Below are 144,179 nucleotides of genomic sequence, written 5' to 3'. Positions count from 1 at the left end.
GGGAGAGAGGGAGAGAGGAAGGAAGGAAAGGAGGGAGGGAGGGAGGGAAGAAGAAAGGAAGAAAGGAAAGGAGGGAGGGAGGAAGGAAAGGAGGGAGGGAGAAGGAAGGAAGGAAGGAAAGGAGGGAGAGAGAGAGAGGAAGAAAGGAAGGAAGAAAGGAAAGGAAAGGAAAGGAAAGTAGTAGAGGGAGAGAGGGAGGGAGGGAGGAAGAAAGGAAGGAAGGAAAGGAGGGAGGGAGGAAGGAAAGGAGGGAGGGAGAAGGAAGGAAGGAAGGAAAGGAGGGAGAGAGAGAGAGGAAGAAAGGAAGGAAGGAAGGAAGGAAAGGAAAGGAAAGGAAAGGAAGGAAGGAAGGAAGGAAAGGAAAGGAAAGGAAAGGAAAGGAAAGGAAAGGAAAGGAAAGGAAAGGAAAGGAAAGGAAAGGAAAGGAAAGGAAAGGAAAGGAAAGGAAAGGAAGGAAGGAAGGGTCAAATTGACAAAGAACAAGAATTAAGTCTGAAGGCATATTCATATTTTTGGACTCAGATTAGTCACACCTGCCCCAAGAATTCTTGCAATTATACTTTCATGAGCCGGGTAAAAATGTTTAATAGAAGAATGATATCTTCCTATCTTACAAACCTCAGTTATCCAGACCAGGGGATATACAGAAAAGGGTACAGTAATCGACAGGGACCCATCAGTATATGTAAGCATAAATATTACCTTTGGAAATCTGGGATTTGCTATTCAAAAGCATGAATATTTTTAAACTGAAAAATTCCATTTCTAATTCAGTCATTTAAGTAAGGGAGGTGTCAACTGAAGGACCTGCAGCATTCGTAACATCCTGCGTCTGCAAATTCAGCATTTGGGAAAGAGAAAGTTGACTTGTCAAAATCCAAATATTCTACATGGGTTTATTCTTAGCATTCTCAGACATGATCAGGTTTACAGTCTTGGTCCTGACCACAACTGGCTTCTTTCTTATTCTTCCTCTGATATTTTTTCACTCAGGTACATTTGCCTTAGAATTAGGGCTGTCAAACTCGATTTCGTCGAGGGCCACGTCATGGCTGTGTTTGAACTTGGGGGCTAGGGGTGGGCGTGGCCTGGGTGGGTGTGGCCAGCTTGACGTCACTCATGTAGGGAGGCCTGTGGTGGCCCGAGCACTCTGCCAGTGAAAATGGGCTCCTGTTGTGACCGAGGCCCACGTAGTGATTACCAAACACTTGGTAGAGCCTTGGTAGTACAGTGGTCTAAGGCACCCTGTTATTAAGCTGGTTATTAAGACCAGATGCCTGCAATTACTGCAGGTTCGAATCTCGCCAGGCTCAAGGTTGACTCAGCCTTCCATCCTTTCTAAGGTAGGTAAATTGAGGACCCAGTTGTGGGGGCAATAAGCTGACTTTGTATAAATATACAAAAGGATGAAGGCTATTGCTGAGCACATTGTAAGCCGCCCTGAGTCTCTGGAGAAGGGTGGCATATAAATCAAATTTATATATATATATGGGATCAAAAGTTAAACTTCAGCAGAGCTGCACAGTGTCTTTTCAAATAATGTACTAGGTGCGATGTTGAAAAAAAAAAAAAAAACTCCTGGAAGAAAATCAGGATTTGATTCCCTCTTGTTTGCATTTCAACTTAATTCAAGCTAAGTGTAAATCCATGGCTGTGTATTTTTCCAGGTTCCTATTTACATATATCCACAGTAGAATTTAAAGGGAAAGGTTCCCCTCGCACATATGTGCCAGTTGTTCCTGACTCTAGGGGGTGGTGCTCATCTCCGTTTCAAAGCTGAAGAGCCAGCGCTGTCCGAAGACGTCTCCGTGGTCATGTGGCCAGCATGACTCAACGCCAAAGGCGCATGGAACGCTGTTACCTTCCCACCAAAGGTGGTCCCTCTTTTTCTACTTGCATTTTTTACCTGTTTTCAAACTGCTAGATTGTGAGGGATGCAATGGCTCAGTGGCTAAGATGCTGAGCTTGTCGATCGAAAGGTCAGCAGTTCAGCGGTTCGAATTCCTAGTGCCACATAAGAGGGTGAGCTCCCGTTACTTGTCCCAGCTTCTGCCAACAGTACAGTTTAGGTATTACCTTATTTGTACTGTTCAATGCTAGGGTGCATGTTTTGCACACTTTTCACATTGCCACTTTCAAGTTTTCCTCTGTTTCTCCTCTGTGATGAAACAGCCTTCCACTTGTGTTTGTCACCCTCCTGAGCTGCGCAGCAAATGTTTGTTTGCAGTGTGCTCCGCTTTTCCCGCCTGCTTCACAGATTTTTATTAAAATATTGCTACAAAACAGGTTGCTACCCAAAATAAATGAGCCGGCACATTAATACATTTTTTTAAAAAAAACAAAACAAATACAGACGTATTGTAGGAAATATTTACTGACAATAGAGAGGAATGTGAAGCTTCGGATAAACACCAGAGAAGAACACGCACGTGTATTGATGTTTGACTAAGGGGTAACAGTTGACTTAGCTGACGCCCCAAAATCTGATTCGAAAGTATTTGTTGTTTGGTAGGAGTACTTAGGAAAATCCTATGCCCCAGTTCTGTGGGGCTATGAACTATAGAGGATAATGGAACAGGGCACCGTGCAAGAGAAATCAGTCCTGGATTTGTCCTGTATGCAAGTGAAGTGAAAATTTAGAATTACAAAATGTTTGGATGCTGACCCTAAAAAAAAGAACTCTCACCATATTCCATGTTTTCCCTTATGGGATAGAAAAGAAATATACAGTAGTTCTCACTTAAGGACTACTTAAGTAGTCCTTAACTTAAGTGAGGGTCAACGAGGGTGGATATGACCTTGTTGACGATCCTCAATCTGTCAAGGACCTAGGGGTACCCATCTCAAATGATCTAAGCCTCAGAGCTCACGGTAACAACATTGCCAAAAAGGCATTAAGAGTTGTTAACCTAATCTTCTGTAGCTTCTTCTCCAGTAACATTGTACTGCAAACTAGGGCATACAAAACCTTTGCCAGACCAATTCTCGAATACAGCTTGTCTGCCTGGAATCCACACTGTATATCGGACATTAATACAATTGAGCGGGTCCAGAGGTATTTCACGAGAAGAGTCCTTCACTCCTCTGCTCACAATAGAATCCCTTATGCCACCAGGCTCGAAATTTTGGGCCTGGACAACCTGTAACTATGCCAACTACAGTCTGACCTAAGCATAATACACAAAATTGTCTGCTACAATGTCCTACCTGTCAATGACTACTTCAGCTTCAACCTCAATAACACTCAGGCAAATAATAAATACAAACTCAAGATAAACCGCTCCAAACTCGATTGCAGAAAATACGACTTCAGCAACAGAGTGGTCAACGCCTGGAATGCTCTACCTGACTCCGTTGTTACATCCTCAAACCCCCACAGCTTCAACCTTAAAACTGTCTACCGTGGACCTCACCCCATTCCTAAGAGGTCCGTAAAGGGGGCGTGCATAAACGCACCAACGTGCCTACCGTCCCTGTCCTACTGTCTCCATTTATTTGTACTCATTTCTTACGTTCATGTCCATGTTTATACTTATATCTGTTATCTTGTACATGTTTGACAAAATAAATAAATAAATACTGAAAACTAAAAATTGCAACTGAGGCTGGTAACTCTGTTCATTAAGTGACACAGATGTTAAGTGAACCACTATGTGACACCAAACTTACAAAATGTCAACTCTGCTACAGTTATGAAGCAAATCACTTGCGGTTGTTAAGCATAACATCATGGTACCAAGACTTTCGACTTCCTGCTGGTGTCCCCATTGACTCGGCTTGTTGGAAGTCAGCTGTAAAAGTTGCAAATGGCAGTCGCATGACTGCAGGACACCGTGAGTTTATATATCACACATAAACACACACATTGCTTTCAAAATGTACTGTATCCACCATTTTCCAAACCATAAATGAAGCGCGGACAGCTATATTGCTAAGATAATAATAAAGATAAATATGTTTTAAATTTTCCAATTTACCCAGCTACTCTGGAATTCTCAGGGACCTCAGGCATCTGCAGTGACACTGAGAAAGGCAAGGGATGTTCTGTATACTATATATCAGGCTAACACAAATGGTATAATGTGAGGGATGATTTCATCAAACTTGAGAAATCACCATAGCTTGAACCAAATATCGTATTTTTCGGAGTATAAGACGCACCGGAGTATAAGACGCACCTTAGTTTTTGGGGAGGAAAATAAGAAAAAAGCTGATTGGTAGGTGGATTGGCCTCCCGGAATATCCCCAATCAGCTGTTTCCAGAGGTGAATTTTAGCAACAGATTCCTTGGTTGTGAGCTCTGTGCCTTGCTCTCTTTTTTGCTTTTTTTTCTGCCTCTGAAACTTCTGAAATTCTGTTTCAGAAAAAACTTTTTTTCTTGCTTCTGAAAGCCTCCGAAACAGAGCTTCAGAAAAAAAAGCCTCTGAAGCTCTACTTGGAGGCTTCTTTTCTGAAGCTCTGTTTGGGGGCTTTTTTTCTGAAGCTTCGTTTCTGATGCTTTTTTCAGCCTCTGAAACCTCCGTTTGAGAAGCGGGGGGGGGCTGCATTCGGAGTATAAGACACACCCAGATTTTCACCCTCTTTTTGGGGGGGGGAAAGGTGCGTCTTATACTCAGAAAAATATGGTACCTATGAAGAATGTTTCCCCAGCAAGATTGGCTAAAATGTTTAGCAATACATCCCCGAAATGTTGGAAATGTAAACAAACACCAGGTACATACTACCACATGTGGTGGACCTGTAAAAAAGCAAGGAAATTTTGGTTACAAATCCAGATGTGGCTAGAAAGAATGGTTGGACAACGTATAGGATTTAAACCAGAACTATTTCTATTAGGCATTATAACAGATGGCTATAGTAAAGAGTCAATATACCTAATACTACACATCCTGACGGCAGTGAGAATGGTATATGCTCAGCAATGGAAAAGTGAAAACACCCCTTTAGAAAAGGAGATAATAAGGAAGATATTAATATGCACAGAAATGGCTAGACTAACGTTAGGATTAAAAAACAAAGGAGAGACAGAATATTATGACACATGGAACAGATTTTATCAATGGCCGGAAACACAAGGTGGGAGTCGGAACACAAAACAATTAGGCTAAGTAGACACGGAATGAGACATTATATATATACTAGAATGAATAAGCTGGTCAAAAATAATTGTACAAAACTAGCACTGTGTAAATAGTATATATGTTATTTGTCTTTCACTTTGGTTTTTATGGCGGATGAATCGCCAGGATGGTCACACTGTGTTTGATATATTTATATGTAAATAATAAAAAAAAATAAAATTAAAAAAAATGTTTCCCAGTGGTGGGTTTCAAAAATGTTTACTACTGGTTCTGTGGGTGTGGCTTGTGGGCATGGCATGATTTGGTGGGGAAGGATACTGCAAAATCCCTATTTCCATCCCACTCCAGGGGAAGGATACTGCAAAATCTCCATTCCCACCTGACTCCAGGGGAAGGTTACCGCAAAATCCCCATTTCCTCCCTATCAGCTGGGACTCAGGAGGCAGAGAATAGATGGGGGCGGGGCCAGTCAGAATTTTTACTACCGGTTCTCCGAACTATTCAAAATTTCTGCTACCGGTTCTCCAGAACTGGTCAGAACCTGCTGCAACCCACCTCTCGTCTATACCCTGTATGGCTTTTCAGATCAGCCAAGGTCAGGTGAATCTACCAGTCGCTGAGGCCATTGGTCACCTTAGCTTTGCAAGAATAGCATTTGATGTAGAGCAGATGATCAGATAGCACCTGAAAGGGAATTGCGGAGATGCTTACTGAATCAATCTCTGAACTAAGAGCAAGGGGCGGTTGATTCCATAGAACCAGCATCAATTGCATAAAACCCTACAATCGTAGTCTTGCTGAATAGAACTGATTGCAGCCTCTGGCCCATAAACCAAACTCTTGACCCAGACACCTAAGGAATCAATACAGCATGTAGATCAGTGGTGGGTTCCTCCCGGTTCGGTCCGGTTCGGCCGAGCCGGTAGCGGTGACGATATGACGTCACCGAACCAGTTCTCCCCCCCCCGCTCTCCGCCCCACCCCCCACGTTATTCTTACCTTTTATTTGGTCCCACCCCCAATCTATTGCTGCCTCCTGAGTCCCAGCTGATGACTAGAGGGGAAAAAACTGTTTAAACTCTTGCCGCGGGGCTTCAAAGGGCCGCCCTACAGCTGATCAGTGTTAAAAGCAAACAAATGAGTCGGGTCGTAAGTGCGAGGACTGATCGTAAGTGCGAGGACCTTCCAGAAATGACTCTGACCAGCTAGCCACGCCCACCTAGTCACATGACCTCCAAGCCACACCCACAAAATAAGCCACGCCCACAGAACCGGTAGCAAAAAAATTTAGAACCCACCCCTGATGTAGATGAACAGGTGTGCTCCAGTATAGAAAACCCAGAACTGCCAAATTGATAATGTGCTGGATTCAAAGCCAAAAAATATTGGAACCAAAGGGAAGTTTGAGGAACGTTCATGAAACATTGTTTGAACCTGAAATAAGGGACCAAGAATGGAGGCAGGAAGCTCAGCCAACCAACTACTGCAGTTGTCCAGCTCTGAAACCACCACACCACATACCAGCTGTGTTTGTAATCTTGGGGATAAATAACTGGGGAGAAGTAGTGAACATCTCCAGTGAAAAGGTCAGTCCCGTTAGGTAAACCAGGCTGTGAAATCAACTCCACAAAATATCTACACCTACTTTTGCTGAAATTGGCTATAATAAATTGGATTGTGCTTTACTTCTGTCTCCTTCTTATGATTCATTGAGTTAGGAAGATGTGTATCTTCCTAACTCAATGAATAGGGGGGTCAATGTCAGATGTAAATGCCTTATTCTATAATGTGTAAATAGTATATGAATGGGATATCAGGGGTTAACTTATCCTTCTATTCTTAATGTATTCATATTTCACCACTCCCTCATATAGCTCCACCCACTGTATATATAAGGAGCCACCTTCACCCTTTTCCTTGCTTCTATCTGTGAATATTCAGTGAATATAGAATGCCTATTGTAAATAAAAGGAAGTATATTTAAACCTTTAACTCTTACTATTATTATTGAGTCTGATCCTAAAAATATTGCAACAAGCTGGTAGCAGAGGATGGTTAATTGACTCAATAAATACCTAAAAATGTCTAAGAAAGATAGGCCCAACACCAGGGCCTACAGCAAAGAAATAGAAACAGAACAAGAAATAATCAACGAATCCACAATCGCAATTTCGAGAGAATCCGAAGAATACATCACTGAAGACGAAGAAATAAGAGATGAAAATGATGACCAGGAAGAAATCGAAATAGAGAATAACGAACTCAGGTCAGAGATATTAAAACTATTAAAAAGCCAGAAGAATGATGAAAGCCTCATCGCGAACCTCCAAGAAATGCTAAAGAACAGCGGAGCAGCGAGAGAGAAAAACATCACTAATGAGAAATCTAAAGACACAAAAATAGTGAGTAATACGACTGCAGAGAAAGTCATTACGAAGAAGAAAAAATGTGCTCCGGCGCGAAATTTTGAATGGCAGCCATCTTGGTTTCAACAGACCTCCGAGATGAGCGAAGCAGAGCCAATCAAAATGCTCAGTTCAAAATTTCTGGCGCGAAAAACGTTATCAGACAACGAAAATGAAAAAGAGGATTCAAACTCATCGGAAGAGTCAGAAACAGAAAGTGAAGATGACCCAACAAGATCCCAAGTAAAGTCAGCAATGAAAACGCTTTTTGCTGCATTTGGGCCAAAACTAAAAATTACCAAAGAGCCACCGAAGAAGCGAGCGAGCAAGCCGACACCTCAAGACCTGCCCGCTCCCATCCTGACTTCGAGAGCGACGACGCCCGAACCCAGAGAGCCTTGTCGATTCCATCCTACACCACAGACCGAGGCAAATGCCAACGCCCCCAAAAGAAAAAGAAGAGCAGCCGCCGTCGTCAGAACTCCCAAGGCCGAACCAGAGACCGACTCGTCTGAAGAGGAGCGGAGCGAACGAGCCGCAGTGGAGAGAACCTTCCACGACGACGCCGAAGAAGAAATGAACAACGCGCATGCGCGAAACTATGCAGACGGTCCGGGAAGACATGAACTGGCGAGAGAACCGCGCAGACTCGTTGCGAGCATCCCCATGCCGTTTTGCAATTTTCTACACTTGCGAGACCACGGACTACCTCAGGTTGTAAGTAATGGACAAAATAATGTGGGAAACTTACCCAGCGACTTCCCAAAACTAAGGGTTGATGGCATTAATTTGCAAGAATGGTATCAACAGCTCCAGGTTATATTTATGAAAGAAAATTTACTATTTTTTATCACTAGTCCCCCAAAAAGACCTTGGACTTTAAAAATAGATTGTTTACACCACAGGGCATTTTTCTTAATAATATCTAGTGTGTCTCCTGCAATGTATCATAGCATCAAACCAAACCTAACTGTTTCAGAAATTATTCAATGCATGTTTAATTTGTTTCACAGTGACAGTGTAGCCACCACCACAAGAATGTCTAAGGATTTCTTTTCATCTAGGGTGAAACCAGGGGTTTCTATAAGTGAGCATTTGATATCTTTAAACAAAATAAGAGCTGAACTGCATTTGAGGGGGGAGGTGATTTCAGACCAAACAATGAAAAGTGTTATTATCAATTCACTTGATTCATCATGGGATAGTTTTATGTCACATTTAGACACTATCAATCTAGGATATTTATCCATAGAAAGTCTATCCAACAAATTGATAGCAGAAGACAATTCAAGAAAAAATCGTACTAGCAATCACACAGAGCACAAACCTTTTAGGAAAGTAGCTTTCCAAGACAAATATAATGAAACACTTAAATGTCACAATTGTGGATCCAGGGAACACAATAGAAGAGATTGTCCCAAAATTTCAAAGGAAAGACATAGGTCAGAATATAGGAACAAATACAATTATAGACAGTCTTCCATAGATAAACATAGATATAGAAGCCCACCAAATTACAGAGAAAATAGAGGGGGCAGAGAAAATTCAAAGGATAGAAAATCTGGTTCACTGAATGGACTAAATAAACAAGACAACGCTAAAATACAACAAAATGAGAACAACAATTGGCTTATTGATTCTGGAGCAACTAATCACACCACTAATAACAAAAATATATTGTCTTCATTTACAGAAGATAAATTTGTAATAAAGGTAGCTAACCAAGAAAAGGTTCAAGTATTAGGCAGAGGGAATGTAACCTTGCCTGGTCTAGGAAAAATAGAGGGGGTATTATTAATACCTGAAATACCTCATAACATACTAAGTGCCATAAAACTAAGTAGAGACTCTGACATTAATATAGTTTTCTCAAAGGGAAAAGCGACTTTAGAGAAGAATAAAATAAATGTAGGCACTGTGATGATTAAAGGAGGCCTACCTTATCTGATAACAAAGGAAGAATGGTTGCATAACATTGATTCAAATATAGAAGATTGTATTGAAGCAGATGATGAAAATATTAGCAACAGTGACAATGATGAATGTAAAATATCTCATGATCATGCAAATGCACACAAAGAAAAAAAACCAAAAATAGGTAAGCCAATTCATGATGAGTGTGCTCACATCTTACATAGGAAGTTAGGACATGCCAGTTTTCCTGTAGTGCAAAAAATGATTGAACACGCAGAAGGTGTCAAAATAAAAAATTGTGAAAACTATTTGGAATGCTCAGTATGTAAATCTACAAAACTAAAAACTAGTCCCAGGCCAAGAAAATCTACTAGAACAACTAACAAAATTTTTGACTTAGTACACATGGACCTAGTTGGCCCATTAACTCCATCAATCACTTATAGAAAACGTTACTTCCTGACAATAGTAGACGATTATAGCCGCTATGGGTTTGTTTACACATTAAAACACAAAGATGAAACCTTTCAAAAATTTAAGGAATTTTACAAACGCATAGAAACACAACACAATATCAGAATAAAACAAATTATGACAGATAGGGGATGTGAATTCATGTCCAAAGAATTCTCCCAATGGTTAAAGGATAGAGGAATGCTACATTACACGTCCAGTCCATTTTCTGCGTTCCAGAACGGGATTGCAGAGAGGAAAAATTCCACTTTACAAACCATGATTAGGTGCACATTGGAGGATGCTGGCTTAAGCAAACAATTTTGGTCAGAAGCCTTACATTATTCAAATTACACACAAAATAGAACCTGGTCCAGTATTGTAAATAAGACACCATATGAAGTAATGTATAATAGGAAACCAAGATTAGCACACATGCACATATTTGGAGTCACTGCAGACGTACACATACCTAAACAGTTGAGAAGGAAGGGAGAAAACGTATCCAGAAGACTCAGATTTATGGGATATGAAACTGGCACCAAAGGGTACAGATTCATTGATAATAATAACAAATTTATAGTTTCCAGAACAGCTGTGTTCCATGAACAGGCCAACTGGTCTAAATTACATCTTAATGAAATATTTCCAAATAAATGCAAAGATACAAAATCTCATGAGGAAGGGACCATAGAAAAACAAAATACCAACAAATATAAAAGCAAAACCAAAACTTGGACAAATAGCCAACACAAAATAAAGACAGACACACTAACAAAAAAGGAAGCAAGATATTTGCATGATAACAATAGCAAACCTGAAAGAGCCATTAGGAACAACAGAAATCAAACACCAAATAAATACAGAGATTACATAATGCATATGGATGGTGAACCGATAACACCTAATACATATGAGGAAGTGTTAAAACTTCCTCATGAAGAAAAAGAAAAATGGGAACTTGCTATGAAGAAAGAGATGGAAAGTTTGCAAGGATTAAATGTATTTACACCTGCAATTGCACCTAAAGATAAAACAATTATTGGTACCAGGTGGATATATAAAATTAAGAACTTAGAAGGAGGCAATACTCTACACAAAGCTAGATTAGTTGCACAAGGTTATGCACAGAAATATCCGGAGGACTATACTGAAACGTATTCCCCCACAGTAAGAACTGAGAGTGTCAAAACAGCTCTAGTGGTAGCATCAGCACTCAACCTTGATGTATTTCAATATGACATACAGACTGCGTATCTACACGCGAAACTAGATAAGGAAATATATGTAAGAGCACCTCACAGTCAGTACACCAACAAAAATGAAATTTGGCTGTTAAACAAAAGTTTATACGGATTAAAACAATCAGGTAAAAGATGGTATGATTGTTTAGTAAAAGTACTTAAGACCATGGATTTCAATGCTACCACTGCTGATAACTGCTTCTTTGTCAAAAAGAGTGATGATTACACTGAATTTGTGTTGATTTATGTAGATGACATTTTGTATATAGGAAAACACAAAGAGAGAAGAGAAACTTTTGTAAATAAGTTAAATGAACATTTCTCGTTGAAATCTCTAGGTAAAGTGAACAAATATCTTGGTGTCCAAATTAATAAGACTAGAAAGGGATTCAAACTTACTCAGAGAGATAAGATTATAGAACTTTTAAATAAATGCAATTTAAACAATGCCAAACCTTGTGATACTCCTATGCAAACTGATTTTCTTAGAAATATTGATGAATCTTCTCCTGAATTCAAAGATAACACATTTTATAGATCAATCATAGGTTCACTTCTTTATATATCTAATTGGACTAGACCAGATATCGCCTTACCACTCAATTTATTATCCAGACACGTCAGCAAACCAACAATGTATCACTGGGAAGCTGTTAAAAGGATTTTAAGATATCTGAAATGTACACTAGATTTTTGCTTAGTATTAGAACCTAGTGATAATAAAGAACCAAAGCTTGCATGTTACGCAGATGCGGACTGGGCTGGCGACACATCATGCAGAAAAAGTACATCTGGTTATATTTTTTTCTTGAATGACTGTCCAGTTTACTGGTATACTGGTAAACAAGAACTAGTGGCCACTTCAACGACAGAAGCGGAATATGTTTGTTTATCCAAAGCTGCAAATAACCTTGTATGGTTTAATGATTTAATTTCAGATGTTTGGAAAAAACCTGCTTTGCCTTTTGTTATGCATGAAGACAATAAAGCAGCCATTGAAATATCTAGATCCGACGCCATTGGACAAAGGTCCAGGCATATAGATATAAAATTTAAACATGTGAGACAATTATCTCAGGATGGATTTATTAAAGCAGTGCATTGTGATACTTCAGAACAATTAGCTGACATATTGACAAAGCCTTTACCTTCTAAACAGCACAAATATTTAACTTCTAAATTGTATGTCTTGTATTGTCCTGAATCTGAATGTAATTGGTGTTGCATAACGAATTGGCATTTAGAGGGGGATTTGTCAGATGTAAATGCCTTATTCTATAATGTGTAAATAGTATATGAATGGGATATCAGGGGTTAACTTATCCTTCTATTCTTAATGTATTCATATTTTACCACTCCCTCATATAGCTCCACCCACTGTATATATAAGGAGCCACCTTCACCCTTTTCCTTGCTTCTATCTGTGAATATTCAGTGAATATAGAATGCCTATTGTAAATAAAAGGAAGTATATTTAAACCTTTAACTCTTACTATTATTATTGAGTCTGATCCTAAAAATATTGCAACAGTCAACTTATTTACCAAAGCACCTGAAGGCAAGACAAGAAACAATGGATGGAAACTAATCAAGGAGAGAAGCAACCTGGAACTAAGGAGAAACTTCCTAACAGTGTGGACAGCTTGCCTTCAGAAGTTGTAGGTGCTTCATCACTGGAGGTTTTTAAGAAGAGACTGGATAGTCACTTGCCTGAAAGGACATAGGATCTCTTGCTTGAACAGGGGGTTGGACTAGAAGACCTCCAAGGTCCCTTCCAACTTTATTCTGATTGATTGATTTGAGACACTTCTGAATGTTACCTGGATGTTCTGGACTTTAGTCCTGTTGCTGATGGAATGGTCCATGAAGGTTATCTTCCTCATGTTCTTCAGAGAGGTCACAGATTTCTGATGTCCATTTCATTGAACAGAACTTGATTTGATGAATCAGTAGTCTGATTTATGTGGGGCACTTGCATATCTTTATTTATATATTCTGTCTATGAAGCTGTAAAGATACCGAAGGTTAAACTGAGAGCTTCTGTTCCCAAAATATGGCATGAGATTAAAAGCAAGTCTTCTTCTTCATCCACTTATGAAGTCATCTAACAGTTTCAGCCATAAACTGTTTAAACGTTTTAAAAATGTGTGTTCGACATCCTTTCCTGGAGTATCTTAGTTCTTAAAACACTTGTTATTATAAAGGCATCTAGCAATTTTCAGTTTTGGCTTCTGACCAATCAACGAATGAGAACTAAATTAATTTGAGACACAAATTGTGTTAAAGGGAGAACTGCTAGATAAGTAGTCATGGGAAATCCATCTCGATGGAGGGCAAATGAGCAGACTTGACTTTGCTCTATCCCTTAATCTATTTATAGGAAGGAGAATTGGGAATGAAGTACCTCTCAACAGAAGTTTAAGTCAACAGCAAAAATTAATTGCTTTCACTTTCAGACACCCAGCCAAATGAACTTGCCAATTGTGCACTGCCGGCATCTGGATTGCAAATGTCAACGGAGCAGACGTCGCTTGAAATAATAGATCAGTCACCCTTGTGGTTTCAATAAAGGTAAAGATGAAGGTTTCCCCTGCCCAGTTGTATCTGACTCCAGGGTGCTCATCTCCATTTCTTAGCCAAAGGAGTGGCCCAAAGATATTTCCATGGTCATGTCGCCAGTATGGCTGTATATCGAGGCCCACAGAATGCTGTTATTTCCCACCGAAGTGGTACCTATTTATCTACTTGCGTTTGCATGCTTTCGAACTGCTGGGTGGGCAGGAGCTGGAGCAAGAACGGTAGCTCACCCCATTATGCAGCACTTGGGTTTCGAACCAAGTTCAGGGTCTTTAACCGCTGAGCCAATTGGTTTCAGTACCCCTCTTTTTATATTCTCAAACGGTTGTTAGACAACTCGCTATCCTTAACAGTCTGTTCCAGGGGTGGGTTCTAAATTTTTTTACTACCGGTTCTGTGGGCGTGGCTTATTTTGTGGGCATGGCTTGATGGTCATGTGACAATTCTTTAGGATTTAGCAGAGGTACTGGTCTACCAAGCTTTTAACTGCTTTCAGAACTGTACCGGTCTACTCATCTGTTTTTGCAGGCATTGGTCTACTCATTTGTTTTTGGAGGCATCGGTCTACTCATTTATTTTGGAGGCACTGGTCTACCACCACACTGCCTTTTAACACTGATCAGCTGTAGGGCGGCCCTTTGAAGCCTCGCGGCAAGAGTTTAAACAGTTTTTTTTCCTTCTAGCCGATCAGCTGGGACTCAGGAGGCAGCAATAGATTGGGGGTGGGGACAAATAAAAGGTAAGAATAATGCGGGGGGGCGGGGAGCGGGGGGGCAGAACTGGTTCGGTGACATCATATCGCCACCGCTACCAGCTCGGCGGAACCAGGCTGAACCAGGAGGAGCCCACCACTGGCCTGTTCCGAAAGGCTGTTCAGCCATCTTTTAAAAAGATTTAGGGTGATATCCTGGGTGGAATTAAGCAAGGACTGGGAAGCCAAAATGCACAAGGGCCAAAGTGCCTTAACATTTCCAGATGGCATCCACTGACCAATTTCCAGTGAAATAAAAAAAACAACGATGGGACAGATGGTGAATATCTTGAAAGATCATTACAGTTCCTGAGGTTTAGTATTCAAGCATGGGATCACGTGGGAGCTCAAATGAGGATGTTCAACGTTGTGGCAATGAAATCCCCGAAGCCTTGTGGGGGTCTTGCAAGATAGGACATAGAATAACAGAATTGGAAGGGACCTTGGAGGTCATCTAATCCATCGGTGGTGCAGGGGACTAAAGTGCTGTTAAGTGCTAGCACTTAGCTGCCAGCTGCCTGCAATTAGTGCAAGTTCGAATCTCACCAGGCTCAAGGTTGACTCAGCCTTCCATCCTTTCGAGGTAGGTAAATTGAGGACCGGATTGTGGGGGCAATAAGCCGACTTTGTATAAAACAACACCGCTTGGGGGGGCCGAAAGCCCTAATAAACAGGTATATACAAAAAAGTATGCAGGCTATTGCTATAATGCATTGTAAGCCGCCCTGAGTCTATGGAAAAGGGCGGCATATAAATTGGACTAATAAATAAATAACTCCCCGCACGAGTGGGACAGTCTATACCAGTGATGGCTAACCTTTTTGCCATCGTGTGCCAGGAGGGGGGCTGGGGGGGTCGTGTGTGCACATGCCCACACCCATAATTCGATGAGCCCCACCCCCGCGCATACATGTGCAACTCCCCCCACTCCTGGCACGCGATGGCCTGGTAGGACAGTTTTTCTTTCTCAACTGGCTCCAGGGCCTCTCTAGGAGTCTGGGGAGAGCTAAAACAGCCTTCCCCACCTGCCCAGAGGTCCTCTGGAGGCCGAAAATGGCCCTTTTGGAGCTGAGCTCTGGTGCCCACTGATATGGCTATGCATGCCACCTGTAGCACGTGTGCCATAGGTTCGCCATCACGGGTCTATACCATTTCAGACAGGTGGCTGTCCAGTCTCTCCTTGAAAGCCTCCCGTGATGGGGTACCCACAACTTCTGAAGGCAAGACATTCCACTGGTTGATTGTTCTCATCATTAGGAAATTTCTTCTTAGTTCCAGGTTGCTTCTCTCCTTGTTTAGTTTCCATCCATTGTTTCTTGTCTTGTTTTCTGGTGCTTTTGTAAATAGTTTGCCCCCCTCATCTTCATGACAGTTCCTCAATTTCATTGTTTTTCATTGAAATACGATGAAAGATTCAGGGAAGATCCAAAAGGTGCTTTTTCAAGAGGCTTTCTGGGTTTTCTTTTAGACATTTCGGTTCTCATCCAAGAAGCTTCTTCAGCTCTGATTCTTTGAAGACCTTTCGCTTCTCATCCAAAAACCAAGTCCAGTTGCCTCTTGAAAAAGCACCTTTGGGACAACCATGACCTGGATGACTGAGACTCTCCATAGACATACAGGGTGTTGTGGTCCGCCAGCAGACTGTGGAGCTGGCAGCGGAGTCGGACAGTGAGGAGGCTGGGGAGGAACATGGGCCAGTCCTGGAGTCTGGGGAAGGCTCGGACAAAGGCTCTGTGTTGTGTACTGAGCATGTTCTAGGGGGTTATGCCCCCTGTTGGATTTGTACCAAGTGTTTAAGCATTGTGATTGGTTAGTCTGTTCTGACAGCCAGTATATAAGAACTGTCAGAAAGAGTTCGCTTCTCTGTTCCTGGGAAGTTTGGGTTCCGTTACTTCACAGTTATACTAATTAAAGAGAGTTACCTCAGAGAATACAAACAGTCTCCCGGTCGTCATTGGAGCCCAGCCAGTATTTTCCACTCTGCATCAGAGGCAGAGATGGGGCCAGGGCCATCTGGGAGTTATGCATGGACTCCGGAGCCTCCAGAGTCGGACATCAGAGAGGCAGAGGAATAGGAGGAGCCTATTCCTAGTGCGCGCATGCACAGAGTTGCCAGAAGGCAAGAACAGTTAAAACAAAAGGGACGACTCAGGAGTAAAGCCTGGAGATGATTGGCCCTCCCATAAGGCTTAAAAGAGCAGCAAAGGCTCTTGGGCTCTTTGTAGGAAAGCAACATTGTTAATTCTGTTCCCAGTCGGCATCTCTGTTTGATTCTGGACTCGGTATGGCTTTGCCAAGTAGGTCTTTGACAGCGTGTCAAGGGAGATAAAGGTGGGTGATTATCCCGAAGGACTTCTCCCGAAGGACTTTTTGCAACTAATTGGGACTCAGCTGTGAATGAACGTAATTCACAGCTGTTGCAATAAAAGAGGTTTTTGGAACTACTCCTGTGTTTTAATGACTCAGGAAGCTTGGTCACAACACAGAGAAAATAAGAATGAAGAAGAGGCCAAAGTTTAAAGAATGTTTAGCGTCTTAAAAAAAAAAATCTGAAAAAAAATTAGAAGCGACTGCTTTGGGATAAAAAGTGATTTCCACTTTAGTTACTTTGTTTTGGTACCACAACATGCCTCCTTTGACATGAACCTCACCCTTGAAGGTGAACTATGACAGAGTTTAATAAATCATCTTCCAGTTTTCAAAAGCTTGTTAATGTGTCCTCGCAGTAGAAGATGGGATCGTAAAATTGATGGAACACCATGGAGATTGCAAAATTGACCATTTTGGTCGGGGGGGAAAATAAAGATTTTTTTTTTTATGGATTGGAAACCTCGTATGGATTTTTTTTGTTGTTGTTGAAAGAAGAAAATACTGAATTGATGCTGATAGAAGAGAATATTTGTAGCACAGGGTTAAAATGAGGGGTCCCTGGGGGTCTCTGAAGTTGGTGGTTTTCTTGCAGACGTTCCATTACCAAGCTAGGTAATGTTTGCTAGCAGCAGTGATGATGTTACTTAGCTTGGTAATAAAATGTCTCCAAGAAAACTATCAACTCAAAGAGCACCAAGGATCCCATTGAATTGATAATTTATGGATTTGGGGAATAAAAAGAATTTAAGATGGAGGTGGCTCAGTGGACCCTGGCTAGGTGGCTGAGTGGCTAAGACGCTGAGCTTGTCGATCAGAAAGGTTGGCAGTTCAGCGGTTCGAATCCCTAGTATAGGTCTCCTGCGTGAGCAGGGGGTTGGACTAAATGACCTCCAAGGTCCCTTCCAACTCTGTTACTGTTAAATAGATGGCAATAGAAAGAAGAGTGGAAGTCTTTTCTTTCTTTCTTTCTTTCTTTCTTTCTTTCTTTCTTTCTATCTTTCTTTTCTTTCTTTTCTCTTTTCTTTCTTTTCTTTCTTTTCTCTTTTCTTTCTTTTTCTTTTCCTTCTTTTCCTTCTTTTCTCTTTTCTTTCTTTTCTTTCTTTTTTCTCTTCTTTCCCTTCTTTCTTTTCTTTCTTTTCCTTCTTTCTTTCTTTCTCTTTCCCTTCCTTTCTTTTTTCTACTTTTACAGCTTTTCTTTTTCTTATTTTGCCTTTCATTTCTTATGCTTTTATGGTATTCAAAAAAAATTAATAATAATAATAATAATAAATTTACTGCCTAAGGCATGCTAATATGTCAGAGAAACTTTTGGTGTACTGCCTTATTCTTATTTGGTGAAGAATATCCCGCTGTCTTTATATTTAAAATAAAAGCTAGAACGGATGGATTCCCAGCGCACTTAACCACTTCACCAACTGGTTCTTTTAAAAACTAAAAGTCCTTTATTTACATTTTCTAAAGGATGGGCAAACAGGCATTCTTCCTTTCTTGATGCCTGCTGTGCTTAAATGTAGTTAAGGCATGATTCAATTACATCACAAATTTATTCCACTAAAAAGCTTCTGTTTAATTTTTTTCCCCCTTTCCAGTTATATTCTTGTTCTTTTATAGCTTTTCCTTACTCTAATATATTAGGAAATCCTCATATTTTTGTAGGCTGCATATTCTTATCCAGATTTATACCGCATACACTGGAAAAATAGAGATAATCTCGTTAATAAAGTATAATGCAATATCCATTAGTCCAATAGGAAGTAACATTCTGAGTTTATTAGCTCATATTAGCAAACACAGCTTGCATTAAAAGCCATTCCGGTTTGGTTTTGTAATAAAAGAACAATAGTTTGGCGCTTTAAAAAAAAACATGTTTGAATTTCTTGCATTAGCTAAGAGATGGAACCAAATTAATTATAAACAGGACAGGGGAAATTAATTGCTAAAGTAGACTGAATTTTGGAATGTTTTCTATGGAAATGTGAAATTAACTTTAAAAGGGTAAGGTAAAGGTTCCCCTCGCACATATGTGCTAGTCGTTTCTGACTCTAGGGGGCAGTGCTCATCTCCGTTACAAAGCCGCAGAGCCAGCGCTGTCCGAAGACGTCTCCATGGTCATGTGGCTGGCATGACTCAACGCCAAAGGCGCACGGAACGCTGTTACCTTCCCACCAAAGGTGGTCCCTATTTTTCTACTTGCATTTTTTACCTGCTTTCGAACTGCTAGGTTGGCAGAAGCTGGGACAAGTAACGGGAGCTCACCCCATTATGTGGCAGTAGGGATTCGAACTGCTGAGCTGCTGACCTTTCGATCGACAAGCTCAACGTCTTAGCCACTGAGCCAAGAGAGTGAGTGAACATAAAAGGTGATTCAATCAAATCATCCCGTTGAACTGAACCTTCAAATCAATTGATCAAACCTTAGCAAAGTTTTAGAAAGATTTTTAGATGATTGAGGCCGTTCTCCGTTCAAACAGTGTTTTTCAAACTTGGTAAATTTTAAGCTGTGTAGAATCCCCCCAAATTCCCCAGCCAGCAGTAGCAAGACTAATACAAATACTCCTCAACTTACAACCATTACGGAATCCCAAATTTCTGTTGCTAAGTGAGACAGTTAATTCAGCGAGTTTTGCCCCATTTTTATGACCTTCCTTGCGATGGTTCTTAAGTGAACTACTGCGGTTGTTAAGTTAGTAACACGGTTGTTAAGTGAATATGGTTTTCCCATTGACTTTGCTTGTCAGAAGGTCGCAAAAGGGATCACGTGACACACACACACACCCCAGGATACTGAAACCATCATAAATATGAGTCAAAGAATCTTCTTTCTGCGCCATCTCAGAAAGCTCAAACTGCCCAAGGAGCTGCTGATCCAGTTCTACAGAGGAATGATTGAGTCTCTCATCTGCACCTCCATAACTGTCTGGTTTGACTCTGCAACCCAACAAGACAGACACAGACTTCAGAGGACAATTAGAATTGCAGAAAAAACAATGGCTACCAACCTGCCTTCCATTGAGGACCTGTATACTGCACGAGTCAAAAAGAGGGCTGTGAAAATATTTACAGACCCCTCGCATCCTGGACATAAACTGTTTCAACTCCTACCCTCAAAATGATGCTATAGGGCACTGCACACCAGAACAACTAGACACAAGGACAGTTTTTTCCCCGAACGCCATCACTCTGCTAAACAAATAATCCCCTCAACACTGTCAAACTATTCACTAAGTCTGCATTATTATTACTATTAGTCTTCTCTCCGTTCCTATCACCCATCTCCTCCCACTTATGACTGTATGACTGAAACTTGTTGTTTATATTCTTACGATTTATAGTGATTGTTTCCTGGTATGATTTGATTGCTTATTTGTACCCTATGACTATCATTAAATGTTGTACTTTATGATTCTTGACAAATGGATCTTGTCTTTTTATGTACACTGAGAGCCGATGCACCAAAGACAAATTCCTTGTGTGTCCAATCACACTTGGCCAATAAAAATTCTATTCAATTCTATTCTAATTAGATTTAGAACCGGAACTCTTCCTATTGGGGATCTTCAAAAAAATATATGTGAAGAACACAAAATATCTAGTACTACACATACTAACCGCTGCCAGGATTGCCTTCGCTCAATATTGGAAACAACCATGCACACCCGCAGACAAACTTGTTATACAAAAGATCATGAATTGCGCGGAAATGGACAAATTAACGCTGAGTTTAAAAGATAAAGAGGCATCGATATTTTATAACGTGTGGGAACAGTGGTATAACTGAATAGAACGGAGATAGATTAAAGATAGATAGTTATTAAGTATAAGTAAAAGAAAAAATATGAATGTAAATACGCACAATTTTTGTAAATAATGCACGAATTATTGTCACAAGAAAAACACCACAAATAGCTGTTGTTGAGTGATATAATTTTTATGTTTTTAATGTAATAAAAGTTTAACAAAGTGTTTTTTTTAAAAAATTCTATTCTATTCTATTCTATTCTATTCTATTCTATTCTATTCTATTTTATTCTATTCTGTAAATTTTAAATAAGCTTTTCCTGGGCAACTTTCCCTTAAAATAGAAATTTTCTCTCATTTATAGAAAATGAAATATCATTTCTGAGAAGAGCATTACGTTGAAGGTAAAGCTTAACAAAGGCGATGACATAGGACAGCTGACCTTTGAGCTGGCTGAGGAATTCTGGGAGTTGAAGTCCACAAGTCTTAAAGTTGCCAAGGTTGGAGATCCCTGCTCTAACTGATCTCCATTCTCTAAATCCTTCCTATTTTGTAGTACTGAACACAGTACTTGCACAAGGCTCTGTCTAAAGGAGATCTCAGTGTCAAAAGGCTAAACCTTCAGCTTTGGCACCTGAGAATTGGGTAACAAAATTCCATGGCGCGAGCTGCATTCCATGTATTCTTGAAAGGCTAATTCAAAGTTTGGCTTGAAAGTAAGCTTGCCCCACTAAACTTTGTGTAATAAGATTTAAAATCTCCTCAAACTTGCTTTTGGGGAACAACAGGACAAACATATTAATTTCAAAAGGATTATAATCAAAATTCTGCTGGGAGAGTAATTCGGCTCGTCTAATGATGTCAGATAAGTCAGAGCTACAGAGCTTAAACCCTGGAAGCCAAATTTTGATAGCAAAGAGGTTCTTCTAAAGAAAAAATTGCTTATGGCAGCATAAGGAGTGAACAGGTTGGATCTTCAGAACTTCCAGGGAATAGCTTTGGAACACCCGTCCTAACTGGTGCTTTGTAATTCACCTACCATGGCAGCCTTTTTATGAATAACCCAAATTCCAAATTCCAGATGTGCCCCCAGTTCAAAGAGGTTGCCAACGATAGGTAGGTTTCCCATGTGGGTGAATTGTTCTGAGAATCCTTTAGTAGGCTTACTAAAGGATCACTGCAAAAGTAAATACAGGGATACTTAAGGAACATCATCCTTATGTACGTGATGTCAGCACGTCAAGATGCATTTATCCTAGTGCTGACATGAGGAGAAGAACGCAAGTGTCTGCAACGGGACAGTTGCCTTTCACCTACTTATTTTAGCTGGAGATAATGTCCCCTAGGAGATGGATGGGAGGGGGGAAATTCTTTGAATTGGAGCAGTAGATTAGGGGTGAATGATTGGGAAGATGGCCAATGAATGCAGAGGAGTGGGGGAAGGAAGAGGAGGGATTTTGGGTCAGCACGTCAGTGCTGGCTGCATGGAGTCAGTGTAAAAGTTGCCGTGCTAAATAAAATGGAAGTTTGTTTCAAAAAATACTTTGTTTGAAACACAATTTATTTGAAGACGGCCTGAAAACCTGACACGTTTCCTGTTTTGTTGACCTAATTCACCCTCTTCTTTTCTACTTTTACTTATTCTTCACCTATCGTGGCTTTTTCCATATTCAGACTCTAGAAAAAGTGCAGAGAAGAGCAACCAAGATGATTAGGGGACTGGAGGCTAAAACCGAAGAACGGTTGCAGGAACTGGGCATGACTAGTCCAGTGGTGAAATCCAAATTTTTTTACTACCAGTTCTGTGGGTGTGGTTTGGTGGGCGTGGCAGGGAAGGATACTGTAAAATCTCCATTCCCACCCCATTCCAGGGGAAGGATACTGTAAAATCCCTATTCCCTCCCCACTCCTGAGGGAAGGATATTGCAAAATCTCCATTCCCACCCCACTCTGGGGCCAGCCAGAGGTGGTATTTGCCAGTTCTCTGAACTACTCAAAATTTCCACTACCGCTTCTCCAAATTGCTCAAAATTTCCGCTACCGGTTCTCCAGAACCTGTCAGAATCTGTTGGATTTCACCCCTGGGCTAGTCTAGTGAAGTGAAGGACCAGGGGAGACATGATAGCAATGTTCCATATTTGAGGGGCTGCCACAAAGAAGAGAGGGGTCCAAGCTATTTTCCAAAGCACCCGAAGGCCAGACAAGGAATAATGGATGGAAACTGAACAAGGAGAGATTCAACCTGGAAATAAGAAATTTTCTGACAGTGAGAGCAATCAACCCATGGAACTGAAGTTGCCTTCGGAAATTGTGGGAGCTTCATTACTGGAGGTTTTCAGAAGAGACTGGACTGCCATTTGTCAGAATAGGGTCTCCTACTTGGCTGAGGGCGTTGGACTAGATGATCTACAAGATCCCTTCCAACTCTGTTAATCTGTTATTCTATTTTGTCTGTTATGGTGAGCTGCCCAAAGTCATTCTGGAATTGGGTGGCACTTTAATTGAATAAATCTATTGTCAACTTGCAAAACTTTCAAGTTGCCATGAGCAGGAGGGAGGGAGAACAGATAGAGCTGATTGATTTCCCTAACTGAAGTGCATTCCATACATTCTTCCTGACCGCAATCAGAAGGAGGGTGTTGGATTTCACAGCCAGCCAAAGTGGTTAATTGGAGATGTGATTTATGACATGGCCAGAGAGGAGGGGAGAGACAGGGTCATAGGGGAACGTAAATCTATGTGGGATTAGTTCTAACTGCATCCGAATATTGCCGAAATGGTGCTCCTAATAAATGACTGTATTTCTTTTGAAGTTCGGCTCATGGCTCATGAATTAATTAGGGCATCTTTCGGAAACTTCACATCTATATTATGAATTATGATCCTCTGTGTTTAGAATGTAATTTATTTTGTCTGTTATATTGTAAGCCACCCAGGATGGTTTTGGAGTCAGGTGGCACCTAAATAAAAATAGATTGTTTAAATTATTAATTATTATCCTGTGTGTTTAAGATGTATTACACATGTGTTCAGAAACGACAGCCTTTTTCATCAGTTCTTTTAAAATAACTATCTGAAGCCTGTACATTATTTCCCCCCCCCTTTTTTCTCAATCCACCCTGAAGTCTATTAATGTGACCAAATAGCGTTGGCTGCCTGTCTGAAGTGAAGAGCTGAAGAAAGCTAAAAGATTATTAATAACTGTGATTAGAGAAAAAGCAAAAACAAGCAAACAAATAAAAAACAGGCAGCTTGGTCTAGTAGTGGTTAAGGCACCAGGCTGGAAACCAGGAGATTGTGAGATTATCCATAAACGTATTTAATTGTAGGACAAAAGATCAGCGGTATGAACTACGAGGCAGGAAATGCCTCAGAAAATGCCTCAGAAAACAGCCAGCAGATGAGAGAGGCCTGTTAATAAATGGAGGCAGAGAGTGAAGTACAACTGGCAGATGCCATGTGCCAACTTGAAGGGAAGCTATATTGAATCGATAACATTTGAACACTAGGCAGAGGGCTGCATAATTGTACAAAACAATGAGAGTGTCAGAGTCAGGGTGTTGAGCAAAGGCCAAATATAAGCAATTGATACAAAAGGTTCTTGGCCACTCTCTTCCCCTCCATGCCAGTGTTAAAAATCCATGTGTCATAAAGTGGCACCATTTATTTGCGTTTAGTTGAGCCAATTCAGCATCAATAAAGCAATTGGATGGCGATCAACAGATCTATTTGAGGGAATTTAAAAACAGATAAACAATGAATAGAAAAGCAATTGGGTCATTAGATTTTTTTTTTTTAAAAAAACAACCAAACAAAAATATATTTTTATTATCCATTTCCCCCCATTTTAAATGGATCTGGCTCCGTGCCTCCGTTTTAGCTGGCAGAAGAGAAACATTTTATTTTATAACATCTAATATGCATTGCATCCGACCAGAGATGCAACTGAAAAACATTCCCAATTTTTTTACCCAGGGTAGAAGCTAGTGCAAAAAACCTGGAATCAAAATAGTCTATAACAGTGTTTCTCAAAGTTGACAACTTTAAGATGTGGGGACTTCAATTCCCAGAATTCCCCAGCATGCTGGCTGGAGAATTCTGGGAGTTGAAGTCCATACATCTTAAAGTTGTCAACTTTGAGAAACACTGAATTAAAAGGTAAATTGGAAACCAACAAAAAATAAAGCATGTTTAAATTGTGATTCTCCATGGGTTAAAAATATCCTCATTAGGCATATTACTTTATACAACGAATACAGCTGGATTTTTATTGCATTAGCACAGAGGGACCACTATTTTCATATATACAAAAAATACGTACATACACATATTTTCAACTTCCAGCCTCCAATTTCAGGATCTCTCTCTCTGTCTCTCTTTGCTCTCCCTCTCCCTCTCTCTTTCTCTGTGTCTGTCTGTCTGTCTGTCTGTCTCTCTTTCTCTGTGCCTGCCTGTCTGTCTGTCTGTGTCTGTCTGTCTCTTTCTGTCTCTCTCTCTCTTTCTATGCCTCACTCTCTCTGCCTCATTGTCTATGTCTCTCTCTCTGTGTGTGTATACCTCACACTCTCTCACACTTTCTCTGTCTTTTTCTGTTTCTCTCTATCTCTCTATCTCTCTCTGTGTGTGTCTCTGTCTCTCTGTTTATGCTCTTTCTCTGTGTTTCTCTCTACCTCACTCTCTCTCTCTGTATCTCTCTCTTTCTGTGTGTATGTGTGTCTCTGTCTCTCTCTCTCTCTTTGTGTGTGTCTCTCTCTCTGTCTCAATCTCTGAATCACGGGGAGAAGGGAGGGAGGGAGGGAGGGAGGGAGGAAGGAAGGAAGGAAGGAAGGAAGGAAGGAAAGAAGGAAGGAAGGAAGGAAGGAAGGAGAGGGAGAGGGAGGGGAGGGGGAGGGGGAGGGAAGGAGAAAAAAGAAAGGCAGGAAGAAAGACAGGAGGAAAGGGGAGTAGAGGGAGAGAGAAGGAAGGAGGAAAGAAGGAAGGAAGGAAGAAAGAAAGAAAGAAAGGAGGGAGGGAGGGAGGGAAGGGAGGGAGGAAGGAAGGAAGAAGAGGGCGAGGGGGGAGGAGAGGGAGGGAGGGAGGGAAGGAGGGGGAGAGAGGGAAGGAGGGAGAAAAAAGAAAGGCAGGAAGAAAGGCAGGAAGGAAAAGAAAGGAAAGGAAAGAAGGAAGAAATGAAGAAGGAAGGAAGGAAGGAAGGAAGGAAGGAAGGAAGGAAGGAAGGAAGGAAGGAAGGAAGGGAAATCCTAATGCAAGAAATGAAATAAAATAACACCCCCAGAATCTTGAACAACTGAAAGATGTCTACAACCTTGCTTAGAACTCAGCCTCCCTACCAAAATATCATTTGTTCCATCTTGAAATTTGTTGACGTGAACACCACATCAAGAATAAGATTCTCCCCCTGAGGTGGAGAAAGTGAGGTTAAGTTAAGCTATCTTGGATAAAGATATATCAGTTGTGTCACATTCTTCCCCTCATCATTGACATGAAAACTGAAGTCCTCTGGAACACAGCCCCTTGGCGACACGAAACACGAATTGACAGATGTGAGGTCCAGCAGCGTAGTTAGGAGAAGTTTGCTCAGAATATGCTCATGTCGTACGGAATATCATGTTTGATATTCATTGCCTGTGATAAGCCCACATACAATGAACTTTTGGGCTGGAGATAAATGCATTTGGACACCAATATGGATTCATTTATCCCATTTCAGCATGAACAATCGTGCCTTTCTCAGAGGTCAATCACTATAATAATATTTTTGATCTTATTTGCATCGGCACCTCTTGGAATACGGGAAACAGAAAATGAAGGCCCCTGCTTGATGGTTTTGTCATTTCTGGCACCAAGATCCAGCTGCAATGGAAGCATTGGATTGCCTCCGGTTCGCAGCGGTTCTATAGAACCGGTAGTAAAACCGGCGGGAGGCTCCGCCCACCGACCCCGACGTCATCAGAATGCTTCTGCACATGCCATGTCGCCCGGCATGCACAGCCTTGCCTGTTTGTCTTCCAGGTTTCTGGCGTGCATGCACACGCGATGATCATCTGTCCTTTGTGTGTGCAGCAGTGCCAAAAATAGGTGTGTGCATGCTCACTGGTCAGCTGATTGTTGGGTGCGCATGCGTGCCAGAATTCAGAAGTTTGGTTTTTCCAGAGTGCAATCCCTTCACGTGCGCAACAGTGCCAAAAACCGGCCTGTTCATGCGCACCAGCCAGCTGATCGTCGGGCACACATGTGTGCTAGAATCTGGAACTTCGGTTTTCCCGGAGCACAGCCCCGATGAGCACACACGCCAGAGGTGGTTTTCAGCAGGTTCTGACCAGTTCTGGAGAACCAGTAGCGGAAATTTTGAGTAGTTTGGAGAACCGGTAGTAAAATTGTGACTGGCCCCATCCCCATCTATTGTCTGCCTCCCAAGTCCCAGCTGATCGGGAGGAAATGGGGATTTTGCAGTAACCTTCTCCTGGATTATTATTATTATTATTATTATTATTATTATTATTATTATTAATTAATTAATTAATTAATTTATATACCGCCCTACTCCTGAAGGACTCAGGGCAGTGAACAGCCGAATAAAATACATATAATATAAATGTTAAAAAAAACATTAAAATACAATTAAATAATTGGCCCGGAAAACGAAATTTAAAACACCCCAAATTCATAAGACAAGTTTAAAATTTAAAAATTTTAAAAAAAATTAAAAACAATTTAAAAGAGAGGTTAGGCCAGGCCAGCCTGCTGAAATAGAAATGTTTTGATGGTACGGCGGAAAGCGCGTAGGTCCGGGATCCTCCGTATCTCCGGGGGGAGCTAGTTCCACATGACGGGTGCCCCCACAGAGAAGGCTCTCCCCCTGGGGGCCGCCAGTCGACACTGTTTGGCCGAATGGGAGGGAATGGAGATTTTACAGTATCCTTCCCCTGCCATGCCCACCAAGCCATGCCACGCCCACCAAGCCACGCCCACAGAACCGGTAGTAAAAAAATTTGAAACCCACCACTGGCACACGCGTGACATTTCCTCATAACCTTTTCAGCACTCAGTGCCAAAAAGGTTCGCCATCACTGGTTTATACCATTTGAAATGCCTCCAGGTTTACTGCATAAGAAAGTAGGGAAAGAACAGGAAAGTAGGTTAATTTTTTTTTTCTTTAAGCTGACTTCTATAAAAACTTTAAAAGAAGCCTTTTTAATTATGAACCTTGAAATGTTCCAATCACTTACTGCACCCATAAACTGAAACTAAGGGTACTAACTCACCCGATCCTTTAGTTAAAGGAGGAATTTTTTTACAGCAGAAGATACCTTTAGACTACGTTGAATTATTATAGACATTACTTAACACTATTAAAATGTCAATTTAGGATCTCTGTATATCAGCCTCATTAGTTCACTTTCAAGACTTCTACTAAAGATGCATCCTCTATGCTTTATGCATCCTGTAAAATGCCCAGAAGTACAAACAACATTAAGTTGTTTAATTGTCAGTAGGACACATTGCAAAATGAGGATTGTTCTGTGAGGCATCCTGTACAAAAAAAAAGACAAACCGTGAGACAGATTTAGGAGTTCCGTTCTACATTTGACACAAAGGATAAGATGAAGTTTGCATGTTACTCATCTCTGTTTCTCCCTGGACTCCAGAGAGGTCTGGTTCCTAACAAGCAATCATAAATCGCAGAATGTGAGGTTACCCTTGAGATTTTCAAATGGCCTGCGGATGGCATGCAATCTATCTCAGGGAACTTGATTTAGGGGCATGAGGGACCATCCGCGACAATACTTAGCATTGTTTTTTAAGCTGCTGTGAAATCAATTAGAGCGGTTGGGAGGGGCTCTACACTGCCTTCCCACTCTCCATTGCTCATTCAAGCTTGCTTGTCTAAAGTGGAGGGGGGGATAGAAGCAGACAGTAAAGTGCTCTAGCAGAACAAAAGGGAATTGCCTGGATTGACTCCTTCTTAGCTATCTCAAAAGCTGGGAGATCATTCCTTATACAAACACACAAGGAAAAACTGGATTGTAACCGCTAGACAAATCCAGACATATATGTGTGTGTGTGTGTGTGTGTGTTTCAAGGGAGAATGAATGTATTTTATTTTAATTTAATTTAATTTAATTTAATATCAAATTTATATACTGCCCTTCTCCCTGAGGACTCAGGGCGGTGTACAGCCAAAGTAAAAATATAAACTACGAACATTAAAATACAATTAAAAAGATATATATATATTTGGCCCCATAATTAAAAGCAATGACAAAACAATTAAAAACATTTAAAAAGAAGTGTTAGGCCAGCCCGGCTTGCTGAAAAAAGAAAGTTTTAAGGGCACGGTGGAAGGCACCGAGGTCTTGGATTCTCCTTATCTCTGGGGGCAGCTGGTTCCAGAGGGTAGGTGCCCCCACAGAGAAGGCCCTCCCCCTGGGGGTCACCAGCCTACATTGTTTGGCCGATGGCACCCTGAGGAGGCCCTCTCTGTGGGAGCGCACAGGTCGAGGGGAGGCCGTCGGTAGCAGCAGGCGGTCTCGAAGATATCCAGGTCCTATGCCATGGAGCGCTTTAAAGGTGATAACCAACACCTTTATGAATGAATGAAGACGTTTTCACTTTAATTAAACAGATGGAACTTTATTGTAGTGTAGGAAGTTAGCACCTACCCCTCACCTAGAAGAATGAAATATTTTAGGAAATATTAAAAAGGCAGAATATTATATTTCCCTGGATGAGAAATGGAGAAACGTGTTTTAAAGACAAAGCATCTTCCTGCCTCCCCCCACCTTTGTCAATGGACCATCATCTGCAACACAATAGGACCCATCTAGCAACAGAAACTCACCACATGGCACCTGGGAAGATTACATCAACCATCAAGGCTAACTAAGACCCCCATCCCCTGGGAGTCTGACAACCAATCAGGATACTCGTCCTGTGCCCCAGGAAGTTCAGAGCCCAGAGAGAGCATAAAAACCCAGGAACTCTCAGTATCTCTTCCCTTTTCTGTTCAGGAACTCAAGCCATGTGATCCTGTCCACCATTAAACCATCTTTCCACGCAGTCTCCATGTTTCCAGTGTCTTTTTCCCCACTTGGAGCTGAACCCAGATGGATATTTCTTCCAACAGTAGACAAACTGCAGTCTTCCGTATGTTTATTTTTTTGGGCAAAACTGCAGCCATTTCAATGAGATCTTAATTATTGATTCCATATCTGTCTTGCTTTTCTTCTGGAGTTCAGACATGGTAGGTTCCACTTCACTGGATCTCTTCAAGACATGCCTAGCCATCCTAAATTACTTTAATTTGGATTGCTGCGCTCAACAGAAGGCTGGCCTTGATGACCTATGTGCCATCTTCTAATGCTGTGATTCTCTACTTCTCTTCCGTTTCTCTTTCTTCCTCTGTTTTTTTCTGCCAATAACTCAGTGAGGAAGTGAACGCTGCAAAATAGATTAGATCCAAACCCCCTTAAGAGACAACTTCATTGTCAAGTAAAGAGGATTTGAAACTACTCCCTTTAAGAATGCAGAGAATTCAAGACTGCTGCCTGAATATCAGTGAAAGAATATCCTTTCCATTCACTACTGTGTTTCCCCGAAAATAAGAGCCTGTCTTATATTTTTTTGAACCCTGAAGTAAGTGCTTGGTGTCAGCACTTCAAGCTGCATTTACTCTAGTGCTGACATAAGAAGGAGAAGTGGAGGCATCTGGAAAGGGACATTTGACTTTTCACCTACTTATTTTCCCTGGAGATAATATCCCCTAGGAGATGGGATGGGAGGGGGGAAATTCCTTTGAGCTGGAGCAGTAGATTAGGGGTAGAATGACTTGGAAGATGGCCAATGAGTGCAGGGGAGTGGGGAACGGAAAGGGAGGGTTTTGGGTCTGGAAGTCAGTGTTGGCTTCGCTGAAGTCGGATTTAGAAAGTCGTGCTTAATAAATAGGAGTTTTTCTTCAAAGACTTTGTTTGAAATGCAATTTATTTGAGACGACCTCGAAACCTGACACTTGGCCTTATTGCCATGCACTCAAAGTCCCGATTGGGCTTATTATCAGGGGATGTCTTATTTGGGGGAAAACTGGGTATTATGTTGGAGAAATGTCTCAGATGCATATCAGTTAAAGAGTCATTCCCTTAAATTTATGTTTAAATGGAAGATTGGATTCATATTCTAATATAGAAGATTCTCAAAGTGAATGTAAAGATAAAACCAGAAACTTTTCTCTTGGGTTTAATAGAAAAAGACTTGGGGGGGTGGGGGGAGCAGTGGTGAAATCCAAATTTTTTTACTACCAGGTTCTGTGGCTTGGTGAGCATGGTGTGGCTTGGTGGGCTTGGCAGGGGAAGGATACTGCAAAATCTCCATTCCCATCCCACTCCAGGGGAAGAATACTGCAAAATCCCCATTCCCTCCCCACTCCTGGGGGAAGGATATTGCAAAATCTCCATTCCCACCTCACTCTGGGGCCAGCCAGCGGTGGTATTTGCCAGTTCTCCGAACTACTCAAAATTTCCACTACCAGTTCTCCAGAACCTGTCAGAACCTGCTGGATTTCACCCCCTGGGGGGGTGGAATTGTCATATGTTGATGGCAGCAAGATTACTTTATACACAAAAATTGGAAGGACGCTTTAATCCCTACAATGGATGAATGGTTGCAAAAATTGATGGAGTTAGCAAAGATGGCTAAACTGACTGTTTTGATTAAAAAAAAAACAACCCAAAAATACTTTTGTTTCTACTTGGAAACCACATCTGGACTTTGTGCTTGAGGTGGGAAAAAAATAAAACTTTGATTTTGTGTTTTACTGATTAGATAGATTTGTTGTTATAGAAACTAGTTTATAGTATTATGTAAAAGTAAAAAGTTGAGGTGCAAAGATTATACAATTGAATAAAATAGAATAACAGACTGGAAGGGACCTTGGAGGTCTTCTAGTCCAACCCCCTGCTCAGGCAGGAAACCTTATACCATTTCAGAAAAATGGTTGTCCAATCTCTTCTTAAAAGCTTCCAGTGTTGGAGAATTCACAACTTCTGGAGGCAAGTTGTTCCATTGATTCATTGTTCCAACTGTCAGGAAATTTCTCCTTAGTTCTAAGTTGCTTCTCTCCTTGATTAGTTTCCACCCATTGCTTCTTGTCCTGCCCTCAGGTGCTTTGGAGAATAGCTTGACTCCCTCTTCTTTGTGGCAGCCCCTGAGAGATAGGAACACTGCTATCATTAACAGATTAACAGAATAGGAAGGGACCTTGTTAGGTCATCTAGTCCAACCCCCCGCTCAACCAGGAGACCCTACACCATTTCTGACAAATGGCAGTCCAATCTTTTCTTGAAAGTTTCAAGTGATGAAGCTCCCACCACTTCTGAAGGCAACTTCTGTTCCATTGGTTGATTGTTCTCACTGTCAGAAAGTTCCTCCTCATTTCTAGGTTGAATCTCTCCTTGGTCAGTTTCCATCCATTGTTCCTTGTCTGGCCTTCGGGTGCTTTGGAAAACAGCTTGACCCCTTCCTCTCTTTGGCAGCCCCTCAAATATTGAAAGACTGCTATCCTGTCTCCCCTGGTCCTTCTTTTCACTAGACTATCCAGGCCCAGTTCATGTAACCGTTCTTCATATGTTTTAGCCTCCAGTCCCCTAATCATCCTGGTTGCTCTCCTCTGCACTTTTTCTAGAGTCTCAACATCTTTTTTATAGTGTCATGACCAAAACTGGATGCAGTATTCAAGATGTGGCCTTATTAAGGCTTTATAGAGTGGCATTAGTATAAGGTGACCAGATGTCCCGCTTTTGGCGGGACAGTCCCGCTTTTGAGCAATTTGTCCCGCGTCCCGCGGCGTTTTAAAAAAGTCCCGATTTTTCATTCTGCTCCTGACTCCCGGCTGCCTCCTGAATCCCCGCTGATGGCTAGAGGGAAAAAAAAGTCTTTAAACTCTTGCCGCGGGGCTTCAAAGGGCCGACCTACAGCTGATCAGTGTTAAAAAAAAAATGAATAGACCCATGTCTGCAAAAATAGAAAAAACAGCCCCTGTTAACAGCTTCCGCTAGGTTAATTAGCTGCAAAAAGCTGCAAAAAGTTCCTGGAGCAGATTCCCCCCCCCCTAGCTATACTGAAAACAAAGGCGAAAGCGAAACTAAACCTGCAAGGTGACAAAATGAGGTAGAGAGAGATTTCTTTCTTTTTCTTTTTCTTTTTCCTCACCAAAAAAGGTAGGTACAAAACTGCAAACAATGGGAAATTTTGGGCAAAAGAGGAGAGTTCAAGATTTTAAAACACAAAAGAAAAAAAGCTCTATTTAACTAGGGAATTGTAATAATTGAGATACTATTAATAATTGTATATTGTGTTGAAAGCAGAAATGGTTAAGTTGTGGTTTGGAGGAATATATGGGGGAAATTATTTGGTTTATTATTATTGGTAAATATAATTAATTGATTTGTAAGAAATTGGATTGCATGGAAATAATTGGAATATTCATGTTCATATTGATTAATATACAAAAAAGATAGTTATATAACTAATTGATTTATATTAAAATGTTGAATTTGTATTAAACAACTGTATTACATAATTACATAATTAACCAATGTGAGGATGGATATAAAAATAGATGACAATGGGAAGGGGTATAATATAGAATAGAAGGGAAAAATTGAATTTGATTAAGATTAGAGATGAGGATGAAGGGTAATATTATTTTTTTAAAAAAATAGATGAGGAATAAATATGGCAAAAAGGAAATATAGAAATTGTAAATTTAATTGAAATGACTAAACGCTGTTTAAATTTGTGAACCAGCCAAATATTCTGTTCAAAGAAAATACATTGTATGTTTGTATGTGTGTTTCTAATTATTGCTATTTATTCATATTTGTTCTCTTTTATTCTTTAAAGTTTAACAATTCATTCTTAATCTTAATATCTTTATATTTGCTTGGGGTTGGCTTTCTTCCCTTTCATCTTTTTTATTGTACAGCAATCTTTCTCCTCAAACCTACCACCTCTCTCTTTTCTTTCCTTCTTACTTTCTCTTCCCCCCACCCTCTTTTTCTCCTCCCTACTTCCTCTTCCTTTCTCCTTCTCCTCCTCTCTTCCTCCCTCTCTTACCCTCACTCCTACTCTAATTTCCATTCCTTCATCCCTCTCTATTGCTGTATCCTTTAATGCATATGGACTACTCAGAGGGCTGAAAAAGTTATTTTTGATTGGTCCTCACACTTTTGACCAGTCCTTGAACTTATGACTGTCCTCACATTTTACATTTTTGCCCTATCTTGTCACCATGTTGAAGAGAAGCAGTTGTGAAATGAGTGACATGGTTGTTAAGAATACTGCACGGGCATAAATGTGAGGATGGTCATAAGTGTGAGGACCAGTCAAAAGTGTGAGGACCTGTCAGAAATGACTTTTCAGCCCTCTGAGTAGTCCCTATACACATAGCCATGGCCACCCGGTCACATGACCAGCTAGCCACGCCCACCCAGTCACATGGCCTCCAAGCCACGCCCACCCAGTCACATGACCAGATAGCCACGCCCACAAAATAAGCCACGCCCACAATGTCCCTCTTTACCAATGTTAAAATCTGGTCACCTTACATTAGTATCTCCCTTGATCTTGATTGTATCCCTCTGTTAATGCAGTTTAGGATTGCATTGGCTTTTTAGCTGCCGCTGCACACTGCTAACTCACTCCTAGTCCTTCTTTTCATTAAACTAAACATACCCAGTTCAGCAACTGTTCTTTATATGTTTTAGATTCGATGCTATTTCTTATTTTATTGCACCAAAAAGAATCAGACATTAATGCCTTTTCTTTCTTTTTCTCTTCTTCTCTACACTTTTCTCTTCCCTTTTCCCTCCCCTACTTTTCCTACTATTTGCTTTGGTATTCATATATTTGATATTATAAATGAATAAAAAGAAGAAAAAAGGATGGTCTGCATAAATGGAATATTAGTTTCAAGACTGGAGCAGTGGTGGGTTGCCCCCCGGTTCGGACCGATTCTATAGAACCGGTAGTAAAACTGGTGGGAGGCTCCGCCCACTGACCCGGATGTCATTAGAAGCGATCTGCGCATACGCAGAAGAGCGCGTGCACGAGAGAGAGAAGCGAGCGCGCACGGGCACGATGCGAACCAGTAGTAAAGGTAAGTAGAACCCACCCCTGGATTGGAGGAATGAAAAGAATGCCCAAGGAGCTTTACTTACTATTGTAAGATAGTAAGATAGGAATGGACTGCTCATTTCAACTTCTCCAGACCGAAGTTCCTTGTAGCAAACTGTGGATTGAAGAGATCTGGATTCCATGATCAAGTGGGCACAAAATTTTGCAGAACCAGTGATGCTGGAAACATGGGAAAAAATATGGGTTCAGAATGTTAAATTTACACAGTCGCAGAATTTGAGGGAAAATTTTTATAAAATGTTTTATAGATGGCATTTAGATCCTAAGAAATTGTCGTGCATGTACCCTAATGTTCAACCAAAATGTTGGCGATGTGATTGTCTAGATGCTACATATTATCATGTGTGGTGGACTTGTAAGAAAGTGAAGGCTTTTTGGATAAAAATTTGGTGGGTTATGCAGAATGTTTTGAAGAAAAAAATTCAATTTTCTCCACAATTGTTTTTATTGGGTATAGTTAAGGGTTTTACATTGGGTGAAACAAAGTTGATATTGTATATGATAACAGCAGCGAGATTACTGATAGGTCAATATTGGAAAAATGAAGCTATGCCTACTATTGAGGAATGGACTTTGAAGATGGCCAGCTTTGCAGAGATGGCGAAGATTTCAGCATATCTAAAAGATCGCTCACAAGAGACTTATGAATGGGAGTGGAAAAAGTGGATAGATTATGTGCAGAATAAATATCAAACTAGGAAATATCAGATAGCTTTTAACTGAAAGTATTATATAAAGATAGAATATTTGAATTTTGTGAAGATGTAAAAAATATATAAGGGGTGGAGGGGTTCAAGTTTTATAAAATGTGATTTTGATTTGGATTATATTCTATGGAAGTCCTGGGGGGAGGGGAGGGCTAGTGGGGGTCAGGGAGGGTTGGGGGGGGGGGAAATTGGGGTGAAAATGTATTTGTAAAACTTTTCCAATAAAAAAGAAAAAAGAAAAAAAAAGAAAAAAAGAGAGATCCGGATTCAATTCACAGTCAAGAGCATTAAACCCCATGGAGTATTCTTCCCCTCTCTTTAAAAGCAAAGTTCTTGGGAGAAAGTTGAGTGGAGAAATATGCCTCCCTTTCCTCGCTCTTCACAAACCCACACATAAAAATAACACAGTACTCATGCACAACTATGCACCCATCCATCAATCTCGATAGATGACGTTCAGTTCATTTGTCTCCATTTAAAAGTGGAGGGGCAGGTGGATACAAGCACAGTTTTCCCGGTTGTGTTTTCTTCCCACTTGAGGTATTCTCAATGAGTTTAGCTGTCAACTTCCACCCCCTTCAAATCTCACTTTTCTTTTATATCTCCCTATAAGACAACTTTTCTAGCGTTCCTTTGTTACCTTGGTGTGGTCCCTGCCATTACTCAGTTGGCAGAACAATTGATGAAACTGATCAGGGGAAAAAATTGAAACTCTGAGGTTTTTACAGTACGCTGTCATTTTGTCAAATCAGAAGGAATAGCAACAAGAATCAGAAAGTGCTCACCTTTGGCCACCGTCCAATATAGCCTGAGCGACTATGACAGTTAGGGATATGGGGAGTGGGTTTCTATGAGGTTGCTCTCACCTTCAAGTATCTAAAGAGAGGCTCCCAAAGATGTTTTTTCAAAAGCCAACTGGGCTTTTTTTCGTTTTTCCCTGAAGATGTTTCGCTTCTCATCCGAGAAGATTTTTCAGTTCTGTCTGAAGAGAGAAACACTGGGACTTCGTGACTGTTTGTCGTATCTCGCCAAGCAGTTGTCCTTATTAGAACTATACACCAACAATTTAGAGATTTGTCTTGTTGTCCGCTTTGAGGGGTTCTAGTACCCAATTCTTATTTCTATATTGAATCTCTAAAATCATTCAAATTCAATCAAATCTCTTTGGCCCAATTGGGAAAGATTCAGACATGCTGCAGAGATTTAACAGACTTTTCCAACTTTGATTTTTTGAATGTTCCCTGAATGTATTCAACTTTATTAATAGAAGATGATAGATGATAGAGTAGATAAAGATAGGTAGATGATAGAGAGATAGATAGATAGATAGATAGATAGATAGATAGATAGATAGACAGACAGACAGATGATAGGTAGATAGATAAGTAGATAGAGAGAGAGAGAGATGTATGATAGATAGATGATAGATAGATAGATAGACAGACAGACAGACAGACAGACAGATGATAGATAGATGATAGATAGATAGATAGACAGACAGATGGTAGATAGATAGATAGACAGACAGACAGACAGACAGACAGACAGATGATAGATAGATGATAGATAGATAGACAGACAGATGGTAGATAGATAGATAGATAGATAGATAGATAGATAGATAGATAGATAGATAGATAGACACAGACAGATGATAGGTAGATAGATAGATAGAGAGATGTATGATAGATAGATGATAGATGATAGATAGATAGATAGATAGATAGATAGATAGATAGATACAGATGATAGATAGATAGCTAGATAGATAGATAGCTAGATAGATAGAAAGATGATAGATAGATAGATAGACAGACAGACAGATGATAGATAGATAGATAGATAGATAGATAGATAGATAGATAGATGATAGGTAGATAATAGATAGATAGATAGATAGATAGATAGATAGATAGACAGACAGATGATAGATAGATAGATAGATAGATAGATAGATAGATAGACAGATGATAGATAGATAGATAGATAGATAGATAGATAGATAGATAGATAGACAGACAGACAGACAGACAGATGATAGGGAGAGAGAGAGAGAGAGAGATTTATGATAGATAGATGATAGATAGATAGATAGATAGATAGATAGATAGATAGATAGATGATAGATAGATAGATAGATAGATAGAAAGATACACAGATGATAGATAGATAGATAGATAGATAGATAGATAGATAGATAGACGGACAGACAGATGATAGGTAGATAGATAGATAGAGAGAGAGAGATGTATGATAGATAGATGATAGATAGATAGACAGACAGATGATAGATAGATAGATAAATGATAGATAGATAGATGGATAGATACATAGACAGACAGATGATAGATGGATAGATAGATAGATAGATAGATAGATAGATAGATAGATAGATAGACGGACAGACAGATGATAGGTAGATAGATAGATAGATAGATAGATAGATAGATAGATAGATAGATGTATGATAGGTAGATAATAGATAGATAGATAGATAGATAGATAGATAGATAGATAGATAGACAGATGATAGATAGATAGATAGATAGATAGATAGATAGATAGATAGACAGACAGATGATAGGGAGAGAGAGAGAGAGAGAGAGATTTATGATAGATAGATGATAGATAGATAGATAGATAGATAGATAGATAGATGATAGATAGATAGATAGATAGATAGATACACAGATGATAGATAGATAGATAGATAGATAGATAGATAGATAGATAGACGGACAGACAGATGATAGGTAGATAGATAGATAGAGAGAGAGAGATGTATGATAGATAGATGATAGATAGATAGACAGACAGATGATAGATAGATAGATAAATGATAGATAGATAGATGGATAGATACATAGACAGACAGATGATAGATGGATAGATAGATAGATAGATAGATAGATAGATAGATAGATGATAGATAGATAGATAGATAGATAGATAGATAGATAGATATTAGATAGATATTAGATAGAAGAGAGAGAGAGATAGATGATATAGAGCCATTGTTCCACAATATCACTCTGTGAGTGATATGGATGGTCTCTAAATAAATAAATATAAAAATAAATAAATAAATAAATATAAAAATAAATAAATAAATAAAGAAAGAAAGAAAGAAAGAAAGAAAGAAAGAAAGAAAGATAAACCAACCAAATACATAGGATAGACAATTAATGATAAGGCCACACATATCAAGCCATTAACTCATCACTCTTGCCAAAGTTTGAATGTTTTAATGTAAAACATTATCATGTTTAGGGAAATGGATGCATTGTCCTTAAATAATTAATTCATAATGATTCATAATGATGTTATCCATTCAGTCATGTCTGACTCTTAGTGATTCTCTGGGCCAGGTCTCTCCACCTCTTCCAATCTTGCACTACTTCTTTGAATTGGTCTGTGCTTCGGCTGGTGTCAGTTTTGATGGTATGTTTTTTAAATAATAAATAATAATTCACCTGTCATTGATTGGTGTGTCACACATGATTTCTGGGAGACCAAGAGAAAAGATTTCTCTCTGTCCAACACCTACATTTTTGTTTTACTTTTAAGAGATTAACAGAGTTGGAAGGGACTTTATAGGTCATCTAGTCCAACCCCCCGCTCAAGCAGGAGACCCTACACCATTTCTGACAGATGACAGTCCAGTCTTTTCTTGAAAGTCTCAAGTGATGAAGCTCCCACATCTTCCGAAGGCAACTTCTGTTCCATTGGTTGACTGTTCTCACTGTCAGAAAGTTCCTCCTCATTTCTAGGTTGAATCTCCCCTTGATCAGTTTCCATTCATTATTCCTTGTCTGGCCTTCAGGTGTTTTGGAAAATAGCTTGACCCCTTCCTCTCTGTGGCAGCTCCTCAGATATTGGAAGACTGCTATCATGTCTCCCCTGGTCCACCTCTTCACTAGACTAGCCATGCCCAGTTCCTGCAACTGTTCTTCATATGTTTTAGCTTCCAGTCCCCTAATCATCCTGGTTGCTCTCCTCTGCACTTTTTCTAGAGCCTCAACATCTTTTTTAATAAGAAGAGTTTAATAAGAAACTCTTGACCAGTACTGTTTTATGTTTTGATGCTCCAAACTCAATTGCAGAAAATATGACTTCAGCAACAGAGTGGTCAATGCCTGGAATGCACTACCTGACTCTGTGGTCTCATCCCAAAACTCCCAAAACTTTAACCTAAAACTGTCTACTGTTGACCTCACCCCATTCCTAAGAGGTCTGTAAGGGGCGTGCATAAGAGCACCAGCGTGCCTACCATCCCTGTCCTAATGTTTCCTGGATTTGTATCTATTTTATGTATCCAATCCATGTTTATACTTATTACCTAATACTTTCTTGACAAATAAATAAATATAAATATAAACAATGCTGAGTGAAGAAGAAGCAGCTGAGAAAGTAACTGGCCAAAGTTAGCCTGTTGTCTGATGGAGCTCACACACGCATCCCTATGAAGAAATGACATATCTTCGGAAAAAAGAGATTGGTGTAGCAGAAGAATCACCAAATTAGGAGCTGTTTGTGAGTTCAAGTCTGCATCGTTCTTGTCCTAGACAACGTATCTCATGATTATTATTTTTTTTTTAGTTCTGAAAGGGAGTCAAGGAGGGGGAAAAAAAATCTCTTGGCCTGGCTTGGTGTGAAACAAAAGGAATTCTTAGTTTCAAGTGCACACATCATTTGTTAAAAGCAATATTTATCTGAGATGAAAGCCATGTAATAACAATGAGAAAGACATTCAGCCGATGAAAAGCAACACAAAGCCAGCTGAGAGCTTTAAGATGAGTGCGATGTAAACAGAGGCCATCTTCTGTTTCTGAGGAGACTAAATGTGCATTGTTAGCAGGTGGTCTTTCCTGGAGAATGTTTGTTTGGATCCTGGTTACATCCGAGGATCATCATAATGCATGGAGTGAGACAACCGTTGGCCGTTTGGGGAATGGGCTTCTTCTCCTTTGTTCCTCTGGAGGGGGTGGGGAGGAGGCTGGGGGGTGGTGGTGGTGGAAAAAACCGAGTAGCTAATCTGAAGAGCGGGGAAACTGGTGAGAGGTCTTGATCTCCATTTTCTTTTTACCCTAAATTCCCAGAGGGACACTTTAAGGAGGGGAAAAGCTGTTCTTTCTCTCTTGTGCGCTCCCTCTCTCTCTCCCCTTCCCCCTGCCTTTTTCCCCCTCCCCTTCTCCTTCCCCTCCATCCCTCTCTCTCCCTCTTTCTCTTTCTCTCTCCCATTCCCCTCTTCCTTTTTCTCCTCCCCTTTCTCTCCCCCTCCCTTTCCCTCTCTCTTTCCTTCTTCCTTCCTCCCTCTCTCCCCTTCCCTTTACATCTCCCTCTCCCTGTCTTCCCCCTCTCTCCGTCTCTCTTCCCTCTCCCTCTTCCTGTCTCCCTCTCTGACATCTCTCTCTCCCTCTCTCTTTCCTTCTCTCTCCCCCTCTCTCTTCCCTCTCCCTCTTCCTGTCTCCCTCTCCTACATCTCCCTCACCTTCTCCATCTCCTTCTCTCTCCCCCTCTCTTCCCTTTCCCTCTTCTTGTCTCCCTCTCCTACATCTCCCTCTCCTTCTCTCTTTCCTTCTCTCTCCCCCTCTCTCTTCCCTCTCCCTCTTCCTGTCTCCCTCTCCTACATCTCCCTCTCTCTCCCTCTCTCTTTCCTTCTCTCTCCCCCTCTCTCTTCCCTCTTCCTCTTTCTGTCTCCCTCTCCTACATCTCCCTCTCTCCCTCTCTCTCTTTCCTTCTCTCTCCCCCTCTCTCTTCCCTCTCCCTCTTTCTGTCTCCCTCTCCTACATCTCCCTCTCTCTCTCCCTCTCTCTTTCCTTCTCTCTCCCCCTCTCTCTTCCCTCTCCCTCTTTCTGTCTCCCTCTCCTACATCTCCCTCTCTTTCCTTCTCTCTCTCCCTCTCTTCCCTCTCCCTCTTTCTGTCTCCCTCTCCTACATCTCCCTCTCTCTCTCCCTCTCTCTTTCCTTCTCTCTCCCCCTCTCTCTTCCCTCTCCCTCTTTCTGTCTCCCTCTCCTACATCTCCCTCTCTCTCTCCCTCTCTCTTTCCTTCTCTCTCCCGCCCTCTCTTCCCCCTCCCTCTTTCTGTCTCCCTCTCCTACATCTCCCTCTCTTTCCTTCTCTCTCTCCCTCTCTTCCCTCTCCCTCTTTCTGTCTCCCTCTCCTACATCTCCCTCTCTCCCTCTCTCTCTTTCCTTCTCTCTCCCCCTCTCTCTTCCCTCTCCCTCTTTCTGTCTCCCTCTCCTACATCTCCCTCTCTCTCTCCCTCTCTCTTTCCTTCTCTCTCCCACCCTCTCTTCCCCCTCCCTCTTCCTGTCTCCCTCTCCTACATCTCCCTCACCTTCTCCATCTCCTTTTCCCTCTCCATCTCTCCCTATTTCCCTCTCTCTCTCTCTCTCTCTCTCTCACACACACACACACACACACACACACATATACACAGAGCTGTCTCGTTATTTCTTGCCCGCTCATTCCTTTCCGGGAATACACTCAAAACTTCATAAGAGCTTATATGTTGAATATAATACGTTGAAAATTGAATTAGATCTTGCTCCAAATCTCCGTGAGCTATCTCCATCGCCCAATGTTTTAAACAAAGGTATGACACGAATAGCTTTAGACGGTGCTATCCTAGAAGGCAATGCAAAATTACCAATGAACATGATCTTCTTAGCACTGGCACCTTGATTTCTCTTCCCCAGGATGCTCACCTGCCTTATACATTATAATCTTTATAGTCCCAGGAGAGAATTATTATTATTATTATTTTTGTCCTCGAACATCGATTGCAGTCCTGCTTTTTTACTCAAAAGTGGAAAATGCGGTGGAAAATGTTTGCCTCGTTTTACTGGCATTTTCCTCAAGCATCTCCATTAATAAAATGATTTGGATCTCAGGCTGGTCTACTTGCAGCAAGCAGTTGTGTTTCCAGAAGCTTTTTTTCCCCTTCTTTCTTTTTCAAAGAAAAGACTAGGTTAACCTTCTCCAGGTGGTGTTATCCAGATGCTGATTTTTTTTCCCTAAATTACAAAACAGCATTAATTGGAAGCCGATCCAGGAAACAAGGCAAAATTTTCAGGCAGGGTTTTTAAAAGTGCCAAAGCTTCATCCCTCTATTTATACATTCTCATCCCTGACAACAATAATTCCCTGATGTTATTGGCCAAGCCGTCTACAAGAGCAAATTTGTTCTATTTAGCTTTTTTTCCTTCTTTAGCTTTAACTCACTGGTCTCACTCAACCTATTCCATTCCTTTTCCCTCCCTAAAAAAAAAATATTTTTTTTTTCCTAACCATGCAAGGACAGAACAATCAGTCCTGTCCTGACTGACCTTGTGTATTAGTTAATATAAGACAACAGCCATTCAAAATACTTGTTAATCTCCATAATCTGAACAGATGATGCCAACAGCCTCGCATTGCTCTCCTTGGTGTGTTATTTCTCTGTCTCTCTGTGTTTTAAAGACACCCTCCTTTTTGAAATCGGACCATGTCCATTTATGAAACGAAGCTTGTTTTTCCTTTGTACCTTGGCAACTTCAATCGTACGATGGTTTTCGTCAGGGGTGGGCTGCTTGGGGGTTTGGGAGAACCTCTAGCTAAGATTCTGTGCAGTTCGGAGAACCCCAAAATCCCACTGCTGGCTGGCCCCACCCCTCCCCTCCTCTCCCAGGAGTCCTGTTTTGGATCCAGGTAAGTGCAGGGCGTGCATGGAGGCTCGGGAAGGGCGAAAAACGGGCCTACCGGAAGTTCAGGAAGGCCGGAAATGGGCCTGTTTCCGGCCTCCAGAGGGCCTCCGGAGCCTGGGGAGGCCGTTTTCACCCTCCTGGAGGCTCGGGAAAAGCCTTCGGAGCCCGGGGAGGGCAAAAACACCCCCCCGTAGTGCAGGAGGCCAACTAGGCCACACCCACTATGGCCATGCCCACCCAGCAACCGGGCAGAGAACCCCTTTTTGAAGCCCATCCCTGGTTTTGGTGCCTCTAAAGATCCAGGAAACAAGTTGACATGCAATTGAAATGGAAAAACAAAGACCAAAACATCTCACCAGCTATCACCGCCTAGATAAGCTGACACCAAGGTTAATACCAGACAAAGAATCAAACAAACAGTAAACAGCAATCTAATCAAGGAACTACCAAGACGAAAACACTCCCACCAACACTCATAGGGCAAACCATTTGTGCATAAACAGAGAGCAAATCCCATTCCCTTCTAGCACTGATAAGGTTATTTAGTTTGGTAATAAAATGTCTGCAAGAAAACAACCAAGCTCAGGGAGCACCAAGACCCCACATTTCACCCTGAGCTACAAATATATTCTTCTGTGGAATGGAACAGAACAGAACAGAACAGAACAGAACAGAACGTAATGGAAAATAGGGAGCAACTCCCTACTCTCCTGTAGCACTGATAATGTTACCTAGTTGGGTAATGAAATGTCTGCAAGAAAACAACTGTTAGGAAATGATTATTAACTATCTTGTTGGGTTGGCAATATATAAAACCTCGATATAGCTTTAAGACTGCTGTATTGCATCATCCTGTGTCCTGATTGGTTAGTTTTGTAGCCAATGTCCTTAAGAGGGAGCTAGAAACATGGTTTGTTTTTTTCTTTTTCTCTTTGCTGTTTTTGCTGTCTGATATCTCCGTATGCTACTGTTTGCAAATCCAGAAGAACTGTTTGTTGTAAATGACTACAACCACTGGTAAGAAGACTTTATTATTGGATTATCCCTGGACTGTCGTTTTGCTATCTCCTGTTTTACATGTGAATGACCTGGACTGTTTATTGGACTATGCCTTACTATTTCCTGAAAGTAAACACAACTCCAGTGTATCTGTGTGTTGGCTGTATTTATTCGTAACTACTCTCAGTCACTTTTATGTGCACACCCTTGCTACTCAAGGGTTACTTTGTGAATTCCTTAACAACAACCAAACTCAAAAAGCACCAAGGACCCCACACTTCAACCCTGAGCCACAAATACTCTCTTCTATGGAAATTCTGCCTGGTTTTTAAATACACAACGCACATTTTGAAAAAAAACAGATGGATCTTTAGCAGCATTGTTGAGGTCACCATCTTAAATTTCAACCCCATCCTATAAAGATCTCTTCGCTGAACAATAAAGTAATTTTTTTGTGGGGGGGAGGGAAGATTTCTTGTTTATATTCACAAACCATGCCTTTGATATCTTAGACCTCACAAAGGCAGGCTTCGGACGCAGAACGCTCTGTAGAGCTGCGCATACCGAGATGCAAATATAAAGCATCACTTTTTGTTTAACTAGCACGGAGTTCAGAATGACAAAGTTTGTTCAGTTCTAGCTATTTGTTTCTAAACAGACATGCGCTCTCCGTCTGCCAAACACCCAATAATTAAGAATCACCCCATTAAATGATTTCCATTGAAAACTGGGACTCTATTCCATAGTCAAAATTATTCCTGAACAAGCTAAATTAGTTTATAGTCCAGAATATTGCAAACTATTGGAGCAAGACAGTGTTTTAACAAGTTTTTATGAACGAGGCCATCCCATTAAGTCATAGATTAAGAGGACTAGAAAAGACCTTGAAGGTTTCTAGTCCAATCCCTACCCAAGGCAGGAGCCCTTGTACCAGGGGTGAAATCTAAAATTTGTTATTATCGGTTCTGTGGGTGTAGCTTGGGGTGGGTGGGTAATGTGACTGGGTGGGTGTGGCCAACTTTTTTTTTTAACTTTTCAAAGCATTTTTTCTAATGCTTTGAAAAGCCTCTCTGCCCATCAGGGAACTCAGCTGGGATCGTCAGAGACTTTTCAAAGCATTTTTTTTACCACCTCTTCGGCCAAGAGGTTGCAGAAAAAAATGCTTTGAAAAGCCTCTGATGATCCCAGCTGAGCCGCGCGATCATCAGAGGCTTTTTTTTTTAACTTTTAAAAGCATTTTTTCATTGGAAGAGGTTGTAGAAAAAATGCTTTTAAAAGTAAAAAAAAAAAAAGCCTCTGATGATCGTGCGGCTCGGCTGGGCATGGGGGGGGGCAGGGCGCAGGGATTTTTTTTTATTATTTGATTTATATGCCGCCCTTCTCCGGAGACTCAGGGTGGTTTACAATGCGCTAAGCAATAGCCTTCATTCTTTTGTATATTTATACAAAGTCACCTTATTGCCCCCACAACTGGGTCCTCAATTTACCTACCTTAGGAAGGATGGAAGGCTGAGTCAACCTTGAGCCTTGGCGAGATTCGAACCTGCAGTAATTGCAGGCAGCTGTTCTTAATAACAGGGTGCTTTAGACCACTGTACTACCAAGGCTCTTTTTTTTGCTACCGGTTCTCCGAACCACCCGCCGCCATCGCTACTGGATCGGGCGATCCGGTCCGAACCAGGAGCATTTCACCCCTGCCTTGTACCATCCAAACGGTGATCTGGTCTATTTTTGAAAATCTCCATTGATGGAGCACCCACAACTTCAGGAAGGAAGCTATTCCATCGATAGTTCTCACTGTCAGAAAATTTCTCCTCACGTCCTGGTTGGATCTCTACTTAACAAGCTTCCACCCTTTACTTCTTGTCCTGCCCTCTGATGCTTTGGAGAATAAGTTGACCCCTCTTGTCTGTGACCACCGCTCAAGTACTAGAAGACAGCTATTGTGTTTCCCTCATCCTCCTCTTCGACAGGCTAAATGTACCTAGCACTCTCAATGGTAAGTATTTGTGATGTAGTCCAGTGGTGGGTTTCAAAAATTTTTACTACCGGTTCTGTGGGTGTGGCTTGGTGGGCATGGCAGGGGAAGGATACTGTAAAATCTCCATTCCCACCCCACTCCAGGGGAAGGTTACTGCAAAATCCCCATTTCCTCCCGATCAGCTGGGACTTGGGAGGCAGAGAATAGATGGGGCGGGGCCAGTCAGAATTTTTACTACCGGTTCTCCGAACTACTCAACATTTCCGCTACCAGTTCTCCAGAACTGGTCAGAACCTGCTGAAACCCACCTCTGCTGTAGTCTTAGATCCCTAAATTTGTGGCTAAAGAGGATTGGTTCGGATGTTATGTTGTTTGCTGTTAAGCACTTATTAAGTGCATCTACTTCAATAAAATAGATAAAATATTATTAGTTTAATTGCAATTATTTTCCACACCTTGCTAATTTAGTAGACGGGGGAAAAATCTCATTGATTCATTGCTGCTGAATAAAATTCAATTTGTTATAACTGTAATTTTTTTATTCATTTATTTATATGCTGCCCTTCTCCAGAGACTCAGGGCGGCTTACAAGGCATTAAGCAATAGCCTCCATACTTTTGTATATTTATACAAAGTCATCTTATTGCCCCCACAAACAGGGTCCTCATTTTACCTACCTTAGAAAGGATGGAAGGCTGAGTCAACCTTGAGCCTGGTGAGATTTGAACTTGCAGAAATTGCAGGCAGCTGAATGTTAATAACAGTGCTTTAGTCTGCTGCGTCACCAGGGCTCCGTAATGTCAGAGCATTGCACTTTTAAGTGTATTGTCTAAGGTTCATGGTAGTTTTTGGTCAAATGAAAAAAATAGGGGATGTTATTTCCGCTTTTTTAAAACAACATATTATGTTTATTGGAATCTTTTGCTAAAGAGAGAGTTTGACTAGTTTACTGTAATTGCTTTTTAACTTTATTGCATGTGATCTAATTCACTTGTCTGCAATGATAAGGGACTCCTGCTTGTGCAGGGAGTTCGACTAGAAAACCTCCAAGATCCCTTCCAACTCTGTTATTCTGTTATTCTTTTTTTAAAATATATTCTTCTTTATTAATTTATTTTATTTTATTTTTATTATTCAAACTTCTATACCGCCCTTCTCCTTTCGGACTCAGGGCGGTGAACAGCCAAAATAAAAACATTTATACATAAAGTTACAGTTAAAAATAGATTGAAAATGATTAGATAAATTTGGCCCATAATTTAAAACTTATCAATTTAAAATCCGTATCAAATTTTAAAACCAACCATAAAATCAAGACAGACCGGCTAGCTGAAAAAAAAAAGTTTTTAGGGCCCGATATATATATATATATATATATATAATATATCTTCTTTTTAAATATATTTTTATTATGGTTTTCTTTTTCAAAATTCCAATACATAATTGAGCCGACAGTGTCGTTTTCCCAAAAGACATTCTGTTATTCTGCTCATCATACGATTTTGCCTCCCAACCCCTGATCATCTCTTTTCTGCGTACTTTCTAGGGCAAGGGTGTCAAACTTGATTTCATTGAGGGCCACATCAGGGTTGGGTTTGACCGAGTGGTGGGTTGCTACCGGTTCACCCTGGATCGGGTGAACTGGTAGCGGTGGCAGCAGGAGGCTCCCGGATGCCCACCCGGATGCTTCTGCGCAAGCATGCACGCAACCACGAACGAATCGGTAGCGACGGGTTTTGAAACCTGCCCCTGGTTTGACCTTGGGGGGCGGGTGGGTGTGGCTAGGGTGGGCATGGCCAGCCCAACATCACTTGTGTGCGGCTGCTCCCGAGTTCCATTTTTGCTGGCAGAGGGTTGTAGGAGGCCATCGCAGCCTCCCAAGCTCCGTTTTCGCTGGCAGAGGCGCTGCGGGTCGGTCCTTTGCTGTTTCTAGGACGGCCCCACGGGCCAGATCTAAGCACCCCGTGGGCCGCATCTGGCCCACGGGCCTTGAGTTTGACACCCCTGTTCTAGGACCTTTTCCTCGTCAGAAGGGTTTATTTGTTTGGGCCATAAGAAGTTCAGTAAATACAGAACCCAGATACTTCCTTCCTTCTTGAAAGTAGCCCCACATTAGTGGATGGTGGCAGAAGAAGTGAAGACTTAGGACCAGAAACTCACCTTAGCCAAAGGTTTGACAAGTGGAGGTGAGGTATCTGTTTTGGCTCCGTTGCCTGAGCCTGGGCTATCGACAGATGCAGACTCTGAGAGTGAGGGGGAGGAGTTGGCAAGGCCTCCCTCTCCAGGACCCTCCTCTCTGGCAATGCCTCCGAAGGCCAAACGATAGGCTCAGAGCCAAGCACGTCCCCGCAGCCACAGGTGGACAGCAACGAGGAAGATAAGTGCTGGCTGGACCCTCGACAGAGGCGCAGGGAGAAGCGTGCACAGCAGAGGGGAAGGCGTGCCAGAGATTAGCTGAGTCACTGGACCACACCCAAGAGGGTATAAATGTGGGTGTGGTGGCCGGTTCAGTTTGTGACGAGCAAAAACTGGAAATACTCCATGATCTCTGCGTTACTGGACTTTGCCTGCTTTATCGGACTGCATTTGGACTAATCCTTATATTATTGACACTCTGCCTGTTTTATCGGAATGCTGCAGTCTAATCTTTGTTTTGTGTGAGTAAAGTCTGAATTGGCAGCTAGCCACTGGGTTGCTGCCAGCTTTATCATCAAAGAGTTTTGTCGTGCGGTTTATTAACTCCGGGCCGTCTGTGGGTGTGTGTGCATGGTACGGGGACAGAACAGTATCTGAAAGCCATAAAGTGGTGGATCCATATCAAACATAGGTGATATGGAGCTGGTTTGGAGGATTTAAAAATCAAAACAAAACTGACAGTCTTAAGTTCAGGTTTGCATAATACTTTTTATGTACAATCCCTGATCAGATTTGCCCGGAGAAAGGCCTTGTACATTTTCACACCTGAAAAGCAACTCAGCTTCCCTATCTTTCTTCTCTTCAACCAACCACAGACTCCGTGGCAAAAGCAAACTTGCGTTTTAAAGTAAAATACTGCCGGCCATTGATTTCTCTCTCTCTCTTTTTTTATGCGATATTTGTTGCCTGTTAATTATAATCCACTGCTGCTAGAGACTCTAGGAAGCAAACAGTGTCACCGTGTGGTTTCTGATTAAAAGGAAGAGTGAAAAAAATGATAGCATTGTATCGCTTTGGAACGCAGAGAGATAATTCGGGGTGCTGTCATTGAAGTTTGCTCCCCAAATTTCTTTTGTTTAGTTGTTGAACCCTCAAGATTCCCAGTAATCATCGCCATCTTATTAGAAGCTGAGAATTAGAATCTTAATATCCACCAGCTAAGTTGGAGAAAGCTGCTACCTTCTATTAGCAAATGTAATTTTAAGGTTCGTGCAAGCTACTTCAAAAATTTTTTTGCAAGCAGATACCATTAAATAAATATTTAGAATGTGGAGGAACCCTCAGTTAACTAAACAGCCTTTTCCTGTGTTTTTCATATTTCATATTCAAGATTATGAGGGTTGATGGTTTTTAGGGAATAAAATAGTTATTATCATATTCCAGTGGTGAACTCTAAAATTTGTTACTACCGGTTCTGTGGGTGTGGCTTGGTGGGGGGGAGGGGGTAATGTGACTGAGTGGGTGTGGTCAATTTTTTTTTTTTACTTTTAAAACCATTTTTTCTACAACCTCTTCAGCGAAGAGGATGTAAAAAAATGCTTTCATAAGGCTCTGACTATCCCAGCTGAGTTGCCTGATTGGCAGAGGCTTTTTTTCTTTTAAATGCCTCTGATGATCCAAGGTGAGTTGCCTGATCGGCAGAGACTTTTTTTCTTTTAAATGCCTCTGACGATCCCAGCTGAGTTGCCTGATGGCAGAGACTTTTTTTCTTTTAAATGCCTCTGACGATCCCAGCTGAGTTGCCTGATCGGCAGAGGCTTTTTTTCTTTTAAATGCCTCTGATGATCCAAGGTGAGTTGCCTGATCGGCAGAGACTTTTTTTCTTTTAAATGCCTCTGACGATCCCAGCTGAGTTGCCTGATGGCAGAGACTTTTTTTCTTTTAAATGCCTCTGACGATCCCAGCTGAGTTGCCTGATCGGCAGAAGCTTTTTTTCTTTTAAATGCCTCTGATGATCCAAGCTGAGTTGCCTGATCGTCAGAGGCATTTAAAAGAAAAAAAGGGTTTTTTCTTTTAAAAGCCTTTGACGATCCCAGCTGAGCCCCGCAATCATCAGAGGCTTTTTTTTTTACTTTTAAAAGCATTTTTTCGGCCGAAGAGGTTGTAGAAAAAATGCTTTTAAAAGTAAAAAAAAAAACCTCTGATGATTGTGCGGCTCAGCTGGGCATGGGGGGGGGGGCGCAGGGATTTTTGCTACCGGTTCTCCGAACCACCCGCCTCCATCGCTACCGGATCAGGTGATCCGGTCTGAACCAGGAGCATTACACCCCTGTCATATTCCTTATGCCTTTTCTTCTTCCCCATTTTAAAAAGAATTGGACACTAATTTTGTGCCCAAATGAATTATTTATAGAATACAGGTAGTCCTTGACTTACAACCACAACTGAGCCCAAAATTTAGGTTGCTAAGTGAGACATTTATTAAGTGAGCTTTGCCCTATTTTACAACCTTTCTTGCCACACTTGTTAAGGGTATCTCTGCAGTTGTTAAGCTAGTAACAATGGTTGTTAAGTGAATCTAGCTTCCCCACAGACTTTGCTTGTCAGAAGGTTGCAAAAAGGGATCACATGATCCCAGAACCTTGCAACTGTCATATGTACGAGTCACTTCCAAGCGTCTTAATTTTGATCACATGACCATGGGTATGTTGCAATGGTCACAAGTGTAAAAAACAATCATGTCACTTTTTTTCAGTGTCATTGTAACTTCGAATGGTCACTAAATGAATAGTTTTAAATCGAGAACTACCTGTAGGATAATTCATTCACTACACCAAGTAGCAACTAGCTTTAAAGAAAGAAAGAGCAAAAAAAAAAAAAATTACATTGGTATTTTTTAAATGATTTTAAAAGCATATAAAGAAAATATTTAGCAATTAGATGATAGTTTCTATCCACTCTTTATAACAAATCATGTTGCATAACTTTTTCTGCGAAAATTGCAACCCCTTGCAGGTGAAATTAAAAACCGTGTTGTTTCTGAGTTTGCATATGTGTGTCAAATTTAAATTTGTATTTGTATTTAAACGAGAGGTAATAGAGTAGGCTTGATTAAAGAAAGAAATGAAATGAGATTACAAACTAAAATAGCAGTGCTGTAGTACAAGGTTTCTAAAAAATGATGTTTAAAGAAAAAAATTGTTTCACATGTCAGTAGATTGTCGAGCAGAACTATTTCACGGTATAAATTAATAATAATTTAAGAGGAATCATTGTTAATCTTTGTTCTAAAAATTTAAATAAGTAGAATGTGCAACAATTTTGATTGAAGATGTTTAGCAGACTTAATTAGATTAACTTCTGCTAGAAACAAACAGATTTTGCATTGCCTTAATAGATGCTCTTGAAAAGAATTAAGAATGGTTTATAAGAACTAGTAACAATTGCTCTTATATAATTTAAATTAAAAACTGTTGCAAGCTAACACAGGTTTCTCTCTAACCTAAGGTAGAGTAGAGTAGAGTGGAGTGGAGTGGAGTGGAGTGGAGTGGAGTGGAGTGGAGTGGAGTGGAGTAGAGTAGAGTAGAGTAGAATAGAATAGAATAGAATAGAATAGAATAGAATAGAATAGAATAGAATAGAATAGAATAACAGAATTGGAAGGGATCTTGGAGGTCTTCTAGTCCAACCCTCTGCTTAGGCAGGAAACCCCACACCACTTCAGACAAATGGTTATCCAACATCTTCTTAAAAACTTCCAGTGTTGGAGCATTCACAACTTCTGGAGGCAAGTTGTTCCACTGATTAATTGTTCCCACTGTCAGGAAATTTCTCCTTAGTTCTAAGTTGCTTCTCTCCTTGATTACTGTAGTTTCCACCCATTGCTTCTTGTCCTGCCCTCAGGTGCTTTGGATAATAGCTTGACTCCCTCTTCTTTGTGGCAGCCCCTGAGATATTGGAAGACTGCTATCATGTCTCCCCTAGTCCTTCTTTTTCATTAAACTAGCCATGCCCAGTTCCTGCAACCGTTCTTCATATGTTTTAACCTCCAATCCCCTAATCCTCTTTGTTGCTCTTCTCTGCAGGTATTATAACTTGAAATTCACGTTTTTCAGATTTTGAAAATGCAGTCGAACAATTATGCTATATAGAGAGATGACAGAAATCTGAACAAAACCACTATCATTCTCAAAAAAGACACGCGCAAAATGGCTTTATGTTAGGAGAATTGTTCAAAACTCTATGTACATTTTTAAAAATTTTAAGCAACAATGCATACTTTAGGAGAACTATGTACAAACAGGCATAAAACGTCAAAACCAATAAACACACAGGACCACAGAATGAATGGGATGGGCAGCAAGTATGAATGGAAATAGGAGAAACAGAAAGAAACATTAAATATCTGCCTATTTATTCCAGTCTTGAGAGGAACACGGGGGTTTCTTGTGAAAAAGAATGCAATAACAAACAGAAACACCATCATTTTAACATTCACAATGTCAGAAGCTCATTTTTTGTCGGCATAACAGGTAAAAATAAACTCCTGTTTACAGTGAGTAGCATTTCTTAGTGACTAGAAAACAAAATCAGCTTCAATCAATGCAGGCTGGTGACCCCCAGGGGGAGGGCCTTCTCTGTGGGGGCACCTACCCTCTGGAATCAGTTGCCCCCAGAGATAAGGAGAATCCAAGACCTTAGCGCCTTCCGCCGTGCCCTTAAAACCCACTTTTTTGCAGCAAGCCGGGCTGGCTTAAGAAGAAATTTTAAATGTTTTAATTGGTTTGTATTTTTAATTTTGGGCCAAATTTATATATATTTTAATTGTTTTTAATATTTGTATTCCATGTTTTTTAATTCTGGCTGTACACCGCCCTGAGTCCTCAGGGAGAAGGGCAGTATATAAATTTAAAATAAAATAAAATAAATTTGTAGGAGAAAGAGGAAAATCTAATGAAGAAGTGCGCTCCTGCGCTCCTAATAGCAAACTGGTAGTGCCAGGATTTGAAACCCACTACTGGACCACAGGAATGTGATGGTCATAAGTGCGAGGATTGTTTGTAAGTCCCTTTTTTCAGCGCTGTTGTAGCTTCGGTCGCTAAATAAACGGTTCTAAGTCAAGGACTAACTTGAATGTTCTCCGATGAAGATTTCTCTTCCTCTTTAAGGAATTGTACTGCCAAGCAGGTGGCAGAGCCAAGAGATTTTTCTGCTTGCCAGTCTAAAGGAACTAATTAGCCTGGGTGACTTAACAAGGGCTTTTAAAAGCATCAGAAGTGCAGGCTAGCTCAGACGATGCCACATTGCTTTGGTGACCTCTTTTAATTCTTTCATCCCCCACCTTTTCCTCGGCTGCCGTATCGCCAAGGGTTTCTGAATTTCGCGAGGACAATGGAGCACTCCGAAACAAAAGAGGGAAACGCGTGATTTTGCTCTACGGGGTTATCGGCTTGTCTCTGACAAAAGAAGTAATTAGGCTGAGATGCTTTGGGAAGAATAATGGAAGCTTTGCAGAATTATGGAAGAAGATCAATGCAAAAAGCGTCGCGTTATCTTAGGGGCGAAGATAACTTCCTTTCGCGGATCGGTTTCTGTATCTAGTTATGGTCATTCCATTACAAAAAAGACGTCGAGACGTTGGAAAAAGTGCAACGAAGAGCAACTGAAATGATCAAAGGCCTGGAGACTAAAACATATGAGGAACGGTTGCAGGATTTGGGTTCGGCTAGTCTAGAGAAAAGAAGGACTAGTGGGGACATGATAGCAGTATTCCAGTATTTGAGAGGCTGCCACAAAGAGGAGGGGGGTCAACCTATTCTCCAAAGCATCTAAAGGCAGAACAAGAAGCAATGGATGGAAATTAATGAAGGAGAGACGCAACCTAGAACTAAGGAGAAATTTCCCAACAGTGAGAACAATTAATCAGTGGAACGGCTTGCCTTCAGAAATTGTGGGTGCTTCGTCACTGGAGGTTTTCAAGAAGAGATTGGACAGTCACAGACAAAAGGTCTCCTGCTTGAGCAGAGGGTTGGACTAGAAGACCTCCAAGGTCCCTTCCAATTCTATTCTGATTGATTAATCTTGATTGATCTTCTCAACCTTTTCTTTTCTGCCCAATGGCAAGAAATGATTCTGATTCCCAAATGATCCATTGAAGGCAACTTTCCAAAGAAAATGTTTTTTTTATTGACTTATCTATTAAATCTCCTTTAGCTGGACTGAACGTGAGGACTCCTACCCATTACCGTGAGAGGGTAATGGTGACTCTTCCGATTATCTTAGTCTTGCTTCCTGGACATTTGAAACCATCATTATAGACCCCTAGGCCATGTCTAGGCCAAACTTGTATTATCACTCTAGTGTTAAAATGTATTCTAGGGCAAAGCTTCTTGTGCTGCGAGATTCCCCCCTCTCGCAGGCCTGGCCCTCTATGTTATCGAGGGCCCACCTTAATGACGGATCTTGGGACCCCGAGAGGTGGCATGTCGCAAAAAGGGGATTGAGGGGTTTTTTAAAGACTTTTTTAATTAGACTTTTAAGGGGTTCTGAGGGTGGGGGAGGTTATGTGGGTTTGGGGGAAAACCCACGGGGGTTGGAGACCAGTCCGGCTGCTATTAATGGTGCCGTAGGGGGTTCGGACTCTGGGGGAAAGGGGACTGTTAGAATGCCCTCTAGTGAGGGCTTCTCTATTAGCACGCTGAGTGGGAGGGGCAGGTATGGCGGGAGCAGGGGGCCATATCATGTGGTGGGGGCACGTGCTCGCTATCTCCGAGCGATTGCGTGCCCCGGTCCCCTTAGCTCTTCCCGTTCCCCAGGCTGCTTAGAGTCTCAGCGCCCGAGTCTCCGACTGATGTTATGTAATGCCAGGTCCGTAGTAAATAAAGCCCCCCTCATTTGTGATCTTATTCAAGAGGGGGGAGCGGACCTGGCAGGTATCATGGAGACCTGGTTGGGCCATGAGGGGGGAGTTCCCCTCGTGGAGATGTGCCCATCAGGCTTCCGTGCATTTCATCAGCCGAGAGCTCAGGGCAGGGGCGGGGGGGTGGCGGTCATTTTAAAAGAAGGTCTTGATCCGAGGGAGACCACTGTACCTCAGATAGCCGGATGTGAGTCCCTTTTTGTGAAGTGGGGTCGTGGGGTGCAGATGGGTCTGTTGATCACGTACCTGGCTCCCTGCCATGTGGCAACGACCCTGCCCGAACTCCTCAATGTTATAGCCGAGGTGGCGGCTGATACCCCCAGACTTGTGGTCATGGGGGATTTCAACCTGCCATCCATCGGTGAGACATCTGAGGTAGCTCGGGAGTTCATGGCTTCCATGACGGCCATGGACCTGACCCAAGTAATTCACGGCCCTACTCATATGGGGGGACACACTCTGGACTTAGTTTTTATCTCTGGTCAGTGGTTGAGTGGCCTTGATATAGGGGATGTAGCTATTGAACCCTTGTCATGGTCTGACCACTCGCTCCTTCGACTTGACTTTCTGACCGCCGTACCCCATCGCAGGGAGGCGGAACCGACCAGGTGGTTCCGCCCCAGGCGCCTGATGGACCCTGATAGGTTCCAGATGGAGCTTGGGCCATTTCCTGAGACTCTAGCTCATGACTCGGCTGACGACCTGGTGGCCGCCTGGGATAGGGCGGCTGCCGGGGCTTTGGACCGGGTCGTGCCTTTGCGGCCTCTGACCCGGCACCGAACTCACTTAGCTCCTTGGTTTTCCGAGGAGCTGAGGGTGATGAAGCGCCGGAAAAGACGCCTAGAGAGCGGTTGGAGGGCCAGTCGTTCCGAGTCTGACTTGACACTGGTAAGGTCTCATATTAAGACCTACCTAGTGGCGATAAAAGCGGCGAAATCTAGCTATTTTGCCGCTCTTATTGCATCATCAGATAACCGTCCAGCCGCCCTGTTTAGGGTGACCCGCTCCCTCCTCCATCTGGGAGCGCGGGAGGACCCCTTGCAGGGCCGAGCTGAGGATTTTGTACAGTATCTGGATGATAAAATAACTCAGATTCGGGAAGACTTGGCCGCCGACTGGGTTAGTTCAGACGAGACGACTGAGGCAGGCCTTGAGAGTGTTATCTGGGAGGAGTTCGATCCTGTGGCTCCCGAGGACGTGGACAGGATCTTGGGGCGGCTGAACGCAACCACATGTTTATTGGACCCGTGTCCCTCCTGGTTGGTGCTGGCTTCCCGGGAGGTTACACGAGGCTGGCTCCAGGGGATTATTAACGCTTCTTTGAGCGAGGGTGTCCTGCCGGCCGCCTTGAAAGAGGCGGTGGTGAGGCCTCTCCTCAAGAAGCCATCCCTGGACCCGGCTGTTTTGGCTAACTATCGTCCAGTCTCCAACCTTCGCTTTATTGTGAAGGTTGTTGAGAGTGTGGTGGCGCGACAGCTTCCCCAGTACCTGGATGAAGCTGTCTATCTGGATCCGCTCCAGTCCGGCTTCAGACCTGGGTACAGCACGGAAACGGCATTGGTCGCGTTGGTGGATGATCTCTGGAGAGCCCGGGATAGGGGTTCTTCCTCTATCCTGGTCCTATTAGACCTCTCAGTGGCTTTTGATACCATCGACCATGGTATCATGTTGCGCCGGCTGGAGGGACTGGGAGTGGGGGGCACCGTTTTGCGGTGGTTCTCCTCCTATCTCTCTGACCGGTCGCAATCCGTGTTGACAGGGGGGCAGCGGTCGACCCCAAGGCGCCTTGTTTGTGGGGTGCCGCAAGGGTCGGTCCTCTCACCCCTCCTGTTCAACATTTATGTGAAGCCACTGGGTGAGATCATCCGTGGTTTTGGGGTGGAGTTCCATCAGTACGCTGATGATACTCAGCTGTACATTTCCACCCCAGACCATCCCAATGATGCCTTGGAAGTGATGTCCCAGTGCCTGGAGGCCGTGCGGGTCTGGATGGGGAGAAACAGGCTTCGACTCAACCCTTCCAAGACCGAGTGGCTGTGGCTGCCGGCGTCCCGGTATAGCCAGCTGACGCCATCGCTGGTTATTGGGGGCGAATCATTGGCCCCCACGGAGAGGGCCCGCAACTTGGGTGTCCTCCTGGATGCGCGGCTGTCTTTAGAAGGGCATATGACAGCCGTGGCCAGGGGGGCTTTTTGTCAGGTTCGCCTGATACGCCAGTTGCGCCCCTTTCTGGACCAGGACTCCCTACGCACGGTCACTCAAGCACTCGTCACTTCTCGTCTGGACTATTGTAACGCTCTCTACATGGGGCTCCCCTTGGGGTACACCCGGAGGCTCCAACTGGTGCAGAATGCGGCTACGCGGGGGATTATGGGAGCGACGGGGCGCTCCCATGTGACTCCTCTCCTGCGCGAGCTGCATTGGCTTCCGGTGGACTTCCGGGTGCGCTTCAAGGTGTTGGTGATCACCTTTAAAGCGCTCCATGGCTTAGGGCCAGGGTACTTACGGGACCGCCTTCTGCCACCAATAGCCTCCCACCGGCTGGTTCGCTCCCACAGAGAGGGCCTCCTCAGGGTGCCGTCGGCCAGACAATGCCGGCTGACGACCCCCAGGAGGAGAGCCTTCTCTGTGGTGGCACCTACCCTATGGAACAATCTACCCCCAGAGATACGAGTGATCTCCGACCTTCGGATTTTTCGTCGGGCCCTAAAAACTTATTTTTTCCAGTTAGCCGGTCTGTCTTGATTTTAGGGTTAGTTTTAAAATTTTAATATTGATTTTAAATTGACAAGTTTTAAATTATGGGCCAAATTTATAAATTATTTTAACTTTATTTTTTAACTGTGATGTTTTGTATAGATGTTTTTATCTTGGCTGTTCACCGCTCTGAGTCCGAAAGGAGAAGGGCGGTATAGAAATTTGAATAAAGTAAAGTAAAGTAAAGTATAGCCTTGGTAGCTTGCTTATTTATTTATTTATTTGTTTGTTTGTTTATATTTGCTGTTTTTTCCCTATAAGATAACTCTGGGTGGCTTATTTATTTATTTATTTATTTTTATTTTTTAAATTTGATTTATATGCCGCTCTTCTCCGGAGACTCAGGGCGGCTTACAATGCGCTAAGCAATTTATTAAATGTTTAAATTTGCTGGGTTTTCTTGCCTCTTTGGACACGGGTGCTCTATGATGCTTGGGGTTCAGGTTATGAACCGAAGCTGTGTCAGCTCTTGCTTTCACTGGAGACACCAACAATATTTTATTTGGATGACTCTGGGTGCCTTACAACCAATAGTGGGTTGCACACTATGTTGCTACCAGTTCGCCATGCACGCGCCCAGTTCATGCGTGCGCCTGCCTTCGCACATGTACCTGGGCTTCTGTGCATGCGCCAGGCCTCAAAAATGTCCCTAAATAAGGCAACATGGAGCCCACTCGCGATTTCCGCTACTGGTTCGAGAGAATCAGTACAAACCGGCTGAATACCACCTCCGCTTACAACATTAAAAATCCACAACGTTAAAAACCACAAATCCTCACCTCACCACATGGCATCATCAATATAATAAGATCTGTTTTGTTTTCCAGCAGTAAAAGTAAAAAAAAAAAACAAAAACGTACCTGCAAGAGCCATAGGGTGCAACTATTGGACACAAGCTGCCAAAATAAGGGCTACGTGTTTTAATCCCAGACTCACAGCGTAGAGCAAGGTGTTCCGTTTATTTTTAATTGTAATGTCCTCACTCCGTATAGAAGTAAATCAGCTCGGCTTCCTCGTGCATAAGGAATGATGTCACAAATCCTTCTGGCATGCTAGAAAGACCTTATGTGAAAGTGTCTTGTTTTATACACATTATCTTTTTAAAATATATATATATTTTTAATCCCATTTTCATTATTTTTTTCTTAAATAAATAACTCAAGGCAGTCAGCCTATTTAATATGCCTTCCTCCTCCTGCTTTTCCCACAGCAACAATCTTGTGAGGTAGGCTGGGCTGAGAGAATGATTCATCCAAAGCCACCTAGCTGGCTTTCATGCCTAAGACAAGGTGGGACTAAAATTCATTGTCTCCTGTAATTGGTTCAGCCGACATTCATACTTAAAACACAGCTAGAATTCATTGTCTCCTCTGATTGGTCCAAAGTCATCCAGCTGGCTTCCATGATTAAGATGGGACTAGGACTCACCATCTTCTGCTGATTGGTCCAAAGTCATCCAGTCAGCTTTCATGCTTAAGGCAGGACTAGAACTCATAGTCTCCTAGTTAGCCCAGAGTCACCCAGGTGGTTTCTATGCCTAAGGTAGGACGAGAACTCACCATCTCCTGAAGATTGGTCCAAAGGCACACAGTCATCCTTCATGCTAAACTGGAACTAGAACTCACAGTCTCCTGGTTTCCAGGCCAGCACTTTAAGCACAACATCGAAGTACTTCTAATTTGGCTTCTCATGCATACTCAAGCTCTGAGTTATACTTCATGAAAAGCTTCTCTTCCTCTTCCATGTTTTCGTTTGAGTTAGGCTGATGTTCTCTATGTCTGCCCTTAACACAAACACCCAAAAGTGAATTTGATCAGGGGAGTATTCTTTCTGTACAACTAGAACATAACAACAGTGATTCACTAGAGGCAATTCCCCATGCCATGACTATTTCTTTAACAACCCTTCTAAGTTATAACGGTGCTGGTTAGTAGATTATGAATGGTCCTCACACTTACGACCATCACAGCGTTCACACTGTCACATGAACAGAATTTTGGTGCTTGGATACAGCTATTGTATGTACAATAAGTTTTCAGTATTCTGGGGTTGGGTGAACACCGTGTGCAACTTTCCCAGAGGTCTTCCAAGAAGCAAAATCAATAGAATAGAATAGAATAGAATAGAATAGAATAGAATAGAATAGAATAGAATAGAATAGAATAGAATAGAATAGAATAGAATAGAATAGAACAGGAGTTGAGTAGAGAACAGAACAGAACAAAATAGAATAGAATAACAGAGTTGGAAGGGACCTTGGAGGTCTTCTAGTCCAACCCCCTGCTTAGGCAGGAAACCCTATACCACTTCAGATAAATGGGTATCCAACATCTTCTTAAAAACTTCCAGTGTTGGAGTATTCACAACTTCTGGAGGCAAGTTGTTCCACTGATTAATTGTTCTCACTGTCAGGAAATTTCTCCTTAGTTCTAAGTTGCTTCTCTCCTTGATTAGTTTCCACCCGTTGCTTCTTGTCCTGCCCTCAGATGCTTTGGAGAATAGCTTCACTCCCTTTTCTTTGTGGCAGCCCCTGAGATATATATATATATATTTATTTATATTTAATTTGATTTATATGCCGCCCTTCTCCGGAGACTCAGGGCGGCTTACAATGCGTTAAGCAATAGCCTTCATCCTTTTGTATATTTATACAAAGTCAGCTTATTGCCCCCACAACTGGGTCCTCAATTTACCTACCTTAGAAAGGATGGAAGGCTGAGTCAACCTTGAGCCTGGCGAGATTCAAACCTGCAGTAATTGCAGGCAGCTGGTCTTAATAACAGGGTGCTTTAGACCACTGTACTACCAAGGCTCATAATTGGAACACTGCTATCATGTCTCCCCTAGTCCTTCTTTTCATCAAACTAGACATATCCAATGGGGAAGCCGGATTTGCGAAACGGCCACATGGTTCACTTAACAACTGGGATGATTGGCTTAACTACCATGGCAAAAAAAAAGTTGTAAAATCAAACAACAGCATCGCTTAACGATGGACGTTCCAGTCCCTCTTGTGGTCGTAAGTTGAGGAACACCTGTATATATATCCTTTTGGAGATGGCATTGCTTTGCAAAACAGATCTTCAGCTGTCCTGCCCACAGATCCTGGCTGGAAATAGAAGCGCATACCACAGAGTAGGGCATCATGATGACTTGTTTAGGCTTAGGGTGTTGGTTTTGTTCTCTAGCTGTGTAAACTATGAACACACGCTTGTGGGACAGGAGGAGTGAGGCACGGCCATCTTTACTTCTCTGCTATGTGTCATTTCCTTCCTAGCCTTCAATGGGGGACCTCATAATTTATTAGCCACATATGAAAGGAAAAGTGAAATGCTAAGTAATATGTTTTGTTTTGTGGACTTATGTAGCTGAGGGAATGTTGTGTCATGGTTTTCATTGCTAACACCCTGGAGCAATAAATTCACCCAGCTCTCCCACCTCCCTGACTAAATAAATATGCAATTTATAACTTTATTTCATTGTTTGGTTTGGCCAAATAATGGCTGATGACTATGTGTTCCTGGTACCACACAGTAATTAAGCCTTTTTTGGGGGGGAACGCCATAGAAGGACAAGTAACTCGTAGAAATGTTCCTTCTCGTTCTTCAACTCCCTTTTCTAAATTGCTTGTTAAAGAAAAACAGAGATTCCCGTCCCTTCAAAAGGAAGCTTGCTCATATGTCTGCTGGCAGCATAGATGTCCTTGCGATCGTTCTTTTCACCAACCGTGGGCAACTTTGTGGTGGTGACAGGGACCTATTGGCTATCTATGGCCTTTCCAGAACATGCGGGGTTGTGGATGATCAGTTGCTAAGTCACATGTGACTCCATGGAGTAGCACGCCAGGCCGCCCTATCCTCCCCCGTCTCCTGGAGTTTGGCCAACTTCATGTTCATTGCATTGATGGCACTATCTAATCATCTCATCCTCTGCCCTCTCCTTCTCCTCCTGCTTTCCATCTTTCCCAGTGTTGGAAGAAATATCCATCTGGTTCAGATCCAAGCCGGGAGAAAGACACTGGAAACATGGAGGCTGATTGGAAAGATGGTTTAATGATGAAGCAGAACCACATGGGTTCTGGGTAGCTGACCACACGGAGATGAGAGTGAGAGGTTTCTATACCTTCTCTTGGGCTTTGCACTTGAGCTTCCTGTTCCTGTGCAAGAACATTTATTCTATTGGCTGTTGTAGGGGTTATGTAGGGGTCATAGCTGAGTTTGTCTGAGCTCCCGGGTTTGGTTGAAGTTTGGACTGCTGAGATGATGCCATGAGGGGGCTTGCGTTCTGAAAGATGCTGGGCAATTCCTATTCTGGCTGAGGGCGAATCCTACCTTTGTTGGATCTTGGGTGAGGGTATTTGCTTACGAATAGAAATCCAATTTTTTTTACTACCAGTTCTGTGGGCGTGGCTTGATGGGTGTGGTGTGGCTTGGTGGGCGTGGCTCGGTGGGCATGGCAGGGGAAGGATACTGCAAAATCTCAATTCCCACCCCACTCTGGGGCCAGCCAGAGGTGGTATTTGCTGGTTCTCCAAACTACTCAAAATAAAAAGTCTTACTCCCAAGTCGACCCTGTTTTCTTAATTGTTCCTGTCTCCTGGCAGCTCTGCACATGTGCACACTGGGAACAGGCTCACGCTGTTCTTCTGTCTCGCTGATGTCAGACTCCAGAGACTCCAGAGGCAGCAAAGAATTACCAGATGGCCTTGGCCCCCTCTCTGCCTCTGACTCAGAGCCATCGTCCGAGCCTTCCCCAGACTCCAGGACTGGCCCATGTTCCTCCCCAACCTCCTCACTGTCCAAATCTGCTGGCCACTGGTGGGCCACAACACACATGATCTGGGTACCATCAGTGAAGCTATATCATATTTGCATTTGTATATGTGTTTGTAACTCTCTCTCTCTCTCTCTCTCTCTCTCTCTCTCTCTCTCTCTCTCTCTCTCTCTCCAGAGGCAGTGCCTTCTCTATTGTGGCACCTGTCTTATCTAAGAGCCTTCCCCAATTTTTTGCAAAAAGAAAAAAAAAAGAATGAAGAAAAATTGAACATGATTCATGGTTTTGATGATAAGAGCAATGGTGTTGGAGTGGTTAGAATGCGGTACTTCAGGCCACTTCTGCTGACTACTGGCTGCCTACAATTTGGCAGTTCGACTCTCACCAGGCTCAAGGTTGACTCAGCCTTCCATCCTTCCGAGATCGGTAAAATGAGGACCCAGATTGGTGGGGTCAATATGCTGATTCTGTAAATTGCTTAGAGAGGTCTATAAAGCACTGTAATAATAATAATAATAATAATAATAATAATAATAATAATAATAATAATAATAATTTTATTTCTATACCGCCCTTCTCCCGAAGGACTCAGGGCAGTGTACAGCCTATTTAAAAACACAGACAAAACAATGATATAAAATTTAAAATAATTAAATAAAGTGGTATATAAGTCTAAATGCTATTTCTATTGCTATTAGAATAGGATAAATTATAGACAGAAGAGTAATATGATGCAACTTTAGAGAGAGAGAGGTTGAAAAGTATTTATACTTAAAACTGCTAGAAAGAATATCAGAAGCTCCTTCTCTACATTTTTCTTTCTTCTGTCTTTATTTTTCTTCAACATTTTTTTTTCTTTTCTGGCACTTTTTTCTTTTTCTTTGCTTTCTTTGCTTTCTTCTTTTTTCTTCCTTACTTTATATTAATCTTTATTCGTTTATATCTTCTTATTTAAAAGTTTTAATAAAAATTATGTACAAGAGAGGGAGAAAGAGAGAGGGGGGAAGAAAGAGAGAGGGAGAAAGAGAAAGAAAGAGAAAGAAAGAGAGAGAAAGAGAGCCTATTAACATTCTGGAAAATTGTAAAGATCTGGCTCTGAGGTCAGGAAGTGGATGGAACCCTGTGGATGTGGGTTTTTTGATGAGCTGATAATGAAATTTTTAGGGGCCTCGTCCCAGTTCCTTGATAATAGACCTATTTACTTTTATTTCTGTTCATCACCCAGAGCTCCTTGAATAGATGGGGGCTATATAAATTTGTTAAATAAATAAATTTGCACATTGTACAGTGTAAACTTTAATGAGTTGAGATCAATTGTTTCCATAGTGATTGGGTTTAACCAAGTCAATTAAAAACCTAATTGCTTTGTTCACACAACACGTTAAGCTTAGTTTATGCACTTTAGCAAATGCGTCCCTAATACATTCAAAAATTTGAAAATGCCAACATACTTTTTTTTTTATTTTAAAAAGTATCATTTCTTACCAATTCTAGCCATGTATGGAATAAAGCAATCCTTTGCTTGCAAAATCTAGTTTTTCTTCTCCAAGATTAAAAATAATGTGAACACTGTAAGTAGTTTCCTTTCTACATAGGCATCAAAAAATATGCATCAAATATGTCAATGTTACACACAGCTAATCAGATTCGGCTTCAAGATGAAATCTCAGCAGGCCAAGTAATGTAAATTGAGAATCAGGGAGCTTGAATGTGTAAACTTTTACAAGGCGATTCAAAAAATAGACACAAACGAGACATTGTTCAACGCCACCAGACCTATTTCCTTCTCAGATTTGGCAAGTAGTGCCGAATTAACTCTAGAATATTTTTCTTCTTGTCTAATGCAAGTGGCAAGGATGGTTTTGAGAAAAGAAGGGAGACAAAAAGGATGGATATGCAACAGAGAAATTAGGAAACCCCATAAGGCAAAGCTTAGTCCTATGAATCTTTTGACTGATGAGTTTGGTTTCCCTGTGAATGGACCATTTGCAAAGAATACTGCGAGTCCCAAAGCATTCATTCTTTTCCTTCCCGTAGACAAAGGGGACAATTTCCAAACAGAAAAGTTTTCATACTGTTCCTATTAACTTTAATGAATTATGTGGGTGTAAACTTCCCCTGCATCACCCAGAAATTTTTCCATTCAATGGCTCATTCCTGTGTGTTTTCAGAATGTTCTAAACAGCTTTCTTGAAGTCTTTAAAGAAATATGCACCCAGTAACACTTGCATTTATTCGTTTTCTGAAAGAAGGCAGAACAAATACAAAGACAGTTCAGATTAACAGAGGTGGAAGGGACCTTACAGGTCATCTAGTCCAACCCCCCTACACCATTTCTGACAAACCTTGTGGTCTTTTGAAGACTTACTCCAGATGCTGTTTAATTTTCTTGTTGGTGGAACTTTTCAGCAAAGCTCGTTTTGGGAGGATTGGAGAGCAGATCTTTTTTTTCCCCCAATGTATTTTTCATAGAATCATAATGCTGGAAGGGCTCCCAGAGGTCTTCTAGTCCAACCCCCACCCCACCCAAGGCAGGAGACTTTATTCCATCTCAGAAAATGGCTGCCCAACCTTTTCCTTTGATTATTTTTTTTTAATACAGAAAATTAAAATACAAACAAAATACAAAATGGAGACTTTACAAAACAAAACTAAATAAAGACATTTAAAATGTGGAATAGAAAGTCAATCAATATTATCCCTCCCTCACCCCTCTTGATCACTGACAAATATATAGCAACAATAATAGTTTGCTCCCTCTGAGAGTTAGGTCTAAAATTTATATATTTCTTCTTGTTGTTGTTGTCAGTTGCGACGTCGTGTCTGACCCATCGCGACCCCATGGACAACGTTCCTCCAGGCCTTTCTGTCCTCTACCATCCTCTGGAGTCCATTTAAGCTCACGCCAATTGCTTCAGTGACTCCATCCAGCGACCTCGTTCTCTGTCGTCCTCTTCTTCTTTTGCCCTCAATCTTTCCCAGCATTAGGCTCTTCTCCAGTGAGTCCTTCCTTCTCATTAGGTGGCCAAAGTATTTGAGTTTCATCTTCAGGATCTGGCCTTCTAAAAAGCAGTCATGTCACCCCTAATCTCTCCTTGATTAGTTTCCACCCGTTGCTTCTTGTCCTGCCCACAGGTGTTTTGGAGAATAGCACCTGAGGGTATAGAATAACAATAATAAAACAATCCTTCTGTTCATTAGGCTAGACATACCTATTGACATTCTGAGCGTGGTCATGTAAGCCTCCAGTTCTGGACCTCTCTATAGCTTTATCCTGAGCCCCACTTCTTTGTGATTTGGGTAGTGTCCCTAGCTTTGCCACAGAAACACTGATACACCATATCCTTTCTCAGATGCTGTTAGCGAATAGGTTTTCTCTCCTTTCTGTCTCGTGATTGTCATGGTTACCTATCAACTCTCTTCTCTTCTTGTCTTTTGTACTATTTTCTGAAATATCTCCTTCTCCTTGGACCAGATGCTACCCAGCACCTGTCGGCTTTTCCCCAAAGATCCGTCCAACAAGCTGCTTTGCTCTTTTTTGGATGTGATGTATTTTGGAAGGACGGGTGCCATTTTGATTCACATGGAGTCCAAATCTCTTGCAAGGATTCAGCTTCTCCCCTAAATTTCCCCAGCATATCCAAATCCATCTCTATGACATCACTGACTGATCCAGGCATTGTATCCCACCCATGTAGCTAGTCCTGTATATACAGGTAGATTAGATTAGATTAGATTAGATTAGATTAGATTAGATTAGATTAGATTAGATTAGATTAGATTAACAGAGTTGGAAGGTACCTTGTAGATCATCTAGTCCAACCCCCTGCCCAAGCAGGAGATCCTACACCATTTCTGACAAATGACAGTCCAGCCTCTTCTTGAAAGCCTCCAGTGATGAAGCTCCCACAACTTCCGAAGGCAACTTCTGTTCCATGGGCTGATGGTTCTCATTGTCAGAAAATTTCTCCTTATTTCTAGGTTGAATCTCTCCTTGATCAGTTTCCATCCATCGTTCCTTTTCTGGCCTTCAGGTGCCTTAGAAAATAGCTTGACCCCTTCCTCTCTGTGGCAGCCCCTCAAGTATTGGAAGATGGTTGTGTTGGCGATGCGAGTGTGAAGATGCTATGTATTTTCATATATGGTGGACATGTAAAGAAATTAAGGCTTTTTGGATAAAAATATGGTGGATTATTCAAAATATTTTAAAGAAAAAGATTAAATTTACACCACAGTTTTTTTTTGGTGTTGTTAGGAATAGTTACGGATTGTACTGTAATAGAGACTAAGTTGGTTTTGAATTTAATAACAGCTGCCAGGTTACTGGTGGCACAGTATTGGAAGAAGGAAGATCCACCTACTATTGAGGAATGGACACTAAAAGTCGTGCATTTGGCAGAGATGGCAAAAATTTCATCATATCTTAAAGACCATTCAAATGAAAGCTACATATCGGAATGGAGAAGATGGATCGACTATATTCAAAACAAGTATCAGACTAAGAAGATTCATATAGCTTATGAATGAAACATTTTCAATCTTTAGTTTATGTTTATAGGGTTTTGACCTATAAGGAGTTAAAGACCTAGAGAGAATTTGAAGTCAATAATTTGTTAGCATATTTTAGTTTTATGTTTGTGAATTCTATACCCTGTGCTTGTTCTGGGAAGTCTAGGGAGGAGGGTGGGGGGAAGGGGGAGGGGGAAAGGATGGGTGGGAGGGCAAGGGGGGAGGGATGGGGGGAGGGGGGAAGGGGGGGAGAAAACGTTTGTATTTCTTATAAAACTTTTCAATAAAAAAAAAAGTATTGGAAGATTGCTATCATGTCTCCCCTGGTCCTTCTCTTCACTAGACCAGCCATGCCCAGTTCGTGCAACCATTCGTATAGAGCAAGTAGATTTTTGAGAATGTTGTCTTAGCAGTCCTGGACCTCAATTTAAATTTAGCTTCCGGGACGGGCTGACTACAATTCCTAATGTCATTTCTTGAGAACATCCACTGTCTTCTCCCTCTCACAATAAAGGCAAGTGATGACATCAACAAGCAAATACCATGACATCTCTTTGTGTCAGATATTGTGAATGAGATATGCAACTGTGGCATTATATGGTGCTGTCACTGGCACATCACTGTAGCTTATTATTGGATGCAAGTGTTCCCAGTAGCTAATGTAAACAGCGTACACATCCATGGGCTTCACACTAATGAAGGAAGTCACCATGTGATATACTGTATAAGGGGAAGGAAGGAAGGAAGGAAAGAAGGAAGGAACGAAGGAAGAAGGGAGGGATGGATGGATGGAGGGAGGGAGGGAGGGAGGAAGGAAGGAAGGAAGGAAGGAAGGAAGGAGGGATGGATGGAGGGAGGGAGGAAGGAAGGAAGGAAAGAAGGAAGGAAGGAAGGAAGGAAGAAGGGAGGGATGGAGGGAGGGAGGGAGGGAGGAAGGAAAGAAGGAAGGAAGGAAGGAAGGAAGAAGGGAGGGATGGAGGGAGGGAGGGAGGAAGGAAGGAAAGAAGGAAAGAAGGAACAAAGGAAGAAGGGAGGGATGGATGGAGGGAGGGAGGGAGGGAGGGAGGGAGGAAGGAAGGAAGGAAGGAAGATTTCTGATGCTCTCTGCCAGCTTCCCATAAATTCAATGGGGAAGCCAGCAGGAAGTCGAAAGTCACTTGTGCTTGCCCTGCTTTTCTGCTCTGGTCATTCTTTCTCTGTTTAGGTAAAGAAATATCTGTGAAATGAGGAGTCAACAGGGCCCAGGGTGCCTAGTTCCTTTCTAAAGTTTTCCTGCAGTGCATACAAGCAAATATCTCACAATACCCAAATACAGCAAAAGGAGAAGACAGATTGTAGCAGTCACGTCTGTCCTTCTATCTCGTCAGCTGCTTTCTAGCTACCCATGAAAATAAGACGTGGATGTAAATAAAGGTTGAAGGTTCAGTGTTTGGGATGCTATTTTTTCTCGACTGATTAAAATGATTTTCAAATCACCGCAGCTACATTTCTGCATCCTATCTGGCCTTTCCAAAACCACTTGTGGAAAAATGAAAAGAATAAAGAAAAAAAAAAAAGAACCACACTATCATTTCTGGACACATTTTGTCAACGCACTGCCGAAGTCATCTTTTTGTCTTAAGTTGATTAAGGAGAAGCAAAAGGTTTTAGTAGAAGAGCTGGTGTCAAAACAGAGAATCTTAAAACTCTGCCTTGGGATAAATGCTTAATCTGATGCAGAGAGTTTCAAATGTAGTTTCGGGATGACTGCTAATCAATTTGATTAACCTTTTCTTCACCTTTTGCAGTACTACATTATTCTTTTAGCAGGATCCACAACATTGGAAGTCTAGCTGCATCATTGACTTACACAAGGGCGTTATTATAGTTGGTTTCTATTTCTTGCTACTTGAAATAGAGATAGCTGGACCTCTAAAGAAATATGAGTGGTCTCTTAGCTATTTGTATGGCTCCGTCTTTTGCAGGACTTCACTGCCAAAATACTTCAAGTTTCCTTGATTTAATGTACTTCCTTTAATACTATCAGATTACAGATTAACAGAGTTGGAAAGGACCTTGCAGGTCATCTAGTCCAACCCCCTGCCCAAGCAGGAGACCCAACATCTGCCTCTACCTAGGATTGAACTCACAACCTCCTGATTATGAGGCAAGAGTTCTACCTCTAGGCCACCACAGTTGGCTATCACAACAGCCCATTTGCTCAATGCCTTTGCCTGTAAGGCAGGGCAATTGATTATGCACTTGGGGGCCTGTCACAGAGGAGTCCACCTATTCTCCAAAGCACCTGAGGACAAGACAAGAAGTAACAGTGCGAGATCATTAATTAGAGATGTCTATGGAAATTCTCATTCATGCAGGTCATGGTTGCCCCAAAGGTGCTTTTTCAAAAGGCAACTGGATTTCCTTTGTTTTTCCTTAAAGGTGTTTTCGCTTCTTATCCATGCAGCTTCTTCAAGAACTGAAGAAACTTCTTGGATAAGAAGTGAAATGTCTTCAAGGAAATACAAAGAAAGTCTACTTGTCAGGTTTCCGACGGATGTCCTAACTAAATCATGAGCCTTGAGCCAAGCTTCAAAAGAAATCCAGTTATTTATTAGGAGCTCCATGTCAGCACGTACCCAAATGAAGCCAACTCTGACCCCACGTAATTTATGGCCCTAATCATGACCCTGTTTCCCCCCCTCCCCCAGGTTGTGTCATCAATCACATTAGCCAACGGAGCAATTTTGTGGGTTATAGAGATCACTCCCCTCCGGCCGCTGTGGGTAACCCTAGGAGACAACCTTGAGAAATATATGTCTGGAATGTGTTCCTGTTTTGGCTGCTATGTTGCTTCATCAGTTCCCCCTCCCGCTTGCTTATGGCAACTCGAGAGCAGATCAGGGATGCTTTGTGAGTTGACACCAGTTGCATTTTGAAAAAAAAAAACACCTTTGGGACATTAAAGGCAGATCCAACTTAGAACTAAGGAGAAATTATCTGAAAGTGAGAACAATTGATCAGTGGGCTTACCTCTCATTCAGCGAAGAGGTTGTAAAAAAATGCTTTGAAAAGACTCTGACGATCCCAGCTGAGTTGCCTGATCGGCAGAGACTTTTTTTCTTTTAAATGCCTCTGATGATCAGGCAACTCAGCTTGGATCGTCAGAGGCATTTAAAAGAAAAAAAAGGTTTTCTTTTGAGCCGCGCGATCATCAGAGGCTTTTTTTTTTTTAACTTTTAAAACCATTTTTTCGGCCAAAGAGTTTGTAGAAAAAAATGCTTTTAAAAGTTAAAAAAAGCCTCTGATGATTGTGCGGCTCAGCTGGGCATGGGGAGGCAGGGATTTTTGCTACCGGTTCTCCGAACCACCCACCTCCATCGCTACCGGATCGGGCGATCCGGTCTGAACCGGGAGCATTTCTGGTGTTCCCTCACTGAAGATTTTCAAGAAGTTTTGTGTTCCCTTTAGTTGTTTGAGCAGTGTATAAACTACTGTATGTAAAGAACAAAGTATTTAATAAGGCTATTTCATTCATTCAGATCTCGGATGTCTTCTGCTTGTGTTCCCTTTATTTTTTTGAGCAGTGTATATGACAGGGTCTTATTTTCGGGGAAACATGGGTATGTTACAGTGCACTTGATCTGAATCAATCATGGTTTGCTTGATCGACACTCCTAGTATTGAAGTAAAGAAACTGTTGTGTTCCAAAGCTTTAACTGTTGAAACTCCCGGCCTATGAAATATTTATCTCGTCTTTGTGAATTCCCTCTACAAAGAAACATCTGGTTCTTTTCTCTTCAATCTATGTGAAACTTTAAAAGGATCTCTGCGGCTTTGTTCAAACATGCTTATATTTTTTGTAACACCGATGTGCATTAACAACTAGACAATTTCAACTCACAGAAGTGTTTGATCCTCGGCCTCGTTTGTGTTGAACCCGTGTTTAGATACCTGAGGAGAACAAATGAGAATGGGTTGATAAATGTTGTTGATTGATCTCCTGAAATTCAGGCCTTCATTCATTCCCCAGGAGGCCTCGAGATTTATTAAACTGAACTCACCAGGGTCGTCGTCTGAACTAAAATGTTATGAAGGTGTTTCTCTTCTATTAAAAAGAATCATTAGACAAAATCACATAAAATCCATGTCTTTGTAGTCTCTACAGATGAGGTCTTTCTAAAATATCTAAAATCAATCTAGGAGCTTCTTGATTTTTTTTTTTAAAGAATGAGAAAATAGGAGGGGGTTCCCCATTCCCATTAAAAAGTGACTTTTTAATTTGGAACTTGAAATATTTTAGACAAAGTAGACGAAGACCTGCAGAGAGGCTAAACTTTCTCCATTGTTTCTATATAACACCTATTTTGAACATGCGGTGTTTATAATGTTCTTCTCTTGAGATGCAATGAAGGTAATTTTGGAATACGAAGCTCCGTAAATGATTTGGAGACTTATATCCAACGGGGTGGTAAAAAATGGACTGCCCGTGTTGTCTAGAGCTGTGAGAACTGTTAACAACAGGTTTCACATGCACATGTCTCCTCATGATTTTACTCAGAAGGAAGTTATTATAGGATACACAAAGCAGTTCCCCCTTCTTTTTTCATCCAGAAGGTGCTACAGAGACCAGAAGAAGACGCCGTTTGAATGAAAGGCGCTAAAGAACTTCAGTAAGATGAAATAAATAATGTGGCATGACATTTGTGATCAATCTATAACTTGTTTAGATCTGGTCTGTTTCTACATCAACAAACTAGTTATAAGTCAAAAGAGTGAAAGTACAGTGTTTATGATCTTGATCGTTTTGTTATGAGTTCAGTGGTGGTATTCAGCCGGTTCAGGTATTCAGTGGTATTCAGCCGGTTCAGGTATTCAGTGGTATTCAGCCGGTTCGGACCGGTTCAGGTGAACTGTTAGTGGCGACCTGCAGGTGCCGCCTACCCATCCTGGCGCTATGCCATCCTATTTAGCCACGTTTTCTAAGCCATGCACATGCGTGAGCGAGCAAAGCGCATGCACAGAAGGCCGTGCATATGCACGGAAGGCACACGCATGCTCACATTTTCAGTGCGTGGCAAACCGATGATAAATTATGTGAAACCTACCACTGTATGAGTTGTGTTATGAGATTTATTATTTCAGGTTTATTATTTTTCACTCTGCTGTATGTGAAGGCTGTCGTGCCATGTCATGCAAACTGACTCACTCAAAAAGTCACTCAGGCTCGGAGTGATTAATAGAAAAGGGAGAAGGAGCTACCTTAGCACCCGTTGGCTGGACATAATAAAGGATGACACCAGGATGACCACGGTGGACCTGATGGAGGTGGTGTGAGACACAGAGAGTACTGATCGATAAAGTGGATAAAAGGCTAACAATGACAATATTATCGTGTTTCCCTGAAAATAAGACCCTGTCTCATATTTTTTTGAACCCCGAAATAAGCGATTGGCCTTATTTTTGGGGAGGTCTTATTATTTTGGGGCACGTGGAGCAAGACGGGGCTCCTCTTGCCATCTTACCTAGCTCTGTCTCCCTTTCCATAACCAGAGGAAATGCCAGGGACTGGCTACAGATGCATTTAAATATTTTCGGGGAGGGGTTATTTCAGGGGGGGTTATTTTAGGGGAGGGCTTATTTTCAGGGAGGGCTTATTTTGGGGGGGGTTAAAAAGGAGGTGAAAATTTGGGTGCGTGTTATACACCGAATGTAGCCCTGCCCACTGACTGGCCCCCACCCTTTGGCCTCTGCCTCCCAGTAATTTACCTCCTTGCAGCAAGCAGCAAGAAGAAACAGCTCATTTCACCTTCAGCACAGCCTAATTAGCACAAGTTGATTGCCCATTGGATTGGCCTCCCGACTCTCAGCTGTTACAGGCTGCAGGGATTGCCATTGCCTATTGCTGCACGGGCCTCTGCTGCTTACAGCAAGGAGGTAAATTGCTGCGAGCAGATTTTTTTTTTCTTCTTGTGATAATCAAGCTATGCTGAAAACAAAAATGGAAGTAAAGCAGGCAATTTGCTCTTTTCTGCAATGAGGCAAAATTGCTGGGAGGCAGAGGCAGGTTTCTTTTTCTTGTTTTCCTCACCAAAAAAGGTAGGTGCGTCTTATAGTCCGGAGCATCTTATACTCCGAAAAATATGGTACATGGAAGCTCTACAAAAATTACTTCTAAAGACCTGATCAACGATGTCTATTAACCAATGAGTGTCAGCGTCCCAGCACTGACATATAATAAAGGGAGGAGAAGCCTGAACTTTTGCCTACTAAATCCCTTTGAAGATTCTGTCTCCTCAGAGATGGGAGAGGGGGGAGACATTCCTGTGATCTGACGAAGAAGGGATCGGGAAAGTGACTTGGAAGATAGCCAATGAGAAGCAGAGAATTGGGGATCGGAAAGGGAGGGATTGGGGGGCAAAGGTCAGTACTGACCACGAAAGAGCCAAGATCAGATTGCTGTGCTCGAATAAAGAGAAAATTTCCTTAAAGATCAGCAGTTTGGAAATTCATTTATTTTGAGATAGTATCGAAACCTGACAATGAGCTTCTAGGTATCTCAAAAGGTGCAACATTCAACTGACCTGGGCTAGACTTGAAATCAAATGGGTTCTGGTTAGAACAACAATGGGAGGCCACCAAGACTTTTGCATTACATTGGATGTTAAAAAAAAAAATTCTCCCAAACGATAATAATAAACCACGTTTGTATCATGGCCAAGAAAAGTACATGGATATGTCCATATAGTCACCCAAAGAATGAATATAGTTTGAGGGAGACTTTATCTATTCAAACTTTAGACCATGGGCGTCCAACATTTTGGCTTGCTTGGGCCTCATTTGAGTGAAGAGGAATTGTCTTGGGTTGCATATAAAATATAGTTAGTATATATAAATCATACAATAAAGTCAAAAGCTTATGAACTTGTGGGGCTGCATTACTAGTTGTCCAAGGTTGCATGCGACCCATGGCCACAAATTGGCCTCGCCTCCTTCATATCCTGGACAATGTGTTGTAATCAGATGTGTAGGATTAGGGATATATTTTTTTTCAGTTGGTTATTACAACATTGACTATCTGGGTTTTTTTCTAGCATTTTTAATTATTATGTGTCAGCATTACAGAAAAAACCCCAACTCCAAGTAAAGACTCTGAAGCAAGCATTTTTCAAAGTTCTATTTACTAGAATAGTAAATTGGCACATCTGGGAAAACCTGAATCTGAGAGGTCCAGATTTTCCCTCAGTAAATCAAAACCCCCAAAACCCTCCCCTCAGTCCTCAGTCGATCGTATGCTCCAATCAACCGCCATCCCATCTCGAGGCATCACTCCGACCACTTCTTCTCCAGATGCAAGATCGCTCTGACCTTGACTGACAAGAAGAATGCTATTATGTCTACAGACAACTCCTCTACTAAATTCCCCCTCCTACTTTCCCCCACATGAGAAGGTGGCAGCATGGAAGCTTCCGGTCTAATATGGCTTCCAAAGCTGACATTATGTCTGTCGCGGGTAGTGACGGGAGCAGCATGGCGCTCCCATGTAACACCGCTCCTGCGCAAGCTGCACTGGCTCCCAGTTGTCTTCCGGGTGCGCTTCAAGGTGTTGGTTATCACCTTTAAAGCGCTCCATGGCATAGGGCCTAGCTATCTGCGAGACCGCCTGCTGCTACCGACGACCTCCCATCGACCCGTGCGCTCCCACAGAGAGGGCCTCCTCGGGGTGCCATCAGCCAAACAATGTAGGCTGGTGACCCCCAGGGGGAGGGCCTTCTCTGTGAGGGCACCTACTCTCTGGAATCAGCTGCCCCCAGAGATAAGGAGAATCCATGACCTCAGTGCCTTCCGCCGTGCCCTTAAAACTCACTTTTTTCAGCAAGCCGGGCTGGCTTAAGAAGAAATTTTTAAATGTTTTTAATTGGTTTGTGATTTTTAATTTTGGGGCCAAATTTTATACATATTTTAACTGTTTTTTAATATTTGTATTTTATGTTCTTAATTCTGGCTGTACACCGCCCTGAGTCCTCAGGGAGAACGGTGGTATATAAATTAGAAATAAAATAAAATAAATAAATAAACTAATTTATTGTGTTTACTTTTGAATTTTGTTTTCGGCATGTTTTTATGTGTAGTTACGGTAGCAGCCCAGAATCTCTACGTCGAAATGGGCAGCCATACTCATAATTTTTTTTATAAAAAAAAAAATAGATAAATCTCTCATGAGGGGCAACCCCAGCCCAACAAAACTCTGAGGATGAGCCAAAACGATATATAGACAAAGAGATAACTTTCTTTCCATAATAAATACAGGAACATGCTGAACTAGCTTTGGCACAGGTCTTTGTAAGAAATAATAGAAGTTTGATAGAAAGCTTATCTGTTGTGGTGGTAATTCTATGGTCCTCCTTCGAAGCTGAAGTTGCATTTATGAGTAAAAAAAGAAGGAATTCACAGAAGAACCGTGAGCTCTCCAGTGATTGCTTTCTCTGAAAATGGCACATTGAATAATCTTGACACCTGGGAAGCTTTCAAAACCATTGAAAAAATAGAGCCCATGTCAATTAGCAATTAATTCATCCATTCAGAATACTGTAAGGACAGAGAAGTCACCGCCCTTCCTTTGTCGCAACCATTACATTAACATTGGTTATACAAAACCGATGGATTACATTGTCATGAACCACAATGCACCGAAATTTCTAGCTTTCTCTTTGATTGTATTTACACAATACATTGAACTCCGTTATTATATATGTAAGATAAAAGGACAGGCAGAACCTGAGAGGGGAGTCAAGAGAGTAATCAGCTTAGATTCACTACATTCCCACAAGTGTCTAAGTCCGTGATGGTGAACCTATGGTACCCTCTGTGGGCATGTGAGCGGTCGCTCCAGTTGTTGTGGCTCCGTTACCTGAGCCTGTGTCATCGGCAGGAGAGGACTCCGAGAGTGAAGGGGAGGAGTTGGCAAGGCCTCCCTCTCCAGGACCCTCCTCTTTGGCAATGCCTTCGGTGTCCGCCGAAGGGCAAGAGATAGGGCCGGGGCCAAGCACGTCCACGCAGCCACAGATGGACAGTGATGAGGGTAATGGGTCTTGGCTGGATCCACGCCAGCGTCGCAGAGATAAGCGCGCACAACAGAAGAAAAGGCGTGCCCAAGATTAGACTGAGTCACTGGACCACACCCCACAGGGTATAAAAGGGAGCGTGGTGGCCAGTCAAACCTTGTGACGAACAAAGCTGAAAGCTTCCATGCCATTCTGCATTGCCGGACTTTTGCTATAGACTTTGCTGGATTATTTTTGGACTTGATTGACTCTGTAATTATTGAGCATTTTACTTTGATGTACCAGAAGCAGAGAGAAGTTATCTCTTTCCTTTGTAGTAATAAACTCTTGGCAGGCAGCCACTAGGTTGCTGCCAAGTTCCATTATCATAAGGAAAAGGATTTTGTTGGCTGGTTTGGTCTTTAACTCTTAGACGTCTGTTGGTGTGTGTGCATGTGAGACGGGGACAGAACACCAGTTCAGCTCTGCCACGCATGTGCGCGTGCCTCCCGCCAGCCAACAGGTCTTCAGGTCTCTGCCGCACATGTGTGGGGGGCGGGGTGCATGCAGGGCGTCATGTACACATTGCATTTTGGGGGTTCTGGCATGCGCGCTTTGGGCACTTGGTCCGGTAAAAGTTAGCTGTCACTGGTCTAAGTCCAACTGCTCTTGAAATTCTGTTAATTCTTATTTAACACCAATTAAATAATTGATTTATTGCTCATGCCTCTACACAAGAATCTAGTCAACTAATAGCCATAATAATTAATTGACTAGATTCTTCTGTGTAGGCATGAGCAATAAATCAACTTCACTGGAACTTTCCATGTGATCCCGATTCTTTGCGCCTGACAATAAACCTACAATACCTTCATGCCTCTTTTTGTTGTGTCTTAACTCATGAATTAACCCAAGTTCTGGTTTGCATAACATGGTGGTCTCAGATAAACCAAATGGGCTTGGATCAACATGCTAAACCCCCTTCTCTTCCGACAGGCTGGGCTAGCTTCATAAATTGAGTTTTAATTTTGGAATTCTTAAATTTTTGGGTTTTTTAGTTAATTGGCCTTAAATGTAATACTTTTAATAATTTTTTAAATTTAAATTGTGATATTTGTATTGTGTTTTTACCTGGCTGTACCCTGAGTCCTTCGGGAGAGGGGCGGTATAGAAATAAAATTATCCTTATCCTTATCCTATAAAAGCTTTAATCATGACTAGTATGTTGTGTGAATGCAGCCACTAAACCTGGGTTATGCATGTTGTGTGAATGCTCCCTTTGTGGGTTTCCTCCTCCTGTCCTGACCATGGTTATACACTCTGCATTTATGCAAAGAAATGAACTCTCTGCATTCAACAGTTGTCTTCCTCAGTTTCCCCCTCCAGATCCTGTGGAGAAGAAAGAAATCTATAATTTTTGACCACATCAGTAAGAATTGTCCACATTTTTCTTTCTACCGCAAACCAGGACAGTGAGAAAAAGATTTGCTTAGAAGAGAATAAGCCAATTACTCCAATGTAAAATGTGTTAATTAGGAGGGAGGGGGGAGGAGAAAAAAACAAGAAAAATGTGTGAGTGAGCACATTAATGGGGAAAAAAGTACACGCCCCAACAACCAGATATTAGCAGATTAAATAGATCCTCAAATCCAGATTTTCAACAGAAAAGAAGAGAGAAGAAACATCGCAAGCTGATTCTCTTCAATATTGTTTTATTTCTTGAAACTGTTTCTTACAAAAATTAAAAATAGATGCTTTAAAATGCTTCCTTTGCCTTTAAAAATTAACAGATGGCAGGAAGAAGGTGTCTCTGGTTTTCAAAATTAATAGATCATTTGGAAGGAAAAAAAAAAACCATGTAGTTTGAGCTGTAATTGATAACGTTCAAAAGTTAGTTGTTTCCTAAATTTTAGTATTCACTTTATAGGAAGCAGTGATAAAATTGAGCTGGTTCTATCTGGCTCAGGCGAACCTGTAGCACCGGTAGCAGGAGACTCCGCCCACCTGCCCAGACGTCATCATGTCCTGTTTTTGACCCTCTGCACATGCGTGCATGCTCACATTGGCGAACCAGTAACGAAGGTAAATAAATTTCACCCCTGATAGGAAGTAATGTGAATGCAAAAGAATTCACTTTTGTAAATTTCCTGTATTGTTGCTTACAAACTTCAGGTACCAGTTCTCCAAAGCACCTGACGGCAGGACAAGAAGCAATGGGTGGAAACTAATCAAGGAGAGAAGCAAGTTAGAACCAAGGAGAAATTTCCTTACAGTTAGAATAATTCATCAGTGGAACCACTTGCCTCCAGAAGTTGTGAATGCTCCAACACTGGAAGTTTTTAAGAAGATGTTGGATAACCATTTGTCTGAAGTGGTGTAGGGTTTCCTGCCTAAGCAGGGGGTTGGATTAGAAGACCTCCAATAGCACTAGCAATAACACTTAGACTTAACAGTGCTTTACAGCCGTCTCTAAGCGGTTTACAGAGTCAGCCTATTGCCCCCCACAATCTGGGTCCTCATTTTACCCACCTCGGAAGGATGGAAGGCTGAGTCAACCTTGAGCCTGGTGAGATTCGATCTGCCAAACTGCTGGCAGCCGGTGATCAACAGAAGTAGCCTGCACTACTTTACTCTAACCACTGCGCCACTGTGGCTCCAAGATCCCTTCCAACTCTGTTATTTTATTCTATTCTAGTTTTCAGCATATATTCCATTATAAAATGCTGACCGGTGGTGAATATAGTTCAATGACAACCATTAAGATCACTAACCAAGGCCTACCAGATGACCACTAGGTGATAGTAAAGAGATGGACTTAAAATCATATTATATAGCACCACACAACATGCTAACATGCCTGTGAAGAAGGCACAGAAGAGGCTGTACTTCCTGAGAATGCTCAGGAAGATAAATCTATCTCAGCATCTACTTCTGTCCTACTATCGCAGCTCCATTGAGAGTGTCCTGACATACGGCATTCTTGCATGGTATGGGAGCAGCTCTGTAGCGGACAGAAAAGCTCTACAGAGAATCATTAAAACTGCCCAGAATATCATTGGGCTCCAGCTACCAGCCCTGGACGACATCTTCGAATCTCGTTGTTTGAGAAAGTTGCATAACATTCTCAGAGACTCTTCCCATCCTGCTTACAATCTTTTTGGACTGTTGCTTTCTGGCAGAAGATACAGAACAATTAAAACTCGGACCACACGTTTTCTGAATAGTTTTTAATCCCAGAGCTATATATAATTGCACTCAACAATGAACTAAACGGCCACCGTCAGTGAGATGTTGGACAACATTACTTGGTCTGTTGTGTGGATGTTTGGGTGGTTTAGGGGTGGGGAATTGTGGTGGGTGGGAGTGTGTTTGGGGATTGTTATGTGTGTTGGACCTGGTCTTAGGGTGTTAAGTGAATTTCGTTGTATGGGTATATTGTGTATACATGTACAATGACAATAAAGTTGTTGTTATTGTTGTTGTTATTATTATCATTATCATTATTACCACTTGAACACCATTGGCATTGACAATTCAACATCAGTCAATTGCAAAAGACAGCTTTACCTGGAATAGCTTACATCCTGTGATGATAATATCGGAGGAAGGAAGGAAGGAAGGAAGGAAGGAAGGAAGGAAGGAAGGAGGGAGGGAGGGAGGGAGGGAGGGAGGGAGGGAGGGAAGGAAGGAAGGAAGGAAGGAAGGAAGGAAGGAAGGAAGGAAGGAAGGAAGGATGATCTTGGGAAAGCTACTCATATATGCTGACATAGATTAGAATTGTGCAGGAAATGGTACTCTCAGTGATACTCTAAGAAAGCAAAAGTTGTACTTTGAAGAAGGGTAGAACATAGTATTGGCTCTTTTGAACTTTGAACTTGGAGAAGACACCTAAGGACATCATAGATAGGTTTTTTAAGAAACCCAAACAAATGAGTCATGGAAAAAGCCCATCCAGAGTTATCCCTCATGGCACAAATGATTGGGATCAAATTATTATAATTTTACACATTATGTGAAGACATAACTCTCTAGAGAAATCTATAATAGACTTCTAGAAAGTTGAGAGAAAATAGAGAATGTGTAGCAGCAAGATGGATGGACTCAATTTCAACTGCAAGAAAAGCACCATAAAGATACCTAAATGGCCAAATTTACAACAGCAAATTGTTAGCTTTTGGAGAAAAACTTTATGCTTACTAAGATTTGCACCAACGGGACAGCACTCAATCAATTGATCAAGGTTGTATTCATGTAATACACCTAAACTGTATACAAAATTATTATATTTAGTAGATTTGCCCACTGCGTTGAAATAAATGCTAACAATCTTCTAGCCACAAAATCTAATCAAGATTATAATTAAACAAATTCACCTACTATACACATACTAACACTGAGTCTTTAACTGATTCAGTTAAGCGTGTGAATGCACAGGTCGCTTGTTACTAATGCTATCTAATTTGCCTTATATTCTAAATAGCTTGAGTGTTGCACAATAATCGTGTTGCTTTTTACTGATTATCTCACCCTGAGATCCATGGAGATGGAGCGGAATAATGATAAATGCATCAAAGAAAATACCATGGTGGGATTTTCACTGAAATTAAGAAGTTCCCCAAAAGTGCTATGAAGTTTTGGGGAAGTGGTAACCAGTCTGCAGGATGGAAAGTACCGTATTTTTCAGAGTATAAGACGCACCTACCTTTTTTGGTGAGGAAAAGAAGAAAAAGAAATCTCCCTCTGCCTCTGCCTCTGAGCTATTTTGCCTCGTTGCAGCAAACAGCAAACAGCCTTCATTTTCGTTTTCAGCATAGCTTGATTAGCACAAGGAAAAAAAAATCTGCTCCAGCAATTTACCTCTTTGCAGCAAGCAGCAGAGCCCTGCTGCAAAACAGCTGAGAGCAAATAAGCTGAGAGTTCAGGAGGCGGATCCAATCAACTTGTGCTAATTAGGTTGTGCTGAAGCTGAAAGGAGCTGTTTTTTTCTTACTGTTTGCTTGCAAGGAGGTAACTGCTGGGAGGCAGAGGCCAATGAGTGGGGGCCAGTGGGTGGGTGGGGCTACATTCTGTGTATAAGACGCACCTAAATTTTCACCCCCTTTTAGGGGGGGGAAAGGTGCGCCTTATACTCCGAAAAATACGGTATGTCTTTTCCATATTTTTCCCTACCAGTTTATCTTAAATTTTCAATTCTAAAATAAATTCGAAGAAGCCCTACACTGGAATTTAAGGCCAAGTTGTCACATCAATTGAAGGATAGGAGGCAGTTTTTCCAGACTGACACGTGTGTCATCCTTCGCTGATTAATTATGACATTGCCAGAACCAACATCCTGTACTTTACTGCTCAACAGAAGTAACTTAAAACCCCTACCACCTGATGAACCGTTGAGGAATGACTATTTTTCAATTAATTACTTGTCAATGATCACTACCTATTGTCTGAATCACAGTTGTTGCTGTCATACTTGATGGTAGTCTTCATCAGCAGGACAAGGAAAGCAATACGGAGGCTGAACTGCTTCCATCTGGCATGAGCAAACTTCCACATGGGTGGCTGCAAACTTTAGTTGGGCTCGGCAGGGAAGTTGGCACCTCTGTGATAGAGGAAAGCACACACTTCATTGGTTCACACCTGTTGCTGGCTTGTTTTACCCAGCTGCTCTCTAGCTTATAGTTCACTAGCAATGATTTTTCCAATTGCTATTTACGGCGGCGAAACTCAGGCGCTGAAAAAGGCAGGGGAGGAGAAAGGTGGATGCCTTTGAACTATGGTGCTGGAGATGACTGTTGCACATTCCTTGGCCTGCAAAAATATCAAAGAAGTCCTAGGATCGGTTCTCACCAAAACCATCGCTCGATGCCAATGTAGGCTGGAAGGCCCCACTTCATCACTAGCTAGGTGCTTCAGTTATTCAGGTGGTACCTGTGTGTGATTAGGGTAGCTGAGGTAATTCTTGCCTTTGTTTCTCCTGAGGCTGACATTCCACAGGTTCGGTTGGAAAAGCTTCTTCAAGTTCAAATTCATACCCAGCATCTGAATGCTGGGCCGTGACGTTATCCAAAATTTAGACTTGGAATCCCTCCTAATCAGAGGTGGTATTCAGCTGGTTCATACCAATTTCGGTGAACCGGTAGCGGAGATTCTTGCCTTTGTTTCTCCTGAGGCTGACATTCCACAGGTTCGGTTGGAAAAGCTTCTTCAAGCTCAAATTCATACCCAGCATCTGAATGCTGGGCCATGACGTTATCCTAAATTTAGACTTGGAATCCCTCCTAATCAGAGGTGGTATTCAGCCAGTTCGTACCAGTTTGGGCGAACCAGTAGCGGAAATTCTTGCCTTTGTTTCTCCTGAGGCTGACATTCCACAGGTTTGGTTGGAAAAGCTTCTTCAAGTTCAAACTCATACCCAGCATCTGAATGCTGGGCCATGACGTTATCCTAAATTTAGACTTGGAATCCCTCCTAATCAGAGGTGGCATTCAGCCAGTTCGTACCAGTTTGGGCGAACCAGTAGCGGAAATTCTTGCCTTTGTTTCTCCTGAGGCTGACATTCCACAGGTTTGGTTGGAAAAGCTTCTTCAAGTTCAAACTCATACCCAGCATCTGAATGCTGGGCCATGACGTTATCCTAAATTTAGACTTGGAATCCCTCCTAATCAAAGGTGGTATTCAGCCAGTTCGTACCAGTTTGGGTGAACCAGTAGCGGAAATTCTTGCCTTTGTTTCTCCTGAAGCTGACATTCCACAGGTTCGGTTGGAAAAGCTTCTTCAATTTCAAATTCATACCCAGCATCTGAATCCTGGGCCATGACGTTATCCTAAATTTAGACTTGGAATCCCTCCTAATCAGAGGTGGTATTCAGCCAGTTCGTACCAGTTTGGGTGAACCAGTAGCAGAAATTCTTGCCTTTGTTTCTCCTGAGGCTGACATTCCACAGGTTCAGTTGGAAAAGCTTCTTCAAGTTCAAATTCATACCCAGCATCTGAATCCTAATCAAAGGTGGTATTCAGCTGGTTCGTACCGGTTTCAGCGAACCGGTAGCAGAGATCGTGGCTGGATTCGCCCACCCACCCACCCACCCCGACTCTATGCTGTCCTATTTAGGCACAGTTTTGAGGCCGGATGCATGCGTGGAAGACACGCGCACGAGCAAAGTGCATACACGGAAGGCCGGGCACATGCATGGCAGGTATGTGCGTGCATGAAGCGAGTGGGCGCGCGCACGGCAAACTGGTAGCAACAAAATGTGAAACCCACTGCTGCTCCCAATACTGTACCCTGGCACCAATTATATCCTCATGCTTAAGCAGATGCTTCTGCCTCGTGTTTTCCAACATGTGTTGTCTTGTTTGTCAGTATCTGGGCAAGCTTGTCCCATCCTACCATCCATTTCCCTTCAGGCTGTTCCTGAAGTGATTCTTACTTGTCAGCTCCACCGCTGCCATTCACCTTCCATTTTGACAATCCATTTTGACAATGAGTATTCTTGCATTGCAGAGAACAAAATGGTGGAGTATTTTGATTATTCCTCTTTGTTCTCTGCTAGTTACGATATTATATTGATCTTTCAGCATTATGTGACTATTAATAGTTACATTATTATTGGAAATATCCCTTCGTTATATTAGCATTAATAAAAATTACCCTTGTACACCTGTGCACAGGCAGAGGCACACGTATAAAGGATATGTAAGAATGTGTGTGTAATCATTATGAGACACCATAATTTAGTCCACCAATTGTTGCAACAGATGGTGATGTTTAGTTCACCTTGGCTGAGCCTGGTTCATGATTGGAGGGGTGACAGCCAGGATGTTGAGGACTACAGCTTAGAGTGGGAAGTTAAAAAATTCTGGGAAGTGTTAATGACAATCAATTTCCATACTCCTACCAATAAAAATGGATATCATAGTTCTATGAGCTTGACATCAAGAGCTGAGTTCAGTTCAAATCAGTTTCCTTTTTTAAAAACCTATTTTCCAGTTCCAATCTCTGCTACCGGTTTGTCTGAACCGGTCTAAACCGGTCCGAACCGGCTGAATACCACCTCTGCCTGAGACAATGCAACCGTTATAAATATGAGTCAGCTGCCAGTCATAAGTTACTTTTTGGCTGTTGTAACTCTGAACAGTCACTCAATGAATGGGGGTTTTTTTGGGTTTTTTTTTTTTTTTTAAATTTGATTTATATGCCGCCCTTCTCCGGAGACTCAGGACGGCTTACAATGCGCTAAGCAATAGCCTTCATTCTTTTGTATATTTATACAAAGTCAGCTTATTGCCCCCACAACTGGGTCCTCAATTTACCTACCTTAGAAAGGATGGAAGGCTGAGTCAACCTTGAGCCTTGGTGAGATTCGAACCTGCAGTAATTGCAGGCAGCTGGTCTTAATAACCAGCTTAATAACAGGGTGCCTTAGACCACTGTACTTGTAAGTCAAGGGCTATCTGTTAATGACAATCAATTTCCATACTCTTATCAATAAAATTGGATATCATATTTCTATGAACTTGACATCAAGAGCCAAGTTCAGTTCAAATCAGTTTCCTTTTTTTAAGAAAAAACCTATTTTCCAGTTAGTTGCATGCACATAACCTGACAGCTATACATAAATAGGAATATTTACGATTTTCTGCTAAATAAGAGTGATAGATATTTGGGATCAAGCCCCATCATTACAGTTTTACCAGGTGTCTCTATATTGCAACTGTTTTGGCTGCAAGAGGATGTTTTTGTACAGAAAATGTAGATCGTCCTCAACCTCCAACCACAATGGAGCCCAAAATCTCTGTTGCTAAGTGATATAACTGTTAAGTGGGTTTGGCCATTTCACAACCTTTCTTGTCACGGTTGTTAAGTGAATCACTGTAATTGTTAAGTTAGTAACACGGCTTTTAATTGAATGCGCCTTCCCACTGACTTTGCTTGCCAGAAGGTGATCACATGACCCTGGGACCAGCGGTGGGTTTCCAATATTCTTACCACCGGGTTCGCCACATGCGTGTGCCTCGCGCTCACGTGCTCCTTCCACACATGTGCCCGGCCTTGTGCGCAAGCACTTTGCTTGCTCTTGCACCTTCCGCGCATGCCCCCGGCCTCAAAAATGTGCCTAAATAGGATGGCATAGAGCCAGGACAGGTAGGTGGGCCCGCCTGCAATTTCTGCTACTGGTTCGTCTGAACCGGTCTGAACCGGTCCGAACCGGCTGAATACCACCTCTGCCTGAGACAACACAACCATTATAAATATGAGTCAGCTACCAGTCATAAGTTACTTTTGGGCTGTTGTAACTCTGAACAGTCACTCAATGAATGGTTGTAACTCAAGGACTATCTGCAATTTATGGGTTACAGAAAAACTCAGTTGCAACCCCAGTGGAAATCAAAGAACAAATCACAATATTCAGAGGACCGATTCTTTTTTTTTTTTAAATGTTATGCTGATCATCAGTTGTGCCTTTTCCAATGTTTTAATGCTTTTGATTCTCACAAATTGATTGTGTTTATGTGTATAGCTTGACTGTGTGTATACATATATAGTGGCACATTTACACGTCACCCCCCTGAAATTCGGCAGGAGCTCTTTTCAAAATGAAGGGGAGATTCACACGTGTCGGTGAGTCCCAGAAATTTGTTTCTTGCTCTCAAATGACTGTTCTTTTTCTTTTGGCTGCTACTCTCATAACTAGCCTTTTGCCAAACCTTCAAAGATTGGATTATGGCCTGTTGTACTTGATTATTTTTGTCAGCCTGCTGACCTCGGGTGCCCTTTTCTTGTGTTGATCCTTCTGTTTCCATTTTTCATGTCATCCAGCTTTTCATCTTGTCAATCAGTCTTTGACTTCCTGATTAAAGTGTCTGTCACAGGAGCAGTTTGGACTGCAGTCACTTGTTTAATTTGTTCCTCATGGCATCCAATTGCGTTAGTCATCAAACCCAGCTGTTCCCAAGTGCTTCCAGACTCACTTTTTCCCTACATGTGTTTGGATTTCACCCCTAGCATCTAGGTCCAAGAGTACATAGTGCCTACAGCTCAGCTTTGTTTCAGCTCTTCCCCGATAGTTTGACATACTTGTCCTGAAGTCCCCAGGCAGAGTTAAACCCAGAAAGACGTTCAGATCGCAGCTTGATGTTATGGTCATAAACAAACAGACCCAACCAGGGGTGAAATCCTCTGAAGTCCGCTACCGGTTCTGTGAGTCTGCTACCGAGCATGCGTTTCGTGCGCGGGTGGGCAGCACTAAAAAAGGAACATTTTGAAGCCTTCCGAGTCTGCAAAGGTAAGGAGACCAGTGGGGGGGGGAGGGAATCCGCTGTGCCACACAATTTAGATTAGCTAGAAAGCAGGAAATCTGACGATTCTAGCTAATATAAATCAACTGTCACAGCTGATTGTCGCCCAGCTGATTGTTGGAAATACCGGTTTGCCCAAACTGGTAGCATTTTTTACTATCGGTTTGCCCGAACCGGTCCAAACCGGTAGCATTTCACCCCTGGACCCAACATCTAAAACAGCTGGGGTTTTCTTTTTTTAACAGAGGACTCCTAACATGGCAGGAGACACATGAGGAAGGTAAAAATTTCCCCTGTCTAGTCGTTTCCAACTCTAGGGAGTGGTGCTCAACTCCATTTATTAGCCAACAAAGCCAGTGTTGTCCGAAGACGCTTCCATGGTCATGTAACCAGCAGGACTACATGCCGATAAGCACAGAAAGTTGTTGTCTTCCCACCAAAGTAATACCTATTTATCTACTCGCATTTGTAAATTGGTAGGTGGGCAGGAGCTGGGTCAAGAACAGGAACTCACCCCATTGTGCGACGCTTGGGTCTTGAACCCAGGCTGTCAGCTGTCTAGCTATCAGGCTCAGCATCTTTTAACCACTGAGTCATCGTCTCCCCCAGGAGACACACAGCCTTATCTAAATAGCAATAGCACTTAGACTTACAGTATATATCGCTTCACAGTGCTTTACAGCCCTCTCTAAGCGGTTTACAGAGTCAGCATATTTGCCCCCCAACAATCTGGGTCCACATTTCACCCACCTCGGAAGGATGGAAGCCTGAGTCAACCTTGAGCCTGTCAGGATCGAACTGCTGGCAGTGTATAGAGTTAGTTAGTTAGTTAGTTTAGTTTAGTTGATTTGTATACCGCCCTACTCCCGAAGGACTCAGGGCGGTGAACAGCCAAGCAATAAAATACATAAATACACAAAATTTAAAACCAGATAAAATCAAATTAAATCATTTTGGCCCAAACAGATTAAAACACCCCAATAATTTAAAAACAGATTAAAATTTACATATTAAAAGAGGGAGGAGATTAGGCCAAGCCCGCTTGATGGAATAAAAAAGTCTTCACAGCGCGGCGGAAGGTGCGCAGATCCGGAATCCTCCGTATCTCTGGGGGGAGCTCATTCCAGACGGTAGGTGCCCCCACAGAGAAGGCTCTCCCCCTAGGGGTCGCCAGCCGACACTGTTTGGCTGACGGCACCCGGAGGAGTCCCTCTCTATGAGAGCGTACTGGCCGGTGGGAGGCTATTGGTGGTAGTAGGCGGTCCCGTAGATAACCAGTTAGGCTGCAATACTGCCTTCTGACCACAGATCAGATGATCCACTCTTTGATGTGTAGGTAAGTCACCCAGAAAGCCAATTTAATAGGACTTCCAACCAGTGGTGGGATTCAAATTTTTTTTACTACCGGTTCTATGGGGAAGGATGCTGCAAAAGCTCCATTCCCTCCCCACTTCTGGGGGAAGGATATTGCAAAATCTCCATTCCCACCCCACTCTGGGGCCAGCCAGAGGTGGTATTTGCCGGTTCTCCGAACTGCTCAAAATTTCCGCTACCGGTTCTCCAGAACCTGTCTGAACCTGCTGGATTTCACCCCTGACTTCACCCAGTCCGTGAGTCAGCCCAGAAGGGTACTGGTACATAAGCCCTATCCTGATAATCAACTTGTAATCTGCCTGTACAAACAGACAGGTGGATGGAATCTGTTCAAGTTTAATACGGGACAAAACTTTAAAAAGGGAGGTCCTTCCAGCAAGAAACACTTACGCCATTCATCCCACTCTTCAGCATAGGTGGGACTGGAGGAAGATAAGAGCTTTGATGAATGGCTGGACCCAAAAGCTTAACCATCTGTAGACCCTAATCAGTGGAATGGGGAGGAGGGATCCCTGATAAAGCAGGAGAGATACCCGCCGCTCCTGATTTATTGGCATGCAGTCATGGGAACTTCCTTGTGAAGCCGAGTTACAACACCCCAGTGGATCAGGCAGCGAATGGATGAGGGCTTCATGATAAAGCAGGAGACAAGATCTTCTACTGCTTTACCTGGAATCTCCTATTGTTCTGCCCCAGCTACGGATCCCAAAGAATGTAGCACATGCAAACTTCGAACAAAATTCAGTTTACTTCAAAACACAGTCTTTTGCAAATGCAGGCTGCTAATAAAAACGTTCTTAACAACCTGCCAGAAAATGCACAGATAAGATAGAGTCTTACTAGAGTTGGTAGAAAGCCCAGAAGCCAGGTTTGCACAGAAAATCCAAACTCAATGATCAGCGGACGAACAGACGAACACACGTTGTTTCCTGCAGCTTTTTACAAGCTGTGTGCAAACTTAAATAGGCTAAGGGAGTGGCCAATTAGCCCCAAGTCTTACTCTCGAGGAGACCTCCTCCTGAGGAACCACTCCTGCCTTTTGGCAGCTCTGTGTGCCTGTGCATTGAGAAGAGGCTCCTCCACTTCATCCTCTTCACTTAAAGGAGCCTCTGGAGGTTCTGAAGGCCCTGGCTGAATCCCTCCCTCTGGCACCACATCTTCTTCAGCCTCCTCGCTGTCCAATTTGAGCGCCGACTGCACAGGCTGCAGGCGCGACACCACACCAGCCTCCTCGTTGTCCAGATCAGCAACAATCTGCGCAGGCCGCTGGCGGGCCACAACACCTATCCATCCCGAGGATGCAGCACTTCATCTACAGAAGTGAGGTGATGGGGGCTACCCAAGGACCGAGTCAGGCAGTACCACTCTGCATCCTCACTGCCTATCAATTGCAATTTTTAATGCACGTCTGGGGATCTATTGCAAGACTGTGGGACCCACCTAGACCAAGAGCCCATGTGGTCATTTTGTGCCAAAATGACTGTGCAAGGAACATAGACTATAAAATGATAGAGTTGGAAGGTACCTTGGAGATCTTCTAGCCCAACCTGCTGCTTAAGACAGAAAATTACCAGAGTCTGGAGGAAAGTTGCCCACAACACCACAAAGATCCAATTGGACCTCAGCAGATCCCAGCCCTTCCCTGCCATTACCATAAAGTAAAGGTAAAGGTTCCCCTCGCATATATATGCTAATCGTTACTGACTCTAGGGGGTGGTGCGCATCTCTGTTTCAAAGCCGAAGAGCCAGCGCTGTCCGAAGACGTCTTCATGGTCATGTGGCTGGCATGACTCAACACCAAAGGTACATGGAGTGCTGTTACCTTCCCACCAAAGATGGTCCCTATTTTTCTACTTGCATTTATTTACCTGCTTTTGAACTGCTAGTTTGGCAGAAACTGAGACAAGTAACAGGAGCTCACCCCGTTACGCGGCACTAGGGATTCGAACCGCTGAACTGCCGATCTTTCGATTGACAAGCTCAGCATCTTAGCCACTGAACCACCGTGTCCCTTTGCCATTACCGTAGTCACCACCAAAGTGCCACAAATCACACACAGAGCAAGACTTACAGGCAGAAAAAACCCCGCAAAATTTCCACCTTAACCTGGGATCAAATAAATAGGAAATTGGGTAGCTTCATCTGTAATTTAAGGATGAGATAAAGGCTGTTTCTTGAAGACAGAACAATTAGAAATGCATTTTCAAAACTCCAGTAAAGGTAATGAGAACCCTTAGAAGAGGGGAAAATGTTGGCTTGCCCAGATTGAACTGTTGTAATATGAAGAATATTGTGCTTTTCATTTATTTTTGGTATTTACACTCTGTTGTGTAACAGATTGTCTTTTGGCATCTGATAATCTTTCTTTCGAAAAGAAAATAGCCTGAAAATATAATCAGAAACAGAATAACAGAAAAAGAAAAATGTTGGTTAGATTGAAATACATTCTAAAATAAGATCAAACTAGGAATCAAACTACTTTTAGATGCAGAAACATTTCTTTCTCCAACCAGAATGAGAGAACTCGCTGTAGCCAACTCTCCGCAGGACAATTTAACAAATACAAAAGTTAAATTAATTTTGACCGAACCATGGCCAATAATAACAAACTAAAACCAATCCAGAAATATAAGAGTTACAATAATTTCCACAAAAACGTGGTCACCAATAATAAAAGTACATGAATGAAACAATTAATACAGAGTTGAATTGTCCTGCAGTCCATTGTCCCATGGCAAGTTGGCCATGGCAAGTTGGCTGTGATGAGTTGGCCATGGCAAGTTGGCCATGGCAAGTTGGCCACAGTGAGTTGGCCATGGCAAGTTGGCAGCAAATTGTCCTAGACCCTGTTCCAACTCATAGCTTTATTTTGGTGTAAATATTTTGTGTACATTTTCATTCTAGACTTACATTCAATTAGGAGTTAGGTATGGGACCCAACCACTCTCCACCAAAGCAGCCTCATTGTTTGAATGATATGAAACCATCTCCAGCCTGAAGCCAACCGATTCTCTATCCTTACTTAACAATTGCTCCATTTATGATCTTCTTTCTTATCTATTTATCAAACCTCTTAACCATCCATCTCCTTCACAGAGGGGGCTCTTCACGGATCCTTGGATCCACGCACTGCAAGTCAGATTCATTGCAGTCCTATCTACAACAGGCACTTTGGGTGTTGCCAAAGCCATAGCTTGAATCTCCATTCTATTTTGTCAGTGTGTATGAAAGTTCATGACTGCGATAGACATGGCAACAGGTCAGCCATTGGGGACTGGCGGGAATAGGACACGGTAACAAGGTCAGCCAATGTATAGGCATAGCAACTAAGTCAGCCAATGAGGGCTGTTTGGGAGCTGAAACAGCTTGGAGCCTGGGCGTGGCTTAGGTTAACTGATATGTATAAATATAAGTTGTGTGCTCCTATTATTGTCCTTCCTTCTGTTAACTGTGCTTCTGTAATTATGCTTCTGATTCTGAGAACTGCTCTTGGTATTGTAAATATGTCTCGTGTGTTATTATGTATATAAAGAGGTTTCTTATTTAATGAATCCTGCTGCATCAGTTACCTTCTTGGATTTGATTGCTGTTGCAAACTCTGACATATTTGAAGCAACATCTGGACCTCGGCGGAGTGGATCCAGCTGTCCAAGCTTTCTGAGTGTTAAAGGTTCCAGAAAGTGGATTTTTCTCTGGCCTTTTCATTATTAAGGGTCTGTGTTGGGGTGGAGGGCAGGGCTTGAGCAGTCTCTAATCCATTGGGCTTGGAACCCCTACCCTACCAAGATGGCCGAAATGCCATTGACAAGCGCACTTGGCGGTGGTTGGGTTTTTGGTGGGACAAAGTAGATGGTTGGAAGGAGATTTATTTATTTATTTTATTTTATTTTATTTGGCTTATATGCCGCCCTATCTCACAATGGACTCAGGGTGGCTCACAACAATAAAATACAAGCCACAATATAAAATAAAGACCAAAGTCTAAAAAATTTAAAATTAACCCTTAAAATCAATTAAAACCCCATCATCAGTCCAGGTCAAGGGATTTGAAAAGCCAAGTTTTTAATTCCCGGTGGAAGGTTCGAAGGTCAGGAGCTAATCGGAGCTCCAAGGGGAGTTGATTCCAGAGGGTGGGCGCACCGACCGAGAAGGCTCTACCCCTGGGGGCCGCCAGCCACCACTGTCTAGCCGATGGCACCCTGAGTAGGCCCTCTCTATGGGCACGAACCGGGCGATGGGATGTTGTTGCTGGCTGTAAGTGGTCCGCCAAATATCCTGGTCCTAAGCCATGTTGGGCTTTATAGGTCATCACCAGCACCTTGAATCTCACCCGGAGGGCAACCGGTAGCCAATGCAAACCGCGCAGGAGGGGTGTAACATGGGAGTATCGGGATTCTCCCATCACAACCCGCGCGGCTGCATTTTGCACCAGCTGAAGCCTCCGAGTGGTCCTCAAGGGCAGCCCCATGTAGAGAGCATTGCAGTAGTCAATCCGTGAGGTGACCAGCGCATGAGTAACTGTGCGTAGGGCATCTCGGTCCAAGTAGATTGAGTTGTGGAAGACATGAGAGCGGGAAGAAATTGGAATAGGAACATCTGGGCCTGGAATGGAAGCATGGGGAGTGGGAGTGGCTGTGGGGGAAGGCAAGCTCAGCTTGATAGCGATAGGCAGAAGGAGATATGACATGAACTCAGGGACACTGGGGACACTGTTTGAAAAATGGCCCTGCTGCCTACTGCTTGACTTCCACCTTCCGTGATGGCTATCTGATCCCCAGTGGACCAGGACTTTGACTGTTGCTATTGAATGCCAGGTCAATGTATAACAGAGCTGTGTGCTCATTCAACAGTTGCTTAACAAAGCTTCAATGTTCATCCCCGAACTGGAAAATCTTTAAAATAGTCCACTTCCCAGTTAAAATTCATATAGAGATTTCTCTCCCCCACCCCCAACCCACCCACTACCACCACACACACGTTTTCAGTGTTTGAATAGAGTCCATAATGCTCGGGTTTATATAAACAATGTTTTGCTTGGCCTGGAGTCAAAAGTCTGAACAGGACTTGTAGTATAGTCTTCTCACCAGAGAAAACTAAATAGTTTTTCACTGAGGTTTTTGGAAACAGGTGTGCCGAACAATTACAGAGCACTTTTCACTTCCCAGGGGGAAGCTTTCCAAGAAATAATAATTTTTTAAAACAGGGATGTGTTGTATATCAAGAGTCTATAAGATGAGGCTGAAAAATGAGCTTCTGTAGCTGGAGTGTTTTTTTATGGCCGTCGGGAGTTACTATTCTCTTTACTTCAGTCCTTGTTTAAGACACATACAGCTTTTGTAAGAATAAAATCCTTTCTGAGCCCCGTACATGTCATATGCATTTGAAAAAGCTACAAAGGAAGGGACACTGGTACAATATCCCTTCCAGACAGAGGTAGTATTCAGCTGGTTCAGACCAGTTCGCCCGTACCGGTAGCGGAAATCGCAGGTAGGCCTGCCCATATGTCCCGGCTTTATGCCATCCTATTTAGGCATATTTTTGAGGTCGGGCATATGCACGGAAGGCAGTCACGTGCACAAACCAGGCATGCATGCACAAAGCATCCGTGTGCGCATGCAGCGAAACAGTAGTAACATAATGTGAAACCCACTGCTGCTTCCAGAATATTATAGGTGATTGAGTAGTTACTCATTCTACTTTGCTGAACTGCAGATTCTGAGAGGGATTAGATTCAACCATCAGCTCTGTTGTAAATGTTATACCCAGATGATACACGGATTGATTAATAATGTACAGGAGTGATAGAAGAGATGTAATTATAAAGCAAAAAAGAATTTGAAATGAAGAGGTATGTAAATAGAAAATTGAGCTGCTCGAATACCTTGAATTGAAAATGGAAACAACAAGGGAGTGGAAAAGGAGAGAGGAGTAGAGAGAGGGAAGGAGGGGAGTAGGGAGGTAAGGAGAGAGAAGGAAAGAAGAGAGGGTAAAGGAGAGGAAGAAGGAAGGGGAAAGAAGAGTAGGAGAGAGGGTTAGAAAGGGAGGAAGAGGAGAGGAGTGGAGAAAGAGGAGAGGAAGTAGAAAAGGGAAGGAGAGGCGGAATGAGGAAAGTAGAAAGAGATAGAAGAAGGAAGGGAAGGGAAGAGGAAGAGGAAAGGTTGTGGTAAAATAAAGGAGAGGAAATGGTAAAAGAGGAGGCCCGAACAATTAACAAATGGGGGACTTTGGACCAATCTCCAGAATACCAAGAGTTCTAGTCTCGCTTTAGGCATGAAAGCTGGCTGGGTGACTTTAGATCAATCACCAGGTTACGGAGAGTTCTAGTCCCACCTTAGTCATGAAAGCTGACTAGATTATTTTGGTCAGTCACTCTCTCTCAGACCAAGCCACCTCACAGGGCTGTTGTTGTTGGGAACCTAAGAGGAGGAAGGAATATTAGGTATCTTTACTGCCTTGAATTACTTATAAAAATTATAAAGTGGGATATAAATAAATAAATAAAATAAAATAAATAAATGATGCTCAACGCCTAACAACTCTGGGCAGTTCCAAATGAATAGATAAAAATTAATATCTTTAACTTTTTAAGAATATTGACAATTCCTATAATATCTTTCTCATTTTAGTTATCTCTCACACCTTCCTAAAATCTGTTCAAAATGTTTAGTTAATTGTCTAAAAGTTAATTTGAGGGGGTGTATTGTCTCGGTTCCTGAAAATACTACACGGGATTACAGTTATAATTATTCATATATTTCTTCCTTTATGTGACTATATTCACTTACAGTTTCATCACATTCAATGCTTCTTCGCTGTTCTTTTTTCCTTTACAAAAATTATTCTTTGTCAGAACAAAAAAGCCTTTTTCTATTACTCATTAGGCCTGCTAAGCTTAATTGTATTCATAATTATCATGAATTCAAACAGTTAAATACATTTAAATGAGCTCAAATTAAGAGGCTAAGACTTGAAATCTCTTCAGGGGGAAGAATAGAATGATTTAAAAGAATAATGGTGTCACAATAGTGACCAAAATCTGTATATATATATTTTTAAAAAAGATTATTTCTAAAATGAATAAGCTATTTGGGATTTCACTTTCTAATTAATCATAACGTTAAAATTTGCCAAATGTCTGACTTAAAAAAGATATAAGAGAAAAATAAATATAAGAACTGTTTATTAATACGTTCATTCTTCTCTAGATAATTTGTTTTGTCATGTTTTTCATGCAGTACTTTTTTTTTTAGCGAAGAGCCTAAATCTCCAGAACTAGCATTGTGTCTTTAGGCAGAATTCAATAGTTTTACAAGATCTTAAGCAAAAAAAAGTCAAAAACTTGAATAGGATTTCAGGGAAAGACAATTATAATCTCTCTTTTCCCTTAAATGATGTGTCAGGCACAATAAAGTTATTATATCTGGGTTGAAGCCAATAAGATGACGGTCTCGTCTTTGCTGCCATCTAGAGGCCACGTGTATTTCTGCAACACAGATTTGATAGCACTTCTGTGAACCACCACAGTATGCGGTGTGTTGGAAAAGAAACAAAATGCCGGTTTCTAAAAGTCAGTCTTCCCAAGCAAGAGGAAATGACTAAGTCAGGTTTTTTGCTAAGATGTGGAACCCCAAGAAACACTTGAGGATACTGCATATGGTGGCGCAGTGGTTAGAGTGCAGTACTGCGGGCTACTTCTGCTGACTGCCGACTACCTGCAATTTGGCAGTTTGAATCTCACCAGACTCAAGGTTGACTCAGCCTTCCATCCTTCCGAGGTGGGTAAAATGAGGACCCAGATTATTGGGGGCAATAGGCTGACTCTGTAAACCGCTTAGAGAAGGCTGTAAAGCACTATAAAGCAGTATATAAATCTATATATTGCTATCGCTATGCTGCTGGTAGCTTTAGAGAAAAGTACACAGAGGATATTATGGTTCATCACAGAGTCAGCCAGATGTTTAGACTGGATTTGGCATTTTTGTCCACCCATCGAGGCCTTCCCAAGGACCTGGGATAGACAGATGTGAAAGTTTGATGGTGTTACAGATATCGTGGCAGGACGCAAGCTGTTCTGAGTTAAGTTGTCTTTTGCAATTGACTGATGGTGAATATGTCAATGCCGATGGCATTCAGGTGATGTTCCAGATGTTTTGGGATTGCATCCAAGGCACCCTTTACTATTGATACTGCCTTCGCTTTCTTTCACAATAATATTCTATTTCTATTTGCGGGTCTTAATAGTTTGTTATCTTATCCTTTCTTTTCTATTCTGCTGATACTATTATTATTATTTAAATTTATTTGCCATCCCTCTCACCAATAAGACAACTCTGGGGTAAAAAAAAAAACAAAATATAAAAGAAATTTTTGCAGTACATCCTCAGGCATAATAAATGGGGAGTTTTGAAGGAAGACATGAGAACTTAGTTAAGAAGCCTTTAAGTTGTTTTATAGCCTTTAGACAAGACTTTAGAGAGATTTGTTATTCTTAGGATTTGTTAAATTCTCTTTGGGGATTTTTTTTTTAGCTTTTTATATTATTATTCTATTAAATCATGTCTGATTCTTGGAAACTGCCTGGACAAATTCCTGCAGTTTTCTTGGTAAGAATTCAGAAATGGTTTGCCATTACCTCCTTCTCAGGGCTGAGAGAAAATGACTGGCCCAAGGTCACCCAACTGACTTTGTTCCTAAAATGAGACTCATTGTCTCTAGACTGATGCCTTAATTACTACTGTATACTAAACTGGCTATCAGAGATCAATTACTGTGTTTCCCCGAAAATAAGACCCTGTCTTATTTTTTATTTTTATTTTTGAACCCTGAAATAAGCGCTTGGCCTTATTGCCATGCGCTCAAAAGCCCAATTGGGCTTATTATCAGGGGATGTCTTATTTTGGGGGAAACAGAGTACTTGCTTGCAAATAATGTTCAAACGTCAAACTGATATACAGACGAGTCGAAGTTACAATGACACTGAAAAAATGAGTTATGACCATTTTTCACACAACTGTCGCAGCATCTCCACGATCACATGATCCAAATTCAGACGCTTGGCAACTGGCATGTACTTATGACAGTTGTAGTATCCTGGGGTCACGTGATCACCTTTTGCGACTTTCTGACAAGAAACGTTAATAGGGAAATCAGATTCGCTTAACCACTGAGTCACTAATTTAAGATCTGTAGGGATTCACTTAACAACTGTGGCCAGAAAGGTCATAAAATGAGGCAAAATTCACTCAACAACTGTCTCACTTAGCAGTGGAAATTCGGGGTTCAATTTTGGTCGTAAGCCGAGGACTACCTTGTATTAGTAAATACAGTTTCAAGTTTATATTCAAAAATTCATTGTATCCACCTGAACAAAAAAGGAACTGCCTGAAACTTATGAGGAAGAAAAGTTCAAGTGCTGATTGATAAAATGATACTAAAAAATACCAAGAGAAGAAAACCCCCTTAAAATGCCTTGGATCGATTATAAAAAAGGTATTTAAATCTCACCCACATGGCTGGATACAGACATATTTGCAAATATTTGGCCTTTGTGCAAACATTAAGACATTTCAGAAAGATGTGGAAATGGAAATTACTTTGATGGTAAATGATGAACAAATTGAGAATGTAAATCTGTGAAACTGGTTTTTCCTGCCTCAGTGCAAAACCTTAAATTTTTCACCACTGAAAAATTTTGTGGTTTGCATTTTGTGGTTTGCTAAAGAATTGTTCTCCTGTAGCTAGGAGAAAAAGTCATCCCTGTATGTCTCAGATCTGTCTATAATTCAGAATGTGCATGCACACAGAAATCACACTGTTCAAATTGTCGGTTTGCAAATCAACTAAAAATGCACAAAAATCTGAACCCATAAATGTATCGAAGCCTAAACAAAATATTAGAAAACCAGAACCTTCAAAAACAAGACTAAAAATACTAAGCAAAGTGCCTTAAAAATATACTTCAGTGTAGCTTTCCAAAACTTCCAGATTTGATAATGGCCTCATTCAGACTTGCAATAAAAGTAGTTCTGGATCTACATGGCGTTGGTTTCTTAATCTAGTCTAACTCATAGGGCAGAATGGCCATTACTTTGAGTGTTTTGATTCTTACCAAAGACTTAGCTTCAGTAGACTCCTTCCAGCCAATATGCCTTGGGACCAGAATAACAGAATAATAGAGTTGGAAGGGATCTTGGAGGTCTTCTAGTCCAACCCCCTGGTCAAGCAGGAAACCATATAACATTTCAGACAAATGGTTGTCCAATCTCTTCCTGAAAGTCTCCAGTGATGGGGCATTCGCAACTTCTGGAGGCAAGTTGTTCCACTGATTCATTGTTCTAACTGCCAAGAAATTTCTCCTTAGTTCTAGGTTGCTTCTCTCCTTGATTAGTTTCCATCCATTGTTTCTTGTCTTGACTTTAGGTGCTTTGGAGAATAGGTTGATTCCCTCTTCTTTGTAGCAGCTCCTTAAATATTGGACGACTGTTATCATGTCACCCCAGTCCTTCCTTCCTTTCATTACACTAGACTTACCCAATTCCTTCAACTGTTCTTCATATGTTTTACCCTCCAGCCCTCTAATCATCTTTGTTGCTCTTCTTGGTGCTTTTTCTAGAGTCTCAATCAGGGGTGAAATTTTGAATTTCACCCCTGGTCTCAACATCTCTTTTTTGTATCGTGGCGACCAAGATGCATTGTGACCTGTTTACAGAAAATGTATGTTTGGAAGTTGCTTATGAATAGAATAGAATAGAATAAAGTAGAGTAGAGTAGAGTAGAGTAGAGTAGAGTAGAGTAGAGTAGAGTAGAGTAGAGTAGAGTAGAATAGAATAGAATAGAATAGAATAGAATAGAATAGAATAGAATAGAATTTTTTTTTATTGGCCAAGTGTGATTGGACAAACAAGGAATTTGTCTTTGGTGCATATGCTCTCAGTGTACATAAAAAGACAAGATATATTCATCAAGAATCATAAGGTACAACACTTAATGATAGTCATAGGGTACAAATAAGCAGTCAGGAAACAATATCAATATAAATCGTAAGGATACCAGCAACAAGGTTACAGTCATACAGTTATTGGTAGAAGGAGATGGGTGATAGGAACGATGAGAAGATTAATAGAAATGCAGATTTAGTGAATAGTTAGACAGTGTTGAGGGAATTATTTGTTTAGCAGAGTGATGGCATTCAGAAAAAAACTGTCCTTGTGTCTAGTTGTTCTGGTGTGCAGTGCCCTATAGCATCGTTTTGAGGGTAGGAGTTGAAACAGTTTATGTCCAGCATGCGAGGGGTCTGTAGATATTTTCACAGCCCTCTTTTTGACTTGTGCAGCATACAGGTCCTCAATGGAAGGCAGATTGGTAGCCATTGTTTTTTCTGCAGTTCTAATTATCCACTGAAGTCTGTGTCCATCTTGTTGGGTTGCAGAACCAAACCAGACAGTTGTAGAGGTGGAGATGACAGCCTACAGATTACATCCATGTTATTTGCAAAGCCGTTTTACAGCTTGAACAAATTTCTATGCATTTTGAGCCAGCCTATTCCGAGGATATATTTAACATTGTTCATTAGCGAATAAAGTTTCTTCTCAACACGAATAGTTAGCCTATATTAGGTGTTTATAGTTCAGCTGGATTTCTTAAGGTCAGTTTTTAATAGAGTCCTCCAACTGGGAGATGAAAGATAGCTGCCACACTGTTCAGACTGCTGGGCTCCCAGCCAGACGGGGCTCCTACAGAGAGTGTCTCTACACAGAGACTACATGGAGGTTGCCATCATTTGTATGCTGGCAAGAGTCTTTTCTCATGCTACCGAGAGGGTGCAAATTGCAGAAGCTAGACAGCCAGGCCCCGCTTGGAATTGCCAGCTCCCGTACAAAGCACCTCCTTGTGACTTTCTTCGGTTTGAGCTTTCTTCGGTTTGAGCTCATACGATTTGGGGAGGACATTTGGGTAGGGTGACCAGACTGTACCAAGTAGAAGCTGAAGAAAAGGATGCTGGGAATCTGAAATCATCTACCTGTCTCCTTCCTTCCTTCCTTCCTTCCTTCCTTCCTTCCTTCCTTCCTTCCTTCCTTCATTCATTCATTCTTCCTTCTTTCCTTTCTACCTTCTTTCCTTCCTTCCTCCCTCCCTTTTTTCCTCCTCCCTCCCTCCCTCCCTCCCTTCCATTCTCCCTCTGCTTCCTTCCTCCCACCCTCCCTCCCTCTCTCTCTCCCTCCCTTTGCTTCCTTCTATCTTTCCTTCCTTCTTTCATTCTTCCTTCTTTCCTTTCTTCCTTCTTTCTTTCCTTCCTTCCTCTCTCCCTTCTTTCCTCCTTCTTTCCTTCCTTCTTCCTCCCTCTCTCCCTCCATTCTTCCTTCCTTCTTTCCTTCTTCCTTTCCTTCCCTCTCCCTTCTTTCCTCCTTCCCTCCCTCCTTTTTCCTTCCTTCTTTCCTTCTTCCCTCCCGCCCTTCTTCATCCTCCCTCCCTCCCTCCCTCCCTCCCTCCTTCCTTCCCTTCCTCCCTCCTTCCTTTCAAAATGATTTAGGTCATAATAAAAATTTAACCAAGTTGAAATGTATCAGTCTTTTGAATTTATTTATGTCCATTTATTCCACACTGAAAGATGTCCACTGAAAAAATGTTCCTGTTTTATCAAAACTGTGTTGGCTTTTTTTCAGTTTGGTCTGAGTGGGGGACATACTACTCAAATAAATTTGGAGCTTAGCACTTGCTTGCTCTGCAGGCACTGGGGTCTGCTGAAGTTGCTTACTTGAAAAGGAAATAATATAATGGAGATGGAAATTTTAAAAAATGGAGATGGATGATGGATATGAATAATAGAGATGGAGATGGAAATAGATGATGGAGATGGAGTTGGATGATGGAAATGGAGATAGATGATGGAGATGGATAATGGAGATGGGAATGGGGATACATGATGGAGATGGAGATACATGATGGAGATGGAGACATGATGGAGATGGAGATAAAAATGGAGATGGAAATAGATGATGGAGATGGAGGAGACAGAGATGTATTAACATAATAATATGTGACCCAGTTAAATAAATAGAGATAGAAGTGGCGGGAAACACTGTTGGGAAATAGTTCCTTAAATTATGAATCAGTTAAATATTAGACTTTAAAATAAAGTATTTTGGGAGTGACAAATTTTAGATGGAAATGTTGATTGATTTAGAAATTAAGAGAGGAGGAAAATATTCCTTGTCAAGATTATGGATACTACTTGTCATTTAAAAGAGGTACAATATAGACTCGATGAAATGGGTCTTAGAAAAGAGGAATATATATGAAATATTGATTGTTAAAATGACAAAGATTTGGAATGTTGTCTATTTGGAAATAATTGTTTAGAATTTAGGGTGGCATAGTAGAATGTTTAAAATTTAAATGTTTTGAATAAGATTTTTTTCCTTTCTTTTTTTTAAAGAGGTAAATGGATAAAATTTGGAACAAAATTGGTTGAGGGAATGTGAGGAATTGTATTTGCTTTATACCGGATCAAATTCTTGCTCTAAAAAGATGTATTTTATGTTTTATGTTTTAAAAATAATTTTTTTAAAAAAAACAACATAATAATATGTATGTCTGGTGTTGTTATGTTTTAGCCTTTTGAGATTGTTCTAATTAGGGACAAGGGATAACATAGAGGATATATTTGCAAAACTCAAAAGGTAGCAACAAGAGGAAGAAAAGAGCACAGTCCCAAATCTGCTCGAAAAATTTATTTATTTAAAAAGAGCCATCTAGTCAAACCCTGTAGCGGGAAAGAAAAGTATAGAATTATTAGAAAAAGCTACTATAAAGACACAGGAAATCAAACAGCATTGGATTTTAAACTTCAAAAAGTTTAGAATTTTTCATCTATTATTCATCATGATTACAAATTCTATCTCAAAATATTTTACGCCACGATCCATAGCAAAAAAAAAGAGGGGGGGGAGGAAGTCCACGGGAGACAGAATCCTACAATTTAACTGAAATGGAAAAAGCACAACATCAGAAACAAATCTTCTTTTTCTACCTCTTGGAAATGGGATGAATTGAACAAACTTGTTCGTGGTTTTTCTGCTACTTTTTTTTTTAGTTGGGGGGGGGGAAATAGGAGCGTACATTAGAGTCTGTTAGTCTGGTTAAATTGGAGGAAATTAACAGCAGCGTTCCAAAATCAGCTTATCTATATTCATGAGGGTTTAGAAATGTAGAATTCCTCAACTCCACAAGAAGACATTCAATTTTCACGTCTCCATTTTCAAGTGAAGCTGCGCTGCATATAATCCTTCATTTTAATGGGACAGAACCTTGATCTTCTAATACCTGAGAGCTAGCCAAGGTATACATCAAAACAGCAGAAATACTATTTGAAGCTCTCATTTTTTCTCCAAGAGGCCATACCCATTAACCCAATTAAAATGAAGCGGAGCTAAAGAAGATGGACGTGTTTTAGTTACAGACATTGTGTTTATTTTTTTAGGAAGATAGAGGACAGTATTAAAGCAGGGGGGAAATCCAGCAGGTTCTGACAGGTTCTGGAGAACCGGTAGCGGAAATTTTGAGTCGTTCGGAGAACCGGCAGATACCACTTCTGGCTGGCCCCAGAGTGGGGTGGGAATGGAGATTTTGCAATATCCTTCCCCTGGAGTGGGGAGGGAATGGGGATTTTGCAATATCCTTCCCCTGGAGTGGGGTGGGAATGGAGATTTTGCAATATCCTTCCCCTGGAGTGGGGAGGGAATGGGGATTTTGCAATATCCTTCCCCTGGAGTGGGGTGGGAATGGAGATTTTGCAGTATCCTTCCCCTGCCATGCCCACCAAGCCACGCCCACCAAGCCACACCACACCCACCAAGCCACGCCCACAGTAAAAAAATTTGGATTTCACCACTGTATTAAAGTACAGGTAGTCCTCAACTTATGGACACCATTGAGCCCCAAATGTCTGAAAGATAGTTGTTAATTAAGTTTTGCCTCAATTTATGACCTTTCTTGCTTCAGATGTTAACTGAATCACTGCAGTTGTTAGGTTAGTGACACGGTTGTTAAACAAATCTGGCGTCCCCGTTGACTTTACTTGTCAGAAGGCTGCAACAAGGGATCACATGACCTCAGGACACCGCAACCATCATAAATATGAGTCAGTTGCCAAGCATCTGAATTTTGGTCATGTGACCATGGTGATGCTACAATGGTCGAAAGTGTGAAAAACATTCATGGCAATAGCACTTAGACTTATATACCGCTTTACAGTGCTTTGCAGCCCTCTCTAAGTGGTTTACAGAGTCAGCCTCTTGCCCCCAACAATCTGGGTCCTCATTTTACTGACTTTGGAAGGATGGAAGGCTGAGTCAACCTTGAGCCGGGTGAAACTCGAACTGCCAAAATGCTGGCAATCAGCAGTCAGCAGAAGTAGCCTGTAATACTGCGGTGGCTAAGACACTGAGCTTGTTGATCGAAAGGTCGAAAGATCGAAGCTGTTTGAATCCCTAGTGCTGCGTAAAGGGGTGAGCTCCCATTACTTGTCACAGCTTCTGCCAACCTAGCAGTTCGAAAGCATGTAAAAAATGCAAGTAGAAAAATAGGGACCACCTTTGGTGGGAAGGTAACAGTGTTCCGTGCACCTTTGGTATTTAGTCATGCCGCCACATAACCACGGAGACGTCTTCGGACAGCGCTGGCTCTTCGGCTTCGAAACGGAGATGAGCACCGCCCCCTAGAGTCGGGAACGACTAGCACATATGTGCAAGGGGAACCTTTACTTTTACTGCATTCTAACCACTGTGCCACCACGGATAGTGAGTCACAAGGTAACCTATACCAACAAGTTCTATCTTGCGCATCAAGTTCAAGACAAATGACAAGGGAACAAAGGGGAGTATCAAATTTGACAACTTTCCAAGCAATCAAGTACCGAGCTTCTATAATGCCCAGTGCTCCTGAAATAAAGGACTACAGCTTTGATAATAGAAATAGCACTTATATACTGCTTTACAGTGCTTTAAAGCCCTCTCTAAGCGGTTTACAGAGTCAGTCTATTGCCCCCAACAATCTGGGTCCTCATTTTTACCCACCTTGGAAGGCTGGAAGGCTGAGTCAACCTTGAGCCTGGTGAGATTCGAACTGCCAAATTGCAGTCAGCCGGCAGGCAGCAGAAGTAGCCTGCAGTACTGCATTCTAACCACTGCACCACCGCGGCTCATCAACTTCTCTTGATGGCCGCTGTGAAAACAGGTTGCTAAAGTAGAGTAGATCGTAGTTTTGGATCCAAAAGCAACTTTTCTGTCTAGTTTCTCCTCTGAAATAAAGTGTGAATAAGGAAAAGGATTGCCACCTGTCTCCAGAAATTTAGAATAGAATAGAATAACAGAGTTGGAAGGGACCTTGGAGGTCTTCTAGTCCAACCCCCTGCTTAGGCAGGAAACCCTACACCACTTGGTTATCCAATCTCTTCTTAAAAACTTCCAGTGTTGGAACATTTACAACTTCTGGAGGCAAGTGGTGTTAATTGTTCTAATTGTCAGGAAATGTTTCCTTAGTTTTAAGTTGCTTCTCTCCTTGATTAGTTTCCACCCATTGCTTCTTGTCCTGCCTTCAGGTGCTTTGGAGAATAGACTCTCTCTTCTTTGGGGCAGCCCCTGAGATATTGGAACACTGATATCATGTCACCCCTAGTCCTTCTTTTCTTTAAACTAGACATACCCAGTTCCTGCAACCATTCTTCATATGTTTTAGCCTCCAGTCCCCTGATCATCTTTGATGCTCTTCTCTGCACTCTTTCTAGAGTCTCCACATCTTTTTTACATCATGGCGACCAAAACTGATTCAGTTTGATTCAGACCTACAAATAGATTCCTCAAGACTTTTTGTATATAGAACTCAAACTCCATCAATGTCACTATTGGAGAGAAGAGTGGACTGTATAGATTTAATCTCACCTAAACTGCCTCCAGAAGAGTTAATCAGTTTATCAAAAGCCAACAGTAGGAGAAAGAGATCATCCCAACAGAGATATCCATCCGTCTTGCTGGAGACATCTTCAGAACTCCTGAGCTTTTGTTATTCTATTGGAAGCCCTATGATCACTGAAGTTACAGCTGTCAATAACATACAGATGAATATAGTCAGAAGAGGTGGAAGTCATGGTATTTGTAATAATACCCTCTGACACCTGTATTGGATTTTCCTTAAGCTAGCAATTACTATTGAGTTATATCCAGCCACTGCAATGGGAAGGACATTGAGTTGTTTTAGCTACTTGTCTTGTGGTCTTTGGATAAAACATCTCACCCATGGGCACAATTGCAAGCAGGTAGGACATTTTAGGGTTTGAATGTAGAAGCCAATTCAGTGACACTGATCATAGACTTTACATCGGAAAGTCTCTAATGTATATAATCCTGCTCACTACATGGCCACCAACAATACACCACCCTGTGCATTTCTTGCAACACACAGGTACGAATTCTGTGATCCCAGTATGTAGTTGTCTGTGAATCACAAAAAACACAGGTGTGACCCTTCAACCCTGTCCGAGAATTGCTTCTGCTCAATTTTCATTTTAAACAGTCAGGAGGATATAGTCATTAAGAACATGAAGAAAAACTATAATTGGGCTTAATTTGAATTAAGGTGAAAGTGAATGAAACTGATCTTGATTTGTTCTCTGGCTATTCCAAGTGTAGGAGAGGTGACCAGGCTGAGTTTGAGGGAGGGGTCAAATGCATCATCAGTCATGAGTCCAGTGGTGGGTTTCAAATTTTTTTACTACCGGTTCTGTGGGCGTGATTTGGTGGGCGTGGCATGGCTTGGTGGGCGTGGCAGGGGAAGGATACTGTAAAATCTCCATTCCCTCCCCAATCCAGGGGAAGGTTACTGCAAAATCCCCATTTCCTCCCGATCAGCTGGGACTTAGGAGGTAGAGAATAGATGGGGGCAGGGCCAGTCAGAATATTTACTACCGGTTCTCCAAACTACTCAAAATTTCCACTACCAGTTCTCCAGAACTGGTCAGAACCTGCTGAAACCCACCTCTGCATGAGTCTCTTCGCATCCACAAGAGATCTAAGTCCAGCCCACCGTGAATTCCTTCTCTCCCGCCAAATTGCTTTGACCATTAGTAGTTCAGATTCTTGTACAGAGCTTAATCTTGCAATAAATCTTTATACTGATTTGAACTGCCTGGATTTCCTGATTTCTCTGGCACTTGACACTAAGTTTGTTATCTCAGCTCCCATTGCTTTTGGGCATCCATTACACCAGAATAGGATTGAAAGGCAAAAGTTGGACTTTATCTTGAGAAAAATGATGTGTCTGGAAAAAGAGAGTTAAGGAAAGGGCCAGTTTGGTTTATGGTTAAAGTGCTGAGCTAGAAACCAGGTGATTATCAGTTCTACTTCTGCCTTAGGTGTGAAAGACAGCTGGGTGACTTTGGGCCAGTCACTCTCTCTCAGGCCACCCCACCTCACAGGGTTGTGATTGTTGGGAAAGTAGGAGGAAGAGGAAGGTGTATTAGATATATCTGCAAATAGGCTATTTGTAAAAATAATGAAGTTATGAAGGAGCCTGGATAGCTCAGCAGATTAATGCATTGTAATTTAACTCCAGCTGTCTGCAATTAGTAAGTTCGAATCTCGCCAGGCTCAAGGTTGACTCAGCCTTCCATCCTTTCTAAGGTAGGTAAATTGAGGACCGAGTTTGTGGGGGCAATAAGCTGACTTTGTATAAAATATACAAAAGTATGAAGGCTATTGCTTAACGCATTGTAAGCCGCCCTGAGTCTCCGGAGAAGGACGGCATATAAATCATTTTTTAAAAAAAAAAAGTTGAACTGTAAATAAGTAAATAAATCTGTTTGTGCGAGAGGAACGGTCAAAAAGGATGGCTTTTTAAAAAAAAAAAAGTAGATTCTGTAGGCTTCGTTGGGAAATTGTTTTAAAATCAGATTAATCCAATTTTTAGCACTAGCAATAGCCCTTAGACTTATATACTGCTTCGCAGTGGTTTTACAGCCCTCTCAAAGTGGTTTACTGAGTCAGCCTCTTGCCCCCCAACAATCTGGGTCCTCATTTTACCCACCTCGGAAGGATGAAACGCTGAGTCAACCTTGAGCCTGGTGAGAATCAAACTGCCAAATTGCAGGCAGCCAGCAGTCAGCAGAATTAATGTGCAATGCTGCATTCTAACCACTGCACCACCGCAGCTTATTTTAAAAGTAAAGTAAAGTAAAGTAAAGTAAAGTAAAGTAATGTAAAGTAAAGTAAAGTAAAGAAAAGAAAAGAAAAGAGAAGAAAAGTAAAAGAAAAGAAAGAGAAGAGAAGAGAAGAGAAGAGAAGAGAAGAGAAGAGAAGAGAAGAGAAGTGAAATGAAATAATAAAATAAAATAATAAAAAAGTAACAAGAAAAAATGACCATCAGTGCAAGAAATGGAAGCATTCCTATACATTCATGCCATGGACAACCACAAGGGAGCAAATTATATTATACTAAAAACTTACCTCTTTTGCATTTGTATCTTAATATTCCACAAGGATCTGAAAAGAGACAGCCAAAAATATTATTTTTAAAAGGTGGATCTCCTAATATATGATTTTTGGCTGCCATCTTGATGCTTTTTTAGCCATCTTGGCAAGGATCCCTGCACGCATCTACACACATCACAACACCATTTGCCATTGAGGTGTGTGTGGTCTCACTTTGTTGCAATCTGGATGCCCTAGTTCTTGTAGATGTGGGACAATCTGCTATGTACAGGTAGTCCTCAACAGACAACCATTCATTCAGTGACTTTTCAAAGTTACAACGTCACTTACAACCGTTGCAGCTTCCATGGTCAGGTGCAGTGGTGGGTTCCTCCCGGTTCGGCCTCCTGAGTCTCAGCTGATCGGCTAGAAGGAAAAAAAACTGTTTAAATTCTTGCTGCGGGGCTTCAAAGGGCCGCCCTACAGCTGATCAGTGTTAAAAGGCAGTGTGGTGGTAGACCAGTGCACTCGAAAAACAAATGGGTAGACCGGTGCCTCCAAAAACAAATGAGTAGACCAGTGCCTCCAAAAACAAATGGGTAGACCGGTACAGCTCTGCAAGCAGTTAAAAGCCTGGTAGACCAGTACCTCTGCTTAATCCTAAAGAATTGTCACATGAACATCAAGCCACGCCCACAAAATACACCACGCCCACAGAACCGGTGGTAAAAAAATTTAGAACCCACCCCTGGTCAGGTGATCAAAATCCGGGCACTTGGAAACTGGCATGTATTTATGATGGTTCCAGCATCCTGGGGTCATGTGGTCTCCCTTTTGTAACCTTCCCAACTGGCTTCTGACAAGTAAAATCAATGGGAGAAGCCAGGTTCACTTAACAACTTAGCACATGAATTCACTTAAGGACTGCTGTGATTCCCTTTACAAGGGCAGCAAAAAAAAAAAGCTGGTCAAATGAAGCACAACTCAACAATTGTCCTGCTTAGCAATGGAAGTGTTGGACTCCATTGCGGTCATAAGTTGAGGACTATCTGTATGAGATGGTCAAACATTTTTCAATTCCTGTTTCCTCCACTTTCCAATTAAGTTGCAATTTCAGTGATAACTCTACAAAACAGATATGACTTTCTAGGCCCCCATCCATTCGAAATCATTCAGCAGCCTTCCCAAGAGGCCACCTCAAAGGCGGCATCTTCCCGATGTCATGCGACTTGTCTACCTTGCTCTCTGCTTAAACGTTTGAGACCCGTGATGGCGAACCTATGGCACGCGTGCCAGAGGTGGCATGCAGCGCCCTCTCAGTGGACACGTGAGCCGTCTCCCCAGTTAAGCTCTGTCGTGCATGGGCCATGTGCGGGGGGCCATTTGCACATGCAGGAAGGGTGAGCTGCATGCAAGGGGGCAGGGCACGTGCAGGGGTGCGCGCACATGCGGGGGTGGGACATGTGAGGCGCACGTACACGTGGACCACACACATGCAGGGGGCATGCACATGCAGGGGGGTTGTGGGGGGGCTGCACACGTGTGGGGGAGTGCGCATTCGGGGGTTGCACACATGCATGGGGGCACATGCATGGGGACCTATGCACGGGGGGCACGTGCGCATTGCATTTTGGGGGTTTGCGCGTGCTTTGGGCACTCAGTCCGTAAAAGATTAGCCATCACTGTTCTAGACTGACGCTACCCAGCAACTAGTAGTAGCAACTCGGTGGCACTCACTAATATACTTTCTCTGTCTGCATTTTGGTTACTGCCTTAAGGGTACCCATACTTAGATTGCCAATTTTCACCTCGACTGTACAATGAATAACTTCATATCCAATAATCAATTTTCACTTTTAATGATGTGTGAGTTTTATCACTTAGATTGTACAGCTTCTGGGCATTTTCAGTTAAATCAATATACATATTTGACTGAACTATTAAATGTCACTCAAGTGTAGTCTTGGCAATGAATGATTCCTTTCCTTCCCTTTCCCCCCTTCCCCCAACATATATAATATCTTCATCTGAAAAATGGCTTTATCTATAAAATACTTTGTGGAAAGTTATTGCTTATAATACTAAGGAGTAAAAGAGAATGGGAGCCAGTTTGGTGTAGTAGTTAAGGCACTACATTAGAAACTGGGAGACAATGAGTTCTAGTCCTCCCATAAGCATGAAGGCCAGCTGAGTGACCAATCACCATCAGACTGAGTTCTATTACCGCCTTAGGCATGAAAGTCAGCGGCAATCCATGGAATTGGTTCAAAACCAAGTTTGGCCATTGAGGAAACTCATTGTAATGTCAATGTACTGCAGAGTCCTTGGTACTTTCTGAGCTTGTTTGCTTGCAGACGTTCCATTACCCAAGGAGCCTGCGTGGCATAGGAGTCTAATGCCTCCTACTAAGGCAGCATTTAACATCCAGCTGCCTGCAATTATTGCGAGTTCAATTCTCACCAGGCTCAAGGTCGACTCAGCCTTCCATCCTTTCTAAGGTGGGTAAAATGAGGACACCCCCCCGGTTTGTGGGGGCAATAAGCTGACTTTGTATAAAATACACAAAAGTATGAAGGCTATTGCTTAACGCATTGTAAACTGCCCTGAGTCTCCGGAGAAAGGCGGCATATAAAAATAAATTAAAATAAAATAAAAAATAAAAATAAAAATAAACTAGTGCTGGTGAGTGTACAGTTTGCTCCCTGTTTATATACAATAGTCTGGCCTGCCAATGATAGTAGGGATGTGGTTTTTGTCCTTGGTAGTTCCTTAATTAAGGTGCTGCTGTCTGCTGGATTGTTTGTCTGGTATTAATCCCTGCTTCTTGGGGTTTAGGCTGCTGCAGAGGATGTGTTCTGGTCTTTTGGTTTCCTTAACTTTTTTTATTGTCTCCTTTGAATGGTGGACAAACGTGGTTTATCTCTACGTGTCTGTTGAAGGTTGATTTGTCTGAATGCCAAGTTTTGAGGACTTCCCGAGCATTTTGTCAGAATATTCATGAACTGGCAGAGACATGGTAACAAGACCAGCCAATGAATAGGCATAGCAACTGGATCAGCCAATGAATAGGCATAGTAACAAGGTCAGCCAATGGGAACTGTTTTGGAAACTGAAATTGGAAGGAGCCTGGGCGTGGCTTAGGCTTAGTTTATCTGCCCTGTATAGAGGAGGTTCGCTTTGTCTGTATTAATAAATTTTGAGGGCAAAAACAGGCCTACAGGAAGTTACGGAAGTCCTGAAACGGGCCCGTTTCCAACCTCTGGAGGGCCTCCAGAGCCCGGGGGAGGCCATTTTCACCCTCCCGGAGGCTCAAAGAAAGCCTCTGGAGTCTGGGGAGGGCAAAAGCACCCCCCTCCCCATGGCACAGGAGGCCATGTAGGCCACACCCAACATGCCCAGGCCCACCCAGCAACCGGGCAGAGAACCGATTGCTAAAATGTCTGAATCCCACCCCTGGTGGAAAGGCTTGCCTTCAGAAGATGTGGGTGCCCCAACACTGGAAGTTTTTAAGAAGGGATGGACAATCATTTGTCTGGAATGGTGTAGCTTCTCCTGCTCGAGTATAGGATTGGACTAGAAGACCTTCAAGGTGTCTTCAGCTCTGTTATTCAATGTTCTAAATCAGTGTTTCTCAACCTTGGAAGTTTGAAGATGGGTGGACTTCAACTCCCAGAATCCCCCAGCCAGCGCTGCTGGCTGGGGGATTCTGGGAGTTGAAGTCCACCCATCTTCAAGCTACCAAGGTTGAGAAACTCTGTTCTAAATCCTTCCGTAGCCAATCTATATATATATATATATTTCATTTCCTTCTTCTCTTAAATGAGGGTAACAGGTTTATATTTACTCCAGAGATTATGACAGATGACAGCATGAGTAGACATTTTCTGCTGTTCTTTGCTCTTTGTTCCTACGCATTTCAAGGTCCATAGAGGTGAGGACAGCCACGGGTTACCTTGAAACTGTCTCTGATGATTTGGTGAGTGAAAATAGTGACGGTATGGGAAGGACCTTAGGTCACGCAACTACTCAACGTGAAATGGAAGAGTGGCATTACTATGGAATACAGGAAAATGAGAAAATGTGCCTAGGATCCTACTGTGAGAAATACTTAGTTGTAATCTGCTTGAATTAGTTCACATTTTTAAGTACTGAGAGTGATGCCAATCAATGACAACAAAGGAGGATCTAACACTTTGTACAAAAACATCCACCGGTGTTCTTTTCAAACAAGAACAAACGCAATGATTTGACATGGGGGCCGCTGTGTGATCAAAAAGGTACATTAGTGAGCGAGCTATCCACAGTACTCTTTGTGGTAGGAGATCACAAGGAACTTTATTTAAAACTAAACTTAGCAAATGACAACAGAACATGAGAGCAGAACATGAGAGACAGAAAGTAAAGCAGATTAGTCTTTCAAGACGAATACTTAAGAAATGCCAAGGGCCAAATTAACTAGGGAAAGCTTAGTGAATCTTTGCGTGTGTGAGCAAAATGTATGTGTTACATATAGAAGCATTTCTCCATTCCCACCCCCCTTCCTCATCAGAAGTTTATGCATTAAATGTAGTTTTCAATTGGAGTATGTGCGAATAGATAGACCATGTTCCTTAGTCTTGCAATTTGGAGATTTGTGGACTTCAGCTCCCAATCATCTTGCTAGAGTCCATCCATCTTCAACTTGCCAAAGTTGAGAAACACTGAGATAGACAATAGATGAGAAAGAGAGAGAGAGAAAGAGGGAGATGATAGATAAATTATGGATGATGATAGACAGATATTGATAGATGATAGATAGATAGATAGATAGATAGATAGATAGATAGATAGATAGATAGATAGATTATGGATGATGATAGACAGATATCGATAGATGATAGATGGATGATAGATAGATAGATAGATAGATAGATAGATAGATAGATAGAGGTAGATAGAGATAGTTGAGAGAGAGATATGATAGATATAGATAGATAGATAGATAGATAGATAGATAGATAGATAGATAAATAGATAGATAAATAGATAGATAAATAGATAGATATAGATAGATAGATAGATAGATAGATAGATAGATAGATAGATAGATATAGATGAGATAGATGATAGATAGATGATAGATAGATAGATAGAGAGATAGATAGAGAGATAGGTGATAGATGATAGGTAAGTAGGTAGATAGACAGATATAGATGAGATAGATAGATATAGATGAGAGAGAGATGATAGATAGACACAGTAGATAGATAGGTAGATAGATAGGTAGATGGATGGATGGATAGATAGATAGACAGACAGACAGACAGACAGACAGACAGACAGACAGACAGAAAGATAGATAGATAGATAGATAGATAGATAGATAGATAGATAGATAGATAGATAGATAGGTGATAGATATATAGATGTGTGTGTATGTTAGAGAGATTTCCCTAGAGAGTGTTGTTCACCAATTTTTCTCTCTATTATAGCACGAATCACAAGTTTCATCCTCGTCGCTCTGGAGTTTGTGAAGAGCCCTGCAATTGTACCATTTCACCCAGAGTCCCGACGGATTTTGTTCTCCGATTCAGCAAAGCAAAACTTCTCTTACCGAAGTAACTGCAACAACAACAACAACAACCACAACCCAAAAGAAAAAAAAAAAAAGGATGGAGGAGTATCCTGCCAAAGCAGCAACATTTGGAAGAAAATGTTCACGTCCTAATTATTGAACATGAGAAATGTGTAAAATCCCCTCACATCGTAGCTATACACTTGACAATTGCTTTCTCACTTCGGCAGCCAAACAGGCAGGCTTGGTGATGTAATCTTTTTAACAGGGTGTCGACGGTTTTTCTGCTCGGCAGAAGGAACGTACCGTACTTTTTACTAGTGCTGAAGCCACAAAAACAAAGCCAGGGAGGTTGTTAAAATAATGAGCAGTTGAAGAACAAATTTAATTCCCTCACAACAGCGCCGGCTGCCAGAGTCATAGAAATAGCTAAAGACGTCTTGCGGCTAGGACCAGCTGGGGGGTGGAATAGAAGATGGCTTCCCTCCCTCGTGGTGAAACTTGGTGGCGTTACACCCATTACACCATTTAGTGGTGAACTAACATATAAATAGACCAAGAACTTTAAGCTTTTGCCAATCATGGATAAATGGGTGTCCTGTTCAGTCACAGTCCCATTATGCTTATGAGTTCATGAGAAAAATTGGGTTTGCGCTTGACATGGGCGGACAAGGTGATGACTCAATCCAATGTTTATTTCCGCTGAGGGGGAAAAAAATCACCTCAGTTTTACCCCTTTTGTTCATCTGGAAGGCAGACGGGTATGATGATTAAATAACAAATTGGGCGAAGGAGGTCTTAGGTTCAAATTCCACGATGATTTAAGAAAGATTTTAAAAGCGTCCGTCTGGAATAAGTTCACACACAGAACTAGTTTTTGCGATTGTTAAACAGTTCGTAAAGTTGCTGGGTAGAATAGGGGATTTTAAGCTTTTTTCCGTTGGGTCTGTATCCCGTCGAGTCAGCATCTCTCTCCAATGGTGGTCTCATAAAGGGGGAAAAATGGGTTTTACAGTCCACGTGGAATGGATTTGAGGTAGTCCTCAACTTACGACCGGTTGGAAGTTGAGGTAGTCCTCGGCTTATGACTGGTCACTAAGCAACCGTTCAAAGTGACAAGAAACCTCCCCAAAACTTACTTATGATCCCGTCCCCAAGTTACGTCTGCTGCAGCACCCTTGTGGTCGTTCACTTTTATGACTGACCACAGAAATGTTGTAGGGCAGGAGTGTCAAACTCAAGGCCATGGGCCAGATCCGGCCCACAGGGTGCTTAGATACGGCCTGCTGGGTCGTCCTGGAAACAGCAAATGACCAACCCATGATGCATCTGCTAGCAAAAATGGAGCTCAGGAGTCCGTTTTCTCTGGCAAAGTCAGTGGTAGAATTCAATTTTTTTTTACTACAGGTTCTGTGGGCATGGCTTGGTGGGCGTGGCAGGGGAAAGATACTGCAAAATCTCCATTCCCATCGCACTCCAGGGGGAAGGATATTGCAAAATCTCCATTCCCATCCCATTCTGGGGCCAGACAGATGTGATATTTGCCGGTTCTCTGAACTACTCAAAATTCCCGCTACCAGTTCTCCAGAACCTGTCAGAATCTACTGAATAGCACCCCTGGGTAGAGTGCTCGGGCCATCACAGGTGCCCCCACTACAAGTGACATTGAGCTGACCACACCCACTCTGGCCACACCCACTCTGCTCCCCTGAAGTCAAACACAACCCTAATGCGGCCCTCAATGAAATTGAGTTTGACACCACTTCTGTGGCTCTCTGTGGCACCTGTGGGACAGCTAATTCAGAAGAATTGTTTGTTGTTTGAGATAATCCAAAGGAATGAGTCTCTACATTCTACATTTAGGCAAGAAAAACAAAATGTACAGGTACCGTATATGTGGTACCTTGCTCAATAATAGTAACTGTGAGAGGGATCTTGGAGTCCTAGTGGACAACCATTTAGATATGAGCCAGCAGTGTGCAGCAGCTGCCAAAAAAGCCAACACAGTTCTAGACTGCATAAACAGAGGGATAGAATCAAGATCATGTGAAGTGTTAATACCATTTTATAATGCCTTGGTAAGGCCACACTTGGAATATCGCATTCAGTTTTGGTCGCCACGATGTAAAAAAGATGTTGAGACTCTAGAAAGAGTGCAGAGAAGAGCAACAAAGATAATCAGGGGACTGGAGGCTAAAACATATGAAGAATGGTTGCAGGAACTGAGTATATCTAGTTTAATGAAGAGAAGGACTAAGGGAGACATGATGGCAGTGTTCCAATATCTCAGGGGCTGCCCCAAAGAAGAGGGAGTCAAACTATTCTTCAAAGCACCTGAAGGCAGGACAAGAAGCAATGGGTGGAAACTAATCAAGGAGAGAAGCAACTTAGAACTAAGGACAAATTTCCTGACAGTGAGAACAATTAATCAGTTGAACAACTTGCCTCCAGAAGTTGTGAACGATCCAACACTGGAAGTTTTTAAGAAGATGTTGGATAACCATTTGTCTGAAGTGGTGTAGGGTTTCCTGCCTGGGCAGGGGGTTGGACTAGAAGACCTCCAAGGTCCCTTCCAACTCTGTTATTCTATTCTATTCTATTCTATTCTATTCTATTCTATTCTATTCTATTCTATTCTATTCTATTCTATTCTATTCCCCAAGTGAGAAGCAAAAGACGTTAGGAATGGATTTCCTTGAGAAAGATTCTCAGCCTTTCCATAATTTCATTATTTAATGCAGTAATTGAACTGATAATGTAAGTTAAATTGTTAATGTTGTGTGGCACTCTCCTGCCAAACTGAATTTGCTCGAAGAAATCCATCTCAGCAAAAATAATAATCATATTTAAAAAAAAAAAACTGGTTCATAAGTGTTAGATATTTAAAAATGATGATCATAAAGAAACTATCAATGGAATAGATTTGCCATTATTTAGACATAATGCAAGTCTATACTTAGGGATGAATAGAAAGAAAATAAGCGGGAGGTTCAGTTGCACAATGGCCTTTTTTGCATCTAAATCGACCTTCCTGTTTGAAAACATGTAATTTGTGCCGGAGATTCCATAATGCCACCAACCAAGAGACAGCAGAAAGACAAATGATCATTTTGGACCCCACAACCCCTCACTCAGATAACAATACGCTGAAAAAAAATGTCAGTGGAGAAAGTAGAGAAAACAATCGCAATGCTTAGCATTTATTAATTGACAAAAGATATAATCATAGGGAGTTTTGTCAATAGTTTCAACGGGAAGCAGATTGCCTCTCAAACCACGTATTGAAGGGATGATCTAAGCTTCTTATCGAAAGCGAAATGCACAATCAGAATACGGGTGATCCTCGACTTATGACCACCGTTGAGCTCCAAACGTCCGTTGCTATGCAAAACAGTTGTGAAGTGAATTTTGCCCCGTTTTACAAGCTTTCTTGGCACCATTGTTAAGTCAATTACTTGCAGTTGTTAGTTACATGATTGTTAAGTGAATCTGGCGTCCCCATTGGCTTTGCTCGTCAGAAGATTGCAAAAGGGGATCACTGACCCCAGAACACTGCAACAGGCTTGTGTTTGACCTTGGGGGGCCGGGGAGGGCATGGCCAGGTTGATGTCACTCATGTCCAGGCACCTGTGGTGACCCGAGCACTTCTGCCAACGAAAACGGGCTCCCGAGCTCTGTTTTCAGCTGCGACAGCCTCTTACAACCCTCTGCCAGCTAAAACAGCCCTCCCAAGCTTCATTTTCTCTGGCAGAGGCACCCTGGGCCGGTCCTTTGCTGTTTTGGGGGGGGGCGGGTTTGCTTTAATTTATATGCCGCCCTTCTCCGGAGGCTCAGGGTGGCTTACAATGCGTTAAGCAATAGCCTTCATACTTTTGTATATTTATACAAAGTCAGCTTATTGCCCCCACAATCTGGGTCCTCATTTCACCTACCTTTGAAAGGATGGAAGGCTGAGTCAACCTTGAGCCTGGTGGGATTTGAACTTGCAGTAATTGCAAGCAGCAGATGTTAATAACAGTGCATTAGTCCACTGTGCTACCAAGGTTTCCCGGGAGGCCCCACGGGCAGAGTTGGGCTTCAAAAATTTTAGCAAAGGGTTCTCTGCCCAATTGCTGGATGGGCATGGCCATGGTTGCCATGGCCTAGTCTACCTCCTGCACCATGGTGTGTGGGGGGGTTTGCCCTCCCCAGGCTCCGGAGGCTTTCCTCAAGCCTCTGGGAGAGCGAAAACGGCCTCCCCAGGCTCTGGAGGCCCTCTGGAGGCTGGAAACGGGCCTGCTTCCGGCATTCCCGAACTTCTAGTAGGCCCGTTTTTTGCCCTCCCCAAGCCTCCGTGCATGCCCTTCACTTACCTGCATCCAAAATGGTCTGTGTAGGGACTCCTGGGAGGGGAGGGGTGGACAGGGCCAGCCAGGAGTGGGATTTGGGGGTTCTCTGAACTGCACAGAATCTTAGCTAGAGGTTCTCCCGAACCCCTGCGAACCCCCAGCAACCCTGCCACGTGCCAGATCTAAGCACCCCACAGGCCGGATCCAGCCTTGAGTTTGACACCCCTGTTTTAAAGCCTCCAGCTGAGACTGAAATCTTTATTATTCAAATCGTAGAGACCCTTTGCATACAAAACCTGGACACGGCTAACTTTGTTTGCGGCTTGTCTTTTGTTCAACTCGGCGGAGTCACGATTTTATCTTGTCCCCAAAAAACTGATCAGGAGAAAGGATGAGGTAACAGGGGTGAGTTGGACAGGGGCAGGGAGGAAAAGGGAGAAAAAAAAAGAGGAATATAATGCTAAATTTATGTGCCACCAGAGTAACATATCGGGGCCTCTGAGCTGATTAGAGCCAGATGTTGCTAACAATGTTAACGTTTATGGTGCAACGGCAGGTGAGGGAATAAACCGCCTTCTTGAGTGCCTTCAAAAATCAAATTGGCAGTTTCTCCTGACTCTTGACGCCAACGTTCCTGTTAGGGCTACAATGCCATTGTTGTTCCCTAATATTAGGTGGTGTGTCATGTAAATGAACTTGAATATATCGTTTGACTTGACAGGGTGGTTAAGGCCAAGGTTACATATGTTTGGCATTATAAACCAGCCGAGGTTAAACAATAATTTTATTAATAACAGGTTTCGGGGCTAAGAAGGGGAAGGGAGACAGAATGGCTCTGATGTTGCCACATATGGCTATGTCAAGGGGTGGTTTTTTTAAAAAAAAACCTATTATTTTGACTTATCAAGAGATATTTGCATTTTTATTTCCACTGAAACAAGGTTTGTTATTAATCTGTCATGGCTGTAGCCCAAAACAAGCAACCCAAATGGTTACTTCCCGGTAAAAAGATGGATTAAATGTTTATAAATCTTCAGCTAGTTGGTTTTGTAAATGATAAAGTGAAAAGCCCAGAGCTTCACACTCTGATGCTCATTCGTTTCCTTCCTTTTGTATCCATCTTTCTTCGTTTTTCCTTGTTAGTGCAAAGGACGGGAACATTTACAACTAACTTCCAAGAAAAGGGAACGGAAGAGGGGAAAAAAAAACTAAACAAATTTCCATCCTTAACCAATGAATTGACCTCATCAATGCCAAGAAAAGCCTATTCAACTCCTTTGGGGGTTAAGATATTTAGAACATTATAGTGGCTGCATAAAACATATTAAGCGCATTCATCGCTACATACCTGTCACGAAAGTCAGTGAAGGGTTACGACTGGCTACAAAGAAAAAAAATATCCTCCTCTCTATCCTTCTGTCTCTATCTCTAAGTCTGACGAGAAATACCTTGGAGTGGTGGAGAGACATTTAATCTGAACGATACACAATAAAACATGGAGCCATGATGGGAGTAATGAGGCAATAATCTACTTGGGTCCATGAAGTATTTATTTCTAAATGAATTGGTGAAAGTGTTGAGCTGGGCATGGTTTAAACAATAAAAGGGCTGCAAAGGTAAATGTAACGCGGCAATTTTACACAGCTGCTAAGTATTCTTTTAAGTTTCGGACGAAGCAAAATAGAACTGCACAAGATGTTCTACTATATCCAGGGGTGGGCTGCTAGGGGTTTGCAAGGATTCGGGAGAACCTCTAGCTAAGATTCTCTGCTGTTTGGAGAACCCCCAAATCCCACTCCTGGCTGGCCCCACCCACCCCACCCCTCCCAGGAGTCCCCACGCGGCCCATTTTGGATGCAGGTAAGTGCAGGGCACGCACAGAGGCTCTGGGAGGGCGAAAAATGGGCCTACCGGAAGTTCAGGAAGGCTGGAAATGGGCCCATTTCTGCCTCCAGAGGGCCTCTGGAGCCTGGGGAGACCATTTTCGCCCTCCCGGAGGCTCGAGGAAAACCTCCAGAGCCCTGGGAGGGCAAAAATGCCCCACCCCCACTGTGGTTCAGGAGGCCGCCTAGGCCATGCATACCATGGCCATGTCAGGGTGACAATTAATCCCATTCTGCTTCTGGGTAATCGCACCTTGATTTTAGAGAATGAATGAAGGCTTTTCCTTGAAGTATACTTAAGAAAATAAACCCGAAGATATGTTTTCTAATAAAAACTCATTTATTTGTTAAAAAGAAAATAAAACATCTCACTAATCTAATTAGTTACATCTTGGCAATGTTCCTGCCGGCCACCTCTTCTGGCCGGACCTCTCTTGGCCAGAGAACAAAGAAAGTTAGAAGAAAGTGAAAGAATGTAGACATGCGCAGTTAGCTTACTGATAAGAAACCTGGCAAGCTACGGTAAGTCTGAAAGTCCAAAAATATGAGCTCATCTGGTAAATACAAAAACGCAGTGACAGGCCACACCCACCCAGCAACTGGGCAGAGAACCCCTTGCTAAATTTTTTGAAGCCCACCCCTGATTGTGCCTGACAGTCTTTGCTTGCCACAGTCTTAAACGGATGGCCAAGATGGCAAAGCGTCTCCTTGGGCCATTCTTGTGGAAGTGTTTCATCCACCTTAAACTTCGCAGTAAGAGATAGTCACAGGGTTCTACAGGTAGATGATGGCAGGAAGAGCTATGGGGGTACAATGTATTTAGCGGAGATGCATGCATAGTTGGGGAATGCATGGGAATGCATTCAGGTCCCATATGCTAATTTTAAATCTTTATGTTCAAAGACACGTTTAGTAATGGTTATGGAAAGGCTGTACTGAATTATGCTCAACTCCTGGTGGTTTGATGGACATGTCTCTAGTTTTCTTGGTGAAGAGAGAGAGAGAGAGAAGGGGGGAGGAGGGAGGAAGGAAGAGGGAGAGAGAGAGAGAGAGAGAGAGAGATGATTTACCAATGCTTTGTTCCAGAATTGTTCCAGAATGTTCCAGAATAACAAAGGTCTAAACTCAGTTCCAACCCTTCTTAACTTGATGGTAGAAAAGGCATAAGACAAAAGCAGGATAGATATCACTTTTATTGGCCATGGTTTCACGTGGTCTGAGTTGAACATTGGGGATCACATTCCCCAAAGAAACCAGACATCATTCAGGCCAAAACAACCTTCGTCTAAATTAAAAACAGGGAACTTGATTACTCTCTATGATCACTTAAAAAAATTAATTTGGGGAGTGACATTAGGAGCTATATAGGTTCCTGGAAGGCAGGAGAAGAAGCAATGGATGGAAACCAATCAAGGCAGGGGTGGGTTCTAAAATTTTTTACTACCGGTTCTGTGGGCATGGCTTATTTTGTGGGTGTGGCTTGATGGTCATGTGACAATTCTTTAGGATTTAGCAGAGGTACTGGTCTACCAGGCTTTTAACTGCTTGCAGAGCTGTACCAGTCTACTCTACTCATTTGTTTTTGAGGCACTGGTCTACCCATTTTTTTTGGAGGCACCGGTCTACTCATTCATTTTTGGAGGCACCGGTCTACTCATTCATTTTTGGAGGCACCGGTCTACTCATTCATTTTTGGAGGCACCAGTCTATCACCACACTGCCTTTTAACACTGATCAGCTGTAGGACGGCCCTTTGAAGCCCCGCGGCAAGTGTTTAAACAGTTTTTTTCCTTCTAGCTGATCAGCTGGGACTCGGGAGGCAGCAATAGATTGGGGGTGGGGCCAAATAAAAGGTAAGAATAACGTGGGGGGGCGAGGGGGTGGGAGGGCCCAGCTCCCGAACAAAGAGAACCGGTTTGGTGACATCATATCATCACCGCTACTGGCTTGGCCAAACCGGGCCGAACCGGGAGGAACCCACTACTGAATCAAGGACAGAAGCAACCTAGAACTAAGGAGAGATTTCCTGACAGAGATTAACAATTAACCAGTGGAACAGCTTGTCTCCAGAAGTTATAGGTGCTCCATCACTGGAGGTTTTTAAGATGATGTTGGACAACCATTTGTGTAGTCATCTAGCAAAGGTAACAGAATTGAAAGGTTATCAGTCACCTTACCACAAGGACCCTCAGCTGACAGGTGGGAGGTAATGAAAAGCCTAGGGCTGCCTGTTGTGTACAGGTAGTCCTCACCTTACAACATTTCCTTTAGTGACCATTCCAAGTTACCACAGCAGTGAAAAATGTGACTGATGACCATTTTTCACAGTTACAATAGTGGTGGGTTTCAAAAAATTTTACTACCGATTCTGTGGGCGTGGCTTGGTGGGCGTGGCAGGGAAAGGATACTGTAAAATCTCCATTCCCTCCCCAATCCAGGGGAAGGTTACTGCAAAATCCCCATTTCCTCCCGATTAGCTGGGACTTGGGAGGCAGAGAATAGATGGGGGCGGGGCCACTCAGAATTTTTGCTACCGGTTCGCCGAACTACTCAAAATTTCTGCTACCGGTTCTCCAGAACTGGTCAGAACCTGCTGAAACCCACCTCTGAGTTACAACCTTTGCAACATCCCACATGGTCAAAATTTGGGATCAAAATTCAGATGCTTGGCAACTGGTTTATATTTTGTGACCGTTGCTGTGTCCCAAGATTGTGTGATTTCCCCTTTTGCGACCTTCTGACAAGCAAAGCCAATGGGGGGAAGCTAGATTCGCTTAACAACCGGGTTACTAACTTATCCACTGCAGTGATTCACTTAACAACGGTGGCAAAAAAGAAATCGTAAAATGGGGCAAAACTCACTTAACAGATGCCTTACTTAACAACAGAAATTTTGGGCCCAACTGTGGTTGTTAAGTCGAGGACTACCTGCATTATCTGCCTTTCCTGTTAGATATAGACAAAATAGCCCTTTGTGTCCGTGCGCCAGCTCAGCCGCAAGCTGCCAACTCACACACATACACACCGTCAGATCTGTAAACTCTACCTACACACCATCTCGGCTTTAATGAGTCATATCAAAAGAAACAGGAATGCCCGGGACAGAGGGGGGCCCCTCAGTCTATACTCACAAAATCTCCTCCTTGAGTGTTTACATTATGGGCCGTTCATTAGGTAAACTCAAGGACCGAACAATAGGATTATTATGCTGCAAACTTGAGTAAATCTGCTCCACCTTTCATCAATATCTTTTTTTTATGAACCGGAGGGTCCATAGGGGATGAATAGCATTATATCACAGAGCATAGCTGGAGGAAGAAGGGGCAGAGAAACAGAAGGCATTGTTCACCACACAATGGCTCAGTGATAACCAAACAGAGGCAGAGGCCTACTGAATACTTCATTATTTCAGGCAAAGGATCCGCAAACGAAGAGAACAGGATAAGCCTTCATCAGGCCTCTCCTCTTGGTTTAAACTTTAACAAACGTGTACACAGAAATAGAAAGGATGTTGCAGGTTCTTCGTTGCATTTTTGGGGGACTTTCAGAATTATTCCATGTGGGCAGCTCAAAATATCTTTCTGCATGGATGTGCATATGTGAATAGTCCTAGAAGGAATAATAGAAAAACAGAGTTGGAAAGGACCTTTGGGGGGGTGGGGGGGTGTCTTCTAGTCCAATCCCCTGATCCTGATGGGATGGGATGGGATGGGATGGGATGGGATGGGATGGGATGGGATGGGATGGACGGAACGGAGCGGAGCGGAGCGGAGCAGAGCAGAGCAGAACAGAACAGAACAGAACAGAATAGAATAGAATAGAATAACAGTGTAGTGTAGAGCAGAGTAGAGTAGAGTAGAGTAGAGTAGAGTAGAACAGAACAGAACAGAACAGAACAGAACAGAACAGAACAGAACAGAACAACAGGACAGAATTCTTTATTGGCCAAGAAATTTGTCTCTGGTACATAAGCTCTCAGTGTACATACGAACAACAAAGTGATAGCAGTTATCATAGATCATAGTTACGATCATTAATCATAATATTCAACAAGTGATAAGTTATAGATACCAATAGGAGAAGGCAGTAGGAAAGATGAGAAGATAAGAAGGATTATATCAATACAGCCCTACTACGTGGGTAAACATCTTTAGCCGAAGACAGTGCTATGGGAATTAAGGCGTTTAGCAGAGTGATGGCACCGGGGGGGGGGGACTGTATCTAATTGTTTTGGCATGCAATGCCCTATAGCAGCATCCAGAGGGAAGAAGTTGAAACAGTTTATGTCCAGGATATGAGGGGTTTTAGATATTTTCTCAGCCCTATTTCAGGGACAGGGACAAAATCTCCTAGAGAACTTTCATGCTAAAGGGGGAATTGATTCCGGGTATCCTCACTCTTAATCTAGCACCTTACCTTAAGCACTCAGCTGGTTAACCAGCTTAAACAGCTGGTTAACCAGCATAGCACAGTGGGATGGTGAAATCTTCCTAAAATTGAGCATGAACCTTGATGACTTCAAGACCATTGAGTGTAGTTGACCTGACTTGCCATGGCCATAATGGTTTGCCATTGCTTTGACCTGGGTGGTGATGATAATGATGATGATGATGATGATGATGATGATGATGATGATGACCAACAGACTTGGGATTTCCTGGTGGTTCCTTTGCTATCTTGAGACACCTTTGCATTGAGCTCAAGTTGCTTGAGGACCTGGTAGAAAAACAGAAGCCTCTTTTGTGTGAAAAGTTCAGAAAGACACTGCATTCACTCACTGAATCCTGACACTGCCTGTTGTGGCCTGTCGGCCGCCAGCCCCTCCAGCAACCAAATCAGAGGAGGAGGAGGAAGCATGGGAGTCAAGGGAACTTCAAGGGAACTTGAGAGCTCCAAGGGTTCCCAAGGGAATGAAGCTGACAAAGAGAGAGAGAGGGAGGGAGGAAGGGAGGGAGAGAAAGAGACAGAGGCGGAGCGTGTGCCGTCCGTCAGCCCTCAGATGGAGAGTCAACAGCCCCCAGGTCTGGAGGTGGCTGATGAGGAAGAGGAGGAACAGCTGAGTCCAGTGCCTGATGCGTGGATGTGCAGAAGGCAGAGGAGAGGAGAGCAGTGGAAATCTATAGGCTGGTTCTCAGGATGAAAGAGCCACCGCTGCTAGCGAAGCCTCACCCTAGCTCTGGCAATAAAAGGCAGAAGGCGGAGATGAATAGATGTGGCAGACAACTATTCATCTCCCCAGCCAGACAGACTTGTTAGCCTGAGGTGAAAGAGAAACTATTTGTCGGGGCTGCTGGCGCTCCTAATAAAGGAATCATTACTTCAACTATAGAGGGTTTGTCGTGTTTGAGGAGCTGGGTCCGAACACTGCCTTTCATCGCAATGGGAGACCCACAGACAGAAAAGCAACACGCACATAATACCCTTTGCTTTGCCGTGCCGCAAACTCTGTTTGTCTTTGTTGTTGAAGGTGCTGGGGGGTGGATCTCTTTGTCTTTAAAATATGAGCCTCCTGTTAAAATCGTCAAGGTCCAGTGAGTATTCACTGGAGGTGGTCAGTTCATCAGCGTGGAGATGTATAGAATGTTTCATGAACTCCACCAAGCCGATGGGTCATTAATAAAAACTAGGAAAGTAAAAAAAAAAAAAAAAGGCTTTTAATTAGCTTCTGAGGTAAGCCGGTGCATAACATTTTCACCTCCCGATTCGGCGCCATTAAACAAAATGATTGGTGTTTGCTCAATAACGTAGCTAAGGAACCATTTCCTCGTAGTTAAACCCCATTAAACAGAAGACAGAAAAATAAAAAAAAGGAAGTAGAATCAGCTGTGATTTATGAGAGCACGGATTTATATCAAGATAAGTGTTTTCTGCCATCTCAAAGGGGGGAGGGGAAATGGAAAGCCTTGCAGATAACAATCTAATCAAGGCTATTTTGAATAGAGAAAGGTGGTGGTTGTTTTTTTTAAAGTTAAAAAAAAGTGAATGAGAATGGATTATTTGGGAAAGAGAAGGTTATTAATTCTGGGGCAATTTAGAATAGAATAGAATAGAATAGAATAGAATAGAATAGAATAGAATAGAATAGAATAGAATAGAATAGAAAATAAAATAAAATAAAATAAAATAAAATATGGAGTGGAATAGAGAATAGAATAGAATAGAATAGAATAGAATAGAATAGAATAGAATAGAATAGAATAGAATAGAATAGAATAGAATAACAAGAGTTGGAAGGGACTTTTGAGGTCTTCTAGTCCAACCCCCTGCTCAGGCAGGAAACCCTAAACCACTTCAGACAAATGGTTATCCAACATCTTCTTAAAAATTTCCAGTGTTGGAGCATTCACAACTTCTGGAGGCAAGTTGTTCCACTGATTAATTGTTCTCACTGTCATTTGATCCGAACGGATAACACCAGTCACGTACTTATTTATAATAAGCGTGTGATGCCACATACATTGCATCCGCTCAAATGATCCGTTCAAATCCATTGTTATTTCTGATGCTGTTATTTCTTACAACAGCTCTCACAGTCTTTAGATTGGATAGTTTCCATTGATTCAGGTTCCTATCAAGGCCCTAGGGGTCATGGGGATATCTTTGGAATATGTAGAGATCGCATAAGAAAATTTGCATTATCAGAGATTGTGGATGGAGAAGTCCATGGAAATATAAAGCAGTGGAAAAATTACTGGAACAGTTAGAACTTCCCATCAGTAACCATCTCACAAGGCAAACTCTAATAAGGAAGCGGGAACTTATCTGGGTTGATCATGAAAAAATAGAGAACCAGATTTGGCTGTTACTTGAGCTTCAGAAAATCCCAGGTCTGTAGATCAGATCAAGAAGTTTGAAAATACTGCTGTATGGTTGCAAATGAGAGCCAGTTTGATGTCATCTTAGCCATGAAGCCAACTGGGTGGTTCTGAGCCAGTCCTTCTCTCTTAATGCAAGAGGAGGAGGAGGGGGAAGAGGAGAAGGAGAAGGAGAAGGAGAAGGAGAGGAGGAGAAGGAGGAGAGGAGGAGGAGGAGGAAGGGAGGAGGAGAAGGAGAAGGAGAGGAGGAGAAGGAGGAGAGGAGGAGGAGGAAGGGAGGAGGAGAAGGAGGAGGAGGAGAAGAGGAGGAGGAGGAGGAGAAGGAAGAGAAGAGGAGGAGGAGGAGGAAGAGGAGGAGGAGGAGAAAAGAAGGAGGAGGAGGAGAGGAGGAGGAGAAAGAGAAGGAGGAGAAGGAGGAGGAGGAGAAGGAGGAGGAGGAGGAGAGGAGGAGGAGGAGGAGAAGAAGAGGAGGAGGAGAAGGAGGAGGAGGAGGAGAAGAAGAAGAGGAGGAGGAGGAGGAGAAGAAGAGGAGGAGGAGGAGGAGGAGGAGGAGGAAGAAGAAGAAGAAGAAGAAGAAGAAGAAGAAGAAGAAGAAGAAGAAGAAGAAGAAGAAGAAGAAGAAGAAGAAGAAGAAGAAGAAGAAGAGGAGGAGGAGGAGGAGGAAAAGGAAATGGAGGAACAGGAAATGGAGGAGGAGGAGGAGGAGGAGGAGGAGGAGGAGGAGGAGGAGGAGGAGGAGGAGGAGGAGGAGGAGGAGGAGGAAAGGGCAAACAACTTCCAAAAATGCTTCTAAGAAAACTGCAGGGGCTTCTCCAGGCATTCACCAGGAGTCAAGAGTGACTTGAAGCCACATACAAAGGAAGCCTAAGTGATCTAAGAAGGTAGATGGATTAGCAGCCAACTGGCACTTTCAATCACCAACCCAACAAGTTCTACCTCTTTCTCATCCCTTTGCTCCAGTCGTCTTTCCTTGAAGGTGTTAAGAATCTTCTCTCACTGGATTACTTGCTTCTGCAAACTTCCCTTTATCGGGGAGAGTGATACTGCCTAAAGATCCGTGGGCAGCTGGCGGGCCACAACAGATGCATCCAGATTTCACCAGAGCAGCGTTGGAATCTCAGATCTGCTTCCCTGATAGAAGCCCACAATTCTCTTATCCTCGGCTTTCTAGCAGCCAGCATGAATATAATCAGCAGAATAATAATCAAAAAAATGATATAAAAATAGACAGCAGCTGATGAACCAAGTGTTGGTCATTCCTTACATATCAAGAGTTGGGAAACTTTATGCTGTATTATGGTTGCGTTACACCGATTGCAAAGCAAGGCAATTAGGCAGCAAAGGAAGATCAGCCAACTCCAGCAAGGAAAGAAAAAGCAATATTTTCCTCTGTTTGTTTGTTGTTGTTTTTTTTACTTGAGAAAGTAACTGAGAAACTCAGGAAGCTCAAACTGCCCAAGGAGCTGCTGATCCAGTTCTACAGAGGAATTATTGAGTCTGTCATCTGCACCTCTATAACTGTCTGGTTTGGTTCTGCAACCCAACAAGATGGACACAGACTTCAGAGGATAATTACAACTGCAGAAAAAACAATTACTATCAACCTGCCTTCCATTGAGGACCTGTCTACTGCACGAGTCAAAAAGAGGGCTGTGAAAATATTTACAGACCCCTCACATCCTGGACATAAACTGTTTCAACTCCTACCCTCAAAACGACGCTATAGGGCACTGCACACCAGAACAACTAGACACAAGGACAGTTTTTCCCTGAACGCCATCACTCTGCTAAACAAATAATTCCCTCAACACTGTCAAACTATTCACTAAGTCTGCACTACTATTAATCTTCTCATCGTTCCCATCATCCATTTCCTCCCACTTATGACTGTATGACTGTAACCTCGTTGTTGGTATCCTTAAGATTTATATTGATATTGTTTCCTGATTGCTTATTTGTACCCTATGACTATCACTAAGTGTTGTACCTTATGATTCTTAACGAATGTATCTTTTCTTTTATGTACACTGAGAGCGTATGCACCAAGACAAATTCCTTGTGTGTCCAATCACACTTGGCCAATAAAAAATATATATATTCTATTCTATTCTATTCTATTCTATTCTATTCTATTCTATTCTATTCTATTCTATTCTATTCTATTCTATTCTATTCGTAATGCAGGGCTTTGATCCTAGCTCCAAAAATAACCTCAAGAAGTCCTATACAAGTAGTTCTTAACTCACAACCATTTGTTTAGTGACTGTTCAGAGTTACAAATGGCCCTGAAAAAAGTGACATGACCATTTTTCACACTTATGGCCATTGCAGCATCCCCACGGTCCCGTGATCGGAATTCAGACACCTGGCAACTGATTCACATTTATGACGGTTGCAGGGTTCCGAGGTCAGGTGATCACTTCTTGTGACTTTCTGGTGAGCAAAGTTAATGGGGAAGTCAGAGCCACTTACCAACTGGGTTACTAACCTAACCAACCATAGTGATTCACTTAACAACTGTGGCAAGAAAGGCCGTAACATGGGGCACAACTCACTTAAGCACTGTCCCTCACTTTGCAACAGAAATTTTGGGTTCAATTGCGGCCATAAGTCCAGAACTATCTGTACCAGTGGTGGAATTCAAATTTTTTAACTATCGGTTCTGTGGGCGTGGCTTGGTGGACATGGTGTGGCTTAGTGGGCATGGCTTGGTGGGCATGACTTGGTGGGCGTGGCAGGGGAAGGATACTGCAAAATCCCCATTCCCTCTCCACTCCTGGGGGAAGGATATTGCAATATCTCCATTCCCATCACACTCTGGGGCCAGCCAGAGGTGATATTTGCCAGTTCTCCAAACTGCTCAAAATTTCCGCTACCGGTTCTCCCAAACCTGTCAGAACCTGCTGAATAGCACCCCTGATCTGTATGATATAGAATTCTGTCTACATTTACAATCTCCCTCTTTTATTTTGGAACGCATTTGTTTCTCCTTTCCAACAAAACTTCTTGCCATCTCAACAATCTCACCAAATTCTCCAAAAATATGGAAAATATCAAAATTTCCATCCTTATACTTTTCGAGATTACTGCCTTATAACATTTGACATTGTATTCCATCGCTTTATCGACGTCAGAGTGATGGCTGTGTCAAAACACAGTCTCGGATTGTCACATAAATGGCACTGCTCTTTTTAACCAGTTTTGCTGCCAATCTGACTCCTCTTTTTGTGTGTGTGTGTGTGTCGGTCTCAGAACTCAACTTTGTTCCCTTTGCACAATGAGCTCAGGAAAAAAAAAAAGGATACTTCTTTTAAAAAATGCATTAGGTAAATTCTGTACAGAAATTCTGTGTATGTTATATTCTGGAATTTCTTCAGTCCTTTTTTTAAAAAAAATATCAATCTTTTAAAAAGTTATCAATCCCAAAAGAATGTAAACTCTGTGTATTGTTTCAACAGCCAGTCTTGTCCAGTGGTGGGATTCGATTTTTTTTATTACCAGTTCTGTGGGCATGGCTTGGTGGGCGTGGCATGGCTTGGTGGGCGTGGCTTGGTGGGCATGGCAGGGGAAGGATACTGTAAAATCTCCATTCCCTCCTCACTCCAGGAGAAGGATACTGCAAAATCTCCATTCCCTCCCCACTCCAGAAGAAGGATACTGCAAAATCCCCATTTCCTCCCCACTCCAGGGGAAGGATACTGCAAAATCCCCATTTCCTCCTCACTCCAGGGGAAGGATACTGCAAAATCTCCATTCCTTCCTCACTCCAGGAGAAGGATACTGCAAAATCTCCATTCCCTCCCCACTCCAGGGGAAGGATACTGCAAAATCCCCATTTCCTCCCAATCAGCTGGGACTCAGGAGGCAGAGAATAGATGTGGGGCCAGTCAGAGGTGGTATTTACCGGTTCTCAGAACTACTCAAAATTACCGCTACCAGTTCTCCAGAACTGGTCAGAACCTGCTGAATACCACCTCTGATCTTGTCTCTGAGTATATTTAATTTGCAAAGCAATACAGATAGTCCTCTACTTACAACAGTTGTTTAGTGATCGTTCAAAGTTACAACGGCACTGCAAAAAGTGACCTATGACTGTTTTTCACGCTTATGACCGTTGCAATATCCTCATAGTCATGGGATCAAAGCTTGGCAAATGACTCATATTTATGACGGTTCCAGTGTCCTGGAGTCACTGTGGTGACCTTTTGTGGCCTTCTGACAAGCAAAATCAATGGGGAAGCCAGATTCACTTAACAACCATGTTGCTAAATTAACAGCTGCAGTGATTCACATGCAGAGTCCTAAAATGGGGCAAAACTTACTTAACAATTGTCTCACTTAGCAATGGAAATTTGGGGCTCAGGTGTGTTTGTAAAGTGAGGTCTACCTGTAGTAGACCTGATGGTGCAATCAAAGCTTCGTTTTTATAGGTATCATGTGTGCGACATAAATAAAACAGGTGAATATCTGGTTATTCCTCACCTTCTTTTCACCACTTTCAGTGTTGTGAACATAACAGTTTCTCCCAAGAAAATCATTCTACGTGTGAAATTTTTAGCAAAACTTGTCTTTGTTTTCTCTTCCCCTGTCATAAGGCTTCCCCCCAAAAATGAATATTCTTGCTCTTAAGTCTACAGACTAAGATCTCAGACTTAAATGTAATAAAATTATAAATAAGGGTTATGCATCAATAAGGTGTCAGTTGTGTGTAAAGCTGAAGTATTCCAACCATAATTAAATTTCCAATCTAATTATAATTCAAAGAGTCCCTTTAATTACATGGCAATGGTTAGCTTTCATGTGATGGCAGTTGCTACAGCATCTTTTTTATTTGTAATTTTCTTTTAATTAAAAATGTAAATAAATCAAAATTGCCCACTTAATTCAAAGAAGAAGAAGAAGAAGAAGAAGAAGAAGAAGAAGAAGAAGAAGAAGAAGAAGAAGAAGAAGAAGAAGAAGAAGAAGAAGAGGAGGAGGAGGAGGAGGAGGAGGAGGAGGAGGAGGAGGAGGAGGAGGAGGAGGAGGAGGAGGAGGAGAAACTTTGTCACACACGTTAAAAACCATCCAATATGAATGGCACTTGGCAAATATTTTGAATTTCATTCCCCAGAATTCATACAATTGGTGAATTGATCTATCGTTCATTGGCCTAACCGAAGCAATTCAGGATTTTTTAAAAAATCTAAGATTTTTTTTTTTCCTGACATCAATGCAAGGTGGAAGTACAATTTACACGTGGTGCTCCTTCTGCTTCCAGTTTCAGAACTAAGCATTGATATTTTTGGAGCCAAAATAACACATACAATACATGTTGCAGAAGCACCATGCCAGAGACTGCAGGAATACAGACAGGGAAATGAAGAGCTGAGGAAAGTCCCACACACCTTCTCAATGACCTATGGCAAACTAGACCAATGAAAAATTAGCAGTGCTAATGGCAACAAATTACTGAGAGAAGAAATTGAAGAGAATGAAGTCTCCTTGCAGAGTGCATGACCAGCTGGAATCCAGAATTAAGTCACACAACTTCAGAGGTATGGAGCAGGGGTGGGTTCTAAATTTTTTTACTACTGGTTCTGTGGGCGTGGCTTATTTTGTCGGCGTGGCTTGGTGGTGGTAGGGGTAATGTGACTGGGTGGGCGTGGCCAACTTTTTTTTTTTTTTACTTTTAAAAGCATTTTTTCTACAATCTTAAGAGGTTGCAGAAAAAAATGCTTTTAAAAGTCTCTGACGATCAGACAACTCAGCTGGGATCTCCAGAGGCTTTTAAAGGCATTTTTTTTCCTACAACCTCTTCAGCCGAAGAGGTTGCAGGAAAAAATGGTCTTAAAAGCTTCTGACGATCCCAGCTGAGCCACACGATCATCAAAGGCTTTTTTTTTTTTTTTTTTACTTTTAAAAGCATTTTTTCGGCCAAAGAGGTTGTAGAAAAAATGCTTTTAAAAGTTAAAAAAAAAAAGCCTCTGATGAGGTGGGCAGGATAAGCGAGCGGCGAGCAACCGGCGACTGGTTCGGAGGCATGGCCAGCCAATGTTATTACCGGTTCTCGGAACTACTACAAATTTTTACTACCGGTTCTTGTGAACCGGGGCGAACCGGAAGCAATCCACCACTGGTATGAAGCTAAACCATACAATTGATGATTGAGGGAACTGGTTATGTCTCGTCCAGGGGTCGGCAACCTTAAACAATCAGAGAGCCCTTCGGACCCGTTTCCCACAGAAAAGAAAACACCGGGAGCCACAAAACTCTTCCCATGCCTGACTATTTCATGAGCGGCCACAAAACTAGCATATGTAGTTGAATTAAAGATTCTGTTTCCTTCTGAAACTTTTCTTTTCTTGGATTTATCCATGATTGTCTTACCGGGGGTCGAAAAGCTTAATAAATTGTGCACTGGTGGGTGTCGCAATTTGGCAGTTGTGACGCATATTTTGAGTGACAGGGAGCCACAGCAGAGGGATGAAAGAGCCACATGTGGCTCCAGAGCCACGGGTTGCTGATCCCTGGTCTAGTATAACAAAGAGAATGACTAGGGGAGAGATGACAGCAGTGTTTCAATATCTCAGGGGCTGCCACAAAGAAGGGGGGGGTCAACCTATTCTCCAAAGGACCTGAGGGCAGAACAAGAAGCAGTGGATGGAAACTATTCAAGGAGAGAACCAACCTAGAAATAAGGAGAAATTTCCTGAAAGCGCGAAAAATTAATCAGTGGAATGGCTTGCCTTCAGAAGTTGTGGATGCTCCATCACTGGAGGCTTTCAAGAAAAGACTGGGCAGTCATTTATTTGAAATGGTATTGGGTCTCCTGCTTGAACAGGGGGTTGGACTAGAAGACCTCTGTCACTGTGTTTTTTGTATTTACTAGATGAGCTATTATTTTTGGACTTTCAGACTTACCGTAGCTTGCCAAGTTCTTATCAGTAACTGATACTGCGCATGTCTACATTCCTTCACTTTCCTCTAACTTTCTTTGTCCTTTGGCCAGGAAAGCTTTGCCAAGATGTAATCTATTTTAGATAGTAAGATGTTTTATTTTCTTTATAACAAATAAATGAGTTTTTCTTAGAAAATATATCTTCGGGTTTATTTTCTTAATGTATACTTCAAGGAAAAGTCACGATCCACTTCTCTAAATCAAGGTGCAATTACCCAAAAGCAGAATGGGATTAATTAGCACCCTGACAACCTCAAAGGTCCCTTCCAACTCTATTATTCTATTATCTATGCTTCTCCCTTTCTCATGGTAGGCTCCACCTGTAAGAACTGCTCACATTGTTGGGAGGTTGAAGAAAAACATGGTCCAAAAAAAAACCTTTAAAACTAATCATTTTAACCATTACTGTATTTCAAATCATCAAATCGTCAATCATTTGCAACTCTTTCATGGCACCAGGTGATCTCCTGCCCAGTGAGGTGACTTCCCATCTACTGCCCAAATGAGGGTTTGAATCATCACCATCTTCCTTTAACAGACTCCACCCCTCCACTTGCGGGGTGGAGTCTGGGCAACTGAATGGAGCTAGCGGAATGTTTTAATGACCGGATGCCCTTCCTGTCGCCAACGCGGAGTTTTGTTCAGCAGATATATTCTCATTGTGCCCAGAGAGAGAAATATCTGCTTCTACCTAGGATCAAAACTCACAGCCTCCTGATTGTGAGGGGAGAGCTCCACCTCTAGGCCATCACTCCAGGGTTTGATGTTGAAGGCACACTGAAAAAAACTTCACTATATAAAAAATAAGGGGGAAAAAACACCACTGAATTTCAATTCAGCACAACTAGAACAATGCTGATTTTTGGAAAAGACCATTTTTTTTTTCGTATGGAAGACAAAACCAAAGAATTTTTATTTTTTTTTTGCCTTTTTCCCACCCACCCTCATTTCTCCCAGTCAATGACATCCTGTATCCTGTCATGGCTGTTTTCTTGTTCTAAAGCCAGTGAGAAGAATGGCTCCAATTTTAATTCTTCCTCCCCTCGCAAACACAATGCCTTGTTTGCTATCCCTATTACCCACATCCCTTTTGGGGGACATTCCTTGGATCGATTCACATGTTACCATAGCGTAGCTTTTCCTAACTTGCCTCCAGCTGCTTTTGTGATACCCGGTTCTCCGGAAGAAAGCTGGCATTCTTCAGAAAAACTCCCCGTCATCGTCACCAAGGAAGCCCCATTGTAACAGGGACTCAGGGGCTTCGTTGTCTGCGGTCAATATTTAGGCCCAATTCTCTTGCATCTGTAACGAAGATGGAAATTGCTTTTATAGCCTTGAATACATTCTATTCTGTCACTGAGTTTTAGGTTTCCCCATTCTCTCCCTCCAAATTCCCTGATAAGATCTGTTTAGAGCATTGTTTCTCTGTGTTGGCCATTTTAAGGCATGTGGACTTCAGTTCCCAGAATTCCCCAGCCAGTTAGTTGGGGAATTCTGGGAATTGAAATCCATATATCTTAACTTTGCTAAAGTTGAGACACACTGGTTTAGAGTTTAGTGTTCAGTAGATTTGCTTTTCAATTCTGTGCCATCTTCTCACAATCTCTTTCTCCCTTTCCCTTTCCCTCTCCCTCTCCCTCTCTCTCTCTCCCTCCCTCTCTCCCTCCCTCCCTTTTCTGTGTGGCACTACTTCTATGACCCTAACAGCAAATGTGTAGGTGTATAGTATACTGAAAAGGGATGCGGTGGCTCAGTGGCTAAGACGCTGAGCTTGTGGATCGAAAAGTCGGCAGTTCAGCAGTTCGAATCCCTAGTGCCGCATAACGGGGTGAGCTCCCGTTACTTGTCCCAGCTTCTGCGAACCTAGCAGTTCGAAATGCATGTAAAAAATGCAAGTAGAAAAATAGGGACCACCTTTGGTGGGAAGGTAACAGCGTTCCGTGCGCCTTTGGCATTTAGTCATGCCGGCCACATGACCACGAGACGTCTTCGGACAGTGCTGGCTCTTCGGCTTTGAAACAGAGATGAGCACCGCCCCCTAGAGTCGGGAACGACTAGCAAATATGTGCGAGGGGAACCTTTACCTTTATAGTATATTGATGGCAGGTGGACCAAGGCAGTCATAAAATGGACCCCACTTGATAAAAAGCGTCCATGAAAGACACCTAAAGCAAGCAGAAAAGGCCTTCATCCTGCAGTGGATAAACCATGGCTAACATGATATTGACAGTATACCTCTCTCTTCCACTCCTTCTTTCTCTCTCTACATTCTCCCTTCTCTCTCTCTTTCTCTCTCTCTCTCCCTCTCCCTCTCCCTCTCTCTCTCTCTGCCTCTCTCTCTCTCTCTCTCTCTCACACACACACACACAAAGTCACAAAAATACACACACATTTTACCCCTACAGTCAACCAACTAATTGAAAATGCACTGTAAGAAATATACAATATCTAACAAATTCCACTGTGTATCATCATTGCTATGTATTAGTAGGAAATTGAAATCTTGTATTATAATTAGCTGAAATAGATGGTCATACCTAGTCAACCTAGACTTATCTAAGAAGCTAAGCAAGATTAGCCTCGGATAGTATTTTGATGGGAGACTGGCAGTAAACCGAGGACTTCAAAACTTCTCAGAAGTGGAAACTGGGGAATGAAATAGTTGGATATATATCTATACAAATCACCAACAGGTGAGCTGATTCCAATGATACCTTGACTTCATGTCCAAGTTAAGCTACTCAAAGAGAGGGACTGTATTTTGGGCAGATGTTTTGCATTCAAAAAATACCTTGCCTTCAGTGGTGAAATCCAAATTTTTTTACTACCGGTTCTGTGGGCGTGACTTGGTGGGCATGGTGTGGCTTAGTGGGCATGGCAGGGGAAGGATACTGCAAAATCCCCATTCCCTCCCCACTCCTGGGGGAAGGATACAGCAAAATCCCCATTCCCTCCCCACTCCTGGGGGAAGGATACTGCAAAATCCCCATTCCCTCCCCATTCCTAGGGGAAGGATATTGCAAAATCTCCATTCCCACCCCACTCTGGGGCCAGCCAGAGGTGATATTTGCTGGTTCTCCGAACTACTCAAAATTTCCTCTACTGGTTCTTCAGAACCTGTCAGAACCTGCTGTTTCAATCCCTGGTTTGTTTGACTAAAAGTATTGACAAGCATATGAGTTTTGTTGGAATCCCAAGAAAACTTCAATCAGAATGGTGGAGAATAAAGTGTGCGACCTGAGGAGTGGCAAGTTCATACATTATCCTTACTTACAAACTAAAATAAATATCTTATTTCTTGTTGGAAAGAGGGAGAAAATGGTGCATAAATGCCTGGGAAGTCACATATAGTAAATATTATAAAGGGTAAAGAAGTGAGATTAACATTTTCAGGAGATAGGAAGCAATCTAGGAAAAATCTGAATTGGAAGGGCTACAAAAAAAGGGGGGAGGGAAGAAGAGCACTGAGAAAATTACAGCTCTGGTTCTAGAGATTTACCAAGCTTGCAGGGAAAATAGCTGTTCTCTCAGAAAACGACTTGGTGAGAACACAAGGAAATGGGGCCAGACCCCCTGATAGATAAAGCAAATGAATAGCAGGAGATGAATAGCACAATGCCGTGTGTGTTGCATCCTCTCTGTTGCTAGCCCATTGTCTATGGGTGCAGAGGAGAACACAATTGGGTCACTGTTGCTGAGCAAAGATTGAAAAATTGGCCTGGCACTGTTACTTGGATGGAGAAGAAGGCTGTATCTATAGATAGATGGGAGATAGGATGAAAAGAAGAAGATGAGGAAGAAGACGGAGGAGTGGGAGGGGAAGGGAGGGATATAGATTAGGGATTCGGGTTCGGGTTCGGGCTAGGGCTAGGGCCTAATTTACTAATTTACCTTATTTACTAATAAGCATTTTATTAGGTAAAGGTAAAGGTTCCCCTTGCATCTATGTGCTAGTCGTTCCTGACTCTAGGGGGCGGTGCTCATCTCTGTTTCAAAGCCAAAGAGCCAGCGCTGTCCGAAGACGTCTCCGTGGTCATGTGGCCGGCATGACTAAACGCCAAAGGCACACGGAACGCTGTTACCTTCCCACCAAAGGTGGTCCCTATTTTTATACTTGCATTTTTAGGTGCTTTCGAACAGCTGGGTTTGCAGAAGCTGAGACAAGTAACGGGAGCTCACTCTGTTACGCGGCACTAGGGATTCGAACCGCTGAACTGCCGACCTTTCGATCGCCAAGCTCAGCGCCTTAGCCACTGAGCTACCACGTCCCTTCTGGTGGTTACTGTACCAAGTGTTAATCTGCAGCATGTTTCCTGATTTACTGTTAACCATGTTTTAAATGCACATACACAGAAATACATATATACATATGTATATACATTCAGATTCAAGCCAGTTCAAGACAGTTTTGGTCTCCACAATGTAAAAAAAGATGTGGAGACTCTAGAAAGAGTGTAGAGAAGAGCAACAAAGATGATTAGGGGACTGGAGGCTGAAACATATGAAGAACGGTTGCAGGAACTGGATATGTCTAGTTTGTTGAAAAGAAGGACTAGGAGTGACATGATAGCAGTAGAATAGAATAACAGAGTTGGAAGAGACTTAGAGGCCAAGCCCTGTTTAGGCAGGAAATCCTACACCACGTCAGACAAATGATTATCTAATCTCTTCTTAAAAACATTATCTCAGGGGCTGCCACAAAGAAGAGGGAGTCAAGCTATTCTCCAAAGCACCTGAAGGCAGGACAAGAAGCAATGGATGGAAACTCATCAAGGAGAGAAGCAACTTAGAACTCAGGAGAAATTTCCTGAAAGCAAGAAAAAATTAACCAGTGGAACAACTTGCCTCCAGAAGTTGTGAATGCTCCAACACTGGAAGTTTTTAAGAAGAGGTTAGATAACCATTTGTCTGAAGTGGTGTAGGGTTTCTTGACTAAGCAGGGGGTTGGACTAGAAGACCTCCAAGGTCCCTTCCAACTCTGTTACTCTATTCTAATATTTTCTACCCTGAGCTAAGAGGGGCAGCCAGTAAATTTGATAAATAAATAAACAGCTAGATAAATAAATAAATATTTTTTATTGATTGGATTTAAACCCCAACTCTTCCACTAATTATTCCAGGTAGCTGCAGTTATGAGCCTGGTGGTGCAATAGATTAAACTACTGTTGAAGTAGTATTTAGCTGTCAGCTGCCTGCAATTACTGCGAGTTCAATTCTCATCAGGCTCAAGGTTGACTCAGCCTTCCATCCTTCCGAGGTAGGCAAAATGAGGACCCGGTTTGTGGGGGCAATAAGGTGACTTTGTATAAAATAGAACACTGCTTAGGGGGGCCCAAAAGCCCTACTAAGTAGGTATATACAAAAGTATGAAGGCTATTGCTTAACGCATTGTAAGCCGCCCTGAGTCTCCAGAGAAGGGCGGCATATAAATCAAACTAATAAATAAATAAATAAATAAATAACCATATTGATAGCCCTAACAAGAGCTGTGCAGGGGTGAGTTCTAATTTTTTTTACTACCGGTTCTGTGGGCGTGGCTTATTTTGCGGGTGTGGCTTGGAGGTCATGTGACTAGGTGGGCGTGGCTAGCTGGTCAGAGTCATTTCTGGAAAGTCCTCGCACTTATGACCAGTCCTTGCACTTACGACTCATTTGTTTGCTTTTAATACTGATCCGCTGTAGGACGGCCCTTTGAAGCCCTGCGGCAAGAGTTTAAACAGTTTTTTTCCCTCTAATCATCAACTGGGACTCAGGAGGCAGCAATAGATTGGGGGTGGGACCAAATAAAAGGTAAGAATAACGTGGGGGGTGGGGGAGGGCAGGGGGGAAAACCGGTTCGGTGATGTCATATCGTCACCGCTACCGGCTCGGCCGAACCGGGAGGAACCCACCACTGGAGCTGTGACAATAACTTCACGACAAACCCAGTGAAAACCTTTTTTTTGAAAACCTGCTATTACAAAAGACCCCAGTTTTTACAGTCCAAAGAGTTTCACAGTCCAGGATTTCTTAAGCTCAGCAATTTTTTAAAGATGTATGGACTTCAACTCCCAGAATTCCCCAGCCAGCATGATGCTGGCTGGGGAATTCTGGAAGTTGAAGTCCACACATCTTTTTTAAAAAATTGCTGAGCTTGAGGAAGATGGTCATAGTCCAATGGCACAGAATGAAAGAAACCTTTTCCGGCGAAATATCCACCTATCCAAGATAAACGTCTCATTAATAAAATGTCACCGGTACCTTTGGATTGCATCTTGATGGCCAATTCCCTCAGGAGAAGTTCTGAACGCAGCCATGGTTAGAACTGCCTGAGATTTCTCTGCAAAGCCCGCTGAGCTAAAAGAACGGGCACTTTAGCTTTTCATTTACCAAGGCAGACAATCTTGAGAAGATCTATTGCCAATGAAACTGCTGGAGTGATGCATTAGTTCATGCCCTCTCCAGAACCGAGGGACCCATCAATTAGCCTGGCCACCGTTAGCAGATAACACCTCTCCTTTGGGTTAGAAAAAGCTCTCCAAGTTATGATTGCCTGCCTCCTCGTTCTATCACCCCACTGACTGGAGAGATGTATCTTCGAATCCAAGACTTTTTTTTTTTAAAAAAAAAGCCCCCGAAGAGTATCCAAACTCAGAATTCAGGGTAAGAAACTATAGTAGCAGTAGGCATAAAATAGGCAGAGCCTAAACACTGGAACTCTTACATGATGCTCTAGTTCACTTGAGGTAAGACAAAGACAGGCTCCCTAGTCTGAAGCCAGGGGGCAGGATCAGGGGTGAAATGCTACCGGTTCACACCAGTTCGGGCAAACTGTTAGCGGCGGCAGTGCGTGATTCGGCAAACTGGTAGCGGCAGCAGCGCAAAACTCCGTCCACCCGCCCGGACTTCATTACTTCCTGGTTTTAACCAGGAAGTAACCTATTTTTGACCCTCTGCACATGCGCAGAGGGTTCCAAATTTCTTGTGATGCACGCAGGCACAGAGCGTACACTTCCGAACCGGTAGGGAAGGTAAGTAGATTTCACCCCTGGGAAAGGATGGCTCAGCGGTTAAAGACACTGTGCTTGTCGGATGGAAAGCTGACAACCTGGGTTCGAGACCCAAGTGCTGCATGATGGGTGAGCTCCCGTTACTTGCTGCACTCCTGCCCACCTAGCAGTTTGAAAACATGCAAATAGAATAGAATAGAATTCTTTATTGGCCAAGTGTGATTGGACACACAAGGAATTTGTCTCCGGTGCATAAACTCTTAGTGTACATACAAGCAACAAGTGATAAATCATGATCATAAGTCATCGTAAAAATACATTCATCGTGAATCATAAGATGCAACACTTAGCTATAGTCATAGGATACTAAATAAGCAATCAGCATAAATCATACTAAATAAAACAATATAAATCAGGGGTGTCAAACACAAGGCCTGTGGGCCAGAACCGGCCCGTGATGTGGTCGGAACCAGCCCACAGGGCCGTCCTGGAAAGTGTAGGGCCCAACCCGCGTCGCTTGAGCCCGGTCTACCTAATGCGAAGAGGAAACAGCAGGCCAGCGTGGCTTCGGCCCGGTCTACCCAGTTTGAAGAGGCAACATGCCAGCAGTTTAGGGAGTGGCGTCAAGCTGGCCATGCCCACCCAGTCAGCCACACCCACCCAATTGGCCATGCCCGCCTGGCCAAACACAGCCCTGATGCGGCCCTCAATGAAATTGAGTTTGACACCCTTCCTGTAAATCTTAAGATGCAAGCAACAAAGTTATAGTCAGAAGAAGATAAGGAGATAGGTAATAGGAAAGATGAGAAGGATAATAGTAATGCAGCCATAGTGAATAGTTTGACAGCGTTGAGGGAATTATTTGTTTAGCAGAGTGATGGCGTTCGGGGGAAAAACTGTTCTTGTGTCTAGTTGTCCTAGTGTGCAGTGCTCCATAGCGTCGTTTTGAGGGTAGGAGTTGAAACAGTTTATGTCCAGGATGTGAGGGGTCTGTAGATATTTTCACAGACCTCTTTTTGACTCGTGCAGTATACAGGTCCTCAGTGGAAGGCAAGCTGGTAGATAAATATTTACCACTTCGGTGGGAAGGTAACAGTATTCCATGCACCTCAGCGTATAATCATGCTAGCCACATGACCGTGAAAATATCTTCAGAAAACTGGCTCCTTAGCTAAGAAATGGAGATGAGCAGCATCTGCTAAATTTGGACACAACTGGACAGGATAAACCTTTACCTTTAATCTGATGCTTCTTACCTCATTTTACTCTGGTCAAATGGACTATGTATGAGCTCAGTTCAGAAGTGACTGGATTAGGGGTGAAATCCAGCAGGTTCTGACAGGTTTTGGAGAACCGGTAGCGGAAATTTTGAGCAGTTCAGAGAACCGGCAATTACAACCTCTGGCTGTCCCCAGAGTGGGGTGGGAATGGAGATTTTGCAATATCCTTCCCCCAGGAGTGGGGTGGGAATGGAGATTTTGCAGTATCCTTCCCCTGCCACGCCCACCAAGCCATGCCCACCAAACCACACCACGCCCACCAAGCCACGGCCACAGAACCGATAGTAAAAAAATTTGGATTTCACCACTGGATTGGATTGCTTGTGGTCTATACGGGCCCTTGTCTAAGCTTCATCCTGTTTTCACAAACCAGATTTATGTTTTGTATAAAGGCATGATGAGACAGATTTGTGGCCAATAGGTTGAATGATAACTCCCATTAGTCAGCCAACACACTCATTGGCCCACACTCTTAATTTGAGAGTGCAAAGTTGTATTCCAAGATAACTCAAGAGCATCCTTGTTTTATGGATAAGATGAACTTTTGGGGTCCAGCCACACCCTCCTAGGGTTGCATCATCTTGATTCCTGTCTCTCCATCGACTGTGGAGATCTTGGTGCTCTCTGGGCTCAGTTCACTGATGATATTACTTAGGTGAAGAAACATCTGCAAACAAACAACCAAGCTCAGAGACCACCGAGTTAAATGCCATAGTTTAACTCTGAACTACCAAAATTCTCTCCTACATCCATCTATGTCCTTACAGGGAATGCGGTCAACTTCAGCAAATTAGTTTGCTGGTTTTTATCCCCTGCTTGGGGATAAAAAACAGCTTCTAAAGCACAACTGATCTTTGGAGAGAGAAGCAATGAGAAAAGCAGGCAAAGCATGGAGATTGCTTCACTCGCTAGCGCCTCGTTAGGGCTGAAAAAAACTTCACAGCTGAGAGTCAAAGGGAGCAGGCAAAGCACGGAAGATCGCTTCACTGAAAAAAGCTTTTAAAGCACATCTGAGAGTCGGAGGGAGCAGGCAAAGCACGGAAGATCACTTCACTCGTTAGCGCCTCGTTAGGGCTGAAAAAAGCTTCACAGCTGAGAGTCAGAGGGAGCAGGCAAAGCACGGAAGATCGCTTCACTGAAAAAAGCTTTTAAAGCACATCTGAGAGTCGGAGGGAGCAGGCAAAGCACGGAAGATCACTTCACTTGTTAGCGCCTCGTTAAGGCTGAAAAAAGCTTCACAGATGAGAGTCGGAGGGAGCAGGCAAAGCACATAGATTGCTTCAATCGCTAGGACCTCGTTAGGGCTGAAAAAAAGCTTCGAAAAAGCTACATTTGGAGTATAAGACGTACCCAAATTTTCAGCCTCTTTCAGGAGGGAAAAAAGTGTGTCTTATACTCCGAAAAATATGGTATCTATTCTTTCAGCCTTCCCAAGAAGGTTCTACACCCATTTCAGGTGACTCTGAGGATACAAACAGAGGTGGGTGTCACATATTTTTACCACTGGTTTGCCACACACCAAAAATGTGAGCGCACGTGGCTTTCCGCGTGTGCACTTCGCTCTCTCGCGCGGCATGCACGCATCATGCCGCTTAGAAAATGTGGCTAAATAGGATGGCATAGCATCGGGGTGGATGGACACCCCGGTCACCATTACCGGTTCTCCTGAACGAGTCCGAACCGGCTGAATCCCATCACCGGATACAAATAAACCCTCAAGTGGCCTCAACAATTCTAGAGAACTAATAACCGATCCTCAGAGTGCTAACGACCAGATGACTGCAAAGAATATACATCCTTCCACTCCCCAGCAGTCAGTTAGAACTGAAGAAGCTTCTTGGGTGAGAAGTGAAATGTTTTCAAAGGGGAAAAAAACAAGAAACTCCAGTTGCCTTTTGGGGAAAAAAAAAACACTTTTGGGACAACCATGAATATGGATGATTGAGAATCTCCATAGACATACCTCCAGTCCTCCGGGAAATTCAAAACTAGAAAACTGACTGTGATTTCTGATAGTAAAATAGCGTGGTGATGACATTTCTTAGAGACTTTTATTCTTTCACCATCCTTAAATGCATATATTAATTAATTAATTACTTAATCAAAATACTTAACGTAACTTGTAGGCTGTGATCCAACGCACTTACCCTTGAAAGAAAACCACAAGGGATTAACTTCAGAGTAATCATACACATAGGAGTAGGCGGTAATTTTTTTAAAAAAAAATAAAATTATTCATTCCTGTTAATTTGATTAACTGGGTATGTTATATGAGATTCCTATTAAGCAAGATGACATATTTACGCTGGCAATTATCAACTTACAGCGCGATGAGCAATCAAACACTTGTGTTCGGGAGTTGACTGGCATGTGCTAATTTCATTACACACCTGGAGACACATTAACCTAGTCAGTTAGAGACAATGGGGAGATGTTTAGCAAGGCTGCAGGTATGTTCACTGATTTGCTTACTGGATCCCGGGATCATCTATTTCCAATCTAAAAAGCTGTTTGTTTGTTTGTTTTCTCCTCCACTGGATGCACAATCACTGCTACTTTTCTATCAGGTTTTGTCTTCATCTGCTCAAGAGTAAGCACGCTTTACAGAGCAGAAGGATATTAAAGAATTCCTCAATGGATCCTGACCAAAGCAAATATGGGAGGTTTATATCCTGTAGATCAGTGGTGAAATCTAAAATTTGTTACTACCGGTTCTGTGGGCGTGGCTTGATGGGGTGGGGGTAATGTGACTGGGTGGGCGTGGGCAATTATTTCTTTTTTTTACTTTTAAAACCATTTTTTCTACAACCTCTTCGGCGAAGAGGTTGTAAAAAAAATGCTTTCGAAAGACTCTGACGATCCCAGCTGAGTTGCCTGATCGGCAGAGACTTTTTTTCTTTTAAATGCCTCTGACGATCAGGCAACTCAGCTTGGATCGTCAGAGGCATTTAAAAGAAAAAAAGGGGTTTTTTTTCTTTTAAAAGCCTTTGATGATACCAGCTGAGCCGCGCGATCATCAGAGGCTTTTTTTTTTTTACTTTTAAAAG

This window comes from Pantherophis guttatus, chromosome 7 (assembly GCF_059756535.1).
Source record: "Pantherophis guttatus breed Tessera chromosome 7, ASM5975653v1, whole genome shotgun sequence".
Taxonomy (NCBI): domain Eukaryota; kingdom Metazoa; phylum Chordata; class Lepidosauria; order Squamata; family Colubridae; genus Pantherophis; species Pantherophis guttatus.
This window is presented reverse-complemented; position numbering follows the sequence as displayed.